We start from the raw sequence: 142,078 nt of genomic DNA, 5'->3' as shown, positions 1-142,078 counted from the left end.
TTTGTCTTGTGGAATTCTAGTTAACCAATTTAATCAATTATATACTACTTAATTCTACTTAAAATAATGCACAGTTGAACTCTTGAAGGTGAAGATTATTATCAGAGATGGCTCTAATCAAGACTGAAACCCCGATCAAATGGTCATTATCAAGATAATCAGGAATCTTAATTTGTCTTTAATTAACTATGGATTATGGATGTGCTCATCTTTACAGTTTATCTTGAGATAAAACATCCAAAGTATGAATCAATTACGTGTCAACGTGGAGGTCATGCATGGTTTAACGTTGCATGATTTTATGACAATCTAGGGCACAAATTGACATTCCTTAAGATTCATGAATAATATTCGCTTCCAAAAGATAACTTGAGATGTGAAAATCAATCACTTTTTCACAGAAAGTGCCAAGAAGAATGCGAGTCAATGGGGATTCATAAAAAAATATGATATTATCTTTTCCTTTTATTCTATATTTGTTCATCTCCATTGATATATAATAACTCTTTATTCGCTGTTGATTGAGAACTCCACATTGGTTTGAAGCCATTAATTAGATTAGCCCTTTTGAATAATGATTCAACCTCATCCTATTCAAGATTTATCTCTTGATGATAAATTTGTCAATAATCGGGTAGCCATGGATGATGATCTTATGATTCTGAATTTCTTTGAGTCCTCCACATTCTCACCTCCATTTACCACAACTCATGATCACGACTCCCACGAAACTTCTAGCAAAAATTTCGCACCTTCTGCCATGTCCAATGAGTTTATTGACTTTGATAATTTTCCGTTCATGTTAACGAATCTTCCTCAGTGTTAACCAGAATATGAAAACAGGACAAACTAAGGTCGTTATCGTAATTTCTTGATATTGTATAAACTCACAGCTCTAAAACTGTGATGTTTTGGTTTTGCTCAGTTTCTCCTTTGTATAAAGCACTTACTGTGTGTTCTACAGTTTAGTAACAAAAAGAGTGCAGTTCACGATTTTCAGATCTGTTTTCCAGTCTCTGTTTTTTGTCTGTTTCACTTTCTTTTTCATTTGTTTCACTTGGTATCAGAGCCGACGACAAGCGTCAAATGGATACGATTCCTCCTGATAATCAAATTAAAAACATGGAGAAAAGTCTTCATTGCTCAGCTCATCCTCAAGTCTCAATTTTTTCGTCAAATCTGCAAATCGTCAGCCCTAAATTGACAAGAGATAGCTATACAGACAATTAAAGGTTCTACCGTTCTCAGATTCTGTTCGCGGCAGGAGCACATGAGCTTGAAGAACATTTGACAAGTTCAAATCCATGTCCTCTACCGTTTATTCTTACTGATCCTAAATGTTCAATTGAGCTAAATGATAGAACATCAGCTGAAAACCTAGCTAAAGAAACCATAAATCCAGCTTATGTAGCTTGGAAAAGAACTGATAAACTACTTGTCACTTGGCTTTTGGCTTCAATTTCTGAAAATATGTTTTCCACTGTGTCGAAGTGTCAATTCGCTACTGAAGTTTGGTTTACGCTTGAGAATGAGTTTTTAATTGACTCTAAAGCCAGAGCCTTACACTTAAAGAGTCTACTTCAATCAACTCAAAAAGGAAATCTCAGTGTCAGTGAGTTTGTTAAAAAGATGAAAAGTATAGCTGAAAACTTGTCTACAAGTGGTCAAGTGATTACCGATGAAGAGCTCCTTCAGTATGTGTTGGATGGGTTAGGTCTAAAGTTTGATGCTGTGGTTGTTAACCTAACTTCCAGAATCGAATCCAAATTTGATTCTATCACGTTATAGGAAGCTCAGTTTCTACTTCAGAAATATGAAATGAGGCTTGAAAAGTTTAACTCTGTAGATTTTCATTGAGGTTCAGTCAACATAGCTTCCCTCAACAATGCACAAAGTCAGTCTTCTCTGACCACCACAAACAAGCTGCCTACAACACCTGTTGGGTTGTCTAATATGTCTACAACATCTGATGGTGTAACTAATGTGTCACTACCGGGAACTCAGTTTTCAGCTCAGTTTTACCCTATTCATGCTGGTTCAGTTTATCAAGGCCGTCAGATCCATTCATCAAACACTGGTTCTATATATGGATAGCTTATTTCTATCAGTTCAGACCTTCAGGATACAACTCTGGTGGTAGAGGCAGAGGAAGATCTAATGGTCGAAGGAGGCCAATCTGTCAAGTTTGTAATAAGATTGGTCATACGGCCGTACAATTCTATCATCGCTACAACTCTTCTTACAATGGGACTCCACCACAATTTGGAGCTTCTCCTCAGTTTGGCATATCTAATCCTGTTAATTCTGGATACAACAGTCGTCCAACTTCACAACAGTCCCATTTTATTCAACAGAAGCAACTTCCTATTCCTACTAATAATTCCTATGGTACACAGCTACAGCCTGGATATATTCCTTATGAATCACAGACTCAACCAGCCAATGCTATTGATTTTCAGGTTCAACAGCATTATAATGACTCCAAAAAAAGGCCTCCTTTCACTCATACTCAGCAAAGGTTCAATGTTCCCAGCCAACAGTCCCAAAATCTACCTCATACACCAAACCAAGCTTACTTTGTGTCTAATCATGTTCCATCTCCCAGTCAGTCCTGTAATGCACAAGTCACACCCAATTTCAATGCTCCTATTGATCCAGCCTGGTACATGGACTCTGGAGCCACTGATCATGTAACCTCTGATCTCAATCAGTTAACTGTCAGCAGAAATTATGATGGAGTTGAGCAACTACAAGTTGGCAACGGTGAGTCCTTACACATTACCCATATTGGTTCTACTTTCCTGCCAACTACCTTACATTCTAAATGTTTACATCTAAAAAATGTACTATGTGTTCCAAGGATCACTAAAAATCTTCTTAGCATATCTAAGTTTACTCAAGATAACCATGTTATTGTTGAATTTGATTCTGATTATTGTGTTGTTAAGGACAAGGCTACCAGGGCAACACTACTGCAGGGAGGACTTAAGGTTGGCTTATATCAGTTACATATTCCATCTAGATTTCTTTCCTCTCATTCACCTGCTATGTTTGACAATTCTGGTCCTTGTTTTCCTCAGTCATTTTTTACATCAGTTAATCAGTCTAGTGATAATAAATGTACTGAAAAAGATATGAATTACTCTTGTTATACTAGAAATAAGATAGCAGGTTCTGAAGTTCATTCTGATGATTGTAATACTGTCCTGCATGCTTGTAATTCTTTTCGTGTTAATAAAACACAAAACTTGAATAATGATGATTCTTTAATTGCTTCCACTGTTTTTCATAATCTTGGTGATGACTTCTCTGCTACTGTATTGCATAATTATAGTACTGATACTTTTCTTATCTCATCACAGTTAGGCATCAAAGCACTCTCTAAAGACAACATTAACCTATCACATAGTACACCTACTGCTTTTCATGTGAATAATACCAAAACACGTATGCTATCTCTTTGGCATAATAGGCTAGGACATCCTCACTCAGATGTGTTACACAATATTTTGTCATCTATGGATAAACAACCTTCAGGATCAGTTTCTGCCTTGCCTTTTTGTGATGCCTGTAGATTAGGTAAGTTGCATAGAAATCACTTTCCTTTGTCTCAATCTAGAGCTACACACCCACTTGAGTTAGTGCATAGTGATGTATGGGGACCAGCCCCACTAACCTTGCTAGAAGGGTTCAAATACTATGTCCACTTTATTGATGATTACAACCGCTTTACTTGGTTGTTTCCCTTAAGGACAAAAGCTGAAGTTAATTCTGTTTTTATTAAATTTCACCACCTAGTTGAGAGACAATTTAATTGTAAGCTTAAATGTCTTCAGTCCGATCAAGGTGGAGAATATAAGGGTCTACTGTCATATCTTGCTACTGCTGGTATTCAGTTTAGGCACTCTTGTGCTCATGTTCACCAGCAAAATGGAAGAAGTGAACGCAAACATAGACATATAGCAGAAACTAGTCTCACTTTACTTGCTCATGCCTCTATGCCACCGCATTTATGGTGGTTTGCATTTGATACTGCAGTTTTCTTGATTAATAGAACGCCTACTGCTGTTTTAAACCACATTTCACCTTATCAAGTGCTTTTTAACATATCACCAGTTTATTCTGAACTTAAAATTTTTGGCTGCACTTGTTTTCCTTTTCTAAGAGATTTTAACAAACATAAACTTAGTTTCCATTCATCCAAATGTACCTTTGTTGGATATAGTTTAGTGCATAAAGGCTATAAATGTTTGAATTCTGAAGGCAAAATTTATATCACTCCTAATGTCTGATTTAATGAACAAGAATTTCCTTTTGCTACTAAATCTGATCAGTCTCACTCTCATTCTGCTGTTACACCACTTGATTCACCAGAAACCACCCCTTCTATTCCTAGTTTTTCTTATGTTTCTGTTCAGCACCCACATGATATAAGTGGTAGAGTCTCTCTTGCAGTGGCTAGTCCTGATCCACGTCCCAATCCAACAATTGGTAAGTCAGTTCCAACTTCAATCTCAGCACCTCAATTTTCTTCTAATATTCCTTGCAACATTAACTTTAATTCTGCTATTCCTTTGTACTCTACACATCATACTGCTGTCCCTATAGATGTTTCCACTATTTTAGGTCCAACTTCTTCTGATACAAATGTTACAGGGTCAGCTTCCACTACAATTCACACACCTTCATCCACCTGCCCTCTTGAGGTTGATTTCACCCATTTCAAGACCAATAGTACAACCAGTGAATCATTATCCTTACCTACTAATCAATCCAATTTATAGCACTCTTCTCAACCTTCTAGTTGCTCTCTTGTAGTAGATTTAACTCCATCACAATTTTCTGCTCCTAGTTTATCTTCTTTACCCATGACCATCAGTTCACGCCCAATGATCACTAGGTCTAAATCCTCTTTACAACCTTTTACTGCCTAAACTTGGTCTATCATCGCCACTACACAACCTGAATCTTTCACAACAAAAATAGTTTCTGCACAACCTGAATCCTCAACAACAAAACTAGTCCCTATACAGCCTTATACTGCCCTTACATCATCTACAACCACTGTTCAACCTGAACCCTTAACAGTAAGTGAAGCTCTTGCTAGTAATGAGTGGAAAGAGGCTATGCAAGCTGAGTTTAATGCTTTAATGCAAAATGAAACCTGGAGTCCATTTCCTAAGACTGCCGATATGAATGTAGTTGGTAACAAATGTGTTTTCAGGACAAAATTCAATGCTGATGGGTCACTTTCTAAATATAAGGCTAGGCTAGTTGCTAAAGGCTTCCAACAAACACCTGAGTTGGACTACTTTGAAACCTTTAGCCCGGTTATTAAGCCTAGTACCATTAGAATCATTCGTACACTTGCTGTTTCTTCTGGATGGGACATTCAACAGATAGACGTAAATAATGCTTTTCTTAATGGTCAATTGGTTGAAACTGTTTATATAAGGCAGCCTGAAGGTTTTGAAGTTCCTCACCTTTCTTCATATGTGTGCAAACTAAACAAGGCTCTTTATGGCCTAAAACAAGCTCCAAGGGCATGGTTTGATAAACTCAAACAAGCCTTGTTGGACAAAGGCTTTAAGAATTCAGTTTCAGATTCTAGTTTATTCATTCTTAAGGATAATGCTCAAGTTCTCTATGTCCTTATTTATGTGGACGACATCCTAATTACTGGATCCAACACTTCTTCCATTTTACAACTGATTGAAATCTTAAATACTCAGTTTGCCTTGAAAACACTTGGTTCAGTGACCTATTTTCTTGGTTTGGAAGCAACTAGAACACATGAGGGAATTCACTTGAAACAGACTAAATACGTTACTGATTTGCTTGTAAAAACTAAGATGAAGCCACAGATAGTGAGTTATTTAAAGACCCCAGTTTGTATAGAAGTACTATTGGTGCTCTTCAGTACTTAACCTTAACAAGGCCTGATATTAGTTTTACAGTCAACAAACTAAGTCAGTACCTTCAAGCGCCTACTGAGCTACAATGGCAAGCTTGTAAAAGGGTTTTGAGATATCTTAAAGGAACACAGTCTCGTGGTCTTCAATTCAGACCAGCAGTTGCTCTTCACCTTGAATGCTATGCAGATGCTAACTGGGGCAATAACTTGGATGACAGGAGGTCCACCAGTGGGTACTGTGTATATCTTGGGCCAAATTTGATTCAGTGGAGCTCCCGAAAGCAAAGAGTGGTTGCCTTATCATCTACTGAAGCTGAACATAGAGCATTGGCACATACAGCAACTGAATTGGCGTGGCTGGGAAGTCTGTTTTCTGAGTTGCGAATATCTCTCAATTCTTGTCCGGTAATTTGGTGTGATAATGTCAACGCCGGTGCCTTAGCTTCTAATCCCGTCTTTCATGCTCGGACAAAGCATATAGAGATTGACACTCATTATATCCGGGATCAAGTTTTAGCAAAAAAGATTATTGTGCAGTATGTTCCTTCAAAACTGCAGATTGTTGATGTGTTAACCAAAGCCCTCTCCATTACTCAGTTTCAAGAGTTGAAACAGAAACTTTGTGTTGTTGACACTCCACAGCCTGTACGTATGAACTGAAATATGGTGACTTCTTGTGATAAAAATAGTGCTTAATGCTGCCTGTGAGTATGAACTGAAATATGGTGAACTGAAGTAGCAGAAACTTTGTGTTGTTGACACTCCACAGCCTGTAAGTATGAACTGAAATATGGTGAACTGAAGTAGCAGAAACTTTGTGTTGTTGACACTCCACAGCCTGTAAGTATGAACTGAAATATGGAGAACTGAAGTGGCTGTTGAAGTTTTTTTTTGTTGTTGAATTGAAATGGGTAATCTGAAGTAGTAATTTTGTGATGAGAAGTGATTGCTACAACTGTACTAATGTTGAAGTGATTGTTGCATTTTGCATTGAAATGAAAAAAAAAAAAAAAAAATCTGAGTAGTAGTTTTTTTTTGTGTTGAAATTGCAGTAGTAGCAGTTTTGTGTCATTGAAGTTTTGTGTTTTTTGCAGTTGAATTGACTGCTTTGTAATTGAGCTGCTCTGTAGTTGAAGTGGCTTTAAAAATAGTTGTTTAAGAGATGAAGTTACCGTTTTAAGTGTTGAGGTTGCTGTTTTTGCTGAAGCATTGAAATGAAGTTGAAATTGCTGTTTTGCTGCATTGAAATGACTACAGTTAGCATTGAAATGAAGTTGAAATTGCTGTTTTACTGCATTGAAATGACTGCAGTTTACAATTTGAGTGTTGAAGTTGCTGTTTTGCTGAAGCATTGAAATGAAGTTGAAGTTGCTATTTTTTGCTGCATTAAAATGACTGCAGTTTACAATTTAAGTGTTGAAGTTGCTGTTTTACTGCATTGAAATGACTGTAGTTTACAAAAACAGAGCTCACAAAAAGTGCAGCAAAGAGATAGCAAGAGCAAAGGAGAGTCCAGTTTAAGGGGGAATGTTAACCAAAATATGAAAACAGGACAAACTAAGGTCCTTATCGTAATTTCCTGATATTGTATAAACTCACAGCTCTAAAACTGTGACGTTTTGGTTTTGCTCAGTTTCTCCTTTGTATGAAGCACTTACTGTGTGTTCTACAGTTTAGTAACAAAAAGAGAGCAGTTCACGAGTTTCAGATCTGTTTTCCAGTCTCTATTTTTCGTCTGTTTCACTTTCTTTTTCATCTGTTTCACTCTCAGTACTTGGTTTGGAGGATTTGGACCCCAATTTTAACATTGAGTTAGACGAGATGAGAGATTGGTTAGAGAATGGTGATCATCGAGAAAGTGATGATTCTTATTATCATCAACTCTCTATTTATCAAGAGGTTACTGACACATCTATGGACGTGACTTCAATAATTCAGCCAATCCTGAACTTGCCTACACAAGACATGGAGATTAACAATGAACTCTGCACAAGCCATCTAGCAAAGGCCTATGGTGAAGCCATGGCGAATGAACAACGAGAGCTCGCGGAGGTGATCATGAGCGCATCAATGAGAAAGTCAGTCCTGTCGATGACATTACGGAGCGCCTTTTGTATCATTCTTTTCAGCCCTTGAACAAGGAGCTAATGACAAATATCTTAAACAAGAGTCCCGCAAGGTTTTTGATGCAGCTTTCGAGGCATTCTATAGAGTGTTCCCGAATGGAATGTTCGCTCATTTCACTGTGAACTCGCGATTCTTGAGGCCATTCCTCATGATGCCGGGTTCTGCACATTGTTGATTTTGACATGGGAAGGGCATTCAATGGGCTTCAATGATTGTGGCTCTTGCTCAACAACAGAAGCTGCTACAACAATTCGATATTATCTCACAACAAATACCTTAAAACTTACATCAATAAAGTGAAAAATGGAGATTTGTATTTGTGGTCAAGCTCATCCCCATTTGAGATTTGAGGAGACAAAGAAGCAGCTGATTTTTTATGCAAATTGTCATGACTTAAAGTTGAAAGTTGAAGAATGGAACTACAAATTTGGTAAGTGAGATAAAGAAAACTACAGAAGAGGAAGAAGGAGAGAATGGCTAATGGCTAGCCTTCAATTGCATGTGGGCATTCCCCACATGAGGAGGAGAAGAAGAAGAAGGCATGTTATGGAGTTTCTAAAGGTAGCTAAGAGATTTTTGGCCAACTCTGACAGTAATAAACTAGTAATGATAAAACAATGGTATAATTACTTTTGGTGATGGAGATACTTGGGAGAAAATAGAAGATTACTCTTGTTTTGGATCATTCTTTGATAGTTATTAGGAACATTACCGAGCATTGTTAGATCAATGGAATGGAACTTCCATAAACATCTTGCAGAACAAGATAGCCATGGAGTGTCTCTTTGTGGCACCATTTGCGTCTTGCGTTGCTTTGTTAGAAAAGTGGAAGGAAGTAAAAGAGGTCTGCGAATTTGAGGCGGGATTTGGTTGACAGGTGAGATTAAGCAGTGAGAGCTTAATGGAGCAAAAATAATGGCGAGAGAAGGTGAAAGTTTGTACACAGTGAGGATTGAAGGGGAAAATGCAAATGAGATGGTGTTGAATGGGGAAGACTCCACTAGTAAGAGTTTCTGCATGGAATAGATCGTAGATTGATTGTTATGTTCTGAGTATTGAACAATTTTAATTATACTTTAATACCATTGAAATGGACAAGTATGAATATTTTCAATTGCATCATTTATTGGATTTACATTCTATTTAATAAAAAACAAAGGAATTTATTGTTTTTAAGCTACATATGTTCCGTATTTTATAAGTTTTGAGTACAGGAATATCAAACCTGAGAACAAAGAAACATAAACCTACTTGAAACCGTGGTTTTAAAACGGCTGTCCAACCAGGAACTGGTCTCTAATCCAATCTACTAAATGGCTAAAGCCTATTTTAGCCATTGGACAGGGTTGACTTGGGTTGAATCGATGGAAACAGTATCGAATTGTGATTCAACTGTCGGTCAAAGATCGATTGCATAAGGATGCCCTTCCAAATAAGGAATGTTCGTTCATGTGCAATAAACACTCATTACTAACAATAGACGTCCAATATCAAACCCAAAAGTCAAATTTTAATTATTAAAGTTTTAAAATTTTTATTATATTACTGATGTCAACATGATATCATCGGTTCGATCCACCTATTGAACTAATTGGACCAGCCCCTTGACCGGGTCAGGCCCTTCCGGTTATAAAAAATATTGCATGAACTTGAAAAGTATGGCTGAGGCCGCAGCAAAGGCCCATACATTTCAGCCCAATTACGAAAAGTCTGTTTTGGTCATTTTCATGGCCTACAAATTAACGTGGTCCTGGTGGAAAATCTGCAGACATTATTGAGGCGAAGGCTAACCACTCGATTCTTAGAAATTTTCTCCGTTGACCATGTGGTTCTGCCAGCTAATAATACTGGCGCAATATCACAACGTTGAAAATTTTGGCCTAGTTTTGGGAGGTAACGAAAAGGACAAAACAAGAAAAAACCAGTCTTGTATAATTAATATATATTCTCATTTACCGTATGTGAAATGAGGAGAAAATGTATATATAAAATTGTGTTGTATCAAATGGTCTCGCAATTAAGAAGTGGAGTTAATGATGCAAAGGAAATGTCTCAGCTTAAAGACTTGAGCTCAAAGACTAATCTATATGCAATGTATTGTACAATCAATTCATGACAATTAAAGATGCCTGGAAGTAATGGCGGTTCATTCTTCCCAGCACCGCAATTTAACGACTTATCTCAGTCTCAGTCTCACCTTATATTTATTTATTGTATATAACCGTTCAACTCCTTTTGGAACTGTTTAGACTAAGACAGCTCCAATTTTGTATATATACCATTCAACCTCCATTTCCTGGTGATGACTTTCTTTAGCATGCGCTTGTTAATTCTTCTCTTATTAATTATATAATCATGGAATATTGAGCTCTTCTGCTTAACTCTCACTAATATTCTCTCTCAAACACATGGCCTTGACGATCTTTTTATCTTTGCTTCTCTTCTTGTTTCCCGTTTTAGCTCTTTCTTCTGTAGAATTCTCTTTAATGGATTCATGAAACCCAGCTCAGAAATTCAGGAGGTCTAGACCTGGAGGGGCTACTGTTTATAAACCCAACGGTGCACTCAGACTCACTACACATCCCAGAATGTTAGGCCATGCATTTTATTCCCATCCAATACAACCCAAAATTCTTCTTTCAGTACACATTTTGTTTTTGCAATTGTTACTCAAACGCTAGGCCAAGAGGCTATGGTCTTGCCTTCACAATCGCTCCTTCACAAGCTTCCAGAGGCTGAGCCTGAACATTACTTGGGCTTTTCAACCGAGCGAACGATGGCAATTCCACAAACCTATTTTTGCAGTGGAGTTTACACGGTTAATGTCATAATGAGAACAGAGACTCTAAAGGAAACCATGTTGGAATCAACATCAATAGCATGCGTTCGGTATATCTAGAGCCAGCCGCTTATTATGACCCAACAAAGGAAGAGATTACCCTGGAGAGTGGCAGTGCTATCCAGCTTGGATGGTATGATGCTGTGACTCAACTTGTGAACGTAACGATATGCCCTATGTGGAGAAAGAAACCCCTAAACCTCTCATATCTTATCCCTTAGATAATCTTTCAACTGTTTTCACTGAAAACATGTATGTTGGTTTCTCAGCATCCACGGGAGAAAAACGAGCTCTCATTACATCTTAGGATGGAGTTTTTCCATGAATGGAGTGCTACGCCTCTCAATCTTTCACTGCTTCCAGACCACCAGCAGTTAGAAGAGATCATCATCTGTTTCAAACCCACTTCAAGATTCTTATTGCTGTGTTATCCGTGGTTCTTGTCTTTTTTTGGGACTATTACTTTGTTTCAAACTATATAAGGATAACAGTTTGAGATTCTTGAAGATTGGGAGTTGGATTGTCCTCACAGGTTCAGATACAGAGATCTTCACATCGCAACAAAGGGTTTCAAAGAGACTGAACTGTTAGGAGTCGGTGGTTTTGGTGCAGTTTACAAAGGTCTGTTACCTTCAACTGGAAGCCAAGTTGCTGTAAAGAAATTTCACCCAATTCAATCCAAGGATCAGAATTCGCAGCAGAAATCGAATGCCGGGGACGATTGAGGCATAAACACTTGGTCAATCTACAAGGATGGTGCAAGCGAAAGAATGATCTTTTACTAGTCTACGATTACATTCCAAGGAAGCCTTGACTTTCTCCTCTCTGATTCCAAAAACAATATTGATTGAGCTGGGAACACAGAGTCAACATCATCAAAGGCGTAGCCTCCGGGCTATTATACTTCAAACACACGAAGAATGGGAACAAGTAGTAATCCACCGGGACGTGAAGTCCAGCAATGTGCTAATCGATGTTGACATGAACGCAAGGTTAGGAGACTTCGGCCTCGCCAGGCTTTACGATCACGGTCAACTGTCGCACACAACAAATGTTGTTGGCACCGTCGGCTACATTGCGCTCGAACTAGCTCGAACCGGCAAGGCCTCAACAAGAACAGATGTTTATGCATATGGGGTTTTACTTCTCGAAGTTGCTACAGGAAAAAGGCCACTTGAATCAGATAATTTCATACTGGTAGATTGGGTACTGGAGTTTCAACAATTAGGTCAAATTCTTGATGTCGTTGATCCAAAGTTGGGTTCAGATTACGCAGTTGAAGAGATGGAGTTGATGTTGGGACTGGGGCTACTTTGCTGCCATCACATTCCTGAAGCTAGGCCTACAATGAGACAAGTTTTGCGGTATCTAAACGGCGATGACTTGCTTCCTTTAATTAACTGGAGTTCTGTTAATTCTCAACGTTCTGAAATGAGCTCAGGATTCCTGGAAATTAACTCTAAAGATTATTCACATATTTCATCCTCCATGGGTGTCATCTCTGCAACTTCTTTAGAGGCAGCTGGCAGATGAAGTGCCATCAAATGATCATCATACTGTTTTTTTCTTTTTTCTTTTACATTTTCTTTGTGAATTGAATTCATAGTTACATTTTTGCGTACATATAATTGACTCTAATCTAGTTCATAATTGCATTCGTTTAGTGGGTTAATTCTTGTTTAATGAATTAGATAGCTGTGATGCGGTGCTTACTATATAGGGCAATTATTGAACTTAATTATTTAAGTTGTTGATTGTTATGCAATCAATCAAGAAACAATCACAAACAATCAAGAAACAAGAAAACACATAAACAATCAACACCAGATTTTTACCGTGGTTCACTTGCCCTATTTGAGCAAGCTACATCCACGTTGAATTCCGGAAAGAGAGTTCGCTGCACTATGATTATTGAACAATCACTTACAGTCACGATTACAAGAATACGCCTAAAAACCCTAGATCAAACAACTCTGATTTAAACCTGTAATCTGCCCTAAGAATACTCTAACCTGGAAATTCCTATAACAAGAATACAGAAGTTCTTCCCTTGACTGATTAACCCAAACCACTCAAGATACCCACAGATTATAACTGAAATCAGACCCAGAAAGTAAGAACCCTAATCGAACAAAGAATATGAAAAATGACTCTCTCTCTTTTCGTTTGATCTACTGTTTGTGTGAAGACTTAATCCTTTTATAGTGTTGACTGGAGGCTTGATTTCAGCCGTTAGATTTTCTCTGAATCAGCGATCAGGATCATCTTGGAGCTATCTCAAAAACGACACTGTTCCACGAATACTCAGTACGACCCCGTTTCAGCATTCACTCACAACAATGATGTATGTTGAATCCGAATGGTTTTGTCCTGAAAAGAAGTCTTTTAAGTAGGACTCTGAGTACCTCTGCACCTTGGTGCCTACATAGTTTTATCCTGAAAAAGTGTCAAGTGTCCTTGCACTATATCAGTGACGAAGGTTCTCATCTCCTAACCGACATCAGACTTTAACATCAACACAACTAATTATAATTTACAATAATGATCTAAATGCATTCCAGATTTTTTCAAAGTCTTTTCGATTAATGAAAAATCTATTAATAATTTGAAATATGATCTTAATATGCATATGTTAACGATTTATTTATTCGAATTTATGAGACTGAAATTGCAGCATTGACTTTGAGAGATAAATAACTCACAAATATTAATTGTATGATTAGGCTTTATTTAATTGAATTTATTGGTAATTAAATTCAAACTTGGATGACGTGGTTAATCATTAATCTAATTATAATTATTAATTAAACAATTTAAGTGGATTATAATCTTGCTAAGCAATAGATAATTTCAGTTAATTATTTAACGACCAAAGCCTAGATGATTGGTTATTAAGTATTANCAATTAGGTCAAATTCTTGATGTCGTTGATCCAAAGTTGGGTTCAGATTACGTAGTTGAAGAGATGGAGTTGATGTTGGGACTGGGGCTACTTTGCTGCCATCACATTCCTGAAGCTAGGCCTACAATGAGACAAGTTTTGCGTTATCTAAACGGCGATGACTTGCTTCCTTTAATTAACTGGAGTTCTGTTAATTCTCAACGTTCTGAAATGGGCTCAGGATTCCTGGAAATTAACTCTAATGATTATTCACATATTTCATCCTCCATGGGTGTCATCTCTGCAACTTCTTTAGACGCAGCTGGCAGATGAAGTGCCATCAAATGATCATCATACTGTTTTTTCTTTTTTCTTTGTGAATTGAATTCATAGTTACACTTTTGCGTACATATAATTGACTCTAATCTAGTTCATAATTGCATTCGTTTAGTGGGTTAAATCTTGTTTAATTAATTAGATAAATGTGATGCAGTGCTTACTATATCCGGCAATTATTGAACTTAATTATTTCAACTTGTTGATGTATGTCGGATCCGCACGGTTTTATCCTAAAAAAATGCTTCTAAGTCAGACACATAGTAGGTGGGTTCCCAAAGGTATTGTTTGCTTTGGACTCTAGGTACCTCTAGATCTTAGAACCTGCACCTGTAAAATTTTGTCTCGAAAAAGTATCAAGTGTCGGTGTACTATATAAATGACGAAGGTCATTGTCTCTTAACCAATATAAGACTTTAGCATTAACACAACTAATTATAATTTATAGATAATGATCTAGATGCATTCTAGAATTTTTCAAAGTCTTCTCTATTAATGAAAAATTTATTAACCAAATTGGAATATGATCTTAATATGCATATATTAACTATTTATTTATTCGAATTTATGAGACTGAAATTGCAGCATTGACTTTGAGAGATAAATAACTCACAAATATTTAATTGTATGATTAGGCTTTATTTAATTGAATTAATTGGTAATTAAATTCAAACTTGAATGAACGTGGTTAATTATTAATCTAATTATAATTATTAATTAAACAATTTTAATGGATTATAATCTTGCTAAGCAATAGATAATTTCAGTTATTTAACGACCAAAGCCTAGATGATGGGTTATTAACGTGTACACTGGAGTCGCTATCCTGTGCCGCGTTTACCGCAAGGTTATAAACTTAGGACAGTTGACTTGTAAAAGTCAACTCATGACTGAAGTGCCATCCAATTGAAGCCGTCACATTGAGACTTTAATATTTTTCAATGTTTTTAGCTTCCTTTTATTCACAAAATAACAAATAATTATAATTAAGACGACAGATATCAATCAAACATAATTATAATATAACTGTTTGATTTTGAACAACGAAGATAGGAGGAAGTTGCATAATAGGGGCTCTTTCTTAGCTTTGGCTCTTTAAGCAGTAAATAAATAACATAAATAATCCCAATAATATTATCAAAAAAGGAAATGTTACATCCACGATCTTTTCTCATAATCTCGACATAATTATTTATAATTAATCAGTTTATAATGAGTTTTCCTTAAGTCTCATATGATAAATTACGACTAATCAATTGTAAAATATCATATCAGAATTGTGAGAAGAGATTGTGGTTGTTGTATTACTCTATCAAAAAATACTATATTCTCTTCTTCTCCTATATATACTTAAAATTTTATTTTGTTTATATAAAAACTTTAGATGAACGTGTATATATCTATTCAATCATGATATATGTGTATATATAGCCTAAGTTTGAGTCCGTACAAGCTCAACCAGATTTAACCTAGAAGCATCAAGCATATGCAAAAAAATCATTCTAGAAGCGTCCAGAATAATCCTCATGAAAAAGGCAACTGAGAGTATAATATTCTAAAGTATAATATTCAACTGAGAGTAAAAAAATATATTTTTTTTCAATCCATCTGTACAAGACAAATCATAAATCATCTTTAAATTTAAATTATGAATGACTTTTTAACTTCCAATTATATTGGAAGATTTCATGTTTGATTGGTTTGGATGTGAGTTTGTTTCTTGTTTACTTGATCATCGTACTTGGTTTCTTCACTGTTAATAAATTAAAACCTCAATCCTCTTGGAAGATTGTATTTCTTTCACTGTTATTTTTCTGAAACTTGAAAGCTCTGCAAAAGTGGTCCTTAAGTAATGAAGTTACAGTCCTCCTTCATGGACTTTAAACGAAGTCAATTGTGCGTTATTTATGCGATAAAACTATTGGAGTTCTATGCCGATTAAACACGTTCAAGCTTACTAGTTTATAAAAAAAAGATAATTCTCTCACTCAACAAAGCTTTATTAGGTGAGGAGTCAGATCTACCTCAAATTCTATCATAGTATCAAAGTCAGGTTCAATTGATCTGAGTATTTGACCAGTAGATAAAGAGTTAAAGCTAACAACTATCTTCGTTAACAAGCTTCATGCTTCTTTAACAGGTTTACTTGATCGTGAATGTTGGAGTTCCATATCGATTAAACATGCTCTAGTTTTTAAGAAAAAATAATTTTTCTATTCAATAAGACCTTATTTGATGAGTACCAGTCCACTTCGAATTCTATCAATTTGTTCAACCTCTATGATAAATATGAGATCCTTATTCTTTACACGGCAACTCGAAGAACACTCTCCACCACATGTTCACAAGACTTGGACACTAGAAAGGATCAAATATTTCCTCCCTTCTTGACTTTGACTTCTTCAAGTGTTTTCATCTTCTTTCTCATGAATCAACTGCTTATATAATCATCCTTCTTTGTTTATACTTTATACCCTTTTCCTCTTTTTATTCTTTAATTCGTTTTGTCTACTTGGCTGTTCCAAGTTAAATCAATTTTTTTTTTTCACTCAACTCTCTGAATTCCATGGCGATGGGAGTTGCGGGATTTTTTTGTTTCTTCTTTTTCTTACTCTTCCCGATCCTTGCTCAACCTCAAACTCAACCTACCAGTTTCATTTTCCAAGATTTTAGACAAGGTGAAACTAATCTTAGCCTTGACAGAGATGCAAGTATTATCAGGCCTTCTGGTTTACTCAGACTCACTAAGAGATCAAATAATGTTATAGGCCACGCATTCTATGTCAACCCAATACAAATGTTTGAGAAAAATTCTTCTTCTTCAGCTCAAAATGCTTATTCTTTCAACACAACTTTTGTGTTTGAAATAGTTTCCCCAAGTTCAGGCCACGGCGGCTACGGACTTGCCTTCTTGTTGGCTCCCTCTAAGCAACTTCCGGGGGCAGAATCCGGACATTACCTAGGAATTTTGAACTCAAAGCATGATGGTAATGCGTCGAACCATGTTATTTTTGTTGAGTTTGACACGGTTAATGGGTTTAACGGTGAGTCGGACGACGATGGAAACCATGTTGGAGTCGGCATCAATAGCATGAATACAAGCAGGTCAAAACCAGCTGCCTATTATCAAGGTGACACGGATGATCAAGAAGAAGTGAACTTGGGCAATGGGCCTATCCAAGCTTGGATAGAATATGATGGGGAAGAAAAGGTTTTGAATGTAACTATATGTTATGCAGGGAATCCAAAACCTGTGAAGCCTCTCATAAATTACCGGAGTATTAACCTGACAGACCATATCAAAGAAACTATGCATGTGGGATTCTCTGCGTCTACAGGAGATAGATCAAGCTCTCATTACATCTCAGGATGGAGTTTTTCATTAAACGGAGAGCCAGAAGCCCTTAATGTTTCAGCACTTCCAAGGGCACCAAAGGAGAAAGAATCAACCCCGTATAACCCAAAAATTATTGCTCTTATTTCTTCTTTATGCGTTGTGACTGTTTTGTTGTTGGGGATATTGGTTTTCTTTTTGTTCTATAGAAGGTCTTCATCGTCTGAGATTCTTGAAGATTGGGAAATAGATTGTCCTCACAGGTTCAGATACAAGGATCTTTATGAAGCAACGAAGGGTTTTAGAGAGAGTGAAGTGATTGGAGTTGGCGGATTTGGTGCAGTTTACAGAGGTGTGTTACCAACTAATGGAAGTGAAGTGGCTGTTAAGAAGATTACTCGTAATTCACTTCAAGGAATGAGGGAATTTGCAGCTGAAATCGAAAGCTTGGGACGTTTAAGGCACAAGAATTTGGTTAATCTCCACGGTTGGTGCAAGCAAAAGAATGATCTCCTTCTAGTTTACGAGTACATTCCAAACGGAAGCCTTGATACACTTCTCTTTAAACCCAAGAACGGCTTTGTGTTGAAATGGGAACAAAGATTCAACATAGTTAAAGGCGTTGCAGAAGGGCTGTTATATCTACACGAAGAATGGGAACAAGTGGTGATTCATCGCGATGTGAAGGCTAGCAATGTGCTAATTGATGCCGAAATGAATGCTCGGTTAGGGGACTTCGGTCTTGCCAGGCTATATGATCATGGAGGAATGTCGCACACCACAAATGTTGTGGGCACAATTGGGTACATTGCGCCTGAATTGACTCGCACAGGTAAGGCCTCAGCGAGTTCTGATGTGTATGCATATGGGATTTTACTTCTTGAAGTAGCTACTGGACAGAGGCCTATTGGTTCAGGCACGTTCCTCTTGATGGAATGGGTGAACGAATGCCAACAGCTTGGTAGAATTCTTGATGCTGTGGATCCGTTGTTGAAATCAGATTACGCTGTTGAAGAGATGGAACTTGTTCTGAAATTGGGGCTCATTTACTCTCATCAGAAACAAGAATTGAGGCCTACCATGAGACAAGTTATGCGGTATCTATGCGGGGATGAGCTACTTCCTTCTGACTATGATTGGAGCTCCATTTATTCTCAACAAGGATATGAATTAAGCTCCAGATTTTTGGAAGTGCTTTCTTCTGATACGTTCAAAGCGTCGCATGGTTCATATTCCAAATCCAATGTCACCTTCTCTTCCAGTTCAATGGAAAATGGTAGATAGTAGTCGGTCCGTCTCAAAACTTTTTTCCTTTTTCCACTTTGTTGTTAGGACTTAGGAAGTCGATGAATACTTTTCCAAGTAGAATCTGTATACTGATAGACACTGGATATTAACATTGTTTTAAGAGATAATTGCAGTTTATAACTATTTGTTCATTAAGAAATTTACATTCAACATCAACTATTTGTTCACAGAAAACTGATAATTCACTTTCTCTAGAGAAAAAGAGTAAATTGAAAGTGCTGAAACAATCCTATATCAAACAATATTCTCCAGAAAACAGGAACATGAAATACACCATGATTTTCTAGGACCAAAATTCAAGCAGTAAAGCTAATATAAGTGAATAAGAGCATTAAAGTTTGAAAATAACATAAAAGCTGACTCAATAAACCACCGATTAGTGGATGCATTCAACTTAAAGAAGAGTTCAGCAAGTAGACCAACTGCAGTAGAAAAGAAAGGTTGATACATGACCTGATGAATTTACCAATTTTTGAGTTTGCTAAACTCCTTAAGAATCTTAACCTTGGACCGGAAATCTTTGAAAAGAGAACAGCATTAACAAGAAGGAAAAGAAGAGATAATTATTTCCATAGACAGGTTTCATGAGATCATGAAACCATAACACGTCCAATCATCCCCTGGGTCCAACCAGCAGTTTCCTTGATCTGTTCATCCTCGGATTGAAGGCACTCACCCAGAAATTCAGGAAAGAATGCAGAGTCTTTAAATAGTATCTTTGTGTTTGGACCAAGTGCATCTGCAAGATCACCCATCACTGCGACTGCAGCTTTAGTAACACTCTCATCCCTGCAAAACATAAAAAAAGCAGCAGACATGAAGACCATAAGACAGGAAAGAAATCAAACAAATAACCAGCGTACGTCAGTAGAAACAGATAAGGAAGCATGACTGTAAAAGGGATGATACCTCTGTCTGTCTCTGAATACTACTTCTATAAACTGCAAGAGATGTTGAGCATATGGCAGCATCACCTCAGGCTTTGCATTCTTGAATCCTTGCAAAATACCAGAATACGCTTCAAATATACTACGCCTGAGCTGGTTCCCATAATCCACCATCTCCTCATCGTTGATATCCAATTGGGCACAGGCCTTAGCCGCTTCCTGCATCATTTGAAGTGTAGAGGGAACATACTTCTCGAAGTGCTCTCCTATTGCAAGAGCAATGTCCCCAAAGCAAGAAAGTATGGGAGGCTTCACAGACCGGTGGAGGTGGCTACTAGAGAGATCATTCAATAGAAGAGACATGATTCCATCACAATATGGCAAGGCCTTGTCATCCAAGGCACGGCAGATGTCACCAACTACCCCGACTGTGATAGAACAAACCTGGTATTCCTCGCAGTTCTGCAATCCCATTTGCAAATACTGGTAAAAGTCAGGCATATATTTTGCAAATTCGGGTCCAGTGGCATAAGCCAGGGCACCAATTGCAAGCATTGCTTCCTCATGTACTGTAGAACTACGGCAAGCAAACACCCTAAGGAACAAAACCATAATTTGGTCTGCAGCCTGGAGTATAATAGATTTGGTGTCATCAGTACTGCTGAATTTCTGGACAATAACCTGAAGAACACCGCAGAGAGATGCCTGTAAATCTCCTTGCTTTTCTCTATCATCCGATGATATGATATGAAGCTGCAAAGTCTGATCTAACCTACTCATGATGGCAGGGAGCAGCTCTGCAATGATCTGAGATGTTTCTGAGATATTACAACATCTAACAACTTCATTCAATGTTTCATATGCAGAAGACCTTAGTTTTGAGTCACCTCCATCTGTACGATCAGCAGTCCTCAGAAGTTCAGCAATAATGGTTGTTAGGTAAGGTGAAAGAAGAGAAGAGCTTGATCCAGTATCTTCATACCCCTGGGCAAGATAATAGATTGCTCCACAAACCTTCTCAGCCACATTGGGAGCATCCTTAATGCTCTCCAATAGTACTGTCAAAACTCGTTGGAGGTTATCAGGGGAAATCACTGAAAAACCACTAGCCGGACAGTGCAGCAACTCAAAAATTCGACTCAGAGTCCACGCAGTTGTGTCCTTCACTTGATTGTTCTCATCCCTCATTGCATTTAGCAAAAACTCCAAACCTGTCTGAACTAGCGGAGCAAGTTTCTCAATGGTAGGACCCTCAAGTATTGAACCAAAAGAATATGTAGCAGCTTCACGACAACGCCAATCTGGCTTCATTATGTTAGCCTCCACAAAAGGCATTACAAGAGGCACAATCTCATCCCCAACAGTTCTAGCAACAAGACCTAGACATGTCCCACCAGCCATAGAGATATTCCAGATGCTATCATCCTGGTCCTGATCCTCTTCCTGCTTCAGCAAAGTTTCAAGCAACATAGGAACCAGAGAAGACCGTGCCTTCTCTATGAAATGGGAATGGGTAGAACCGGAATCCCCAGTTTCAGGATTCTCAAACTCTTGCAGCTCTATCTCCTCATCACATATGGAGCTCCAAAACTCAATTGCTTGGAGAGCAACAGCCTCTTCATCTCCTTTCACTGCATTTGACGTCAGCTCAAAGAGGGTCTGCATGTAAGGTTCAAGCACATCATAGTATGTTGATGCTATTGAAACAAGACACTCAAAAGCAGCCTGTCTAATCTCAATCTCTTTCGACTTGGCTGTCTCACACACCATCTTCATGATGTAAGTCCGCTCCATCTCGTTTTGAAAGTTGGTCTGAGCAAAATCTAGTGCATTATATAAAGCCTTAGTTGCTGCAAGGCGGACTTCAGCACTATGCTCAGCAAGGTTCATGCCTTGTACAACAGCAGTGAGAACAGCATTCACTTCCTCTTGCACAAGATCCTCATGGGATATCTCCTCACAAACATATCCAAGAGTTTCCAGGGTTGCCTGTTTCAGTGATGCAGGACTATCTTGTTGGGTCATATTGGTAAGCAATGATTGAATAAGTTCAGGCCACTGCTTTTGTGGAATCTCAATTGAAGCAATTTTCGCAATCACTTGAGCAGACGTGTGCCTTGCCTCTGGAACAGGTGAGGCAAGAGTCCTTAGAACCAAATCTTTGATTTGGGACTTACAGGAAATGTCAATCGTCATCCATTGTTTAACAAGAGCTTCCTTTGTACCGGCATCTTTTGCATCTAAGGAATTCTTAAGCACGATACCAGCCAATCTACGGGATTCAGTAGGTTTCTCATTGTTGGCAAGCTCAAAAGACAAAGATAACAGAAACGCTGGCAGGTTTTGCTGTTGGAGCTGCCTCAGATTATTCTCTGCCTCATTACGGACATTTGCATCCGCCGATTGAGCAGCCAGTAGAAACTGAGTGATCTCCATCGCCATTTTCCAGCACCACCACTGCAAATAACATTACAACAATTAACAATGAAGATGAAAAACAATCAAATCTTACACTTAAAAAACATAAGGTAGACATTTAAAAATTATAAAATCGCCATAAATAACCACGCCCTTTATCAGTATGTATATGGTAATTTAAATAGTAAATTTTAAAGCATTCATCAATCAAATTATGCATAGAAACACTTTTCACCACACTACTTCAACAGTTACTCATCATACAAACAAAAGAAACGCTCATCAACTGATAAAATTACACAAAAAATAACTATTTAAACCCCATTTCAATATCACTAATAAAACAAAAATTCTAAACAACATCGATTCCGACTCCCTTCATTCAATTATCATAATCAATATCATAATATTCAAATAAGCATAAATTTCAAGTAATATAAGACAATAATCACATATTACATATCCTCAAAAAAGAAACCGAGCAACAAATAAAATTAAATTACGAACTAAACAGTGTAAAGATGAACAGATATCGTACAAGTAACATCCAGGGATTTAAACACACAAAACCCTAATCAAAGCAAAACTTCCATAACTCATCAAAACATAAAAACCTGACACAATAAAACAACAAAAAAACACAAAAAAAATCCACAGATCTAATCATAGAACGAAAGAGTGTAGTAAAATACCTGAAATCGATAATAATAATCAAACCAAACAAGAGTGGAAAGCCACCACTGAAACCAAGCTAGGGTTTCTCTCTCTCTCTCTCTCTCTCTCTCTCTCTCTCTCTCTCTCTCTCTCTCTCTCGGTCTCTTTGAAGTTAAAGTGAGAGAGAAACGGAGATTAGCGAATTTGAAAGAGTATTTTTGAACAGTAAGGAAGGGGCCGAAAGCGTGAATTTGAGAGATATTTATAACACAAAATTATTTCGAATGTTTAGAAGAAGCGGGAGGGAGGGGATTCATTTGTTAAAAAGAAAACAAAACTAACGGGCAGGGATTTTGGCTGCCCGAGATCACCGACCCCAAAACCCTAGAATTTCGAAATCTCCCACGTGCGAAGTACAAAGCGTGTGTTGAGTCTAGGATATTGGAAATCATGTCTGGGCTTTCAAGATTTGAAATTATGGGCCCAATCTTTTTGGGCCTTTAATGCAAAAATTAGGATCTTTTTGGGCTGATCATTCACGGAATCATCTTTTCATTTGCGTCTCATCATCACATATAATTACACACCATTTAAGATAAAAAAAAATATACGATAATTATCGGAATGTGTAATATTATTGCATAATTTATTATCAGATAAAATAAAATAAAGAAAAATGCTATATGATTTACCTGGGGAGCAGCGATGGTGGGTTGATGTAAGATGCTCTTTATAGGATTAGTTGGACCGAGTGTAAGCCAATCCGAACTCTCCAGTTATTAAAAAAAAAAAAAAAAAAAATTTGAGATTACAAAGATGAAATTCATTTCTATATTTCAAATTCATGTACTATAAGATATACATCCAGTATGTTTCTTTACATGATCTCCAAAAGGCCTAACTATGCTACGTTTGTGTTTGGCGCTACTTTGAGGTTTCACTTGAACATTTGCAGAACAAGCTTGCCTAACTGGGCTTTTTATACCGCAAATTCTGTGCTTCATCCGCCATGGCAGAAGCATTTCCAGGCCACAAACCTTTGGCAGAGAATAAGATCTTCCTACCGCCTCTGAAACACGAGTCTCTGGATCGTTACACACGTACGGAAGTTTGTTGCTCAGGTTTCCATTTATAACAGATGATGCCGCCAACGCAGTAGCATCCGGAAGAAACCGCTCCATAATGTAACTTGGTGAAATACTATCATTGTGCTCTAAATTGAACCCATCTAGTCCGTGATTTTGTTCAGCTTTTTCAACAATGTCAATGGCCTCTGTTAGTGACAAAACGTCCATGGGATTGGAGAAAACGTCGGCATAATCATCATCAACATCAATATCACCATCACAACTATCATCCTGATGAAGATCATGTAAATCTTCATTAGAAGGGACTTGTTTGTGCGGATGCAATCTGCCTGGTGGCAATCTGAGACGAGGGGTGTCACGTTCAGGACTTTTTTGAGAGTCCTTAGGCATACCTGGAACTTCTTCCCAACAAAATGGAATGCTGTGACCTGTGTCTTGCAATTTGGGTTGTGAATTATCTGTGCAGCCACTTGGGCGCCTGATTGATAAGAGTGGCGCATTGAAGTCCAGCTTTCTGGGGCGTTTCATTTGATACAGATACTTTGCCCTTTCTTCTTCCATAGAGATACAGAAAGAGATAGTTGTAAAGGTGGAGTATAGCACTTAGAGATTCAGATGAATGACTACGGAAATTGGACCAAAGGGGCTGAATGAGATTATAAGAAAAATTAAAAAAAACAGTTGAAAAAATTGGGTTTCTCGTGTTGTTCATTAAGACAAAAATACTTTAAAATGGACACGTGAGAGGAGAAAAAGTACCCTTTCATATGGGCTTGAACAAAGGGCCACCACTTGGCTTAACTCAACGTTTCTCAATGCTTAAAGTCACCAGACGAGGCTTCAAGCTTTAGCTTTTTCTTTCGAGATTTTTAAGCTTTTTAAATGGTTGTTTGATTGAATGTTTTCCTCCGAATTAACTCCCAATTTTCTTCCCATTTCTTTGAAATTACCCTTTTCTTCGGAAGAGGAGAAAGTTGGAAAAGTAACCGAGAAAAAGGGCAAAATTAAACAGGAAGATGTTGAGATGGGTCTGAACTGGTCTATATCACAAGTAGTTTGTAAGAACAAAGCTCTGTCTCTCTCTCTGTTTAAGGGAAAAATTCAGAGCTTGTAAAATAATACAACGCACAGCATGATAAAAGTTGCAATACATGGTTATGTACCCGGAAGAAAAAAACAAACAAACAAACAAACAAAAACAAATACATCGGTAAAACTCTACAATAGACGGACTTCATCACCACAAGCTGCCATTTTTCATTTACGTTGTTTCTTTGACCACCATTTTGGAGTTTTATAAGGGGCAATGGTAATGGCACCAATACTTAAATTATCAATAGATCAAATCCATATCCCAGAAAACATATTTACATGTTCTTGCTCCTCGAACTTTCATTTCTTCCTTCTATAGTGTCTTTCTTTTTTCTTTTTTTTTTCTCTCTGAAAGATCCAAACTGTGCCTACTCTCTCAGACCATCAATTTTGCAGTAGAATGTACTAGAGACAAAATCTAAAAAATAATTTGCTCAGACTAACATTGGCCGTGTAATGGAAAAAGAAAAAGAGTTGGCAACAAATAAATTGCCCACATAAAGACGATGAAGAAATAAGACCAACATGAACTTGAAACTTTCACTTTTGTTGTTGTTCATCAAGCCTCTCCTGTGCTTTATTGTAGAGTTCAAGAGCAAGGTCACGGCTGGGATCAAGACAGAGGGCTGCTTCGCAGTCTCTTTTGGTGGAGATAAAATCGCCCATTGAGTCATGAAACGAAGCTCGCTGAAGTAGCAGCAACAGCAGATCTGGCTTGAATGCTATGATCTTTGAAAGCTCTGTCATTGCTTCAGCTTCTTTGTGGTCATCCATTAGAACTGAAAAGACATGCATTATTATGTTAGTTAATCCAAATTTTACAGCTATACAAACGTATACTAAACAAGTTCAAGCGTTCAAACCACATTACAAAATTATATTATATTTCAATGAGGAAAGACATTGCATACCAAATGATCCAGTAGCTGAATCGATGTAATTAACAGTTAAACCTCTATTTGCTAAAACATGCAGTAAAAATAGGAGAAAAAAAATTTCTCCAAAGATGGATCACTTGATAAACTCATCCCACAAAATGACCTAATATTTATGGTCTACATCTTCCAAATGAAAAGCATTACTATAATAAAATTTATTTGCAAAGGAATCATGGTTGCAACAGCTTTTTTGCATTTCTACAACAAAAACTGTGCAGTTGACATTGAGTTTCAATCTAAAAAAAAGGATCAATAACTGCAGTAACAGAATTTACCTGCTGCCCTGTATCTGTATGGGAATGTCCTCGTCGGATCAAGTTGTGTTGCCATACTAAGATCACTCTTTGCGGCATCAGGATCACAGTACTCTGCACGCTTCTCATAACCTGTAGCTTTTTTCAGGGCCTTCTCTATCAGCTTTGTCATCTCATCATATGCAGCTTTGCGTTGATTTTTCAGATAGTATACTTTTGCAAGACCCTCATGAGCTCGAGTATGCTTGATGTTAATTGCATTCATGAAGCAATCGGCAGCAAGATCCAGCTTTTCACAGTCTATATAGACATTACCTAAATTATACAATGCCTGCAAAATGGGAAAATCACCAAACATAAGAAACCTACATATATAAGGCTGTAGTGTAGACCAAGATAAAAGAATTGCTCCAAATACATACTTGTCCTTTTCGAAGGCCATCTGAAGGACACCTTAGAGCTTCCTCATAAAGTTGAGTCACATATATTAAAGATTCAGTATCTGTGCTTGAATTTGATAACGCATAGGCTTTAAGGAAAAATGCCTCAAATGATCTCTGAATAGCAATAGATTCCTCCGCCTTAGCTAGTGCTTCTTCACGATGACCACTGTCATACAATAGCCATCCTTCATAAACAAGCCTCTCATACTCAGACGTGGAATGATTTCTAGCCCACCGTAGACTATGCATTGCAGACTTCTGAAAATTTAGCCTGAAACATCCAAGTACAACAGGAGACAGTTGGATAAATATTTTAATACTGAGGACAAGTTCATGAAGAAAAAATATACTTCTTTTGCACACGGGACTAAAAGGATATCAAATGATTAGCACTTCAAATTTTGAAAAGAAAGACCAAGAAACAGAGTCAGAGGCTATAAAGCTTCTAACTGAAATTGAAGTCCCAATCAATATTCAATCATAACTATCAAAAACGTTTTAAGAAAAAATGAAGCAGGAAAGGAGGATAATAAAATTCAGGTAAAAAATGAAGCAGGAAAGGAGGTACTAAAATTCAGGTAAGACACTTAGATTTCAATCATTCATCACAGGCAATATGTTGAGGCAAGAGCTATTCTTTATCTTTAATAAATGCCAACTCATAAAACTCAAAACACAAAAACATGTTGTAGCCTACAAAGCAATTGTATGCACAATTAAGCTATGAATGGTATAAATTTTAGGGCAGCTCAAAGTAGTTTAAATGCTAGACAGGGACAGTTGTAGAAAGCATTCAGTCGATCAAAGTATTTATAGTATTCATAGTTGAAGTAATAAATAAAATTCATACTTACCGGAAAAGAAGGAGAGACTGCCTAAACCATAGAAGGCTCTTCCCAGGATCATTTGCCAACATATGATGTACAACAGCCAAGCAACCAATATCATCAACAGAGGACCATCGATCATACAGCTGCATCCAGCAATCAGCCTGACTCCACTGCTGAACAAGTGGTTGTAAAGTGTCTACCACTTTGTCACAGTGCAGTTGCCTGTAAAACATCATGTAAGTTGGGTCCAAAGTCAAAAGTGCCCGGACATCTCTAAGAGCTCCTTCATAATCCTTGAGGGCAATAGAAATCCAAGCTCGCAATTCAAGGCAGTCAGGAGAGACCTTAAAACCAATTATTCTGTTGATTTCTGAGATGGCTTCCTGGAACTTGTTTTCCTCCACCAACAAAACAGCTCGATACTTGTACGGATAAGAAAGAGTTGGATCCAATTCAGTTGCAGTGCTCAAATCCATCATCTTCTCTTTCCCAATACAATAAAGAGAACGTTCTTGATACATCCACCCAACTGGATTATAATCAGAAATGAGCGAGTTCATTAGCTTATATGCTGAATACTTGTGCCCACGCTTGAACTTTGTCCTTGCAACACCCACTGTAGAATAAATATGACCAGCCTCAACAGCAGCCTTGAACCAGTTTTGCGCATCTTTATACTCATTCCTTTCAAGCATCACAACACCTAACTGATGAAATGCAAGTTGTTTTTGCCAACTTTCAGTCGCACACTCCCCTAGTCTTTCTAAAAGCATCACGGTTGTGTTTGATTTCATGTCTTCCTCTATAGCAATCTGGCTTAAGAAATAATACAACAGAAATGAAGCATGCCCAACCACAGCCAATTTTTCCCTCACCTCTGCACTTGAAAAGATTCTCATTGCACTAGGATTGTGCATCGAACTGGGAAGCTCTCTTAAAAGCACCTGCAAGCAAGCAGCCACAAGAAGATAGGCAGTCTCCTCCAATCCATATTCAATCAACAACAAAGCATCCTCCATGTTGAAAACCAGAGATGACAAATAAGAATCACAAGCTGACTTCATCTCATTACAACAAAACCTGTTAGCAAAACAAAGGAGCTCCAAAACAATATGTGGATCCAAAAAATCTAACCTTTTTGTCCTGCTAAATATCTCAGCAGCCCTCACTGCCTCCACTGAAAACCCATTCAGTGATAAATTTATCTTCTCCCTTCTTGACTCTATAAACCCACCATACAACATTCTCTTAAATGGTCTCGACAATGAGGCAAAATTGTAGCGCACACACCTAATCTCTTCATTTCCAATACAAAATGACATGTCCCCATCTTCATCAGAAGTTGAACACTCCTCATCCCCCATAAAAATATCATCATCAAACTCTCCTCTTGAACCTCTAGTGCATAAACAAGGATCGTAAATCGACTCAGGATCATATCCGGACACCAAACTAGCATTAGGACATTCAAGATTTCTTCCACAACAATCCATTGAAGTTGTGCCAATAAGTTCATCTTCTCTCCTCTCATACCTCAACCACGCAGCCAAAACAATCTTTGTGTGCACATCAACGGCATGCTGTCTGGCTGATCGGAGACTCCTCCGAAACAATTCGGGATCAGGCAATCCTTTGAATATAGCACATTGTTCTAAATACACGCCTGTTTTCTCAAACTGGGGACAACTTTCAATCCTACGATACAAATCAGCAAATGTCTCAACACAATCAACGGATTTGAGACAAGGTTCAATCTGGGGCTCAATAAGATCTGTAATAGGTAATCCATACGGAAGAGCTGCCTCTGTTACAATACTTGGAATCTGGGTTGGAGCTTGATAAGTTCGACTCGATTTTGATCGAATTGAATTAACTCTCAAATGGTCCTGAAGGTGATGCAGTAACTTATCCCCTACACCACCACTACCACCACCACCACCACCACCACCACCACCACCACCAGCAGCGCCGCTGCTGCTGGTGGGATTGATGGTGAACACCTGGGTCCCTTTACAACCATCTATGAGTTTTAAACTACGCATTGTTGTAAATATATTGTGTTGCATCTTTATAAATAAATAAATAAATAAAAAGTATAAAAATTTAACGTTACAAATTGAAAACTTGGAAGAACCAAAAAAACGTATAAATGAAAATCTTGCTGGTATTACCTTATGGCCTGAAAACAACACGCACCGTTTTTGAATGATTATGAAAATGAAAAGAGCAACACAACGATGGTGATGCAGGCTAAAGAATGTACTATAATATATTTATTTTTTTCAGAAAAAAACATGGGAATTCTTAATTGTTTCCAGGCTCTTATTTTCCCGAGAAAATGGAGAGAAAGTAAGAAAATAAATGGGGGTCTAGAATAGAAGGAAAGGAAATGGTTCAAGTTGAAGACCAACAAGAATTTTGAGATGGAGAAGGCCGTTGAAACGGCCACTCTCCGTGGCTTTTCTCTTTAATTAATAATAATAAATTTACGTGCTTATTCATCGTCCAATCTATCTATCTAAAGTAAAGTCTCTGTGTCTTTGGCTGTCTGTGATTAAGGTCAATGTCATAATGTTTGTAATTTACTGTTTTTCTTTTTTCTTAAAAATAAAATAAAAAATCACACATGGCGCGCGTGATTTAACATCCTGTTAGAAAGGAGAACCGCTAAAATCTCCCCGCCTGTGTCTTCCCATTTTTATCTCACAAGCCTTCATTTTGGGACCCGCATCTGTCGGCACCTGTCAGAGATCACGATTTCCTTTACACGCTTTCTTCTGGCGCGTCTACTCACTTTCCATTATTTTGAGGAATTCATTTATATAAATTTATAATTAACACACACACACGCTCCATATGTATATACACACATAGTTAAGTCACTTGACTCTGTTGAAATTCTGAAATTATTAAAAATTAATATTTATTTTTAATCATTTTAATTTTAACTCCACTAAAATTTATACGTGATCTTATTAAAATTATTCATATTTTGTTGATTCTATTAAAATATTTTCATATTTTATTAATCTCGATATTTGAAAATACCTTTTATTCATATTTTTTAAATCAATAATACTATACTTACAAAGAAATCTTACAAAGATTTTCATACAAAGTGAGGTGACAAAAAATGAATGGAAGAGTGAAACAAAAAGTCAAATTCATTAAATTCACTCTTCCATTCATTTTTTGTCACATCACTTTATATGGAGATCTTTGTAAAATTTCTTTGTAAATGTAATATTACTCTTTTTAAATATGAAAAAGCATCGACGATAATTATAAAATTAATAAATTTTTAGATATATTTTTTTATATTTATTACTTTAATATATATTTTATTGTAAATTATCAACTTATATCTTTTGACCCAATAATTAAAACTCATGATTGTGTTCCTATATATATATATATTAGTCTATCAAATTTCATGTGCTAATAATTATTATAATTTATAATTTACTGAAATTATTGGTAATCTATTTTTCAATTCAAGATGATAAAATGTCTACATATATATGTATAACTTCTAAATTAAAATTTTAAATACATTTTTTATATTTATTACTTCAATATTTATTTTATTATAAAGTTATCTATTTGGATCTTTTGACATTATTAACAAAAAAATCATGACCATGCTCCTCTCTCTCTCTCTCTCTCTCTCTCTCTCTGTGTGTGTGCGTGTGTGTGTGTTAGTATATCAAATTTCATGTGCTAATAATTATTATAATTTATAATTTATTAAAATCTTTGATAATGTATTTTTCTATTCAAGATGATAAAATGTATTATTAGAATATATATTTTTGTAAAACATATTAATGAATATATCTAATATTCAATTTTATAATGCTAATCCTCTTAAACTTATTCCAAATTTTATCCGTCAAGCAAGTTAAAAAAATAGGAACAAAAACTCCATGCATGAGATAGTGGTATACAGTGGCCATAGGGAGCGTGGACAATGGATTGTCTGACAGATAAGCAAAAGTGATATGGTTAAGGATATAACACGTGTAAGTCATAGAAGTTATATGAACCATGATGAAAGATGTCATCGTCATTATCCGTCTGGGCCAACCCAGCACGTCACTTTAGTTTGCCTATCAGGCAGGCTACCTGTGCTGTCCTTTTTATTTTATAATAAAAATTATAATAATTTACTGTTCTTTTAATTTACATATATAAAAAGACATAATATGAATAATATGATAAATAATTAAAAATTCTACAAATTAAATTATAATTTATTACGAAATTTATTTCATTTATCTTTGAAAAATCACTAGCTTTGTTTGTTTTATTATTCTTGATAAGATTTTTTAAAATGTTGAAAGGGGTTATTATTACCGATATGATTTAAAAATTAACAAAAATATCTCTTAGATTTGGTAATTTAGCTAAACACCCCTTATAATAAAAAGTTTAAAAATTGATAAAAACATTTACATTCACTCACCCATATTTGCTAGATTCCGGCAACCACCACTGGACGGTGGCTGGAATCTGCTGTAATGGGGTACGACTGGCTGGATATAGCTAGTCATGCACTGATATGGCTTTTTTAGGTCAAATCCACCATAAATTTGACCGAAAAATGTTAGATCTGGTTAGACATCGTTGACGACCAAATGTCGCCAAAGATCTGGTCATCAACGGTAAGATCTTGGGTCATAGATCTGGCTTTTTCTTATCAAATCCAAGGTGAATTTGACCAGAAAATGCTAGATTGGCACAATACTAGCCATATCCACCTGGTAGTGCGTCATTACTATAGATTCCGACCACCTTCCAGTAGTGGTGGTCGGAATCAGACAAATGTGGATGGTCAACTAAGACTTTTGAATGTATTACTCAAGAGGTCTTAAATTCGATTCATATAGGTTCTTAATAAAGGTGGCCACTTAAACTTTTACTCAATTAGTAGTTATAAGGTTTTCGAAGATTAGTTGAAGTGTGTGTAAGTTAAAAAAAAAAATGAGATAAATTAATGTTAGCATATAACGAATCCAAGTATTTGAAGTTACGAAAGTGTAACTAGAGCACATATTGTGTTTTCTAACTTTTGTTTCTTGGTAGATAGTTGGCATTGGATGTAGATGAATCTAAAAATATTTGGTGATGAACGTACAAAAAAACCTTCTTTGGATTTGTCTAAGATTTTTGGAATTCATTTATTTCTCTCTGGAGTAGTTAGGATAGATGTTCATGATTTAATTATTGATTACATTTAGAAAAATATAAAGCTATTATGTTATTGGATTTACTATATTATATATCACTTGATTATATAATCTATTATGTTATTAAATTTGTCATGCTATGCATCGTAATAATTAATTACTTTTTAATTAAAATGTCATATACTTATATATTGAATTATTAATGACATTTGAAAAAAAAAAATCCAAACATATTATATATATAAGAAAAACAAAAGTATCATAATATTTTATTATTGATTACCACTAAAAAAAATTCATCCAAACTAAATCAAATATAATATAAAAATGAAAAAAAAATTAAATTATAATAATGCATAACATGTTTTTCGAACATAAACGAACGAACAATCGAACGATTGTTCGCGAAAGGATGGATCAGTCGAACGTATAGTGTTCGTGAACATAATCGAACGAATAACCCCTGTTCGAACTCGATCGAACATATTATCGAATGAATATCGAACTGTTCGCGAACATTATCGAACAGTAATCGAACGAACAACGAACGTTCGCGAATTGTTCGGTTCGTTTGCAGGCCTATATAGTCATATACATAAAGGCACTTAGTTAAAGTATACCCAATTAAGTCACTTGACTCCATTGAAATTCTAAAATTATTAAAAATTAATATTTATTTTTAATAATTTCAATTTTAATTTTACTATTAAATTTATAATGATCTTACTAAAATTACTCCTATTTTATTGATTTTATTAAGATATTTTCATATTTTATTGATCCCAATATTTGAAAATACCTTTTATTCATGTTTTTGGAATATGAAAAATCATCGAAAATAATTATAAAATTGATAAATTTTTAGATAAATTTTTTTATACTTATTATTTTAATATATATTTTATTATAAATTATCAATTTATATCTTTTGACCCTACTAACTAAAACTCATGATTACGCTCCTATATATACATATTAGTCTATCAAATTTCATGTGCTAATAATTATTATAATTTATAATTTACTGAAATTATTGGTAATCTATTTTTCTATTCAAGATGATAAAATACCTACATATATATGTATAACTTCTAAATGAAATTTTTAAATACATTTTTTTATATTTATTATTTCAATATTTATTTTATTATAAGGTTATCAATTTAGACCTTTTGACCTTACTAACTAAAATCCCGGCTATGCTCCTATATATATGTGTTAGTATATCAAATTTCATGTGCTAATAATTTTTATAATTTATAATTTATTAAAATCTTTGATAATCCATTTTTTTATTCAAGATGATAAAATGTATTATTAGAATATATATTTTTGTAAAACATATTAATGAATATATCTAATTTCAATTTTATAATGCTATTCTTCTTAATACTTACTCCAAATTTTTTCCGTCGAACAAGTTAAAAAAAAAATAGGAACAAAAACTCTATGCATGAGAGAGTGGTATACAGTGGCCATGGGGAGCGTGGACGATGGATTGTCTGACAGATAAGTAAAAGTTGTTGGTTAAGGATATAACACGTGTAAGTCATAGAAGTTATACGAATCATGATGAAAGATGTCATCGTCATTATCCGTCTGGGCCAACCCAGCACGTCACTTTAGTTTCCCTATCAGGCAGGCTACCTGTGCTGTCCTTTTTATTTTATAATAAAAGTTATAATAATTTACTGTTCTACAAAAAGACAAAATATGAATGATATGATAAATAATTAAAGATTCTACAAATTAAATTATAATTTATTACGAAATTTATTTCATTTATCTTTGAAAAATCGCTAGCTTTGTTTGTTTTCTTACTAGGATTTTTTAAAAAGTTGAAATGGTTGTTATATGATTTAAAAATTAATAAAAATATCCTTTAAAATTGTTAATTTAACTAAACATATCTTACAATAAAAAATTTAAAAATTAATAAAACCACCCTTACCTACCCACCCACATTTACTAGATTTCGATCACCATCATTGGAAGATGGCTGGAATCTGCCGTAATGATGCACGACTGGCTAGATATAGCTGGTCGTGCACCGATATGGCCTTTTTTGGCCAAATCTACAATAGATTTGATCGAAAAAGGCCAGATCTGGTTGGCTATCGTTGATGACCAAATATCGTTAAAGATCTAGTCGTCAACGGCAAGATCTTTGACCGTAAATCTAGCCTTTCCGATCATATCTATGGTGAATTTGATCAGAAAATACTAGATCAGCACACTACTGGCCATATCCACCTAGTAGTGTGTCATTACTGTAGATTTCGGCCACCTTCTAATAGTGGTGGTCGGAATCAGACAAATGTAGGCAATTAACTAAGACTCTTGGGTGTATTACTCAAGAGGTATTGAGTTCGATTTATATAGGTTTCTAATAAAGGTGGCTACTTAAACTCTTACTCGATTAATAATTCTTGGGTTTTGGAGGATTAATTGAAGTGTGCGTAAACTAAAAAAAAAAAAAAAAGATGAGATGAATTAATGGTAGCATATAATGAATCCAAGTATTTGAAGTTAAGAAAGTGTAACTAGAGCACATATTGTGTTTCCTGGTAGCTATTTGGCATTGGATGTAGATGAATCTAAAAATATTTGGTGATGAACGTACGAAAAAACCTTCTTTGGATTTATCTAAGATTTTTGGAATTCATTTATTTCTCTCTGGAGTAGTTTTGATTATTTTGTTCAGCTGAATGATAGAAGAAAAGGGTAGAAATAACCATGGCAGAATGAGACAACCATTTGATTTTATTCAATTCTTTATAATAGGCCGAAAAAATGAGGATCAGTAAATGTATCAAAGAAAACCCACCTTAATTAATAATAAATTGTCAAAAGGTTTATAAATATCTGGCACTAGATATTCTTGACTTGTAAACAGATTTTTGTTTTAACTTAAAAGAGAGGCAACCCATAAATTATCAGATCCTAATCTTATCCTGTTACTGAATTAAACTAAAAATAAAATAAAGTTTGAAGATTATGATAGAGATGGGTGTATGTTATGTGTATATTTTGTGATATTCTTTTTGTTGTGTTTCAGCCGGCAAGAGGCTTTGGCAGCCACGTTGAGTGGCTTTATTCTGTCAACACGCTTTAACATTTTCTGCAAGAGTTGTTTGGATCTGAGTAAACATGAATTGGACTAATTCAAGAGGAAGAACACACTGCGAAGCTTAGATTTATATTATTAAGATTTGAGACAGCTCATCTCATTCTCACTGCACGGATTGTACTCTCCTAATTGTACATTCAGTTCGTGAAATACTATTATTATATCTTGCTCCAATTTGTTGGGAGCTTGAGCTTCCATCGTGGGCTGGCTTGAGATTAAGAGGTATCAAATGGGGCGGGCCTTAAGAAGCCTGAGTTATTGGACCCAAACAAGAAAACAAGATATAGTTGTTCAAATCCCTCCTCAATCGTATATGCCTATAAGGAATTGATTTTATTGGTACTAACCTGCGATGGAGCTTGAGTGAAACTGTAACTTAACAACCAAAACCCTCTTTTTAAGACAACACTGAATAGACATTGTGTAACCTTCATATATTGATTTATGCTTTGTTTGCTTAAGGTATTGTTTACCTGCACGCAGGAATGATCGTCCCTTAAAGTAGAACGGGCATTCCATGAGTCAAAACGGGCATAAGAACAGGGTCCTGTGTTAGAACGGATTGCCTTGGAAGTTCTCTAATATTCCAGAAGAGGGAATAGACACATGAACGGGGTTGTTTCATATGGAACGGTTTGTTTGGTTTGAGGAATGAGTGTTACTCGAAGTGGAACGGGCATTCCTCTTCAAGTCTTCATAATGTGTCAATTTGGACAAACAAAGACACTTAGTGCAAGTGAGCACCAGAACATAAGCATCCAAGCAGTTGTGGCAAAAGAACATGAGCATCTTGGTATTTTTTTCTTTACGAATGAAACTTGAAAGGCTTTTTCTCTCTTTTTTACACAAAGAACACATCAAACTAAACTATATTTAAGAGTGCTTGAGTTGTGGATGCATTTAGGTTGACGGCATGTTGCTAAGAAACAAGCAAAGGTTTATGCAGAAGTCCAACTTTTTGAGACGGCCCAAGAAATATGTTGGTTTGATCCGCATTTATTGGGAGGTCCAGATTTATGAAGCCCACTTTTCAAAATTTTGCTTTAATGGTTTTGAAGATGAGCAGCCTGCCTACAAGAACTTTCAAAGACACAGTTGTTCTCTCATCGATGGCCTAATTCAATATGCAAATTGCAAGCTTTTCTATTTGTGTTCAGAGATTCTGCAGCGGTTGGGTTTTTCAGTATACAGTCATTGATTCTATAAAATTGTTAGAATCCTACATCGAAATCTCACACTCACCAAGTATGGTACTTAAGGAGAGGTTCTTCTACCTATCATTTTGGATTGAGCTTTCCTTTGGATTTGAACTCTAACATTGGTGCTTCACCTACTTATAGGTTAGATTAAGGTGCAGTGTTCTCTCCTTGGGAGGGAGTGTTAGCGCTCTCCATCTATTAGGTCGGACTTTTAGGTTGGACTCTGCATTGGGTTTGAGTTCTAGTAGAAATGGTACCACACTCCCATCTATTTATGTATATTTTCTCTTCGATTTTGTTGGTCTTTCTTGTCTATTTTTTCTATTTATGAATATCTTCTTCTTTTCTATACAAATCAATGAAATTATAAATATTTACAAGTTGTGATATAAGCACGTTTGAATTTAGTAACATAATCTTTTGCTGTCCATCTTTTAAACTTAATCTTGATTTTAGTAACATACCAATCCACCTTGATGTTTCTCTAGTCAAAACAAAGGTGGGTTGTGCTCCAATTTCCTCCATAATTTATAAGGTAAACTATAGAAAAGAATGTAAGCATTGTTGGAGTTGTCGACTACTTCAGTATTATTGAGTTATGTAGACGCATTCGGAGGTCCTGTTGACCCCCTGAAGTTAGCACAAGTCTACTTAGAATTAAAAATACAAGCACAACCGGAAATAAACTAAAACACAAACACACCAAATGATGTGTATAAACTAGGGACCAAACTTTTAAAGGCTGCGCATAAACAGTTTTTTTATTTCACCTCGCTAGTTATTATTCAATATTCTTCTTTCATTCTTATCTGTTGGAGTTGTCGACTACTTCAGTATTATTGGGTTACGCAGACGCATTTGGTGAGCGAGCAGGGGTCGTGAGGGTAACGCCCCCAAGCCCATAGGCACTTTGGGCCTTTTCCATGTATAACTAGTGTATGATTTTTTTTAAGTTATTAATTCTTTATTGGGTTGGCCTTAGGAATCAGAATTCTTGTAAAACTAGATTTTGTCACTTAAACCTAGTATATAAACATATTTTTCTCTTATTATGAGTGTGATAACAAATTATAGGACAATTCATTTATTGTAAATGAGAGAGAGAGATGAGAAAATATTGTAATAATATTGACTCGGCTGAACTTAGTCCATATTGGGTGAACCAAGATAAATCCCACCTGTTATTATCTATGATTTGTTTTATTATTGTTTTTGTTCTCGCTGCTGTGTGTATTTTGTTCAAGCATGCATTAATTGACCAGCAGCACAACTGAAAGGGTCAAACTAATTCTATATACTACTACGATATACAAGCATGCATCGGGTCTAATTCAAACTAGTGTTGTTTGGAAGATAAAAAACTTACAGTATGCTAAACAGAGCAGTCAATTTATAATAGAGAAAGATGCATGTATATATTAATGAATTATTAATTAGGAGAATCTTTGCTTATTATATCATCAATATCTGACATATCAAGTATAATATACAATCATTCCATTATTTAAAGACCAAAATTTTCTTCGTGGAAAAAAATAAAATAAAATTAAGGACCACAGTTTCGTAATTTAAGGGCAAAGTGCAGATATAATTAATATATTTATCTATATGAATATCTTTCACTTACAAATATACTCTCTCTCTCTCTCTTATCACATTTCGTAAAGTGAGAGGAAGAATAATTTAAGAGATCTCTCACTAGCAAGGATCAATGAATATCTTTCGTGAAACACAGGCTTCTTTTCTGCAAATAAACTATAATGAAGGACCAGTCTGCAGTCTTCTTCAGATCACAGCCATAAGATGAACAGTCCCAGTCGAATATAATTAATAATAATTATGTGTTAAACTGTGATTTCACTTCTGCATTTTAGCGTTACTGCATTCATTATAAGAAATTTTTTGAATGATTCAGTAGAAGTTCAATTTGTTTTGCCTCTCCTCTCAGCAGTTAGAATTGAATTGACTGCAGACTGGTCATATATGTACTTAATGAAATAATTAATCAAGAGGGAATCAGTTTCAGCGTGTTTATATGTTGATTAGGATCAAAGCAATGTTATGACCATGATATGATGCCTAAATGTTTAGTATTAGTTTACGATTACCATAGCAGAATATCTAAAAATAATGTTTCTTGATAAATCAAACATCTAACCTGTTAAAAATTGGTAACTGGCCATTACTAAATTCTGGAATTGAATTGGAATTTAATGATTAAAGGATTAGTAGGAATATAGGTAAGATGTAGCGTTAAGTTTGAAAAGGGAGACAAATTTTATACCTTAGACGTGAATAAAATATATAATAGTTTAGTAATATGCTTTTCCAAATTCCAACCATGCATACGTATTGACATGAAGACAGCTTAATATAAAATTATTTTGGGAGAAGAAATTGGTCAGGACCGCCCACACTATAACATTTAATTACCATCCAAACTTTGAAACAAACGTAAATTCCTGCAATTAATAGCGGTGACCATTTGATGCGGCTTTGTTTGCTTTCAGAAGAAAGATAATATTTTCTGACGAAAAGATAGAAAAATGAAGGGGGAGAGAGAGAGAGAGAGAGAGAGAGAAACTTGACATTAGTCTAAAGGTTGTTGGCTGCATGTAGAATTTGGGGTATGATTATATTTAGATAAACAATATTAATTGGTCAATGGTATGATTCTAATAAGTCTTAATTATAAACTATATAAATTAGTTTAAAGATTTATTGTGGAATTGATAAAGCAATGCAATTATTTCAAGGCAAGTCTTATTTAAATTTGGAGTATGAAATTTGATAGAGTTTGGGATATGATCTTTTATACTCTTGTTCCTCACCACGATCTAAATTTAAACTATTATTAACCTTATTTTAACTCTAATGACTTTTAAAAGGTTCTAATTCCTATTCCAATTGCATATTAGAGTAATTATAATTCTTATTCAAAAAGATATCCTAATTACAATATTTCTAATTGTCTAATTCTACTTAAGGCACCATTTTTGGTTATCTCCGGAATCATCCAAAATCAGGTTCCTACAAAATTTAGGTGACCAAGCTTCGTTTTACTGCAATTTCATAATATAATTATCAATAAAGATCGGTTGGGAAATTAAAATCGCAAAATTCTAAGACATACAGAAGCTCAAGCACTAATTAATTAAATGAGGTGACGGCATTCTCAATTTTTCTGGCAATTTGATTTAGGTACAACAGTACATTATTTCAAACCTAAACTCTGGATTATATAATTTGAGACTTGTATTTAATTTCGTTAATTAATAACATGTATTAGCAAAGAAGAAAAATGAATGGGCAGAATATTCCTGCTTAGTTGAAATGAAAATAAAAAAACTATTCTCGGGAATGGTTGTCATACAGTGAGTGTGGGCGAATGAAACGCATGGAGTTTCATGAAAACATCAGTCTATCTACCTTATTCTAAGCTATCGTTTTCTAATTTTAGAAATTTTGCATGGCTTATTGTACCTCCCAAATTTAAATTCTAGAAGGGAATACCTCTCACACCAAAATTAAAATAAATCCGTAGCAGTTGCATTGGTGAAGCTTCTCTGAAACTGGAAAACTGATTCTAAAACCTACAATTTTATTAATTAAAACCTCAGATGGGATCCATGGATGCATGAATCCACATCATGGTGGCGTGGCAGTGGCAGTGGCGTGGGCATGGCATCATCAGTTGTTGATTCCATATATTTTGATTTATTGTTCATTATTTAATGCATGATCCACGACCAAGCTCAGAGATTTGTATAAAACACAGACATCCTCATTCTGAGAAATGTATGGTAGATCCGCATTAGTAGGTTCACGTATTCTCATCAGGTTAAAAAATTAGAATAAAAATATATAGATGATAAGAAAAACACTGTTGGGGTTGACTTCACAGGCTATTTGCTGAAGTGAATCTTTTGAGACCTCAATTTTTATATAGATGGATTGTTATTTAATAATTTCCATTTTTTTTCTCTCTTCCATTTTTGTCATATGGGTCTTAAGTAGCTAGGATAGGATGCTCTTTCAGCCATGGCATGCAGTCAAGAATTTTTAATCATTTAAACATTTTTAAGCACAGTATTAAAGACACATATCAATTGTGATTGGCACGAGAAAGATATACCTTAGGATGCAATCGATTTATGCGATCAATTCTTTAATATATATAAATCAACCTAACGTGTAGATATATTATTGGAATTGGTGACCATTTCAACAATAAGGGGTTCACTTATAAGAGGCACACACTTGGGGGTCCTGATGAGGGGCAGGGGTAGGGGGGAAGCGACACACGCCCTGGAAACCGTAAGTGGTTTGCTAAATGCCTGAGTAGCCTTGTAAATTCTCTAAGAATAAGATTCTTAATAGGGTTTAGCTTACGTAGTAGTGTTAGTTTCTCTTCATAAACTTAGTTATAAACGCAAAATCATAATATATACTTCATTGTAATGAGAGAGACCAAAAATATTTTAATAATTTGACTTTGGTATAGTTCAATATAGATGAACCATGTAATCATACGTGTTCTTTCTCTTATATTTTTTATTTGTGTGTGATTAATCTTAGTTTGATTCCAAACCTTTTTAGTTCTTTTAATTGATGCATGCTATACCTAAAACTTTTCCAAAGGAGGATTGGCAAGTATCAATAAAACTTCACGTGTGCCGATCAGCAAATTGATATTATGAGCGTAAAGGGAGCTGATGAGTTAGGAAGTTTGTGTTCTTTGTGAGTTGGCAGCTTTTGACAGCTTGTTTCAAGATTTGTTAGTTAATTATAGAAATATGAGATTTAAAGGCACCAAGGTTTTGTATTGTGGAATTGGTTAATTTAGAATATATTAGTGCAACTGGCTACCTAAAGATGATCGACGAATCGTGTATAGAATCAATGCCTTGGTAATAAAAGAATAGTTTAAAAGATCAAAGAAAAAAAAATGACAACTCTTACAGTTACAACTGCTGGACGAGATCCCTGTGATTGATTAGAACAGTGCCACAAAAAAGAACCCTAAGTTTCTTTATCATGGCAGACTTTCCGATATGGTCAATCAATTTTCACGGCTAGCAATACACGTGGAGGAATGAAAAAGCTACTTCATTCACAACTACGTTGTACTTGTCATTCAAAGATGAATTAAATCCTCTCAGAGTCAGTCATCCAACACATAATGAATTGAAAGGCTAAAAAACGCACCGTATAGGTAGGATTAATATATTTAAATTTTTCCAGAACGTACGTTGTTCAATTATTAAGAAGAAACATGGGTCATCTGGGGGATGACGTGGTATGATAAAAGTGTTAAAGAGTCTCCATTTCCCCGAGAGGAACAAGCCCGTGATTCCGATAGAAAGCCAATTTCATAATCTTCTTTTGGTCTGGGCCACCTTCAACTACAGCAAAGCATCGCCACACATGCATGCTTCAACTAGATCGATCCATGCTCATCATCTCATTTAATTTACTCTTTTTTTTGCTGTACTACCCACTATAAGTATAATTAAGCACCTAAGATTAGAGATCTTGTATGATTGATATCGAAAATATAACACTCTTTATGTAACGGAGAGGTAAGGTAATATTGACTCTACTCTGGATAGTCCAGATTTGAGAACCAGAATACGGACGTGTTTCATTCTCTTTATTGGTTCTCTATTTGTGTGTGATTAATTTAAGTTTGATTCCAAACTTTCTAGTTCTTTCAGAAACCGTGGATCCAAATGTATTTTGGGGAGAAAAATTGAGTGTGAACAGGAGAATTTCATATGAAGTTTCCTTATATTTTTGTTATATACTACTTCAATATATAGTTTTGAAATTACAATAGGGACAATTTCATATATGGCATGATTCTAGGATCTTGATCATTTAGCCTAGAGACAAAACTAGGACAAAAGTCTACTTTAAATTAAGTTCATCAAGTTCAAACGATGAGTTCCGACAAATAAAAGAGTTTTAACTAACCAAAAAAAAAAAAAAAAAAAAATTATCCTTTTCTGCAATAGTAAATGTATTTGTCTGATCATTCCTATTATATATATATAAATATAATACGCATGTCAATTACAAAGATCCCAAGTTCATTTCTCGAAAGGAATAATGTAGAAGATATTAATCTCACATGAGTGTGATTAATCAATTTGCTACATGACATCGACATGCATGCATGCATGTATGTTACATGTATGTACACACATATAGCATACATGCACAAATATATAAACCATTCAAATTTTTAGGTGAATGAAAAATGATAGTTTACATGTTCAAAGGGAGAGAGACCAAGAGAGAGAGGAGATTGAAAGCAAGGTCAATACTCAAGATCTAGGGTTCTATCTCCATCCCCTGGAACAGTAACTCTTCTGTGTTGTTTACTCTCGTTGGTTTTTGCATGCTGAGATCGATGTTTTTTTTTCTTCTAAACAACAGTTTTCTCTCTGTCCTGCCTTGGAAGAAAAAGGAAGAGAGAAGGTAGATGATTAACTCTTAAATTTCTAAACTACCAGCAGACAAATAACGGCAGAAATCATCGGTTTCATCTCCATCTGTAATTCTGAGCTTCAGGAAGCTAGCTGACTAATTATAAGAAGATGGAGGGAAGTGGGCACTAATGTTCTAAACACCGCTTCAAAAGAAATTCAAGAAGAAAGCGGAAGTGAAGAGCGCGATGGTGAAAGTAAGGCAAGAATGGTGGAAGCTCAAGCAATAGTACGGTTAAGAAATGAGAAAAGCCGTCAGTTAGGCCTTATGTTAGATCCAAGCTGCCAAGGCTTCGATGGACTCCTGATCTTCATCTTCGTTTTGCTCATGCTGTTGAAAGACTTGGTGGACAAGAGAGTGGTTCACTATTTAACTAGCCGCTTATATATATCATATCAGGCTCTGTGGAAAGTCTTGTTACTAATCTCTGATTCTCTTTGGGGTCAGGAGCGACACCAAAGCTGGTTCTTCAGTTGATGAATATCAAAGGACTCAGTATTGCTCATGTCAAGAGCCATTTACAGGTTATATATTGGCTAACAATTCCTCATGTTAATTGTATCAGTTCATTACTATCTTGAAATTAGATAATTTTAATAAATCTCTAACAATTTTTTTCTCTTTCTTGCCTACTTCCTTTTTTTTTTTTTTTTTTTTTCAGATGTATAGAAGCAAGAAGATCGATGATACAGGTCAAGGTAACACAAATACTCTCTGTATTCTATATTCTTATTTTCTTTTTCTGACAAAATATTAGGTTTTCCATCATGTGGCATGGGCAACTAATAATGCATTCAAGTGCCTTCTTTCATTGCAGTCATGGCGGATCATAGGCATCTTGTGGAAAGGAGATCGCAATATTTAAATCTTAGCCAACTTCCTATGCTACAAGGATGTAACCAAAGCCATCGTTCTAGTTTCAGGTATAAATTATTAACAGTCTTATTTTAATTTTTCATTTTCAACATTTATGAATCTAAATTCCCCAAAAATAAAATTTTGCTCTTTGCTAGATATGGATGCTGCAGCTTGGAGTGCTCGTGAATACTTTCTCGTGGTCCTCGTATTAGCCGGAGTTTATTGATGAGACCAACCAAGATTATATGGCACGGTGCTGAAAGGATCTTTGATAGCAACAATAGCAATTGGGCTAACCGCAATTTCCGATGGTTCTCCTCTTATGGCAATTCTATTTGGAAAATGCATGAATTGAAGAGAATTTCAATCATCTCACAAGCATGACATCTGGCAATTACCTCAATCAAGATTTCGCCAAATTGAACCTAACCCCGTAACCCAACAGCTACAAAGCGAAACTAGAAGAACATATGAGTTCTAATAGAAATGTCCCTTCAGATTTGAACTCGGCACTAATATTAATATACAAGAATGCAACAAGTCGACCATGAAAAAAAGGCTTCGGATTGTAGCCTTGATTTGGATCTATCTCTGAGGCTAAAACCTAGTGACGATCATGATCATAAACATCATCAGAGCCACGAGCGAGGTTTGGAGGAGAGCGAAGTTGACAGTAAGTTATCTTTATCTTTGTACTCACCATCATCATCTTCAAAGCATGGCAGGTTGAAGGAAGGACAGGATGATAATAAGAGGCATGCTAGAAGGGCAAGTACTCTAGATCTGACTATATGAATGAGAAAATTCTAAGTGAGATATTGAGGTACTTATCCAAGAAGATGCATTAATTATATGAATATTTAAATTGTATTGTACCATTATACAAATTAATTCCATATTATTGTTTCTTCACTATATATAGCTTCATTACCATTATAATTTCCTACCTTATTTGAAATCTATTAGTCTAATTACCAAACAGCCACATTACATTTCCATTTTCCACCATGCCTGAACTGGATACAGCTATGAAGGAATCAAGGAAATCAACTAGAATGTGAGCAAATTGATGAGTTCTACATTCATATAAAACTTAATTGTAGTTCAGACAAACGTCATACAAACTAAGTAAAACAAACTGGTAAATTTTTGGATTTCGACTTAGATTTTGGTGCAGAGATCTTGATTTCATGGTCTCTGAAACCAGATATCTATGGAGATCCTTCTTCTATTTTCCTCGCAGCAGCATATAAGCCAAACACAGCGCTTTTAGTTCTTCAATAAGCACTCGTGATTCAGCTGTAAAGAAGAGTAGCTCCCAATTACCAGATATGTCTATATATCCATAAAAAATTCAATTATGTATCTGGAAAATCAAGAGTCCAATTACCTTGTTTTGAAAATTTCTCATATTCAAGGCCTTCCCTCTCATCCTTCATCTCATTGTTCTTCATTTTCAGAATCTTGCACCGAGTTTTGTAGTAATATACTTGCGAAGCCATCATAGATAATCTAGCCTGTACATGAAACCGGAAGAAACTGTATATTAATTAAGAATAATTAAATTAACAAGATGAGAATATATCGAAATAGAAATCCGAGTACCTCTTTAGCACCTATTTCTCTCTTGAGTTTGTCTATGTACTCTTTCTTTCGAAGCTGACACCTTTGAGCAGACTCTCTGTTTGCGAGAGCTCTACAAAACAATCCCAGAAAAATATGATATACATTATACAGATGAACAAAAATAAATAAATTCAGTGAACAGAAAATAATTAAATCAACCGTTTTATATTTTTGGAGTCAATGCCGGAGTCGCAGAACCCACGACTCCGTTTCTTAATCTTATCAGTTTCACTAGAAAGATCAGAAACGAGTGTGATCATTCCATGTCCAGAGCTGGGGCTCTTTTCTGAAGGAAATGAAGAATTTTCAGATATTTCATTGTTGTGATTGAATTCATGACTTGTAGTATCATCACCACTACTGTAAGGTTCCAGTTGATATTCTCCTTGGGTGAAGTTGTCACCAACAACTGGAGTGATCAAATCGAGTCCAGAAGATAGAGAATCGCTAGCTGAACTTCTGTGAGCTGGAGCCCTAAGTTGTGAGGCCTCCAAGATCGACGACGTAGCATTCTCCATGTTACTGCAAGAATCCGAGAAACTTCTCTTTCGATTCACCATTATACAGTAAAGAAACGGATTTTCAGGCCCTAAAATATAGCCTTTGTATATACAAACACATGAAATAACTCGTGTATTGACATATTTTCATTCATATTTATTTGGTATTTATCGTATTGATTTTTATTCTTAATGCTCTTTAAAATTTTGTGTATAAAAGAGGTAATTAAATAAAAGTGACACATCAAATTGTAATTTTAGTATTATTCATGTATATAGCAAGCAATAACTATAATAAGCAATTTTATTTGTTGATTGTCATAGAAATTAGTGTTTACAAGGTAATTAAATTAAAATGCTTCCATATTGGCTTAAAAACAGAAATAACTTTACAACGAACAACTTAATTCTCACCCATATTAAAAAAACAGAACCACATGCATGATGTGAAATAGTTGAAAAGGTGAAAACCCCACGTAACCGAAAAATAAATAAATAAATAAAATAAGAAGAATTTGGCCCATGCAGGTCTCGAACCTGCGACCTTCGCGTTATTAGCACGACGCTCTAACCAACTGAGCTAATAGGCCAGTTGGTTTTGTGGCTGGCTAATATATTAACTAACATATATTTTAATATATTTAATGAAAACTAATATAATAGTATTTGAATACAAGATTTTTGATGTCCAAGATGGTAATTTCCTACACAATAGTAATATTTGAATACAAAATTCAAACACTTGATGTCCAAACTAGCTATAAGATAATTTTAGTAAACTTTTGATGTAAAACTATGGGTTTTTATCACTCATCCCTTAAGGAGATGGAGAAGTTTAAACACTCCCTTGGTTTTCTGAAAAATATTGTACATCACCTAATAATCAGGTGGATTTTTTTTTACTTTTCTTTGAGGGTACAAAATATTTTCTGAAACGCCCACCGTGGGGCTCGAACCCACGACCACAAGGTTAAGAGCCTTGCGCTCTACCAACTGAGCTAGACGGGCCTTTGTTGTTGCATATCTCTTTCTTTTATTATTGATAGAATCTTCGATAATTTTTATGGACTGTTATAGATAACCCCTTGAGAAATAGTGAAATATAAGAAACTACCATGATTTTTAAAAAGTATTGTATATCCCAGATTATCATTTACCTCCTTTAGATTATAATTTTTATTTAGATTTGACAACATTAACTCATACCGTCCTTAACCTTTGGCCTTTAACTTTAACATTACTTGATCATTTAGCCTAGAGACAAAACTAGGACAAAAGTCTACTTTAAATTAAGTTCATCAGTTCAAACTGAGAGTTCCGACAAAATAAAAGAGTTTAAACTAACAAAAAAAAAAAAAAAAAAATTATCCTTTTCTGCAATAGTAAAGTATTTGTCTGATCAATTCCTATTAATATATATATATAAATATAATACGCATGTCAAATTACAAAGCTATCCCAAGTTCATTTCTCGAAAGGAATAATGTAAATCTCACATGAGTGTGATTAATCAATTTGCTACATGACATCGACATGCATGCATGCATGTATGTTACATGTATGTACACACATATATAGCATGACATGCACAAATATAATAAACCATTCAAATTTTTAGGTGAATGAAAAATGATAGTTTACATGTTCAAAGGAGAGAGACCAAGAGAGAGAGAGAGATTGAAAGCAGGTCAATACTCAAGATCTAGGGTTTCTCATCTCCATCCCAGAACAGTACTCTCTTGTGTTGTTTACTCTCGTGGTTTTGCATGCTGATCGATGTTTTTTTCTTCTAAACAACAGTTTTCTCTCTGTCCTGCCTTGGAAGAAAAAGGAAGAGAGAGGTAGATGATTAAGCTCTTAAATTTCTAAACTACCAGCAGAAAATCAGGCAGAAATCATCTGTTCATCTCCATCTGTAATTCTGAGCTTCAGGAAGCTAGCTGACTAATTAGAAAGATGGAGGGAAGTGGGGGCACTGAATGTTCTAAACAACCGCTTCAAAAGAAATTCAAGAAGAGAGCGAGAGTGAAGAGCGCGATGTGAAAGTAAGGCAAGAAATGGTGGAAGCTCAGCAATAGTACGTTGAAGAGAATGAGAAGAAGCCGTCAGTTAGGCCTTATGTTAGATCCAGCTGCCAAGGCTTCGATGGACTCCTGATCTTCATCTTCGTTTGCTCATGCTGTTGAAAGCTTGGTGGACAAGAGAGATGAGTTCATATTTAACTAGCCACTATATATAGTCATATCAGGCTCTGTGGAAAAGTCTTGTTACTAATCTCTGATTCTCTTTTGGGTTCAGGAGCGACACCAAAGCTGGTTCTTCAGTTGATGAATATCAAAGGACTCAGTTATTGCTCATGTCAAGAGCCATTTCAGGTTAGTAATTGGCTAACAATCCTCATGTTAATTGATACAGTTCATTCATCTTGAAATTAGATAATTTTAATAAATCTCTAACAATTTTTTTCTCTTCTCTGCCTACTTCCTTTTTTTTTTTTTTTTTTTTTTTCAGATGTATAGAAGCAAGAAGATCGATGATACAGGTCAAGGTAACACAAATATCTCTCTGTATTCTATATTCTTATTTTCGTTTCTGTTGAGCAAAAATTATTGTTTTCCATCATGTGGCATGGGCAACTAATAATGCATTCAAGTGCTTCTTTCATTGCAGCTGGCGATCATAGCATCTTGTGGAAAGTGGAGATCGCAATATTTATAATCTTAGCCAACTTCCTATGCTACAAGGATACCAAAGCCATCGTTCTAGTTTCAGGTATAAATTATTAACAGTCTTATTTATATAATTCTTTATTCAATTCAACATTTATGAATCTAAATTCCCAAAAAATAATTTTGCTCTTTGCTAGATATGGAGATGCTGCAGCTTGGAGTGCTCGTGAATACTTTCTGCGTGGTCCTCGTATTGCCGGAGTTTAATTGATGAGACCAGACCAAGATTATATGGCACGGTGGCTGAAAGGATCTTTGATAGCAACAATAGCAATTGGGCTAACCGCAATTTCCGTAGGGTTCTTCCTCTTATGGGGCAAATTCTATTTGGAAATGCATGAATTGAAAGAAGAATTCAATCATCTCACAAGCATGACATCTGGCAATTACCTCAATCAAGATTTCGCCAAATTGAACCTAACCCCGTAACCCACAGCTACAAGCGAAACTAGAAGAACATATGGTTCTAATAAAATGTCCCTTCAGATTTGAACTCGGCCACTAATATTAATATCAAGAATGCAACAAGTCGACCATGAAAAGAAAGGCTTCGGATTGTAGCCTTGATTTGGATCTATCTCTGAGGCTAAAACCTAGTGACGATCATGATCATAAACATCATCAGAGCCCGAGCGAGGTTTGGAGGAGAGCGAAGTTGACAGTAAGTTATCTTTATCTTTGTACTCACCATCATCATCTTCAAAGCATGGCAGGTTTGAAGAAGACGGATGTATAAAGGCATGCTAGAAGGGCAAGTACTCTAGATCTGACTATATGAATGAGAAAATTCTAATGGAGATATTGAGGTACTTATCCAAGAAGAGCATTAATATATGAATATTTAAATGTATTGTTACCAACCAAAATTAAAATAAATCCGTAGCAGTTGCATTGGTGAAGCTTCTCTGAAACTGGAAAGACTGATTCTAAAACCCACAATTTTATTAATTAAAACCTCAGATGGGATCCATGGATGCATGAATCCACATCATGGTGGCCGTGGCAGTGGCAGTGGCAGTGGCAGGCATGGCATCATCAGTTGATTGATTCCAATATATTTTTGATTTATTGTTCATTATATTAATGCATGGTCCACGACCAAGCTCAAGCAGATTTTGTATAAAACGACAGACATCCTCATTCTGAGAAATGTATGGTAGATCCGCATTAGTAGGTTAACGTATTCTCATGCAGATTAAAAAATTAGAATAAAAAATATATAGATGATAAGAAAAACACTGTTGGGGGTTGACTTCACAGGCTAGTTGCTGAAGTGAATCTTTTTGAGACCTCAATTTTTAATATAGATGGATTGTTATTTAATAAGTTTCCATTTTATTTTTCTCTCTTCCATGTTTGTCATATGGGTCTTAAGTAGCTAGAATAGGATGCTCTTTCAGCCATGGCATGCAGTCAAGAATTTTTAATCATTTAAACATTTTTAAGCACAGTATTAGTAAGAACAATATCAATTGTGATTGGCACGAGAAAGATATACATTAGGATGCAATCGATTTATGCGATTCAATTCTTTAATATAATATAAATCAACCTAATAATGTATAGATGATATTGTTAGAATTGGTGACCATTTCAACAATAAGGGGTTCACTTATAAGAGGCGACACACTTGGGGGTCCTGATGAGGGGCAGGGGTAAGGGTAGGGGAAAGCGACACAACGCCCCTGGAAACCGTAAGTGGTTTGGCTAAATGCCATGAATAGCCGTTGTAAAATCCTCTAAGGAATAAGATTCTTAATAGGGTTTAGCATAGGTAATAGTTTTATGTTTCTCTTCATAAACTTAGTATATAAACGTAAAATCATAATATATACTTTCATTGTAACGAGAAAGACCAAAAAATATTTTAATAATATTAACTAGATCTGGACGTAGTTCAGACATGGATGAACCAAGATAAATAGTGCGTGTTCTTTCTTTTTATTATTTTTTGTTATTTGTGTGTGATTAATCTTAGTTGGATTCCAAACACTTTTTAGTTCTTTCAAATATGAGATGCATGCTATACCTAAAACTTTTCCAAAGGAGGATTGGTAAGTATCAATAAAACTTCACGTGTGCCGATCAGCAAATTGATATTATGAGCAGTAAAGGGAGCTGATGAGTTAGGAAGTTTGTGTTCTTTGTGAGTTGCAGCTTTTGACAGCTTGTTTCAAGATTTGGAGTTGGGGATCCAATAGCACCTCGTTAGTTAATTACAGAAAAATATGAGATTTGAAGGCAGCCAAAGGTACGTTTTGTCTGTGGAATTGGTTAATTTAGAATATATTAGCTGCAAATGGCTAACTAAAGATGGATCGACGAATCGTGTATAGAATCAATGCCTCGGTAATAAAAGAATAGTTTAAAAGATCAAAGAAAAATAAAAATGACAACTCTTACAGGTTACAACTGCTGGACGAGATCCCTGTGATTGATTAGAACAGTGCCAACAAAAAAGAACCCTAAGTTTCTTTATCATGGTAGACTTTCCGATATGGGTCAATCAATTTTCACGGCTAGCAATACACGTGGGAGGAATGGAAAAGCTACTTCATTCACAACTACGTTGTACTTGTCATTCAAAGATGAATTAAATCCTCTCAGAGTCAGTCATCCAACACATAATGAAATTGAAAGGCTAAAAAACGCACCGTAGAGGTAGGATTAATATATATATATAAAAGTTGATCTTGGTTTACAGAACAGTACGTTGTTCAATTATTAAGAAGAAACATGGGTCATCTGGGGGATGACGTGGTATGAATAAGTGTTAAAGAGTCTCCATTTCCCCGAGAAGGAACAAAGCCCGTGATTCCCGATAGAAAGCCAATTTCATAATCTTCTTTTGAGTCTGGGCCACCTTCAACTACAGCAAAGCATCGCCACACATGCATGCTTCAACTAAGATCGATCCATGCTCATCATCTACATTTAATTTACTCTTTTATTTCTGCTGTACTACCCACTATAAGTATAATTAAGCACCTAAGATTAGAGATCTTGTATGAGTGATATCGAAAAATATAACAACTACATTTATTGTAACGAGAGAGGTAAGGTAATATTGACTCTACTGGATAGTCCAGATTTGAGTGAACCAGGATAAATCCGCACGTGTTTCATTCTCTTTATTGGTTCTCTATTTGTGTGTGATTAATTTAAGTTTGATTCCAAATACTTTCTAGTTCTTTCAAGAGACCGGTGGATCCAAATGTATTTTGGGGAAGAAAATTGAATGTGTGAACAGGAGAATTTCATATGAAGTTTCCTTATATTTTTGTTATATACTACTTCAAATATAATAGTTTGAAATTACAATAGGGACAATTTCAATATATGGCATGAATTTCTAGGATCTTGATCATTTAGCCTAGAGACAAAACTAGGACAAAAGTCTACTTTAAATTAAGTTCATCAAGTTCAAACTGATGAGTTCCGACAAAATAAAAGAGTTTTGAACTAACAAAAAAAAAAAAAAAAAATTATCCTTTTCTGCAATAGTAAACGTATTTGTCTGATCAATTCCTATTATATATATATATATATATAATATAATACGCATGTCAAATTACAAAGCTATCCCAAGTTCATTTCTCGAAAAGAATAATGTATCTCACATGAGTGATGATTAATCAATTTGCTACATGACATCGACATGCATGCATGCATGTATGTTACATGTATGTACACACATATATAGCATGACATGCACAAATATAATAAACCATTCAAATTTTTAGGTGAATGAAAAATGATAGTTTACATGTTCAAAGGGAGAGAGACCAGAGAGAGGAGAGGAGATTGAAAGCAAGGTCAATACTCAAGATCTAGGGTTTCTATCTCCATCTCCATGGAACAGTAACTCTTCTTGTGTTGTTTACTCTCGTTGGTTTTTGCATGCTGAGATCGATGTTTTTTTTCTTCTAAACAACAGTTTTCTCTCTGTCCTGCCTTGGAAGAAAAAGGAAGAGAGAAGGTAGATGATTAAGCTCTTAAATTTCTAAACTACCAGCAGACAAATACAAGGCAGAAATCATCTGTTTCATCTCCATCTGTAATTCTGAGCTTCAGGAAGCTAGCTGACTAATTATAAGAAAGATGGAGGGAAGTGGGGGCACTGAATGTTCTAAAACAACCGCTTCAAAAGAAATTCAAGAAGAGAGCGAGAGTGAAGAGCACGATGGTGAAAGTAAGGCAAGAAATGGTGGAAGCTCAAGCAATAGTACGGTTGAAGAGAATGAGAAGAAGCCGTCAGTTAGGCCTTATGTTAGATCCAAGCTGCCAAGGCTTCGATGGACTCCTGATCTTCATCTTCGTTTTGCTCATGCTGTTGAAAGACTTGGTGGACAAGAAAGTGAGTTACATATTTAACTAGCCAGCTATATATAGTCATATCAGGCTCTGTGGAAAAGTCTTGTTACTAATCTCTGATTCTCTTTTGGGTTCAGGAGCGACACCAAAGCTGGTTCTTCAGTTGATGAATATCAAAGGACTCAGTATTGCTCATGTCAAGAGCCATTTACAGGTTAGTAATTGGCTAACAATTCCTCATGTTAATTGTATCAGTTCATTACTATCTTGAAATTAGATAATTTTAATAAATCTCTAACAATTTTTTTCTCTTTCTTGCCTACTTCCTTTTTTTTTTTTTTTTTTTTCAGATGTATAGAAGCAAGAAGATCGATGATACAGGTCAAGGTAACACAAATATCTCTCTGTATTCTATATTCTTAATTTTCGTTTCTTGAGCAAAATATTGGGTTTTCCATCATGTGGCATGGGCAACTAATAATGCCTCAAGTGCCTCTTTCATTGCACATGGCGGACATAGGCATTTGTGGAAAGTGGAGATCGCAATATTTATAATCTAGCCAACTTCCTGCTACAAGGATAACCAAAGCCATCGTTCTAGTTTCAGGTATAAATTATTAACAGTCTTATTTATATATTCTTTATTCAATTTCAACATTTATGAATCTAAATTCCCCAAAAAATAAATTTTGCTCTTTGCTAGATATGGAGAGCTGCAGCTTGGAGTGCTCGTGAATACTTTCTGCGTGGTCCTCGTATTAGCCGGAGTTAATTGATGAGAACAGACCAAGATTATATGGCACGGTGGCTGAAAGGATCTTGATAGCAACAATAGCAATTGGGCTAACCGCAATTTCCGTATGGGTTCTTCCTCTTATGGGGCAAATTCTATTTGGAAAATGCATGAATGAAGAAGAGAATTTAATCATCTCACAAGCAGACATCTGGCAATTACCTCAATCAAGTTTCGCAAATTGAACCTAACCCCGTAACCCAACAGCTACAAGCGAAACTAGAAGAACATATGAGTTCTAATAGAAATGTCCCTTCAGATTTGAAAATCGGCCACTAATATTAATATACAAGAATGCAACAAGTCGACCATGAAAAGAAAGGCTTCGGATTGTAGCCTTGATTGGATCTATCTCTGAGGCTAAAACCTAGTGACGATCATGATATAAACATCATCAGAGCGCGAGCGAGGTTTGGAGGAGAGCGAAGTGACAGTAAGTTATCTTTATCTTTGTATCACCATCATCATCTTCAAAGCATGGCAGGTTGAAGCAAGGACAGGATGATAATAAGAGGCCTGCTAGAAGGGCAAGTACTCTAGATCTGACTATATGAATGAGAAAATTCTAAGTGGATATTGAGGTACTATCCAAGAAGATGCATAATTATATGAATATTTAAATTGTATTGTACCATTATACAAATTAATTCCATATTATTGTTTTTCACTATATAGCTTCATTACCATTATAATTTCCTACCTTATTTGAAATCTATTAGTCTAATTACAAACAGCCACATTACATTTCCATTTCCACCATGCCTGACTTGATACAGTTTGAAGGAATCAAGGAAATCAACTAGAATGTGAGCAAATTGAGAGTTCTACATTCATATAAAACTTAATTGTAGTTCAGACAAACGTATACAACTAAGTAAAACAAACTGGTAATTTTTGGATTTCGACTTAGATTTTGGTGCAGAGATCTTGATTTCATGGTCTCTGAAACCAGATATCTATGGAGATCCTTCTTCTATTTTCCTCGCAGCAGCATATAAGCCAAACCCAGCGCTTTAGTTCTTCAATAAGCACTGTGATTCAGCTGTAAAGAAGAGTAGCTCCCCATTACCAGATGTCTATATATCCATAAAAATTCAATTATGTATCTGGAAAATCAAGAGTCCAATTACCTTGCTTTGAAAATTTCTCATATTCAAGGCTGCTTCTCATCCTTCATCTCATTGTTCTTCATTTTCGAATCTGCACCGAGTTTTGTAGTAATATACTTGCGAAGCCATCATAGATAATCTAGCCTGTACATGAAACCGGAAGAAACTGTATATTAATTAAGAATAATTAAATTAAAAAGATGAGATATATCGATATAGACACGAATACCTCTTAGCATCTATTTCTCTCTGAGTTTGTCTATGTACTCTTCTTTCGAAGCTGACATCTTTGAGCAGACTCTCTGTTTGCGAGAGCTCTACAAAACAAACCCAGAAAATTATGAATACATTATACAGATGAACAAAAATAATAAATTCAGTGAACAGAAAATAATTAAATCAACCGTTTTATATTTTGGAGTCAATGCCGGAGTCGCAGAACCCACGATCCGTTTTTTAATCTTATCAGTTTCACTAGAAAGATCAGAAACGAGTGTGATCATTCCATGTCAGAGCTGGGGCCTTTTCTGAAGGAAATGAAGAATTTAGATATTTCATTGTTGTGATGAATTCATGACTTGTAGTATCATCACCACTACTGTAGGTTCCAGTTGATATTCTCCTGGGTGAAGGTTCACCAACACCTGTAGTAATCAAATCGAGTCCAGGAGATAGAGAATCGCTAGCTGAACGTCTGTGAGGAACCTGAGTTGTGAGGCCTCCAAGATCGACGACGTGCATTCTCCATGTTACTGCAAGAATCCGAGAAACTCTCTTTCGATTCACCATTATAAGTGAAGGAACGGATTTTCAGGCCCTATAATATAGCCTTTGTATATATAAACAAGAGTTTTCAGATTGTAGACGAATAGCTCTCTCCAGTTTTCAGGCCCTATCAATTTGTAATTTTGGTATTATTCATGTATATAGCAAGCAATAACTATATAGCGATTTCAAACCATACAACTTCATTTTGTGATTGTCATAGAAATTAGTGTTTACAAGGTAATTAAATTAAAATGCTTCATATGGGTTAAAAACAGAAATAACTTACAACGAACAACTTAATTCTCACCCATATTAAAAAAACAGAACCACATGCATGATGTGAAATAGTTGAAAAGGCGAAAACCATGTAACCAAAAATAAAAATAAAATAAAATAAGAATTTGGCCCATGCAGGTCTCGAACCTGCGACCTTCGCGTTATTAGCACGACGCTCTAACCAACTGAGCTAATAGGCCAGTTGGTTTTATGGCTGGCTAATTATTAAGTAACATATATTTAATATATTTAATGAAAACTAACATATAGTATTTGAATACTAAGATTTTTGATGTCCAAGATGGTAATTCCTACACAATAGTAATATTGAATACAAAATTCAAAACCTTGATGTCCAAACTAGCTATAAGATAATTTAGTAAACTTTTGATGTAAAACTATGGGTTTTTATCCATCATCCCTTAAGGAGATGAAGAAGTTATAACACTCCCACGGTTTTCTGAAAAATCAGGTGGCTTTTTTTTTATACTTTCTTTGTGCGTACAAAATATTTTCCAAAACGCCCACCGTGGGGCTCGAACCCACGACCACAAGGTTTAGAGCCTTGGCTCTACCAAACTGAGCTAGAAGGGCCTCTCTGTTGCAAATGTCTTTCTTTTATTATTGATAGAATCTTCAATAATTTTTATGGACTGTTATATATAACCCCTGAGAAATAGTGAAATATAGACACACCATGATTTTTAAAAAGTATTGTATATCCCAGATTATCATTACCTCTTTAGATTTAATTTTATTTAGATTTGACAACAAACTCATACCGTCCTTAACCTTTGGCCTTTAACTTTAATTCGATGTTAGAATTAATGATTTGACGCATTGTCCCTTAAATACATGTTGAAATTATGATTTGACCTTTAATAAACTTCATTTTTTAAAGCATGAACCACTTCTCAGTTCAATCAATAATTGTCTACTGAGCCACTAGACCCACCAGGCCACCGCCACCCATCATTTTGTTTCAGGAATAACGTAGATAGAATTGAGTCTGATTTTTCGTTTTATATGGGCGGTACATCCATAGGTTTAACCACTATCACCAAAAACAAACTCATCAAGAAAAGATGATATTAACAACTACACAACAAAGCATAAATTGAATTAATTATGGTTACGCTTGATTTTGGACGTCAACGACTCGCACGTGGGAAACGCTTAGCTAACTCAGGAGACACACGTGATGGATACATGGGATTTGAATATGAAGCTGAGATTATATTTTGCAAAAAAATGAATAAAAGATTGACAAGAGGGGGTTTTTATGTGGTTCAGATGCAACAAGCGACTCTCCATCCACTGTTATTTTATGATCTTCACTTTTCTATAAATTTGCCCGTAAGGCATACAAAGATGAAGAAATACAGTGTTTTTACAGAGAGAAAGAATTGAAGCTAAATCTCAGCCCAGCCTCCAGCCTTCCTTCTTCGGGAAGAGAATGCCAAATTATTCACATTTGCACTCAATGCAATGAGAGCTTTTGCAAACTGCCTTGACACATGGAAGGCTCTCGTCCATTCATCTCTTTGAAATGAGATAAAGTTGGTGAGAATATCTTTGAAGATATGGGCTTGGCAGCTAGTACAAAGAGACATTAATTGTGCTGACATAGGCTTGACTTTTGAGGCATAACAGAAGCCCCCCAGTTTTTGAAGTGCGTAATCGCGCTTCAGAAAACTAAGTCTTTGATTGAATTGGCAGTCTCGAACTGAAGAGCTCGAACTGAAATCTGTTAGGAAGTGATCAGAAATCTGTTAGGAAAACGACCTGAAATCTGTTAGGAGTGACCAGAAAGATTAGGAGTGACAGAAATCTGTTAGGAAAACGACCAGAAATCTGTTAGGGCGACCAGAAATCTGTTAAGAACAACGACCCGAAATCTGTTAGGAGCGACCAGAAATCTGTTAGAAAACGAGCAGAAATTGTTAGGAGCTCGACCTGAAAGGTCATAACGAGCTCAATTTGAGCAAAACGAGCTCAACTTGAGAGCAAAACGACCTCGACCTGAGAGGTCAAAACGAGCTCAAAAAGCCAACGCCTCAATTTTAGAGGTCAAAACGAGCTAATCGAGCAAAACGAGCTAACTTGAGAGCAAAACGACCCGACCTGAGAGGTTAAAACGACCTGAATGAGCGAAACGACCTCAACTTAGAGGTCAAAACGAGCTCAATGAGCAAAACGACCCGTGAGAGGTCAAAACGAGCTGAATGAGCAAAACGACCTCAATTTGAGGTAAAAAAGAGCTCAATGAGCAAAAAGACTCAACTTGAGAGCAAAACGACCTCGACCTGAGAGGTTAAAACGACTGAATGAGCGAAACGACCTCAACTTGAGAGGTCAAAACGAGCTCAATGAGCAAAACGACCTGACTGAGAGGTCAAAACGAGCTCAATGAGCAAAACGACCTCAATTTGAGAGGTCAAAACAATCTGAATGAGCAAAATGACCTAACTTGAGAGGTCAAAACGAGCTCAATGAGCAAAACGACCTCAATTTGAGAGGTCAAAACGAGCTCCATGAGCAAAAAGAACTCAATTGAGAGGTCAAAACGAGCTCAATGAGCAAAACGACCTCAATCTGAGGTCAAAACGAGCTCAAAAAGCAAAACGACTCAACTTAAGAGGTCAAAACGAGCTCGACCTGAAAAGGTCAAAACGAGCTCAACCTGAGAGATCAAACGAGCTTACCTAAGAGCACAAGAGATCAGCGATCTCAGCGTGTGATCAGCGATCTGAACACGCGATTTGAAGCTAAAGATCCGCGATCTAAAGCTGAGGATCAGGATGGCATGGGCGTGCGATCTGCGATCTAGCCACGCGATCGGAGAACTCTGATGCGTGCGATCTGCGATCTGGCCACGCGATAGGAGAATTCTGATGTGCGATCGAAGAATTCTAACGCGTGCGATCTACGATCTGGCCACGCGATCGGAGAACTCAGACGTGGGCTTGAGATCTGAGCACGCCATCAAGGAACTTTGATGCAGGTTTGAGAATCGGACCTGCATGGGCCACCAAACTGTTGACGCTTGATTTTGGACGCCAACGACTCGCACGTGGGAAACGCTGAGCTAACTCAGGAGACACACGTGATGGATACATGGGATTTGAATATGAAGCTGAGATTATATATTTTGCAGAAAAATGAATAAAAGATTGGCAAGAGGGGGTTTTTATAGTAGTTCGGATGCAACAAGCGACTCCTACATCTACTGTTATTTTATTTGATCTCTCACTATTTCTATGAATTTGCCCGTAAGGCATACAAAGATGAAGAAATACAGTGTTTTTACAGAGAGAAAGAATTGAAGCTAAATCTCAGCCCAGCCTCCAGCCTTCCTTCTTCGGGAAGAGAAATGCCAATTTATTCACATTTGCACTCAATGCAATGAGAGCTTTTGCAAACTGCCTTGACACATGGAAGGCTCTCGTCCATTCATCTCTTTGAAATGAGATAAAGTTGGTGAGAATATCTTTGGAGATATGGGCTTGGCAGCTAGTACAAAGAGACATTAATTGTGCTGACATAGGCTTGACTTTTGAGGCATAACAAATTAGATGCTTAATTAATTTCTAATTGTTTTAAGTATCACACTTAATTACCATGAAGCCATATGATTAACTTCAACGAAGAAGTATATACATATTCTCAGATAAGAAGAACAGAACAAAGGAATCTGGGCATGAATAATTAATACATTAATGCAGTAATTAACCTGCTGCTTAATAATTCTCAAACTCTCCACTCTCCTATACTATCCGCATAATCACTTACTTGGAAATCATGAGCGTATTGATTTATTAAAAGAGAAACTGAAGATCTTTGATAAGTTACACTGAATATTGATGCTGATTCTCGTATTGTTGTTGATGCTGCAACTTGGAAACAGTTTGAAGATGATCCTGGAACTGTACAGCTGGGAGATTTCTCGGAAACACTTGCTCCAGTGAGCAATGCGTTGTGTGATGAGGTCCCTTAGAACGCTTCTTCAAATAAAGAGAAACCAGTAAAAAGAAAAGAAAAATGACAAAAAGGAGAACAAATATCAGCATCATGATCTCACCATGTACAGCAAAGTTCGGGTCATCGGAAAAGAGAACTTCATCTTTCTGATAACCAGAACTATTGCCAGGCGACATTGAAGCTGTAAATGAAGAATTCCCACTAGCCATGTAAAACCAACCCAGAAAAGAAAACAAAAACAAAACCTAAAACTGAAAGCTTAAGACGATTTTCACACTGAGAATACTACATCAAAACCTGGACACAACAAGTGATAAATGCACAACCAATAATGTAAAAGACAAGAAGTAGAATATGGAGGCTTGTGAATGAAAGAAATGGTGCCAAAATTATGTACAGAAACGTGGGGTCTTTACCCTGTTCTATCGACTGTAGGATAAGCATCAAACGGGAGCTGTGGCTTTCACAGTTCATTGATGAGGATGTCATTTTCTTGGGACAACAATGATTTCAATTATATGGGCAATTTAATTTTGAGAATTAAAATCTGTCGCAGTCTCTACCATTTCCTTGAAGCAGCTTTGTGATGGGAAAGTCACCAAGGAATATATAAATAAATATCTATATTGGACGACATAGCTATCTCTATTTAGATACTGTAGAGATAAGGTGACGCCTGTCCATGGCCTCTTTCGTCTTTACATCATCATCCATTTCATCCTGACGTTGTTAATGAGAGCATCCAATTAGCATTAGCCACATCATTGAAACGAAAGATCTGTGTCATTCACATGTTATTCTTATTCAGAAGGCAATGATTCTAACTTCTAATGAAGGAAACCCGAGTAAACGTCTATTTTTTTCACCCAACAAATTTTAAAATATCACTTTTTCACCCAAAGTTTATATTCCATTACTACTTAAAACCGATTCCATTATATTCCATAGGCAAAAATTCTCTCCGTCACCTCTATAAACCCTTTTCACTATGACTCTTAATTTTTCATCGATTGTTGGTCATGTAAATTTAGAGTTTTTTGTTCTTAACTGATTTTCGATGACGAATATTCAATCGGTCACTACTATTTAATCAACTGACCTCTACTTTGTAAAAATCATCTTATTCTGGTTTTAATAACTTACCAACGTTGACTAAAAAAATAAAGTATGTTTTAGATATTAATCTAATATAAACGTCAAACCTTTTAAATGGGAAAATGTCATTATAGCAAACCTTAGGTGGGAAAAAGTCCTTTTCTCAATGAAACCCTCAAAATACAGAACAAAATACCTGCGGCCCCACTAAATGTCCTGGCCAGATCATCGAAATTTGATTACAAAATAATAATGTCGGGTCCAAAATCCAAACGTTCTTCGGCTGTCATAACTTTTTACTGCCTAATTTTAATTTTTTTCTAAGGAGATATTGAAGGAAATGTGGTGTCAACTACAGCGTCGGTGAGGGCAGAGGCAGACAAAGTGAGAGTCACATGTGTACATATTATAGCGGCGGCTTAATATTGGCGCTAACCTTTGTCGCCAGATTCCATACGGAAGGTAGAAGATGTGACTGCACACAAAATTATTGACACCCAAAATAATGTCCACCGTCCGTGGGGCTGCTACACTGTACAAATGAATACGATTTAGTACCTTATTAATTTCTTGCGATTGATTTTGTCTTAAACGAAGGGCCTAGATGGGCTTGGGTATCCCATAAAGGAAAGCAACCTCCCAACGGCTTACCACTTAGGATCCCCTATGTTTTATCTCTCCACTTTACTCCCTTTCCAAATTACCTCCTTGTTATATGTATCATTCTCAACCCAAGTCCAAGTCCAATTCCTGTTCATCTTCTTCTAACTTAGTCTCCGGCTTAGCTATCCCTCGTGAATGTCAAGACCTTGTACAAACCTATAGTCTTGATGATAAATGCCAAAACCCTCGTGTTTTCTTACCAAATCTGTTGTATCCAAGTTCACGGCCAACCTATGTATGATATGTTGGGTATTCGTCTTGATTACCGTTTTGCAAAAATCTTTTGTAGATAAAGGTATCATAGTATTTTAAAAAAAAAATTATTAACAATGACTCTTATCTCCAATATAAACACTTTATGCGAATCAAGTTCTAGTAATTTTCTGGTCATATAATCATCCTTTCTATATAATATGGTCAATATATTAACTGAGTAGTGGTTGTCGTATTGAACAAAAAATCTTTTTGATTACAAAGACTATTTTCTGTAATATTATTCTAAGTTCTACATTAAACATTCTCTTCTTCATGTATTTTATGTATGCAATATTGAATGTATGCTTTATTTGTATTTTCCATTGGGAATTTCATGGAAAAGTTATTACAGCTTTCCTTGATTCTTTGTCGAAGATATTTTCTTGTTTCAACTTTCAATAATTCTTTGTGGATGATATTCAAATCTATTGTATAAAAGTAAAATAAGAATATAATTTTTAATTAAAATTATGACCTATTGGAATGTAAACACTTTTTGATAATTGATGAAGAAAAGGCAAGTAAAAAGAAAAGGTAAACAAGAAAAGAAAAATTAAGTTTTAGGCAAATTTCTAGTTTAGGAATTTGTAATTGAAGAATATTTGTTTTCCTTTACTTTAAGTTGTATTAGAAAAGTAGAATTGGTTTAGGAGAATGAAGTTAAATACAGAAGTTCTATTAGGAATAGGAATATGAATCATATTAGAAATTGGATGTCTCATATACCACCTATAAATATAAAGGTTAGAATCAATTCAAGGTTATGAGAAAAGAAAATAAAGAAAGAGAGAATGTGAGGATACAAGGGGTTTTAATGTAAAGGTACCACCGGTATTGGGTATCGGTTTAATACCATAGGGTATTAAAGACCATCGGAATAAGATGTCTGCCTATGTAAAGGTACTAGGTTGAGAATTATAGTGGATCTCTCTCATCCGTGGATGTAGGCGAGTTATACCAAACCACGTAAAATAGCGTATACCTTTGTGTGTTGTTATTGTTGTTCTTTACACCTTCGATTTTTAACATGGTACCTACTAAAAATAGAAGATGAGGGCTATAGAAGAAATGGTGGTGCTAAAAATCATCATTTCCCTGACACAAATAAGATGCTTGTGGTAATCTTTGGGTCTCTTAGGCCAATTACAAATACAAGCATAAGAAAACTGAAGCTAGGCTTGAGGTTGACAATTTCAATTTACAAAGTTGTGGCAGTTGGCAAATTTGGCAACTAGCAGGGGTTCATATCAGGGATTGTGGTGGTAAAAGCAGCGGTTTTTGTAAGCAACTATGCATACTTTTTCCAACTTGCAATGGAATCTGCATAGTATTCCCAGTCAATTCCCTTCTAATGAATACGGTTCTTCTGTCCCCGCAATTGATTGTTAAATATGAAGGCTTCACTTGACTGTCTCATTCCATAATGGAAACCAGAGTTAATTAATAATTTAATGAAATGAAAAATGGAAATTCCATTGAATTACAAAGTTGATGTTAACTGGAAATGTCATTTTTACTTTCAAGTATATCCACATTATTGGTATATATTCTCTAGATGTGATTCTGTCACACCGTAATTTTTTATATTTGGCTCAATTTATATAATAAGATAAGCTTGTGTTGTGCCCTGAACAAGCATGAATAGTGAGATGGGATGCATTAAAGAGGAGAATTGTGGAAGCCAGACGCTCCAAAAACTTGCAGAGCAGCTTTACTCTTACAAATCCCCTAGTGTTAGTGCCAGTGAAGAAGAAGAGAGCAAGTATTGTGATATTATTGGCTCAAATTTTGGATACATGGAGTCTCTAGTAGTGCCAAATGAGCATTGCTGTAGCTGTGTAAATTGGAGGAAGAAGAGAGCAGCTGTCTTGATTTGCCTCTTCGAAGGCCATGAAGGGGAGCTGCGTGTTATTCTGACTAAGAGATCTATGAAATTGTCTTCTTATCCAGGTAATGTGTAAGTACAAATGCCAGTTATTAATATAAATATTTTTGTCATAGAAAAATGGTGGCTGAAGTATTATTTATCTTCGGGGACAGGGGATGTAGCACTGCCAGGAGGAAAAATGGAAGAAGGAGATGAAGATGATTCTGCAACTGCACTAAGAGAAGCCATGGAAGAGATCGGATTGGATTCTGAATTGGTTCAAATTGTTGCCAATTTCGAGCCTTTTGATTCCCAGGTACAATTTCTTTCTTTTGTTTATTTTTTCGGGGTCCAAAATCTAAATTTCAGAATGGACTTCATGCAGAACCAGCTTAAGGTTGTCCCTGTGATAGGCCTGCTATCCAGGATTGAAGATTTCAATCCTGTTCTCAATGCCGATGAAGTTGATGCCATTTTTGACGCCCCTCTAGAAATGTTTCTCAAGGTTTAATTTTCACCCTCTTCCTCCAGTAAATTAATTATTCAAATGTCTGAGAAAATAACGTTGTGAAATGTGAGCATTTGACAAAGGGACACAAGCTTTTCGGCTTTTATTATTCTTTATCTTTTGACTGGGAGATCAAGTGAAATGATAAAACGTGGGTCACAGAAGCTGATGTTTGATTATTAAATTTTCCAGGGAGATAATCATAGAATTGAAGAGAGGGAATGGATGGGTTGGAAATATCTTCTCCATGATTTTCGGTTCAAGTCGAAGCAAGGGGCTGCTTTTCACATTTGTGGTTTGACCGCAAGCATTCTAATCAGAGCAGCCTCTGTTATCTACCAAAAGGCTCCAGATTTCGAGCATGAACATCTTCCTGACTTTCAACAGTTGCAAAAGACCTTAAATAATATGGCTTAATCACTTAATTCTACTACTTTTAACAGTGCAATTACGATGTAATATCTATATGTCAAATTCATCCAGTAATTAGTTTCTCAGAAACTCCTCAGAGTCTATCCTTGACATGGGTCGACTTTGATAGTTTGATTCAGCCTGGAATAGATTGGTTAATCTTAAAAAGATGAGCAATTTGATCATGATCAATTGATCCCATGTTTGAAATTGCATCATGTTTCTGCTTGAAAAAAATTTAGAACACAACAAAATATCAGTCAAACTATCAGGATGATGATCACATTCTTATTTTCCAATTATTTATAATTTGATTACTATTTACCGAGTCTTGACGGACCCAGCAGAGAAAATTCCTTACGCTTTCTAGATGGACAATTAGACCAATAAGAATAGTACTAGTCACTTCGTACTTGAGTCTCCTCATAATTTAATCGTGCGAGAAAGCAGCTGCATAATCCTTTCATTTTCACAGGAACCTTCCAAAATAGTTTTCTAAAATTTAGCAGCTGATCAAACGAATGAAGTCTGTAAATGCTTTCTACCTTTCCCTACACGCCAATCCACCAAACCTCTATATATATTAAAGTCTTCGCAAACACATCTCTTACAAAGATATTGGCTTCAGAGATTCAGAAAGCCCAATATCAAGACAAAAATCAAAACAAAACTTTCAAATTTTTCGCCCCAAGTTGAGCCATGGCTACCCTTCAAATACCAATTGCTTACCAAGAGAAACTCCCGTCGGTTCCTGACTGGCTTAACAAAGGCGACAATGCATGGCAGCTTACAGCAGCCACTCTCGTGGGCATCCAAAGCATGCCTGGTCTTGTTATCCTCTACGCCAGCATCGTCAAAAAGAAATGGGCTGTGAACTCTGCCTTTATGGCCCTCTATGCCTTCGCGGCCGTTCTCATTTGCTGGGTTCTTGTAGGCTACCGCATGGCTTTTGGTGACCAACTACTCCCTTTTTGGGGCAAGGGTGCGCCAGCTCTCGGCCAAAACTACTTACTTAAGCGAGCCAGAGTCCCGGAAAGCTACCATACATATCAGGGCCAAATTGAGGTGACCGAGCCTTTCTATCCCATGGCCTCTCTCGTGTATTTCCAATTCACTTTTGCCGCTATCACGCTTATTTTGTTAGCTGGATCGGTTCTTGGCCGCATGAATATCAAGGCCTGGATGGCTTTTGTGCCTCTATGGCTTATCTTCTCCTACACCGTCGGTGCTTTTAGTCTTTGGGGTGGCGGCTTTCTCTACCACTGGGGTGTCATAGATTACTCCGGCGGCTACGTTATTCACCTCTCCTCAGGAATTTCTGGTTTAACTGCGGCCTATTGGGTAAGTAGAATTAAAAAAAAAAAAAAAAAATCAACTTGGAATTTGCCTCGTTTGAATACATAAAATCTTGAGCTGAGAAAATTTTGTTTGTTAAATTTGTGTTGTAATGTATGAAAACAGGTAGGGCCAAGGCTAAAGAGTGACAGGGAAAGGTTTCCTCCGAACAATGTTCTACTGATGCTTGCGGGTGCTGGGCTGCTATGGATGGGCTGGTCAGGTTTCAACGGTGGGGCTCCATATGCCGCCAACCTTGACGCGTCAATAGCAGTGTTAAACACAAATGTATGCGCCGCCACGAGCCTTCTTGTATGGACGACTCTTGACGTTGTCTACTTTGGGAAGCCTTCCGTGATCGGAGCGGTTCAGGGCATGATGACCGGACTCGTTTGCATTACTCCAGGAGCAGGTATTCTGAACATTAAAGATCAATAATTTTTCGATAAAATTTAATCATTTGTATGAACTATTGATGTAATTACTTGAGTTTGGAATAGGGTTGGTGCAATCGTGGGCGGCTATAGTGATGGGAATTCTATCAGGAAGCATTCCTTGGGTGTCCATGATGATCCTTCACAAGAAGTCTACTCTTCTACAAAAGGTCAAAAAACACCATCGATTATTTTATTTTTGATTATTCATTAAGGCTTGACTAATTGTAATTAAGGCGGCTCCTTTCATTTCCCACCTCATCTTTCCCACTTCCCAATCACAGAAAAAGAAGAAAAAATTTGACATAACAAAGCTGTTTGTGCACATTAAATGGTTTTAATAATCCGCACGTTTGCCAAAATCTACCAACCTCATAAATGGGATTAGATAATGGCACTTGGTTTTTTTTATTTTATTGAATAGGTAATAAGAACTAATATAACGCTTGAAAAGTCAAAAGAAATCGACAAAAATGTCCAGGTTCTGCAGCAGATCACGGTTGTTGGCACTTCACTATCAAAATTTCAAAGCTGAGACAGTGAAATCTTGATTCTTTTTTCAGGTGGACGATACTCTAGGTGTGTTTCATACACACGCGGTGGCTGGGCTTTTGGGTGCGATTTTAACGGGCCTATTGGCCGAGCCAGAGCTCTGCAAGCTCATTCTACCAGAGCCCACAAGAGGTGCATTTTACGGAGGAAATGGTGGCGTGCAACTCCTGAAGCAAATGGCTGGTGCTGCTTTTGTTATTGGTTGGAATTTAGTTTCAACCACCATCATTCTTCTAGCTATAAGAGTGTTCATACCATTGAGAATGCCGGAGGATCAGCTTGCGATCGGAGATGACGCCGTCCACGGAGAAGAAGCTTATGCTCTATGGGGAGATGGAGAGAGATATGACCCGAGAAGGCATGGCTTGGCTTCATCTTCTTCATATGCAGAGGACATAGCACCATCACCTTACATTAATGGTGCAAGAGGAGTTACTATTAATTTGTAAGTGAAATGGGATTAATGGGGCATGAATTTGTAAACTTTTGCTACTGTAAATATAGGGAGAATGACATTTTCCCACCCAAGATTTGGCAAAACGACACTTTTTCACCCGTCAAGTTTCAAAATGACACTTTTCCATCATTCCTCGAGTTCTTTTACTGTTTTTAGTTAATATTTGTTTGAAAAGACGAAAATACTTTTAATTAGTTTATTATAAATTAAAATTTTGTTAAGTCAAAGTCTTATTTTTTATTAGTTCAAGTGTAAAGATACATTTTTTCCTTTATCTATTTAATTAATTAAGAATATTAATTTTCTAGGTTAATTAGTAAGAATAAAAAACATTATAAAGTTAGTAGATTATTGAATAATAGTGATGAGATATTGATGACATTACAAATAAATAAATATTAAAGTCATTTAACTTTAAACAATTTCATAGCATTACTCATAACTTTTTTGGTAAGGTTAACTATTTTTTTTTTTTTTCGACTTTTTAATATTTGAATTTTTTGCTAGTTAAAAAATAATAAAAATTTATAAAGTCAAATATTTAAGAGTATTTTTGTCTTTTCAGTAAAATATTAACGAAAAACATAACCGAACCTAACAAATAATGAAAAAATATCGTTTCGCCAAGCCTTGGGTGAAAACATGTCGTTCTCCCGTAAATATAATTTTGCAATAGTTTAATGGGTTCTGTTTTTAGAATGAGTGATGCTATGGGTACTAACGGATGGGTACTAATATGTGTACTAACTAAAGCATAGTACCCGTACTATGCACATAGTACGAGTACTATGCTTTAGTTAGTACACAGATTAGTACTCATCCATTAGTACCCAAAGTATTATTCTTTTAGAATATCAAATGCAAAAACAGCTTGTACAATCGTACAAGCGGAGAAATCAATGGTACACCAAATTATTTATGGATACTAATAATATTATAACATGTATTTTTATTAAATATGGCCTATAGTAGAGACGACTAGAGTCAAATATAGCATTTATAATGTATTTATTAAGTATGACCTATAGTAGAGACGACTTAGTCAAATATGGCACTACAAGGAAATATGAGAGGAACATAAAACAAAATTTTTAATCTCAATTCCTATAAACCCAAGATAAGGGTTACGATTAGATGTATTTAATTAATAAATTCATACAATGTTTAATAAATTTACTACTGTTAGAGGCTTTTTTCACTTTAATTTGTTCTTTCACAAATCAATTAAACGTAATGATTACAAAAGACGCTAAAGGATCAACAGGAAAAGTCATTAGGTTTTTCTTTTTGCGCTAGGGTTTAATATAAAATTTAAACCTTTTTCTTCAATGAATAGTAAAGGACCAGAAAAAAAAAACCCAGAAATTTGATTAAAATACAGTTTAAAGTTTAAAATAAAATAAAAAATTATGAAATTTAAAACTTTTTACTAAATGACCATCTCTTAACCAATGTAAGATTATTTTTAAGCTTATCTCTTAAGCAATATGTTTAAATCATTTAAACGACATTAGAAACTTCATACTTATTTAATTCATTCCAAACTTAAAATAGTGTTTAAGTGTGTAATTTAGACTCACTTAATTACTTTCTAAAATTACCAAATAGACCCTTTATGGTTGAAACTTTCAACAAAATGTGCTTGTGACTTTGACTTTTCTAAGGTGTGCATAAGCAGACCCAGACACTCTAATCACCCCAAAAAAAGAATAAATAACCTCTTTGTATTATTTGACCTACACTTAAAAGAGGTTGAGTCCGATTAGGGACATGTAAAACATTACTAATAAGCTTTTAACAGGATTGGCTTGATGGGTCAAAAAAATTTACTCTTTTTATTGATTTTTTGGGTTCGAACCACTTCAAGTCAATTACTACATTACTTAACCAAAAAAGACTTTTGACTTTTCTCACCACAAAATTTGGTGAGAAAGTAATGGGATTCGCTTGATATTACGTATTGTTGATCAAATCTTCAAACATACTTGGAACACTATATGCATTTTGCAGTAATTAACCCATTAGTCAATATTCACGGAAGTAACTTGGAACGCAAATTATTCAGGTTTAGAATTTAATTTTTCGGCCACCATGCTTTAAGGCCAAGGCCCAAGAATAAGGCAGCTAGCCTACTTGAAAAAAATATTTCTTCTTCGGCAGGGAGACTTCACAAGCAGACTTCTGTAATTTATACGTTTCGACTTGCATCTTGCTGCACGAAGAAGATTGGTTCAAGTTAATTTACTTTGAAAGTAAACTCCCATTTCTAATATTTAATCCCATTTCTAATTTTCAATTAGCCAAAGATTCTGCTGCCAATGGCATCCATTGTACCAAAAAGATAACGNTTTTTATTAAATATGGCCTATAGTAGAGACGACTTGAGTCAAATATAGCATTTATAATGTATTTATTAAGTATGACCCATAGTAGAGACGACTTAGTCAAATATGGCACTACAAGGAAATATGAGAGGAACATAAAACAAAATTTTTAATCTCAATTCCTATAAACCCAAGATAAGGGTGGGTTACGATTAGATGTATTTAATTAATAAATTCATACAAGGTTTAATAAATTTACTATCGTTAAAGGCTTTTTTTACTTTAATTTGTTCTTTCACAAATCAATTAAGCATAATGATTGTATGAACTCGTCCATACGGAGGGCACTAAGGATAAAGAAAAATCAATTGTTAGATTGATTTGAGAATTATAAAAATTAGGTTTTTCTTTTAGGATTAGGGTTCAATATAAAATTTAAACCTTTTTCTTCAATGAATAGTAATGGGCCAGAAAAAAACCTGGGAAATTTGATTAAAATACGATTTCAAATTTGAAATGAATTAAAAAATTACGAAATTTAAAACTTTTTACTAAATGACCATCTCTTAAGCGATGTAAGGTTATTTATAAGCTTCTCTCTTAAGCAATATGTTTATATCGTTTAAACAACATTAAAAACTTCATGTTTATTTAATTCATTCCAAAATTGAAATAGTGTTTTAGTAATCCACCCTACAGTAACCTAGATTAAGTGTGTAATTTAGACTCACTTTGAAACTTTCAACAAAATATGCTTGTGACTTTGACTTTTCTAAGGTATGCACAAATGGACCCAAACACCCTAATCACTAAAAAAAAAAAAAATAATAATAATAAATAAATAACCTCTTTGTACTATTTGACCTACACTTAAAAGAGGTTGAGTCCAATTAGGGACATATAAAACATTTACTAATAACCTTTTAAGGGATTGGTCTAACGGATCAAAAAAATTTATTCTTTTCATTGATTTTTTTAGTTCGAACTACTTTTAAGTCAATTCCTACATTACTTAACAAAAAAAGACTTTGACTTTTCTCACCACAAAATTTGGTGAGAAAGTAATGGGACTCGCTTGATATTACGTATTGTTGATCAAATCTTCAAACATACTTGGAACACTATATACATTTTGTAGAAATTAACCCATTAGTCAATATTCACGGAAGTCACTTGGAACGCAAATTATTCAGGTTTAGAATTTAATTTTTCGGCCACCATGCTTTAAGGCCAAGCCTCAAGAATAAGGCAGCTAGCCTACTTGAAAAAATATTTCTTCTTCAGCAGGAAGACTTCACAAGCAGACTTCTGTAATTTATACGTTTCGACTTGCATCTTGCTGCTAGAAGAAGATTGGTTAATAGATTCCTAGAGATCTGCAGTTAATTTACTTTGAAAGTAAACTCCCATATATGGTGGAGATTAAGGTTTGAACTCTTGAACGACTTGCAAGCTATATAATATTTAATCCCATTTCTAATTTTCAATTTAGCCAAAGATTCTGCTGCCCATGGCATCCATTGTACCAAAAAGATACGGAATCTAGGAGCCTGCAAGTTGGGTCACATCTAGGACACACTATAAAGTTAAAACCTAAAAAATCAACATTAAGATTAAAAAGTATCACTTTCATTCCCAGCTGGGATGGAAATTTCTTGCAGAGTCTTAATTTCTAGTTTTCCGCAGTCAGGGCCAAGCATCACTCATGTGCTGCTAGTTTTCTTTCCTTGATTTAAGATCTGGAAATTTGCCAAGAATCTCATGGAATCTCCCCTAGTTGGAAAACTGCATTCAATATAATAACAAGCTACTCCATTGACTACAAAATGATACATATGCCATCCTAGACTTCAACAATTGTAATCATCCGACGGGAGCTTCCTGTGATAACGGGTCTATGCTAAATTCTTTATAGGAATCTTGTACCAAGCATTTTAAATTTTGAACTCTATAAAATAAGCTCCTTGTTATCTTACCTGTGAAGAGTTTGGAGCAAGACACCAAGCCTCAAAACCAATAATGGCAGCTGCTTCAGTTGTTCCGACGGCGTACCAGCAGGGCACCACTGCAGCCGTACCTGACTGGCTAAACAAGGGTGACAATGCATGGCAAATGGTATCTGCAGCTCTTGTTGGCATGCAAGGCATGCCGGGGCTGGTGATACTTTATGCAGGTCTTGTCAAGAGGAAATGGGTTGTCAACTCAGCCTTCATGGCACTCTATGCCTTTGCTGCTGTTATGCCTTGCTGGATCCTCTGGGCATACAAGATGTCATTTGGTAATCAACTTCTGCCATTCTGGGGCAAAGCTGGCCTTGCCGCTTCCCAGGACTTCCTGGTCCTCCAAGCTTTCCTCCCTGCAACAAAATACAAAAACATAACTCCAGCGATTCAACCACTCTACCCCATGGCTGTTGTGGTCTTCTTCCAATATGCCTTCGCAGCAGTAACTGTTGTGCTCCTTGCGGGGTCCGTTCTGGGTCGGATGAGCATAAAAGCTTGGGTAATGTTTGTACCATTGTGGATCACTTTCTCTTACAGTGTTGTGGCATTTAGCATATGGGGCGGAGGCTTCCTCTTCCAATGGGGAATCATGGATTATGCAGGTGGTTATGTTGTCCATTTAGCATCTGGAGCAGCAGGATTCACAGCAGCTTACTGGGTTAGGCCTCTTTTCTAAGCAAGTCAATGCATTTATATATTGCAAACTTTGATATCAATATAATCTGACCTGCTCTGTTTCTCCTGTAGGTAGGACCAAGATTAAAGGAAGACCAGGAAGAATTTCAGCCAAACAATCTCCCACTGGCTTTGGCTGGAGCTGGAATTCTTTGGATGGGCTGGACTGGTTTCAATGGAGGAGATCCTTTCGCTGCCAATGTAGATTCCTCGCTTGCAGTTCTTAACACTCACATCTGTGCCACCACCAGTCTCCTTGTGTGGATTTGCTGGGATGTTGTCTTCAAGAAACCCTCTGTATACGGAGCCATTCAGGGAATGATAACCGGGTTGGTTTGCATCACACCTGCAGCAGGTAAGATCCCTTGTACTGAAAAACTAAACCTCAAATCTTCAAGATAAACAACATCTTCCTTAACTCCCAACCATATATCCCCTACAGGTCTTGTTCAGGGATGGGCTGCACTGGTAATGGGCATAGCCTCAGGAAGCATTCCTTGGTACACCATGACGTGTTTGAGCAACAAGCTGCAAGTGCTGCAAAAGGTTGATGACACCCTTGGTGTATTACATACCCATGCTGTTGCTGGAATCTTGGGTGGAGCTCTTACAGGACTCTTTGCCCATCCAAGTCTCAGCAGCATGTTCCTGGCGGTGCCCAACTCAAAAGGTGCCTTCTATGGAAGCGGCGGTGGAATGCAATTTCTGAAGCAGTTGTTGGGAGCATGCTTTGTAATAGGTTGGAATGTAGTTGTTACATCCATCATTCTCCACGTAATCAAAGTAATAACACCCCTAAGAATGACTGAAGAAGAGCTCAAAATAGGGGACGCTGCAGTCCACGGAGAAGAAGCCTATGCTACAGCTGGACAAGGACAGAGGGAAAGACCTACATATAATAATGGGAACAATGGTGCTGTAGAGATGTCTGGTCCCTTAGTTTGATCTTAATGAGAAGACACATAAAAAGTATCCTCAACAATCAAAAAGACAGTCGCACATTTAAGAATTGAAGGCCACAATGGAATATTAGATCATGTAATATTAATATAAATTAAAATCAAAGTATACAGATTCTCATTGTCTTCAGTACTCTTTAAAGTTATAAGGTCTCTAATTCAAACAGAAACTTAACATTTAAATAGGGCACAGAAACCATTAAAAAAGGTACTCCAGCTGCTATATATTATATGTCCTGCCAAGTTTCATAGACTAAAACAACAAAGCAAATACTAAATTAATCAAACTGTTCCCAGTCCTGATTTATGGTAGTTGAGGATGGCTTTGGGGGAGGAGGATTCAAGCTTTCCACTCCAGAGTCAAAGGTCTCCCATTGGGTTGTCACCATGACAGCATTAGGATTGCTACTGTTGCTAAATGGGTTGGAATTTTTTGCCTTGAGACTGTCCAGTGTCTCATGGAACTTCTGGACGCGACACACCTGTTCAGGGGAGTTATAAGTTGCAGCACCAAAATTTAATGAAACATAACAAAAGTTGCAAAAGTTTGTACATAATTTTGTAAAGCTTGAACCTTGCCACACATTTTAAGTTATATAGGGTTACATACACAGATACTGGTTGCAGAAAACTCTTAATCTTTGGCATGATGTAAATGATGACCCTAACCTATAGAAGTTTAATATTTCATGAAGTGGAAGACAGATGTTACACTAATATTCAGCTCGTGTCAAAATACTCATTCAAATGCAAACAGAAAATCCGTCCATCCAGTTTAATACTTGTATGTCACAATTTAGACCATAAAGGGGAACATCATCTTATAGAAGCTAAATCACGTATAAAGAATACATAAAAGATTCCCGGCAAAACTGTATCCTAAATTGAACATAGTGATGATTTTCCTTCTATGCTCTTCCAGGTTTGGGTTGATCCACAGAAGGAAAAAAGGTGGAATCACAACTCAACTGAAGATGCATTTTCTTCTTAAATTTACCTTGCATGGGCAAGTTTGTGTGTTCTCTAGGCCATCTACTGTTATGCTACAACTATGAAATTAAAAATTTCCATTCTTTCCCAATTTACTTTTCACCATACCAGAGGATAAGATCATAACCCCAACTCCACCAGGTTTCAGTGATATAGCAATGAAACTAAAGGTTCCATCACTAGATAACAACTGAACTTACAATCATAAATTCCCAAAGGATCACACAGACAAATGCCATTGATGAGTGTCCTAACAAACTTATCATGAAGAGGAGACCGTTGGACTGGGTTGTGCAATTTTAATTAACCAATTCACCAGAACTATGTTTGCCACAGCCAAAGAACCCTCTACCCCATCAAATGTGGCTGATAGTCATCAGATAGTTCAGTTAGACAATCAAATTCCAAAGGCTCTCCTATACATACAGCATCCTTGAAATGTCAAAGGCACAGGTCAGAGCACTTAACTCTCATGTATTCATCATAACGTCAATGGACATCCTTATATGCGACAGATCAAACGTTACCATCTGCATTGCCAGGTTAATAATCTAAAACAACACCTGCAGCACTATATATCTCCCTGTCATAATCACATCCTCCACCACCAATCTCAAGCTTCGGAAGTTGGAAAAGATCCCATATCTAATAGAATTATATTTAATCCTTCTAAAAACTATCCTGGAATTTTCTTTTTCTTGTCAGATTCCTTAGTAAGAATTGCATTTCATACTAAGTATGCCAAATAAAACTAATACATACATTCTAGGAAGATACTGATATTTCAAAAAATTGATGGAGAATAGTCACTGGCTTTGATAGCCAACAAAAGAGATACAACTGAACAACCTAAATACAGAACACGATAACATACAGCCATAACAAACATCAATCCTTTAATTCTATCTAATGGTTATATCATAGAATATGTAAAATGGATGCCATAAATACTGACCTCAGCCTTCCGCTGCATTCTTGCTTCACCTTCAGCCTCAATGGAATCCAATTTCAGCAACTCCTTCATGAGTAACTCTGCAGACATATCAAATTCCTCAGCAGCCACCTTGGTCCCACTATTCACAGCTACTTCCAATGCAGTTACCTACAATAACAAAAGAACCCAAGTGAGGATTGAGTGAACTTAACTTGCTTAGATGACCTCTCCTACAAACACAGCTCAACTCGTGCATGCTAGAATTAACAATTATATATAAGAGTTGATAGGAGTTGGTAATATTTTGACTTATTAAAATATTAAAATTTTGCGTACTGCCCTCTAAGAAACTTCATATAATCATTCACAATATACACATAAAAAAATACCCTTTCTGATAGCTTATCAATCTCGGCTCTGATTCCAACAACTGATTGGAGAGCCTTTCTCATCTCTTCACTATCCTCAATCTTTTCAGGCTTCTTCTCTTCTTTGTTTGGCAATTCCTCCAAAAGCAAAATCTTTGACTTATCTTTCACACCACAAGTGTGCAAATGTTCACTGTCCTCTCTTTCTTTTCCCCTAAACAAAAGCTTTTGCTGTTGAGGCTCCAATCCTGTTTTCTCCACAATAGCTCTCTTCAGATGCCCTGTCATTGATATTAAAAACTATAAACTGATAATACGAAAGCTTCAAATAGGAGCATAAATCCTAATTCCACTCGAACTAATAATCCTAATCCTAATACTAATCAAATAAGACTAACACAAACACTTATCAGTCCAAATAGTGTTAATAAATTAAGACTCTTAATGAAACAAAATTGGTTAGTTCAATTCCCAACATTTATTAATTAGAGAATTATAAATTATTACCAAAAGTGGATTCAGCAGGGACATGAACATTGTACTGCGCGGGACCATGAGCGACATTGATCTCGATCATGGGGCAATGTGAAGCAGCTGCAACGTCTTGATGATGATGATGATCAGATTCATCGTCTCTTCTTTGGACGAGCATACCACCTGGCCTCATTCCCCACTCCAATTGTTCGTTCTGAGTGTTTGAATTCTTCATCGTCTAAAGCTCAAGATAAAACACAGTCGTTCCGATTTCAGTCAGATCCCGAAACAGTTTTCAAAATTAGAAAGGAGTAGTGCGTTGACTGATAATTTACTAATTGAAGAAGGAGGGTTTTGAGAGATCAAACTCAAAAGTGCTTCTAAATACGGAACGGTTGGTCGGTTATCAAGATGTGGAATCTGCTGGAAGAGTGGCACGGGCACAACCGCAGGCAGATCAATGTTCTTTGGATTATTAATACATGTGCATTTAGTGTCATTTAAACGGCGTCGTTTTTTTGGGTGCACCATGATTCCATTTTACAACATCAAGTAGAACGACACTTGTCATTAACCCTTGTTATAATTCGATATATCATTTATTTTTATTTAATGAGTTAATTTTACATCTTTATTTTTCCGATCATTACTTGTATACCAAATTTTATATACTAGACATAGTATAATTGTTACATATATCTTCTATATTTAATTAATTCCATATTTCATAAATTAAGAAAAAAAAATCCTTTAAATCATCAGTATGACCCTTTTCCGAACACTAAAATTTTATTTTAACTTATTGTTAGTAATAGTCGAAGCAAATTATTCCAAATTGTTATGTCGGAAAAAAAAATAGAGTTGACGTAGAGCCTCGTCAGTAAAGGATGATCAGAGTTTAGAAGGGTTCTGTGCCGTCTAGGTACATTCACATCGCGCCTAATGCAAGTGGCATGGCTCTTGTAAATGCAGTACATGAGTGTCAGGCCAACAAACAGCTGGAGATCGCTCATGTGTCAAAACCCTGCTTTAATCGAGAAAATCTCTCGGACAGGTGATCAATGAGACGCAAAGAAAGAATTTACACGACACCTACTCATTTGCAGCTTTCATAATCATTACCTTGAACTTTCTCATTATAAATAAAGTATTTTCCTTTACGTTGAAATAGCTCTTTCTCTCTCTCTAAACTATAACTCAGTTCGCTAAACGCGACCTAATCACTCTCTCTTTCTCTTATTAATACAATAGCAGTAGACGTAAGATTCGCTTTAGAGTATCCGAACCACTTTAAATATTACTCTTCACCTTTTATTTGATTCATTCTCCTCATATCACGTGTGATTTTTAAATCATTTTAGTATTTTCCATGTGCGAATAACTGATGTCAAAATCAAACATCAAACAAATTAACAAATTGTTCATTTGTGGTTATTTGGACTTTTAATCTAATAAGTAACTTAAATTAATAATATTGCAATCCCTAAATATAATCTTCAATGAATCAATGGGAAATATTGCCTGCCCACGGATATATAAGAACAAGAATTTAAAGGACGATCAGTAAAGGAGTTACATATCAGGTCACGTATTCAAAAGAGTACACTTTCAATACACTACACCAAAATTTTCAGAAATTGGCCGTCAAGACTGCTTCTCCCAACACATGCCCTTCAATTGCTTCCAGCAGCTTCTCCTTCGTCACCTGCAACACAGATCCATATTAGTTTCATTTAGTTATGATTAAGTGAACGTAATCAAATACCAATGGAAGTTACATGCACGTTGATCATATACATATACCACGTACTTTGTTACCAAGGTTCATCTTATCATCCAAAGCATAGAGCCTGAACTCGAACCGGTGGCCATGGTTTGGCAACTTGGGTCCACGCCACCCGGGAACCTTCCAGTCATTGTTACCCTCTTTGATCCCAGCATATTCACCACCCATCTCCTCTTCTTTCCCGGAGAACCCTTCAGGGAGACGGTTCAAAGTTGGCGGTATGTTCACCACAACCCAATGGGTCCACGGCACAATCGGCCCACTCGGGTCCGGTGCATCTACGTCCTCCACCACCAGAGCCAGGCTCTTGGTTCCTTGTGGCACGTTGTACCATTCTAGCGGCGGTGATATGTTCTTCTTTGCACCTTGTCCCTCTCCTGTGAACTTTCTCGGCAACCTTCCTTCATTATCTATTTGTGGAGACACCAATCTGAACTCATCACTAGCCATTTCTCACAAGTTTCACTTTAGTTACGTTGAACGGTTCTTGAGATTGTTTCTTTATAACGAGGGAGATGGAGTGACACGTGCTGCGAGAAGTTTCGTGTTGTCGAAAGAAGGTGCTAAGAGCTGGGGCTGGAGACGCGTGTGGTAATACGTGGAGAACTGTGGAGCGTTCTAGACAGAACAAAGGTGATCAATTGGATCGAATTGGATTCAGCCTATAATAATGAACTGGGTCATAATTGGGCTGTGTGATCTTTGCATTGTTGGGTCCAATAATGAGAAAGTGTTGGTCGCCTGGGACGGTGGAGAATCTAGTTTGCGTCTTTTACTGGTGAAAGGTAGGGACAACGACCGACGACAACAAATGGAGGCTTAATTACGAGTAGTCCTAGTTTGGTGCAGTTCCTGTGTCTGGAAACCTTGAAAGGTCAATCAAAAGAGAAGCGAAATTAGTATTGCTGATTTAATTTTCAGAAAAAGGGCTATGTGACATTGCGACTTGCCATGGATTCATTTGCATGGAACACGTAAAGTCCAAATAAAGTCTATTTTAAGTACTTGGGACAGTCACTTAACGCTGCAACAGTGTCTCATATTTTCCAGCTTCAAAAACTATACGTATTTAGGTAGCCATAACCGCAGAGAAGAGAAGGTTTAATTTGGTCCCGATTGAACTGAACTTTACCCAGTCAACACTGAAGCTACTAGCTCTCCCCAAGTCTTCCTCCCTTTACCTTTAGTCATTTTCATAAATAAATTTGTTTTCACTTCAGGGTCATATTTCTTGCTGGAAATAGATAAATTTGATTTTACTTGAGTAAATATGTACTATGGATTGGTACAAAGAAAGAAACATGTCACTGGAATTTCAGAAAGAGTTTGACCTTGTGGCTATATATGTATGAAATGATATGATTTATATGAAGAGTTCTACAGGTTTTTCGTATATATATATGGTATGCTGCAAAAAAAGTTGCCATGTTTTCACTGTAAAGGAGTTGAAATTATGTAATTCGTCTGATCTTACATCTAATTGCACAGTTATTAGCTAGACTGTCCCAGCACGACTGCAGACGTTGTCGTTTTATCTTCTTTTGATATAGGTTTTTTTAACTAGTCAAGTCAATAGCTTTAATAAAGTAATAAAACCCATCAAGTTAATGAGATTATTATAGTTAGTGTTGTACGTACCACCATGATAGAGTTCAGAAGAGATTGACTGATGTGTGATGAAAGGTAAGAAGGTTAGATTTCAGTAGGCAGTAGCACAAGTAAAGCAGGTAAATTTTGAGCCCAACAAGTAAGAATAATTAGGGTTCTACCAAACCAACGCAAAAACCGGAGCCATACATGTGGTATTGCTAGTCGAAATGGTCAATTAGTTAACCATGGTTGATCAGCAGACAACATCTTCATGTGCGGAGAGAGAATGGAGTTAAATCTGAATGTGAATGGAGCCTTGGGGAATATAGAGATTCTCAGATTCATACTCATAAATGAGGCTTTTTCATCTTTCTAGCCCTACTTGGTAAGAGAGAAATTTTTTTTGACCTATATACTAACCTTTTATTGAGATTGCTAGTGCCAAGTCCTTTTTTTAAATGAAAATTTAACTTTGGACCCCCCACGAAAGGGTACGATGTTTAAAATATGTTTATCAAAGAGGAACATCTTTGAATCTTTCTCTTCTCAAAAAACAACATATATTCCACATATGGGACCTGCCTTTGATCAAGTTTCACCAAAGGTAAGAAATGCGATCATATTCATATTGAAATTGAAATTTTCTATGCCTTGGAGTTGAATGATATATCGTTTCGTTCACCAAAAACAAACTACCACTTTGGGCCTATGGAAAATCAAGGTGGGTTCCAGGGTTGCATTGAGTGGAACCAACTTGAATTTTAACACTGTTTTCAAACGAATTTACTCCAAAAATCTCTTGAAAAGAAGAGCTGATTGATAAGATAAGGCAGGCCCTGATGAGCTCTTTTGTTTTTTCTTCTTTATAAATAGTTTTGTGAAAGATCGTGAATAGTTATTCTCACTCAGTAAACAGTGAACAACCTTAGGAGAAAAAAGGCGTCGTTCGTACATTAATTTAGAAGCCCGGCAACGGTTTGGTTATTGGATTTAACACACTTCCCACTGTGTTACATCCACTTTGATTTCAGGGGAAGGACCCCCACCTCCCTCCTTTCTCTTCAAAACTGACCAAACGACAAAGACAAATCTCTCTCTCTCTCTCTCTCTCTCTCTCTCTCTCTCTCTCTCTCTATGTTGCTCTATGTATTGTTGCCGACTCGTTTAAGGTATTGGTGAATTGTGTTGTGGGGTAGCATTAGTGTGAGAAGAGTATTAAATAAAACACAGTAACAAGCAAAGCTAATTCCTTTGGCGTAGGTTATAGTCTACTTGCTGCCCTACAACACTAGGATAGACATCCGAATCCTGTGCCAGAGATTGGCTGACTTGTGACGACATCTCGACACTCCCTTTCAAACTATCGACATTGCCACATGTTGCTCTCTCTATATATATGTCTCTTCAGCTCTCAAGTCCTCAAGTCCACGAATAATGGACTGTTTTTCAAATGATAACATCAACTCAACTGGGTCGTCGTCTTCGGGTAGCAGCAGCAGCAAGGGCAAGAAGAGGGGTGGGAACAGAAGCAAAGGAGTGATGAAGCTGTCGACTGATCCTCAAAGCGTGGCTGCTAGAGAAAGGAGGCACCGAATCAGTGATCGTTTCAAGATCTTGCAGAGCTTGGTTCCAGGCGGAACTAAGATGGACACAGTGTCCATGCTAGATGAAGCCATTCACTATGTGAAGTTCCTCAAGGCTCAGATATGGCTTCACCAAAACCTTATGAATTTTGTCGATGAAGACCCTTGTACTTTCCTTCAAACTCCCCTCCATTTCCAAGAGGGTTTCAGTACTACTTTCAACTCAAACATTACCAACTACTCGCCTCCAGTAGTGCAACCATCAGTTGTGGTTCCGTCACCACCTCAAGCTAATTTCCAGGATTTTAATTACTTCCAAGGTGAAGAGACACTGTATTTAGATGACCAAACGAAATACTAGTTTAGTAGTTAGCTTCGAACTCTCTCTTTCTCTCTCTCGTTATGCGAGTGTACGGATTCTGTGTGGAATTGTGGTGATGTTAGGAGCCAGCTACGTGCTTAAAATAATGGGAAATGATATGAGTAGTAGGCTTTGTTCTGTGTTTAGGTATAAATATTCTGTAGTACGTTATGTATGAGTATGAAAACTCTTAACAAATCGTCTTCTTGTAGCTCTAGATATGGAAAAGAATCTCCTGCCCCGAGTAGGTTATATTATATTAGGATGCTGCTATATACCTTTTACTCTATTGGAAATTTATGTGAAAACACTCCAAATTAATCACTTCCTCATGAAATTTTTATTTGTTTGGCCGGAACCGGAAAGTTGCTCATAGACTCTTTTGTCAATGAATGAATGAATAGTTCAAGCCCTCTCCTTAATTTATAGTTCTTTTATGCATGCAGTTTCTTCAATATAAATCCTCTTTTCATCTTGGGAATGTAGGTAGAATATGGCGTACTTGAAGATCTTGTTCACCTGCTCCTAGTTTTCATTACTGTTCACGTACGATAACCCTCGCCGGACTAATATTAATTAATATAAATTGCTTTTCTTTTCTTTTGAAACAAGAAAGAACTTTTATCAATTTCAAGATTCAGAATCTGTAAAACCTACCGACTCTGTCATTTTAAATCTCACTTTCTGAGCAGAAACCGAGAAAGAGAGAAAGGCCCCCAGCAAAATGAAAAGGGTGGAAACATCAGATTGATTTTCTGGTGAAGGTGAACTTATAAAACTTTTAAATATACCTGAAAAAATAAATTGACTGTAAAGGGAACATATAGTTTTGCATTAACGTGTTAGAAATGAGATGGAGATGAACAAGTCAAACCTTTGAAATAGCAAAAAAAAAAAAAAGTTGGTGAAATTAAATTAATTAATTGTCTTTTCAGTCCTCGAAAACTTTATTATTCCAAATTGAACCCATTGATATCTAATAGGACCAGCCTTTATAGTTTGCTGAGCCCACAACAATACACTATTGAGCCCATTTAAAATTTGTACGAAGTAAAAATCTTGACCTATTAATTTCCAACACATGCAACAATTCTCCCGTTATTACTATTTCTTTTACTTTCGAATTTCAATTCAACTAGAGATCTTTAGCACCATATAAAAAGAAAAAAAATTTACACTAATAATATTCATAAATTTTTTGTTCAAAATACATGCAAATTTTAAAAATTAAAATTTGCCAAAAGGAAGGAAAATATCATTGTACCCTCATACATTTAATACAGCTTGGAAGAATTAAGTTCTTTCAGAATCATAGACCCTTGATTTGAAGTTTCATAAATAAGGATGGCAACGGAACGGGGCGGGGCGAGGTGGGGCGAGGCGGGGCGGGGCCAGGGACGGGGAAAGGGGATTCCTTGTCCTTGCCCAGTCCCCACTATAGGGATGATTGGGAATCCCATCCTCGCCCCATGGAAAAGGGTTGATCCTTCCTTATCCTCGTCCCGCCCTATTCTACCGAAAAACATAATTGTTTAGGAAATTAAAATTCACACCAACTGAATCAACCCAAGCTTCCAATTTTCTATTCACACCACCAAGTCATAAAAATTGTATGAATCTTACCTATAATAGAACTGAGAAATGGAGAAGCTGTAATTGAATTCTATAACTAAAGGCTAAAGACAAGGAGAAGGTGATTGAGTGAAGACACAGGAGAATCAAGAAATGGAGAAGCTGAAGAGTGAAGACGACAGAGACGAAGAGGCGACATCGTAGCGAAGATAACTTGAAGAGTGAAGACAATGGAGATGAAGCCATGGAGGAGGTTTAGAGAATTAGGGTTGGTTTGGAAAAAAAAATATGGGTTATATGTTGCAAAAGGTAGATATGCAATTATCTTAATGTTTAAGGGTATTATTGTAAAATATGGTTGAGGTGGGTCGGGCAGCTATCCTTGACCTATCCTTGTCCTCGCTTATTGCGGGGAATCCTAGCCCGGTATGGGGCAAGTTGCCATCCCTATCCATAAACAATAATCAAGCAAGGTATGGATAAGGCATTATCAAAGATATACAATTAATGATCTTTTATAATATTGTACACAATATGATATAAAAATTGTAATATTTATGGACTATAAGTTTATTTGTCTAAAGTAATGTATAGTACAATGATATTATCTTATATAGGTTTTATGGTATATATATTTTAATGATAATTTGACATGCTCTTTTAATATTTGATTAAAACTTGAAATGGTTTCAAATTTATTTACTTTTTTTTTTTTTTCCAATATTTGAAACTCACAGAAGTCATATATATATTTGTTAATTGAAATGTCCGAGCTAATATATATATTCGTTAATTGAGGTGTTTGGGCTAACTCACGACATGCGTACCTTAACCAATCTTCAAAGGAAATTATTGTATAGTAAACTGCCATCGTGAGACTTCGAGTAACTGTTTACCTTTATTATTGGGTTACCCATAAGTGGATACTAAAGTCATATTTTAGCTATGGGTTTAATGAACTTTTCCCTTGAGTTTTCATAAAATACCAGAAATAACAATTTACTCGTTATCGTTGGTATTCCGTTAAATTTTTGTTATTTAATTTAACGAATTAACGGTAAGATACAGCGAGAAGGGGTCAATTGGTATCTATGATAGCTCATAGGGAAATTATTATTAAGGAAATCTCAAGGGTAAAATTGTAATAAACTCTTGTAGGCAGTTCTAGCTATATACATATTTGTTTTAGAAGCCTTGCCTGTTCGACGAAATTCCTCATTCAAAACTAGAGCCGCATAGCAATTATTCGTGCGAATTTAAGCACCAAAATTTGATACACTCAGTTGTATACAACATAACACAGTTTTGTTTTCAGGTTCTGTTGCCATCACCCCTGCTCCAGGGTTGATGCTTTTTGTATTGTATGTACAGAACAAAATACAAAAGGAGAAAGGAACAAAGAAAGCTTAACTTTTAACGGAATGTGCCTATGAAGAAGATGAGGATGAAGTGGAAGTAGAAGACGATATGGGCGGTGATTGATGGCAAGTACATGTAGGATCATGAACAACACTTTTCCTTGTAACGTCGAGTTTTGAGCAAAACACACAATACCGCCCGCGAAATTCTTTGGTTTGCGTTTCATCAAAATCAACGTCGTCTTCATCTGTGTTTTCGTCTTCGAAATATTCCTCTGCTTCGATTCTTCTTTGATGAGAAGTCTTGTACATCAACCCAAACATGGGGAGAATCACCATTAGAAGTTCGTCGATGATGTGATCGTCGTACCATTGGTTTACTTTGTCTGAAAACATCAAGGGTGCAACAACTACTGCTGAACCTATCCCAAATGCAATTCCAATAACTATGAACTGCCAATCAAATTCTTTACTTAAAGCTGGCGCTGAATGTTCTGACTTGCTGGAATTTGTTGTGCAATTATTTGTCAAAGGAGGGCCACATAATCTTTCATTACCCTCGAAAGATGTTGATGAAAATGATTGGAGCTGAGTACCTGATGGTATCTTTCCCACAAAGTGATTATTTGAGAGATTCACGAATGAGAGGAAATTTAGGCTTGCAAGTTGTAAAGGGATTTCCCCACTCAGGTCATTTACTGAGAGGTCCAAGGACTCCAATTGTCGCAAGTTTCCAATAGCTGATGGTATGGTTCCTGTGAGAGCATTATTTGACAAGTTGAGAACATAGAGTGATATGAATTGTCCCATCACTTCTGGTATTGGCCCTTCAAGTTTGTTGCTTGACAAGTCAATGGAGGTGAATATAGTTAGGATCTTCACTAGCTCCATCTCTTGACCTTTGCTGGTAACTGTTACTGAATCCTGGTAGTATNATATATATATTCGTTAATTGAGGTGTTTGGGCTAACTCACGACATGCGTACCTTAACCAATCTTCAAAGGAAATTATTGTATAGTAAACTGCCATCGTGAGACTTCGAGTAACTGTTTACCTTTATTATTGGGTTACCCATGAGTGGATACTAAAGTCATATTTTAGCTATGGGTTTAATGAACTTTTCCCTTGAGTTTTCATAAAATACCAGAAATAACAATTTACTCGTTATCGTTGGTATTCCGTTAAATTTTTGTTATTTAATTTAACGAATTAACGGTAAGATACAGCGAGAAGGGGTCAATTGGTATCTATGATAGCTCATAGGGAAATTATTATTAAGGAAATCTCAAGGGTAAAATTGTAATAAACTCTTGTAGGCAGTTCTAGCTATATACATATTTGTTTTAGAAGCCTTGCCTGTTCGACGAAATTCCTCATTCAAAACTAGAGCCGCATAGCAATTATTCGTGCGAATTTAAGCACCAAAATTTGATACACTCAGTTGTATACAACATAACACAGTTTTGTTTTCAGGTTCTGTTGCCATCACCCCTGCTCCAGGGTTGATGCTTTTTGTATTGTATGTACAGAACAAAATACAAAAGGAGAAAGGAACAAAGAAAGCTTAACTTTTAACGGAATGTGCCTATGAAGAAGATGAGGATGAAGTGGAAGTAGAAGACGATATGGGCGGTGATTGATGGCAAGTACATGTAGGATCATGAACAACACTTTTCCTTGTAACGTCGAGTTTTGAGCAAAACACACAATACCGCCCGCGAAATTCTTTGGTTTGCGTTTCATCAAAATCAACGTCGTCTTCATCTGTGTTTTCGTCTTCGAAATATTCCTCTGCTTCGATTCTTCTTTGATGAGAAGTCTTGTACATCAACCCAAACATGGGGAGAATCACCATTAGAAGTTCGTCGATGATGTGATCGTCGTACCATTGGTTTACTTTGTCTGAAAACATCAAGGGTGCAACAACTACTGCTGAACCTATCCCAAATGCAATTCCAATAACTATGAACTGCCAATCAAATTCTTTACTTAAAGCTGGCGCTGAATGTTCTGACTTGCTGGAATTTGTTGTGCAATTATTTGTCAAAGGAGGGCCACATAATCTTTCATTACCCTCGAAAGATGTTGATGAAAATGATTGGAGCTGAGTACCTGATGGTATCTTTCCCACAAAGTGATTATTTGAGAGATTCACGAATGAGAGGAAATTTAGGCTTGCAAGTTGTAAAGGGATTTCCCCACTCAGGTCATTTACTGAGAGGTCCAAGGACTCCAATTGTCGCAAGTTTCCAATAGCTGATGGTATGGTTCCTGTGAGAGCATTATTTGACAAGTTGAGAACATAGAGTGATATGAATTGTCCCATCACTTCTGGTATTGGCCCTTCAAGTTTGTTGCTTGACAAGTCAATGGAGGTGAATATAGTTAGGATCTTCACTAGCTCCATCTCTTGACCTTTGCTGGTAACTGTTACTGAATCCTGGTAGTATAATTGGGTAAGTCCCAGGAACTCAAATCGAAGGTGCTTGAGATTTGATTGGGCTTCATCTTCATCAGCCATCATTGCCTTCCAGGTTGTTAAGCATAGAGCTGGTAGTTTTCCACTAAAGTTGTTGGAAGCTAAGTCGACAATCTGAAGCATTGACCAGTTGCCTTGTATCTCTGGACAACCAATCTTTCCATAAAATTTGTTGGATCGCAAGACTAGGACACGAAAACTAGAGATTTCCTTTAACCAGCATGGAAAATTGTCAGTGATCTGGTTGTTTCCAAGGTCTAACACCTCCAGCGTTGTGCAATTAGCCAGAGATTTAGGAACCCTTCCTTCTAGTTGATTTCCATTGAGATTTAGCGTTTGCAATGCACAATTTCCTGGAAATGCATCAGGAATAGTTCCAGTGAGATTGTTTCTCCTTAAATTTAGAACACCGAGAGCCTCGATCTTTTGGATTAAACAAGTTGGTATCGTGCCATTCAAATTGTTCTCTGACAAGTCAAGAACTTGAAGATATGTGGAATTGCATATTGTTTCAGGGATAACTCCTGTGAGGCTATTGTTTGAAAGGGAAAAGAATATGGCGACTGGGAGAAAAGTACCAATGTCAGCTGGGATGGAAGTAAAAAAATTACATGAGTAATCCACATAGATTGCAGACTGTGGTGGCTTTGGGATCTCTCCTTGGAGCTTGTTGAAGTGTAGGTCAAGGACACTGAGATTGGAAAGATTATATGGTTCTTGCAGACCCACCAGAAGATTATGTGAAAGGTTTAGATGGATGAGATTGCCATTACCAACTCTCCATATCCAGTTAGGTATTTCTCCCGAAATTTGGTTGTCTGAAAGATCTAATTGATATAGGTTTGTTTGGTTCCTGAGGTCAGGTATCATGCTCAGGTTGCAAGAAGCCAACTTCAATGTGCTAATCTTGGGGGGGAAAGAGCTACCACTACTAGCATTCACTACTAAGCTGTTGTATGAAAAGTCCAGCCTTGTAAGATTGCTAAGCTTTTGAACCTTATCTAGCTGTACAGTGCCATTGAACTTGTTGGAAGAAAGTAGGAGAATACTTAGGTGTTTGAGTTCAAAGATAGACATAGGAATATGCCCTTCTAATCTGTTGCCAGTTAGATCAAGGGTTTCCAACACAGAGGTGGATGGATTTAAAAATTCAGGAAGTTGGCCCTCGAATTGGTTGTTAGCAAGCTGAAGCTGCTTCAGCAATGGCCTTGAAAACAGAGATGAGGGGATTTTTCCTTCAAGTGAATTGTTCCATAAGTCAACATAAACAAGATACAAAAGCTGTTTCCAGTCAGTGAATGAGATTGCACCAGTCAAATGGTTTTGAGAGAGATCTAGATAGGAGAGATTTTTGGACATATGAAGAGGTGGGACTGGACCAGTGAAGTTGTTCAATGACAAGTCCAAATAAACTAATTGGGTGAGATTAGATAATGAAGTGGGAATTGGTCCGGTGAAATTGCAGCTTGTGAGCTCTATTCTTGACAAACTTTTAAGCTCTCCAATGGAATCTAGCAGTGGCCCCGACAAACTTGTTTCTTGAAGCATCAAGGATCGAAGAGAATTATTTCGAGGAAAGTCTGGCAAAGATCCCTGAAGTAAATTGTTATGCGATAAATCAAGAGTCCCTAGTGTTGGTACCTGCAATATCTTTGCTGGAAATGTTCCTTGTAGCCCACAATTACTGAGATGCAAGGAGGTTAAATTGGAGAAATTCGCCAAAATGTCTGGAACTGGGGACGATAGATTGTTCTGATTCAGACGAATTACTGAGAGTGACTGAAGGTTCCCAAGGGATAAATCTATAGGGCCTGAAAGAAAACAGCTGGACATGCTCAAAACTTGCAGATTGGGCAGTGAAGAAGATAAAGCTTGGCACCATTCATTTCCCTGGGCTGATATATTTACACCATCAAGATACAGTTCTCTAATCTCTGTGAAGTTCTGTAGAAACGTGCTTAAGTTCGGATTCTCAAGTTTCAAGAGAGAAACTCCCACGAAGGTAAGACTTGACAAATCAAGTGTAACCAACTTTGTCATGCCTGAAATCGAACCGGGAATCTGTCCTGCGAAGCCAGCATTAGAAAGATTCAGATAAGTCAAGTTTGTGAGATTGGCCAACCTGGACGGAATTAGAATTGCATTGAATTTATTATAAGCCAAATTTAGGCTATTCAGATTCTGAAGAGCGAATAGACCAGTCGCATTCTCAATTCCACCGGAGATTGATTCATTGCTCAAGTTGAGACCAATAACATGCCCAGCGTCATCGCAGTCAACACCACTCCAATTACAACAATCTGAGTTTTGATCCCACTGCGCCAGATTTACAGATGAATTAGAATTGAACACGACGCTGTTCTTGAGTTGGAGTAACAATGACTGCTGATCACTCTGACATTGTCCAGAAACCAAAACTACAGAGATGCGGAAGCAGTTGGCTAAAAAGAAGATCAAAAAAAGCCATGACGGTAGATTTCTCATTGGTAACTAAAACCAAAAACACCCATAAACTGAAACTTAAAGGACATACAATCTTGTTGTGACTTTAAGAAGTTGCATACCCACTAACATGAGTTTTTGGCTTATAGCTTCAAATTATGGCCGACCAAAACTGTGTCAAAGTTGGCAGGAGACGGCAACCAAAGTATGAACTGGAGGTTGAAGAAGAAGCAACAATGGAGAGAAATTCAACAGAATAGAATAGTCAACATATGAGAATATTCAAAGTAGACAACGTGTAGTATTTTTTTGTAGTATTAGTTGTCAACTAGTTTATCATCTTACAAAAGGGCTCCACGGTCGACTTTATTATTTAATCGATAATGTTGTAGACTTTTGTGTGCGGTAGCTTCAATTTGAAACGTCTTATTTAATAAGAAAAATCAAAAACCAACTACTCCCCAGTTTTTCAACATTGTCATAGATTTTGGCTCCCAGTACAGGGTTTTAGGTAAACATCCAATTATTAAAAATAGACCCTCAAACAGTTTAATAATATAATAAGATTTGCTAAGGGAAGTACTTGTAATATTATAGTTTTACTACATTTAGCAGTCGTTCAGTTTAACTCTTTTGATGTTTCAGTACATTTTGATACTTTATGCATTTATGATTGATGTTAATTAGAAATATACGTGTTTGTTTTATGAGTCATACCTGTTCGACAAAATTCCTCAACGAGAACTACTGTTGAACATTGTAGTGCTTCATGGCCATTTAAATACTAAAAATGATACTCAGTTTTATACAATATAAAGCAATTGTATGTTTTCAGGTTCTGTTCTCATTACCCCTGCTTCAGGGTTGCTGCTCTTTGTATTTATGTACAGAACAAAATACAGAAGAAGAAAAGAACGAAAGAAAGCCTTACTTTTATCCACGTGCCAATGAAGAAGATGAGTATGAAGTTAAAGAAGAAGACATGAGTAGTGAGTGAAGACAAGTACATTTAGGATCGTGAACAACCCTTTCCCTTGTAACGTTGAGTTTAGAGCATAACACACAATACCGCCCGAGAAATTCTTCAGTTTCTGTTTCATCGTACTCATCATCGTCTTCATCTGTGTTTTCCTCTTCGAGATCTTTCTCTGCTTCAATCCTTCTTTGATGAGAAGTCTTGTAAATCAACCCAAACATCGGGAGAATCACCATTAGCAACTCGTCGATCATGTGATCGTCGTACCATTGGTTTACTTTGTCTGAAAACATTAGGGGTGCAACAACAACTGCTGAGGCTATCCCAAATCCAGTTCCAGTGACTATGAACTGCCAATCCAATTCTTTACTTAAAGCTGGTGCTGAATCTTCTGACTGGCTGGAATTTGTTGTGCAATTAATTGTCAAAGGAGGGCCACATAATCCTTCATTACCCAAGAAAGATGTTGACGAGAATGATTGGAGCTGAGTACCTGATGGTATCTTTCCCAAAAAGTGATTATTCGATAGATTCAGGAATGAGAGGAAATTTAGGCTTGCAAGTTGTAAAGGGATTTCCCCACTCAGTTGGTTCCATGACAAGTCAAAGGACTCCAGTTGTCGCAAGTTCCCTACAGATGATGGTATGGTTCCTGTGAGAGCATTCCGTGACATGTTGAGAATATAGAGTGATTTGAATTGTCCCATCTCTTTTGGTATTGGCCCTTCAAATTTGTTGCTTGACAAGTCAATGGAGGTGAATATAGTTAGGATCTTCACTAGCTCCAACTCTAGACCTTTGCTGGAAACTGTTACTGAATCCTGGTAGTATAATTGGCTAAGTCCCAGGAACTCAAATCGAAGGTGCTTGAGATTTGATTGGGCTTCATCTTCATCAGCCATCATTTCCTTCCAGGTTGTCAAGCATTTAGCTGGAAGTTTTCCACTAAAGTTGTTGGAAGCTAAGTCGACAATCTGTAGCATTGACCATTTACCATGTGTCTCTGGACAACTAATTTTTCCATAAAATTTGTTGGATCGCAAGACTAGAACACGAAAACTAGAGATTTCCTTTAACCAGCATGGAAAGTTGTCAGTGATCTGGTTGTTTCCAAGGTCTATAACCTCCAGCATTTTGCAATTAGCCAGAGTTTTTGGAACCCTTCCTCCAAGCTGATTTCCGTTGAGATTTAGAGTTTGTAATCCACAATTTACTGGAAATGCATCCCAAATAACGCCTGTGATTTTGTTTCTCCTTAAATTTAGGACCCCAAGAGAGGGGAACCTTTTAATTAAACAAGTTGGTATCGTGCCATTGAGATTGTTGTCCGACAAGTCAAGAACTCGAAGATATGTAGCATTGCATATTGATTCAGGGATAACTCCTGCGAGGCTATTGTTTGAAAGGGAAAAGAACACGGTGACTGGTAGAAAAGTGCCAATGTCAGCTGGGATGGAAGTAAAAAAATTACATGAGTAATCCACATAGATAGTAGACTGTGGTGGCTTTGGGATCTCTCCTTGGAGCTGGTTGAAGTGTAGGTCAAGGACACTCAGATTGGGAAGCTTATATGGTTCTTGCAGACCCACCAGGAGATTATGTGAAAGGTTTAGATAGATGAGATGGCCATTACCAACTCCCCATATCCAGTCAGGTATTTCTCCCGAAATTTGGTTGTCTGAAAGATCTAATTGATATAGGTTTGTTTGGTTCTTAAGGTCAGGTATCATGCTCAGGTTGCAAGAAGCCAACTTCAATGTGCTAATCTTGGGGAGGAATGAATAATCCCTACCACTTGCATTCACTACCAAGCGATTGTACGAAAGCTCCAGAGTAGAAAGATTGTGAAGCCTTTGAATTGTGTCAAAATGTATGGTGCCATTGAACTTGTTGGAAGAAAGTATAAGGACTTTAAGATTATGGAGTTCAAAGACCGACATGGGAATAGGCCCTTCCAATCTGTTGCCGCTTAAATCTAGGGTATCCAACAGAGAGGAGGATGCATCTGGAAAGTCAGGAACTTGGCCCTCAATTTGGTTGCTGGCAAGCTGAAGCTTCTGCAATGATAAGATATCAAACAGGGACGGGGGAATACTACCATCAAGGGAGTTTAAACTCAAGTCAACATGAGCAAGATTCTGAAGCTGTTCCCAACTGGATGGGATCGCACCTGTCAACCGATTACGAGAGAGGTCTAGGTAAGAGAGATTTTTGGACTTGTGGAAAGATGGCATTGGACCAGTGAACCTGTTAAATGACAGGTCCAAATAAACTATTTGGGTGAGATTAGCCATCGAAGTGGAAATTGCTCCAGTGAAATTGCAATTTGATAGCTCTATTCTAGACAAATTTTTAAGGTTGACAATGGAATCTGGTAGTAACCCCGAGAAATTTGTGAATGTGAGCATCAGGGTTCTAAGAGACTGATTCTGAGGGAAGTTTGGCAAAGAACCTTGAAGGAATTTGTTATTTGATAAGTCAAGATGCTCTAGTGTTGCTAACTGCAAGATATTTTGTGGAAAAGTTCCACGTAACCCACAATTACTGAGACGCAAGGAGGTCAAATTCACGAATTCAGCTAGAACTTTTGGAACTGGAGATGACAAATTATTCTGATCCAAACGGATTACTGAAAGTGACCGAAGTTTTGCAAAGGAAGAGGTGATAGGGCCGGAAAGAAAACAGCTGGACAAGCTCAAAACTTGTAGATTAGGCAGTGAAGACGATAGAGCTTTGCACCATTCACTTCCATGAGCTGATATATTTACACCATCAAGATACAGTTCCCTGAGCTGTGCGAAATTCTGAATAAGCAAGCTCAAATTCGAAATCTTGAGTTTCAAGAGAGAAGTGGTCGGGATCTCGAGTTTCAAGGGAAAAGTGCTCGAGTTCGGGATCTCGAGTTTCAAGGGAAAAGTGCTAAAGTTGGGGTTCTCGACTTTCAGGGGAGAAAGGTTCAAATTCTGGTTCTCAAGAGAAGATCCTAAGTAGTAAAGACTTGACAAATCAAGAGTAACTAACCTTGCCATGTTTGAAATCTCAATAGGAATCTGCCCCCCAAAGCCAGCATTAGAAAGATTCAGATAAGTCAAATTTCTGAGATTGGCCAACCTGGATGGAATTTGAGTTGCATCAAACTGATTATAAGCCAAATTTAGGCTCTTCAAATGCTGAAGACCGAATAGACCAGTTGCATTCTCAATTCCACCGGAGATTGATTCATTGCTTAAGTTGAGACTAATAACGCGTCCAGCCTCATCACAACCTACACCACTCCAATGACAACAATCTGTGTTTTGATTCCACCGCGCCAGATTTACAGATAAAGTAGTATTGAATACGAGGCTGCTTTTCATCTGGAGTAACTGCAATTGTTGATCACGCTGGCATTGGCCGGAAACTGAAACTACATCGGTGCCAAAGCAGTTTGCTAAAAAGATGATCAAGAAAAACCATGACAATAGATTTCTCATCGTTTACTATAACCAAAAACGCTCATACAAATAAAACTTGCGGAACAGAAAAAATCTTGTTGAGAATTTAACAAGTTGCTTGCATCCCCAATAGCATGATCTTTCAGCTTATAACTTTAACTTAGGGCCGACAAAAATCTATGTCAAGTTTGGCTGGAGGCAGAAACCAAACGTATAGAATGGGAGGTTGAAGAAGAAGCAGCAATGGAGAGAAATTCCAGAGAATGCGAAGGTCAGCAAGAGTGCTCAGCGTAAACGTCACTAAGGGCTCAATTTTGAAACCAAGAAAAATCAAACCAACAGGATTTTTGTGAAGATAAATATTTTTAGAATTATAAATAATTATCAAATACTACCAACTTATCTAATTGTAATTTTACATAACTTTTTTATTTTTATTTTTGGGTTTGTCAATATAATTTTGAAATTTATGTATTGAAGTTATGACTGATATTAATGGCAGGCACCCAACCGCGTAACTTGAGACATTTCAAAATTATGACTTAATATTCATTGCGAAAATTTGACTATAATAATAGGTAAGTTTGAAAACATTTGAGTAGTTCATATGTCGAGTTGAGCAAGTTTGAACCTAATAATATTGGATTTGAGTTTATTCGAGTTCGACGTATTATATAATATTTTAATTTTATTTTAATATTTGAAAGCCTTTACCTCGGAGAAATGGTTGGTTTATTCGGCCGTATTTTGGCTTAGCAAATATAGTATTATGTTTTATGAGCCTCACCTGTTCGAAAAAATTCCTCAGTGAGTCGCATTGCTATGCTTCATGGCAATTTAAGTACCAAAAATGATACTCAGTTTTATACAACATAACAAAATTATGTTTTCAGGTTTGTTCTCATCACCATTGTTGCTTTGTGTATTTTATGTACAGAACAAAATAGAAAAGAAGAAAAGAACTAAAGAAAGCTCAACTTTGATCAAAATGTGCCAATGAAGAAGATGAGGATGAAGTGGAAGTAGAAGAAGAAATGGGTGGTGGTGAGTCATGACAAGTACATTTAAGGTCGTGAACAACCCTTTTCCTTGTAAAGTCCAGTTTAGAGCAAAAGACACAATACCGCCCGCGAAATTCTTGGGTTTCCGTTTCATCGTAATCATCGTCGTCTTCATCTGATTTTTTGCCTTCGAGATCTTCCTCTGCTTCAATCCTTCTTTGATGAGAAGTCTTGTAAATCAATCCAAAGATGGGGAGAATCACCATTAGCAATTTGTCAATGATGTGATCGTCGTACCATTGGTTCACTTTGTCTGAAAACATTAGGGGTGCAACAACTACCGCCGAGCCTATCCCAAATCCAATACCAATGAATGTGAACAGCCAATCAAATTCCTTACTTGAAGCTGGTGCTGAAGGTGGTAACTGAATTGGATTTGTTGTGCAATTAATTGTCAAAGGAGGGCCACATAATCCTTCATTACCTTCGAAAGAAGATGCTGAAAATGTTTGGAGCTGAGTACCTGATGGGATCCTGCCCACAAAGTGATTGTTTGAGAGATTCAGGACCGAAAGGAAAGTAAGGCTTGCCAGCTGTGTAGGGATCACCCCATTCAGCTGGTTAGCTGATAGGTCCACGGACTCCAGTTGTAGTAAGTTCCCCAAGGATGATGGGATTGGGCCTGTGAAAGCATTATGTGACAAGTTGAGAAGACGGAGTGATTTCAATAGTTCTGTCTCTTCTGGTATTGGCCCTTCAAAATTGTTGTTTGACAAGTCAATGGAGGTGAATAAAGTTAAGATCTTCACTAGCTCCAGCTCCAGACCTTTGCTGGTAACTGTTACTGCATCTTGGTAGTACAATTGGCCGAATTTCAGGAACTGAAATTGAAGGTGCTTGAGCTGTGACTGTGCTTCATCTTCATCAGCCATCATTGCTTTGCAGGTTGTTAAGTACTTTCCTGGTAGTGTTCCACTAAAGTTGTTGATAGCTAAGTCGACGATCTGAAGCTTTGGCCAGGCACCATTAATCTCTTGACAACTGATGTTCCCATAAAACCTATTTGATCGCAGGACTAGAACGCGCAAGCTGGAAATATTCTTTAACCAGCATGGGAATGTATCATTTATTTGGTTGCTACCAAGGTCTAAAACCTCCAGCATTGTGCAATTACCCAGAGATTTTGGAACCATTCCTTGTAGATGATTTCCATTGAGATCTAGCGTTTGTAATGCACAAGTTTCTGGAAATGTATCAAAAATAATTCCAGTGAGGTTGTTTCTTCTCAAATTTAGAACACCAAGAGTCTCGCTGCTTTGAGTTAAACATTTTGGTATATTGCCATTGAAACTGTTGTTTGAGAGATCAAGAACTTGAAGAAGTGTGGCATTGCATATTGATTCAGGGATAGGTCCTGAAATCATATTGTCTGAAAGGGAAAAGAACACGGTGAAAGTAAGGGAATTACCAATTTCAGTGAGGATGGAAGAAAAGGAATTATTCGAGTAATCCACATAGATAACATCTGGGGAAGGAAGTGGTATCTTTCCTTGTAGTAGGTTGGAGTGCAGGTCCAGAACAATGAGATTGGGAATAACATAAGGTTCTTGCAGACCCACCAGGAAATTATGCGAAAGATTTAGACTGTTGAGATCTCCATTACCAACTTCCCAAATCCAATTAGGTATTTCCCCAGAAATTTGGTTGTCGGAAAGATCTAACTGAAATAGTTTTGATTGGTTCTTTAGATTAGGAATTACCTTCAGGTTGCAGGAGGCCAATCTCAGTGTGCTAATCTGGGGAGGGAAAGAACCACTACTACTAGCATTCACTGTCAAGCTGTTGTATGAAAAGTCAAGGCTTGCAAGATTGGTCAGCCCTTGAATCTTATCCAGCAGTACAGTTCCAGTGAAGTTGTTGGAAGAAAGCAAGAGGATAGCAAGTTTTTTTAGCCCAAAGATTGACAAAGGAATGGGCCCTTCTAGTCTGTTGTCACTCAAAACTAGGGTATCCAACCGAGAGGAAGAGGCATCTGCAAATTCAGGAACTTTGCCCCTGAATTGGTTGTTGGCAAGCTGAAGCTTCTGCAATGATGGGATTGCAAAGAGAGACGAGGGAATACTACCATTGAGGGAGTTGGACCCCAAGTCAAAATAAGAAAGATTCTGAAGCTGTTCCCAACTGGATGGGATCGCATCAGTGAACAGATTATGAGAGAGATCTAGGTAAGTGAGATTTTTGGACATGTGAAAGGATGGGATCGGACCACTGAAATTGTTAAATGACAGGTCCAAATAAACTATTTGGGTGAGAGTGGCCATTGAAGCGGGTATTTGTCCTGTAAAATTGCAATCTGATAGCCCTATTCTTGACAAATTTTTGAGGTTGCCTACGGAATCTGGTAATGTCCCTGAGAAACTTGTGGAACTAAGCATCAGTGTCCTAAGAGACAGATTCTGAGGAAACTGTGGCAAAGAACCTTGAAGTAATTCGTTGTTTGATAAATCAAGATTCTGTAGTGTTGGTACCTGGAAGAACTTTTCTGGAAATGTTCCAAGTAGCCTACAGTAACTGAGCCGCAGGGAGGTCAAATTCATGAATTCTGCTAAAAACCCGGGAACTGTAGAAGACAGATTATTCTGATCCAAACGGACTACTGCAAGTGAACGAAGTTCTGCAAGGGAAGTGCTGATAGGGCCCGAAAGAAAACAGTTGGACAAACTCAGGACTTGTAGATTAGGCAGTGAAGATGATAAAGCTTTGCACCATTCATTTCCCTGGGCTGATATATTAACCCCATCAAGATACAGTTCGCTAATCTCTGTGAAGTTCTGAAGAAACGTGCTTAAGTTTGGATTCTCGAGTTTCAAAACAGAAGATCCCAAGAAGTTAAGACTTGACAAATCAAGTGTAACCAACTTTGTCAGGCCTGAAATCGAACTGGGAATTTGTCCTGCGAAGCCAGCATTAGAAAGATTCAGATGAGTCAAGTTTGTGAGACTGGCCAGCCTGGACGGAATTTGAATTGCATTGAATCTATTATAAGCCAAATTTAGGCTATTCAGATGCTGAAGAGCGAATAGACCAGTCGCATTCTCAATTCCACCGGAGATTGATTCATTGCTCAAGTTGAGATTAATAACATGTCCCGCCTCATCACAATCCACACCACTCCAATTACAACAATCTGTGTTTTGATCCCACTGCGCCAGATTTACAGATGAAGTAGAATTGAACAGGAGGCTGTTCTTGAGTTGGAGTAACAATGACTGCTGATCACTCTGACATTGTCCAGAAACCAAAACTACATGGCTGAAGCAGCTTGCGAAAAAGATGATCAGGAAAAACCATGACAGTAGATTTCTCATTGGTAACTAAAACCAAAAACACCCATATGACTGAAACATAAAGGACATAAAAATCCTGTTGTGACTTTAAAAAGTTACATACCCACTTACATGACCTTTCGGCTTAATAGCTTCAACTTATGGCCGACCAAAAACTATGTCAAGTTTGGCAAGAGAAGGCAACCAAAAGTATTGAGTGGAAGGTTGGAGAAGAAGCAACAATGGAGATAAATTCAAGAGAATAGTTAGGATGGTCAGCGTATGAGGTGTTATTCGTATAGGGATTTTCTGTAGCATTAGTTAGTGGTCGACTTGTTTATTGTATTATCATACAAGGCCTCAAAGGTCGACTTTTTTGTTTAATAAATAATGTTGTAGACTTTTGTGTGCGGTAGCTTCATTTTGAAATCTCTTATTTAATAAAAGAAATCCGCTCACCAGTTTTTAAATATTGTAATGAATGATGATCAGCAATGAGCCGTAGATTTTGGCTCCCAGTACAGGGATTTAGGTCAACATCCAATAATTATTAGAAAGAGACCCTAACAGTTGATAGATATTTCTGAAGGTAAATATTTTTAGAATTATAAATAATTGTCAAACATACCAACAAAGGGGTTTTGATTTTCTCTTAATTAAATTAAATTTTTTTTATATATATTTAAGTTATGATTGATACTAATAGCGGTGAGTATATATCTAGAAATTTGACTGTAAAAATAAAGAAAGAAGAAGAAAAGAGAAAGAAGTAAGATCTGTGTTGGATGTCTATCCACTGAACCGAAGAGGAAAAAGAAGACAGTGAGTTTCACATAAAATTGAATACGAGGGTATTATATTATATCGTCAATTATGATTTTGTACGGTGTGCTTACGACTCTTGTGAAGTGGGCACCTCTGTCCATGTCACATGAATTAAAGTTAACGACTTTTTCTCAGGCTTCATATTACTTTCTCACCTGCGTATTTTTTAAATGGTTCGTTTGAATATGGAGTCGTTGGAGAGGTAAAATTTATAAAAAAAATTACTTAAGTTTATTAATTATTTTGGATAAGGTTTTAGAATAATATTGGGTAATTAAATAGGAGAATATTACAAAACAAAATTTAAAAATTTATAAAAAAGTTCCTAAGTTTGATAATTTAACTAAATACTTCAATATATAAAAATTTTGTAAAATGACAAGAATATCTCTACCACCCGCAGTGCTAGATTTCGGCTACCACCATCGAAATCTGGTAAAAAAATTGTGTTACGACATATATCGGTTAAGTCTGGTAGGTATGGCGTAGATATGGCCTTTTTCGGTCAGATCTAACCACGGATCTGGTTAGAAAATACCAGATCTATGGTCAAATGTGGCCGTCGACGACCGCAAAAGTCCATCTTATGGTCGTTGTTGTCGGTCAATGATGGCCAAGATTTGGTCGTTAGATCGGTGAATTGTCGGTAAGTTTTGGTCGTGGTGTAGGCCGTTGTAACAGATTCCGACTACCACCAACAGTGGTTGTTAGATTCTGGCAAGTATGGGTGGGTGGGGGTGTTTTTGTTAATTTTTAAATTTTTTTCTAGGTGTATTTTTGAAATTAATAAACTTAAGAGGTTTAAAAATAATTAAAAAATATACTAATATTTCTCAAATAAGGTACCAAACAATATTTTGAGAATATGGATAGAAATATGGAACCAAATGCACCCAACAGAAAACAAACTCAATAGGACTTTTGAAGATAGAAGATCAATAAATCCTTTGGTGATAAAAGGTTAAATTTTGGTGATTGAGATTTATCAGAATTTGATTTGGGAGGGGCAATCACATAAATCTTAACTACTCAATTGCTTGTGATTGACATGATCCACGAGAATATGATTTGAAGGATTTTAGTGAGTGACATAAAAAAAAAAGAATGATAGTGGTATAAACTCATAATGATACCAAAATAAAAAATAAAATTTAAATTTAAATATTAAAAGTTTATGACTATTTATTATTTAGGTGCAAAAAGTCGTCCACTCAAAATTTTCTAAAACTTGGTGTGACTTCCTTGTCAGCCTGCAGTCATGTCGGACCTTGGAAATGTGGATGTTGAAAAGGTCATTCTTTTAATTTTCGTTAAACTAATGCTTCATCTTTTTTATCCAAATAAAAACTACTTTATATCACACCGCCATTAAACTGCGAATGAATTTTGGTAAAAGTTTCAGAAATTTCACATTAAGTTTCATGGATCTTTCAATTCAAGTTTACAAACAGACAAAAACGCTGAAGAAGATTGAATTGAAAAGTCTCATGGTGAAACTTGATGGGGTTTACCAGAACCTGTAAACAGTCAACATTTGAATTTTGATTGCCATTTAAAGGGAAAGATAAGTTTATAAGACATGCCAACGACTTATTTCATGTAAGCTAGAAATTAGTACTCAGTCTTAAATAATTGGACCCACCTCCCATTGTTTCCAGTAGACTTGATGAATTATTTTTGGAAGTCTGGCTCCATGTTAGGTAGAAATATAATTTCGCCATTGATAGTTTACTCGACTTATAGTCACATACGACACGTTTGTTATTTACTCTAGTAATTACTAAACTCTGAAACATTGGATACCAAACTCTTTCCTGGAATCCATTATTTTCCATCTCAACTGTCATTTTATGTGGGATTATAACGGGCACAAATAGTCCGGGGTTAAAGAGTCTAAAATGTTGAAGAATCTGGGCTGGAGAAGCCAGTGGAGATTGGTAAAATTCCACTTGTCTGCCATAACTTCTTGTTTCTAGAAAACTGAATCTAACCCTTTAAGATTAATGCAAAATCTTTTTTAAATTTAAGTCTTCAAATGATAACAATTGCTTCTTCATGTGTGAACTAGGAGAATCTAACATAATATTAAGGATAAATTAAACAAAGATGGAGTTTGATATCCATTTGGTTGCTTGTTGAGGCCCTTGCCGTATAGCCAAAGAATTATTAAGGACAATCAACAAGAAGACAAAGAGAAAGCATGATTCATGATCCACTTGCATTAAACGAGCCGCATGTTGTTTTCATGGAGCGTCAAGGCTAAGGCACCACTGGTTGGGAGATAGTGTCAAGGATAAGGCACCACTGGTTAGCAGATAGACTTTGAGGGATTATTAGTGAAGAAGGAAATTTGGGACGCTGGCCTTGAAAGATTGGGTTGAAAGTCCATTTCAGGAGTTATTTTCTATCGACCTTTTTCCCACTAATCATGCCAAATTCATTGACCATTACGCGTTGGTAACGAGACTTTATTGTATTAGTTCCATCAATCTTGGCTGAGTTCATGTTATCGTTGTCTTTTTCAAACTTCTTTTATAGATTTATCTGACTTATCCCCTTAGTAAAGGCCAAGATTCCCCATAGCTTCCCATATGAGACTCCTAAAAGGCTAGAGTGATCCATCCGGACTCGATAAATTCCACTTGAAAAAGATAGTTTGACAATTCCATTTGAGAGGGGACCCTGAAGAGAATTGGGTTTGCTTTAGAGACAATTTTGTATGAGGCTAATTTGTCCTATCCAGAAGGCCATCTCCTTACACGAAAGGAGACTCATCCTCCTTAAATGTCCTCTTTAATGGTTCAATATGGCACAACCTCCTTACTCATCCTATGAACCCAGTTCTTTGATTCAATAACAGAACAAAATTTGCACTAACATTTCTGATTATAATGGAAAAAGAACCGAGTTCAAAATAAAATTCTAGAATAGATTAGTAAATTCCTGCAAATTAATTATAAGGGTTTCCATCCCACACTTGCATCCAGGGCCGGCTTAAGGGGTAGGCAGGTGAGGCACCTGCCTAGGGCCCCAAAAAAATGGGGGCCTAAATTTTTTATAAATTTTTTTTTTTTTTTTTGAATATCTTACAAAATGAAAATGGTTTAATATTTCTTATCTAAGCCAAGGGGCCCCCAAAAAAAAGCCGAAAAAGCCCAAATTTATTATAAACTTTTTATATATATTCTCACCCAAAGTTTAACAAAATAGCAAGTTTGTACCTCTAGTTTTATATATTCTAGTTTATACCCCAATTAACACATTGAATCTCTTTTAACATGGAAGACTAAAATGTCATTTACATATCTCAAATACTCACCCCCAATTCAATCCCAAAATTTGACATTCACATAAATCATCTCCAGCCCTCTTTGCCGCCAGTGGTTTGGAGTTTATTTCGGCACATTTTGGTTCCGGTCGATTTTCCACCAAAATCATCATTTTAATCATTTCCCAACCTTGATAGCCCTCGATTTGACTAATTTTTTATGAATTTCGCAACTCAACTCCACCACACAACAACCATTCAGCCTTTTTGGCATGTACCCCGACATTGTTGGCCTTCCCCGACCCCACCACCTTCCTCCCCTCAGCCCTCTCACCAAAACCCCTCCATACCTATCCGTTTACCTGTCAATCGCCAGCCATCGGTACCTTTTGGGCCGTGACTTCTCAAGTCTTTTCTTATCAATCTTGGCATTGAAACATCACCATTTCACCACCCTCACTTCTCCAATATCTACTCTTCAAAACCCCCCACCAACCTAACCTTGTTAGTCTGCCGATTGCTATCCACTTCTCCTAGTGATTTTTCATCTCAAAAGGCAAAAAAAAAAAAAAAAAAAAAAAAAAAAACAAATTTAAAATTTTTTTAATATATGCTTATATTATTAGAGGGCCCCAAAGTATCTCCTGCCTAGGGTCACAAATGTTCTAGAGACGGCCCTGCTTGCATCATCTGATCAGTCAACAACCACAGTCATATAATAAGTCTTTCTAAAATTTACTAAAGTAGTTTTAGACATTGGACATATTATGATTGTTACACTTGTTCACCCTCCATTTTAATTTGACATACAGAAATATACAGCATCATTTTATACCATGACAGTAACATATAGTAGCATGGTTGTATTTCTTGTTTCCTTTCATTAAAACAACGTTTTCTGAATTAGTTTATGCATTTCTGCCATAATCATTGCGTTCGCCTCCAGATTCCATAAACTCTTCTTCGGTTATGGCTCCTATTTCTGTTTAGCTAAGTTGGAATCTTGAAGAGAATTTGATCAGTAACTTACATCATACAAGAGGTAAGAATCATGGGGTCCGTTTGGTTTGTTATGTTGGATAAGATTTTAGAAATAGTATTGGATAGTTGAATACGGTGATTATTACGAGGTAAAATTTAAAAATTGACAAAAAAAATCCATAGGTTTTCTAATTTAACTAAACACCCCAATATATAAAATTTTTGTAAAATGACAAAAAACACCTCCACCCACCCACAGTGCCAGATTTCGGCCACCACCGTCAGAATCTGGCGTTATGACGCAGACCGGTTGAATCTGGCCTGTCCTGCATTGATCCGGCCTTTTCCGGCCAGATCCACTGTGGATCTAGCCGAAAAAAGTCAGATCAATGAATTACCAGCCAGTTCCGATCGTTTGTACATCGTTGTGACCGATTTTAGCTACCACCGACGGTGGTTGCCGAAATCTGGTAACTATGGGTGGATGGGGGTGTTTTTGTTAATTTTTAAACTTTTTTTCTAAGGTATTTAATTAAATTAATAAACTTAAGGGGTTTAAAATAATTGAATAAAATATAATAATATTTCCTAAATAATTAAACAAACAGTTATTTGGAGAATATGATTGGTAATAGGGTATAAAATAATAATCTAAACGGATCCATGAATATTGTCTTCATAGATTGAGGCTAGCGAGAAATATATATAGCGGTGAGTTTCTTAGGCAATGAATATACCGGTAACATATCAGATGGCAAAGCCTATATAAGCAAGTTTTAAACATCTTGTTATAGTTCGGTTTAAAATCTAAGTTACAAAAGGTAATTGGTGGTGACTTTCCTGCAAATTTTGTATTTTAGTGCGGGGATCAGAAGAGGCGGCCTTTTGGGTGAGGAGTTAGGCCCAACTCAAATTCTAACATGGTATCAGAGCCAGCCCCATGTGAACTGAGTGATTGACCAGCGGTGGGCTGCCAAACTATCTCCATTCATAGGCAAGTGGACCATATGGGCTTGACCGTGAGGGGGAGTGTTGGAGATCCCATATCGACTAGGCACACTCAAGCCAATGGGTTTATGTAAAAGCCACTACTACTCAAAAGCTTATAATGAAATATATAAAAAAAAATAACATAAAGAAATTGGGCCCAAAACTTTCTTTTTATTAAATATGTACATATATTCTTTACATACATATACATTGTTACACAAACTTGTAAAGTGTACAAAACTATTAAAACATGGTGGACAGTGTAACCGCTTCCCCTCGCGTGTCGACATCCATCCGACTGCATTCTCACCTGGATCCTGCAAAACATAGGAAAACAACGGGGTGAGCACTAAAATAATGCTCAGTAAGTAAATCCTCTACTCATTCTAGCCCCGTAACTCTCTCTCTCTAATTCTTTCCTTACAACTTCTCATACCATTTCTCTTTGGTACTTCTCTTTCTCTTTCTCTTAGAACTCCTTTCTAGTAGCTCTCTCTAATAAGTCACGGCCCCATCTTACCGGGGGCACGGCCGGGACTCACTCCCACTCTACGTGACCTCTACTCATTCTAGCCGATCGGACTCAGTTATGCATGGATTCGGAACCCTTGGCTATGTGAGTGTATAATCTCTCTCTCGGGTACTCGGGTATAGCCCTCATCCGCATGCACTCTCACGGGCTACACCACTTCTCTATCTCATACTCATGCCGCTCTCTCAATGCGGCGTACATGCGGGAATACTCTACCCATTACTCACGGGTTCCCCATCGCACAACCTACTCTATTCTCTTAACTCTTAAAGAACTTATACTCAAATTCTCTACTAAATCTCAAGCTACTTCTCAAGTGTATAAACAAAGGTGTAGAGCTATCTCATGCTCCCTAATGCACTAATGAAATGCCAACTACAAGATTTCCTCAAAACAGTCATTCTGCACCAGTCACACTAAAACGGCCATAACTTATGCTATACACCTCGGATTACTACGGTTCTGGTCTCGTTTCAAAGCTTAGAAACAGGGCTACAACTTCTCTGTTTTGGTCTCAGCCCAGTTCGAACCGTAAGATACTCAAAAATTACTTAGAAAGTTACGGCAGTGACAGGGCAGATTTCACTTAGGCATTTCCTCAAACATCTCATGTGCATATAAACACCCTACGAAAATTACTACTAAACTTCATTTTTCTAGCCATCCAAAATGGGGAAAAACTCCCTCAATTACTCATAATCCCTGTCAAGAAAAGCACTCCCAAAAAGCTTCACACAACATCTCTCAAACTTCATCTCAAATTCCATTCTCAATACACATTAAAACACTTCTCATACATGGAATCTATCCAACAACTACAAAAATAGCTACTCATCTCAATTCAATTTTCTCATTAATCATACTACATACTGATCATGCATACATCTCTACACAAAAAGCTTGTTTAAAACTCAAGTTGGTTGGATTTACTTACCTTGTGCAAAGATGACTTCTTTAGCACTTTTCCTTCCCTTTGTGGTCTTGTCTCTTCTCTACAACTCAAAACAACCACAAGGACAGCAGCAACCATATAAGACTTCACTACAATTTATAAGAAAATTCACATCTAAAGCATGAATCCTTACCTTAGGATGCCTTAGATGAAATCTCTACTCAAAACCCCTCTTAAATCCCTTAGAAATCTTGGAAGATTGGATGGAGAAATTGAGAGAAAATGGGCAAATGGAAGAGGCGGTGGAATGAAGAAATAAAGGGTTTCTCTACACTTAACCCTTTTTAGTTCATATTATAAGCATCATTTCCCATTTTGCCCTTGCCCTTCCTTGGAAATTCCATCTATATCCTTTGATTCTTTACAACTACACCCCCATCCAAACACAATCTCTACTAAATTTTCTTTCATTTTACTCCCTACTTTTCCTACTAATTAGGGGTAGAATGGTCATTGTGTCCCAAAAGAAGAATTCTCTAGAAAACTCAAGAAACTTTGTCTTAGGCTCGTCGCCGCGGCGAAGAACTTTGCGTCGCCCCGGCGAAACAGGGCAGAACCTACCCGTGGGTGCAACTCCTCCTCCTCGCCGCGGCGAAGCTTATTCTTCGCCCCGGCGAAGATTGGATTTCCAAACTTCACCAAAATTCAACCAATTTCAAGGTAACCAATCAACCAACTCAACATACATGAACAAATAAACTCAATTGAAGCTGAAACAGTAAACTTTTAACTAATACAGCAAATCTTAAATACGTACCTCAAGTGGGATATTATAGTTTATAAGAGTGGGCAATCCTCCTACTCAATAAGGCCTTTTGAGTGAGGAGTTAGGCTCAACTCAAATTCTAACATGGTATCAGAGCCAGCCCCATTTGAGCTGAGTGATTGACCAGCGGTGGACTGTCAAACTACCTCCATTCATAGACAAGTGGACCATATGGGCTTGACCGTGAGGGGGAGTGTTGGAGATTCCATATCGACTAGGCACACTCAAGCCAATGGGTTTATAAGAGTGGACAATCCTCCCACTCAATAAGGCCTTTTGGGTGAGGAGTTAGGCATCAATCTTTCAGATCCTTCTCTTTGTTGGCCCAGACCTTTATTTGGGCCATCTACTAGGTTCTCAAGCCCTCCAAGTTTTAGCCCATACAAAGTTCGCTAGTACTTGAGTAAATCCTGAAACCAAACGTGTAGCATACAGCTAAGAAGCTGATAGAGTATGTGAGATTGGCTAAACTGGATGGAATTTGAGCAGCGTTGAACTGATTGAAAGCTAAATTTATGCACTGCAGACACTTAAGACCGAAAAGGTGAGCTACATTCTCAATTCCACCAGAGACTGATTCAATTGCTCAAGTCAAGACCAATCACACGACCGCTCCAAGTGCTGCAATCTGTGCTTTGACTCCACCGTACAAGACGTACCAATGAAGTGGAACTGAATACGAGGTTGCCCTTCATTTGGAGTAACAACGAATTGCTGATCTCTTTGACAGAGACCAGAAACCAGAATTATATAGATGCCAACGGAATTTTCTAAAATGAGTGTGATGAAAAGCCAGGACAAGAATAGACTTCTCATTGAAAACTAATTAATAAGCAAATTCTCATGACTGAAACTTGTGACGTGAAAGGAACGGTAGACAAGGAAATTTAGGAAAGCAAGATTTTGTTAGATTCTCACACACGTTAGGAGAACATATACCGTAGACCTTGAGTTTTTGTCAGTTAAAATGCCAAATTCCTTTCATAATCACTTACAGCAAGAATATTGAAGAGAATTTGATGAATAATTTACACCATACAACAGGCAAGGGTCGTGATTATCTGTAATGATTTGGTGCAAACTCTAATTTAGATGATATCCTAGAGTTAAAAGATGGTAATTGGAAATATTCCTGAAAATATAGTATATTAGTAATGGTGTTGTTTAAGTGCGAGGATCTGATGGAGGAGGAATACTGAAATTCATTGACCAACCTGAGCCACGGAAGATTTTCTCTGGATAATTCACCACCCTGTAGCTGGTATTTGTTCTTGTCCACTCGAGAATAGATTCAATATTATACATCATAATTCATGAAGCTTTGCTTTGTTGGGTCTTTATTTGGGCCGCTAACTAAGCTTCTCAGGCCTACCATACTCTACCCCATTTGAAGTATGTGAAAACTAATTCTATATAATATATTTACAAATTTCTTGTTTAAAGTCATTGATACGAGCCGATGTGTTTTAATGTGATTGAATGGTTTTAAATTAGGGATAGAGTTAGCAAATTAGAGGAGATGATGTATTAAACATATAGGGTTGCCACATTAAAGGTGGGCAAACGGGCCCGGTCCCAAATTGGGAGGGATTCGACCCAAATTGGTTAGAACTAGTCATGGGCCCATCACTTTTGTAAGGGCCTAGACTAATCCCAAGCTAGGGTCTGGCTCATATAAACAAATTATATTTTAACCTTTAAATTTATTATGTATTTTATATATTACAGCGGGTTTTGGTTATTTGTTAGGGGTCTTTTAAAATTATCTGGGCCTGAGCCTTGGAGGAAGGATCGTCCTGGGCCCGATCACCCCTCCCCTAGGCCCAGGCTAGTCTCGGGACCAGTCCCTATGGCACCTCTATGCCACATCAAGTAGCATCTCGTTCTGTGTTTCTGAAATATGGAAAATTATGTCGCTGAGTATGGAGGGGATTAGGTTGGCAAGAATTAATGATGTCGCATCCTTAAGGATTATAAATAGTTCCCTGTTTTAAGGTGGGTTAGTTTAACCCACATCTCATTTGGTGATCCAGTTTTTCGCATCATCAATAGGATTACATTTGATTAATTGATCTTAGATAACTATCACATGAATAGCGAATATAGTTAGAAAATTAAGAAATAGGGAGATGGATAGACAAGACAAGTAGACCAAACGAAGATAACTAAGATGGTTAAAAGATAAAAGTGTCAAATCAATCAAGGAGAACCATAATTAAAGCCCAAAACTAAGTTGCAAGAGGCTTTATTTCTAAGCTCATGAAATCAAATCATAAACAACTTGAAATTCTAATAATTCTAATCGCAATAACAAATGAAATCCTAATCTTAATTAAACAATAAACATGAAATAAAGAACTTATAAATGAAACAGAACTCCAAATTACATACTAATATCCTTAATTTTACCTGATAAATTTCACCTTATACTTGTTGATGCAATCATCATACCATTTGTTTACCTTCTTGGAAAACATCAGGGGTGCAAAGACAGCTCCAAAGCCCACCGCGAATCCAATCTCCTTCGTTATAAACAGCCAATCAATTTTACTATTTGGTGAAGGTGGTGGTGGAGGTGGTAACATGCTGGAATTTGTTGTGTAATTATTTGTCAAAGGAGGGCCACATAATCCTTCATTACCCTCGAAAGATGTTGATGAAAATGATTGGAGCTGAGTACCTGATGGTATCTTTCCCACAAAGTGATTATTTGAGAGATTCAGGAATGAGAGGAAATTTAGGCTTGCAAGTTGTAAAGGGATTTCCCCACTCAGGTAATTTATTGAGAGGTCCAAGGACTCCAGTTGTCGCAACTTTCCAATAGATGATGGTATAGGTCCTGTGAGCACATTATTTGACAAGTTAAGAACGTAGAGTGATTTGAGTTGTCCTATCACTTCTGGTATTGGCCCTTCAAATTTGTTGCTTGACAAGTCAACGGAATTGAAGAAAGTTATGATCTTCACTAGCTCCATCTCTTGACCTTTGCTGGAAATTGTTACTGAATCCTCGTAGTATAATTTGCTGAATCCCATGAACTCAAATCCAAGATGCTTGAGATTTGATTGGGCTTCATCTTCATCAGCCATCATTGCCTTCCAGGTTAAGCATATAGCTGGAAATTTTCCACTAAAGTTGTTGGAAGCTAAGTCGACAATCTGAAGCATTGGCCAGTTGCCTTGTATCTCTGAACAACCGATCTTTCCATAAAATTTGTTGGATCGCAAGACTAGGACATGAAAGCTAGATATTTCGTTCAGCCAGCATGGAAAATTGTCAGTGATCTGGTTGTTTCCAAGGTCTAACACCTCCAGCATTGTGCAATTAGCCAGAGATTTAGGAACCCTTCCTTCTAGTTGATTTTCGTTGAGACTTAGCGTTTGCAATCCACAATTTCCTGGAAATGCATCAGGAATAGTTCCTATGAGATTGTTTCTCCTTAAACTTAGAACACCGAGATTAACAAGTTGGTATCGTGCCATTCAAGTTGTTCTCTGACAAGTCAAGAACTTGAAGATATGTGGAATTGCATATTGTTTCAGGGATAACTCCTATGAGGCTATTGTTTGAAAGGGAAAAGAATATGGTGACTGGGAGAAAAGTACCAATGTCAGCTGGGATGGAAGTAAAAAGATTACATGAGTAATCCACATAGATTGCAGACCGTGGTGGCTTTGGGGTCTCTCCTTTGAGCTTGTTGAAGTGTAGGTCAAGGGCAAGGACACGTAGATTAGAAAGATTATATGGTTCTTGCAGACCCACCAGAAGATTATGTGAAAGGTTTGGATGGATGAGATTGCCATTACCAACTCCCCATATCCAGTTAGGTATTTCTCCCGAAATTTGGTTGTCTGAAAGATCTAATTGATATAGGTTTGTTTGGTTCTTGAGGTCAGGTATCATGCTCAGGTTGCAAGAAGCCAACTTCAATGTGCTAATCTTGGGGGGCAAAGAACTACCACTAGTAGCATTCACTACTAAGCTGTTGTATGAAAAGTCAAGCCTTGTAAGATTGCTAAGCCTTTGAACCTTATCTAGCTGTACAGTGCCATTGAACTTGTTGGAAGAAAGTAAGAGGATACTTAGGTGTTTGAGTTCAAAGATAGACATAGGAATATGCCCTTCTAATCTGTTGCCAGTTAGATCAAGGGTTTCCAACACAGAGGTGGATGGATTTAATAATTGAGGAAGTTGGCCCTCGAATTGGTTGTTAGCAAGTTGAAGCTGCTTCAGCAATGGCCTTGAAAACAGAGATGAGGGGATTTTTCCTTCAAGTGAATTGCTGCTTAAGTCAACATAAACAAGATACAAAAGCTGTTCTCAGTGAGTGAATGAGATAGCACCAGTCAAATGATTTTGAGAGAGATCTAGATAGGAGAGATTTTAGGACATATGAAGAGGTGGGACTGGACCAGTGAAGTTGTTCAATGACAAGTCCAAATAAACTAGTTGGGTGAGATTAGATAATGAAGTGGGAATTGGTCCGGTGAAATTGCAGCTTGTGAGCTCTATTCTTGACAAACTTTTAAGCTCTCCGATGGAATCTGTTGAAGCAAATGATATTTTGCTGGAAACTTTTTGCATGGCTGGTTTGAAAGTTTGGCGCCAGTTTTTTGAATTAAAGGGGCTGTTTGTCAAGTGATATTTGTGTATTGTTTAGGTGAAGACAGCCGGTGATTAAGGCCACAAAATCCCAATGCTATTTGTGTTTGTGAAGGGTAGTTCAAATTGTAACCTTTTAAAGATTATTTTATACTGAGAAGTGGTTGTAACAGTGCTGTATGATGTTGTTGAAGCATTGATAATTTGCTGGAAAATTCAGTTAAGTTAGTTTGTTTTTTGAATTAGTTTCTTGGTGCCAAGTAGCAGTTGCATTCCCTTGTTTTCTGCTGAAACGGAAGCTGCTGGAGTTGTGCTGTAGTTGTTATTTTTTGTGACATGATTAGGTATAATCAGCTTAGACTAAGGATGTATTAAGTTACCAACTTTGTTTTTGAAATTTAAAAGTCTGAATGGTTGTTGTAGTTGGTAAAACATTAAGCTTTATTGTATATATTTTGCAAGTTCACTAATAAAAAAAAACAGCAGTTCACTTTCTGCAATTTTTCTCCTTTTCTTTCTTAGAGTTCTCCGGCCAAATACCATCAGATGTCCATATATTTCTCTGTTTTGAATGAAAAACGCAGACTGTTTTTGTATCAGTTCTTTCTCTTCTGTTTTTCTCTCTCTCATGCACGAATAACCTTCTTTCTCTTAGCTTTCGAGGAAAGTCTGGCAAAGATCCCTGAAGTAATTTGTTTTCCGATAACTCAAGAGTCTCTAGTGTTGGTACCTGGAATATCTTTTCTGGAAATGTTCCTTGCAGCTCACAATTACTAAGATGCAAGGAGGTTAGATTGGAGGAATTTGCCAAAATGCCTGGAACTGGGGACGATAGATTGTTCTGATTCAAACGAATTACTGAGAGTGACTGAAGGTTCCCAAGGGATAAACCTATAGGGCCTGAAAGAAAACAGCTGGACATGCTCAAAACTTGCAGATTGGGCAATGAAGAGGATAAAGCTTGGCACCATTCATTTCCATGGGCTGATATATTTACACCATCAAGATACAGTTCTCTGAGCTCTGTGAGATTTTGAACCAGCATTCTTAAGTTTGGGTTCTCGAGTTTCAAGAGAGAATCTCCCACGAAGGTAAGACTTGACAAATCAAGTGAAACCAACTTTGTCATGCCTGAAATCGAACTGGTAATCTGTCCTGCGAAGCCAGCATTAGAAAGATTCAGACAAGTCAAGTTTGTGAGATTGGCCAACCTGGACGGAATTTGAGTTGCATTGAATCTATTATAAGCCAAATTTAGGCTATTCAGATTCTGAAGAGCGAATAGACCAGTCGCATTCTCAATTCCACCGAAGATTGATTCATTGCTCAAGTTGAGACTAATAACATGTCCAGCCTCATCACAGTCCACACCACTCCAATTACAACAATCTGTGTTTTGATCCCACTGCGCCAGATTTACAGATGAAGTAGAATTTAATATGAGGCTGCTTTTCATCTGGAGTAACTGCAATTGTTGATCGCCCTGACATTGGCTAGAAACAAAAAGCTTAGAGATGTTAAGAAAAATTGCTGAAAGGGGTATCAAAAAAAGCCATGTTAATAACAGATTTCTCATTGGGAACAGATTATATGAGCAAAATACTTGTATAAATGAAGCTTGAAGATGTGATAAACTAGTAGTGACTTTATATAGGAGGGTCAAGGCTTTTGAAGAGGACCTTTTAGCTTAAAGTCCATCTGATGACCAGTAAGTGTTTGGTGGGGCATGGCGACCGATGAACCAAACATATAGATTGGGAGGCAGAAGCAGCAAAAGAAGCACAGGAACCTAAGAGAATGAATGATCAGCATATTTAATTAAGTATGTGCTCAAGTTTTTTGTGAACGAAAGCCCGATATCTGAATTTTAGTAGCTCATGACTTAATTTTTTGTTAACTAAAAAACAAATTGCTAGATCCTCTAAGCTCTTTGAGAAATAAAAAAGTAAAATAACCAAAACAGATCATTAGTTTTGTTCTACTTTCCAATATTTTCCTTCATGTTCTTGGCTTTAAGAGAACAATACCCTGATGCTAAAAAGAAGTAAACACTAATGATTGTGTTGATATATATATTTGGTCTTCTTTGATGTATTGATAATATGAAATGCACATCATATATCTTCAGCGACTCTCAACAGGAGAGCATTCCTTGAATCTATCTCATTAGCACACATATCAACAGAATTTTAAACTTTTGTTCACCATTCCATTGGCAAGAAGAATAATCCTCAAAGTACTTTCGAAACCTATCACAAAAAATAAATGTTTAATTATTCTATTTATTTATATCATTAATGAGATGGTAACAGAGTAAGATTTTCTTGGTTCTCATTAGAAGCTTCAGTGGGGGTTGGTGAAGTCGACGCCACTTGTTATATATAAATATATTAAGTCAAAGTTGCTTAGTTGAGTTCATATATGCATGATTTGACTTCCTTTGTCTCTGTTGGAATGTGAACACTTTTGTAGTTGACGAAAGAAAAGGCAATTAAGAAAAAAAAGACAAGCTAGAAAAGACAAACAAGAAGAAAAAGAATTAAGTTTTCGGCAAATTTCTAGTTTAAGAATTTTTAATTATGAATAATCGTTTTCCTTTTCTGAGATGTATTAGGAAAGAAAAATTGATTTATGATATTATTTAAGTTAAAAGAGGAGAATGATTAAAATTAGAGTAGTTCTATTAGAAATAGAAATGTGAATCTTAGTAGAATAAGAATATTTTATTTTACCGATAAATAAGGAATTAGAACTAATTCAAAGTTATGAAAGAAAGAAGTAAAGAAAGAGAGAATGTAAGGATACAAGGGGTTCTAATGTAAAGGTACTAAGCGGTATTAAAAACCATAGATCGGCGGGATAATGGTTTAAAGAGTTTTGGTGAATGATAATCGGGAAAAAGAATTGTGGTAGTATGGGCTGCAATGACGCTGGAATCAGAAATATAATATAAATTTAGATGGTAAAATGATATTTTAAATGTTTATGGATGAAATAAGTGTTATTAAGTCATTATACTCAAAATTTAATTCTAAAATTTGGTGTGAAAGCTTTGTCAGCCTGCAGTCATGTTGGACCTAGGAAATGTGGATGTTGACAAGGTCATTCTCTTCATTTTCTTTAAACCAATGCTTCATCGTTTTTATCCAAAGAAAAATTTTATATCACACCGCCATTAAACTGCTAATGAATTTTGGTAAAAGTTTCAGAAATTTCACATTAAGTTTCATGGATCTTTCAATTCAAGTTTACAAACAGACAAAATGAGTTTGAAGAAAAGCCACGACAAGAATAGACTTCTCATTGGAAACTAATTAAGAAGCAAATTCTCATGACTGAAACTTGTGACGTGAAAGGAACGGTAGACAAGGAAATTTAGGAAAGCAAGATTTAGTTGGATTTTCACACACGTTAGGAGAACATATACCGTAGACCTTGACTTAATACTTCATAATCACTTACAGCAAGAATATCGAAGAGAATTTGATGAATAATTTACACCATACAACAGGCAAGATTTGTGATTTGCCAAGTTAGGATCTTGAACAGAATCATGTTCAGCGGGTGAGATTATTTGTAATGATTTGGTTTAAACTCTAATTCAGATGATATCCTAGAGTTAAAGACGGTAACTGGAAATATTCCTGAAAATTTAGTAATGGCGAGGATCTGATAGAAGCAGAATAATGAATTCACTGACCAACCTAGTGACGGAAGATTTTCTCTGGGTAATTCACCACCCAGCAACTGGTATTTATTATTGTCGCTCAAGAATATATTCAATATTTTACATCATAATTCATGAATGTTCACTTTGTTGGGTCTTTATTTGGGCCATTTATTAGGCTTCTCAGACCTACAATATTCACCCACATTTGCAGTTTGCAAAGAGTTTTATAATTACGAATAATATTACATATATAAACTTCACATATAAATCCATACAAATTGATGTATTTTAATGTAATTAGATGATTTTGAATTATGGATAAACTTAACAAATTATAAGAGATGATGTGTTAAATATATAGGGTTGCCACATCAAATAGCATCTCATTTTGTGTTTATGAAATATGGAAAATTATGTCAAGGGGATTAGGTTGGCAAGAATGAATGATGTCGCATCCTTATGGATTATAAATTGTTCCCTATTTTAAGGTGGGTTAGGTTAACCTTGGTGATCCAATTTTTTGCATGATCAATAAGATTACATTTGATTAATTGATCTTAGATAACTATCATATGAATAGCGAATATAGATAGAAAATCAAGAGATGGGGAGATGGATAGACCTAAGGAAGATAACTAAGATGGTTAAGATATAAAGTGTCAAATCAATAAGAAGAACCATAATTCAAGCCCAAAACTATAATGCAAGAGGCTTTATTTCTGAACTCATGAAATCAAATCATAAACAACATAGAATTCTAATAATTTTTAATCCTCTAAAAGGCAATAACAAATGAAATCCTGATCTTAATTAAACAATAAACATGAAATAAAGGACTTATACATGAAACAGAACTCCAAATTATAAACTAATATGCTTCATTTTACCTGACAAATTTCACCATATACTTGCTGATGCAATCGTCATACCATTTGTTTACCTTCTTGGAAAACATCAGGGGTGCAACAACGGCTCCAAAGCCTACCGCGAAACCAATTGCCATCATTATAAACAGCCAATCAATTTCACTGTTTGGTGAAGCTGGTGGTGGAGGTGGTAACATGCTGGAGTTTGTGCAATCAGTTGTCAAAGGTGGCCCACATAATCCTTTATTGCCTTCAAAAGAAGTTGATAAAAATGATTGGAGTTGAGTCCCTGTCGGGATCTTTCCAACGAAGTGATTATACGACACATTCAAGAACGACAGGAAATTTAGGCTTGCAAGCTGTGCAGGGATTACCCCGGTCAGGTTGTTCACTGAGAGGTCCAAGGACTCTAGTTGTCTCATGTTTTCTACAGATGATGGGAGTGGGCCTGTGAAAGCATTGTAAGACAAGTTGAGAATATGGAGTGATTTTAATAGCCCTATCTCTGCTGGTATTGGCCCTTGAAAATTATTGCATGACAAGTCAATGGAGGTAAATACAGTTAGGATCTTCACTAGCTCCATCTGTAGACCTTTGCTGGTAACTGTCACTTCATCCTGGTAGTATAATGAGCTTAGTGCCAGGATCTCAAACTGGAGGTGTTTGAGCTCTGATTGGGCACTGTCAGCCATCATTGCCACCCAGGTCGTCAAGTATTTTTGAGGTAGTCTTCCACTAAATCTGTTGGAAGCTAGGTCGAAAATTTGAAGCATTGGCCAGGAGCCTTTCAACTCTGGACAATCAATTTCCCCGTGAAATTTGTTGGATCGTAGAACTAGGATGTGCAAACTGAAGACATTGTTTAACCAGCACGGAAATGTGTCGCTGAATTGGTTGTTCCCAATATTTAAAATCTCCAGCTTTGCACAATTGGCCAGAGATTTTGGAACCATTCCTTCTAGCTGATTATCACTCAGATCGACCGTTTGTAGTGTACAATTTTCAGGAAATGTACCAGAAATAATGCCATGAAGACTATTTCTCCTCAAGTTCAGTACACCAAGCTTATAGCTGCTTTCAATTAAACACGGCGGTATCCTGCCACTTAAATTATTGCCTGATAAGTCAAGAACTTGAAGAAATGTAGCATTACATATTGATTCAGGGATAACTCCAGTAAGGCTATTGTCTGAAAGGGAAAAAAACACAGTGATAGAGAGGAAATTACCGATGTCAGCTGGAATTGAAGTGAAAGAGTTATTTGAGTAATCCACATACATAGCATTTGGTGGCAGTTTTGGTATCTTTCCTTGAAGAAGGTTGGAATGTAAGTCAAGAGCACTCAGGTCAGAAACAGAATAAGGTTCTTGCAGACCCACCAGGAAATTATATGAGAGATTTAGATGGATGAGTTTCCCATTACCAACTTCCCAAATCCAGTTAGGTATTTCCCCGGAAATTTTGTTGTCGGAAAGATCTAACTGATACAAGTTCGATTGGTTCCTTAGATTAGGAATTACGTTCAGTTTGCAAGAGGCCAATTTCAATGTGCTAATCTGGGGAAGGAAAGAACCGCTACTACTAGCATTTACTGCCAAGCTGTTGTACGAAAGATCAAGGCTAGTTAGATTACCAAGCTTTTGAAGCATATCTTGCTGTACAGTGCCATTTAACTTGTTGGAAGAAAGTAAGAGGACATGAAGGCTTTTAAGTTCAAAAATTGACACAGGAATAGGCCCTTCTAATCTATTGCCACTTAAATCAAGGGTTTTAAGTAGAGAGGAAGATGCAACTGAAAATTCTGGAATTTGGCCCTCAAATCGGTTGTTGGCCAGCTGAAGATTTTGCAGTGATGGCAGCGCAAACAGAGATGGGGGGATTCTTCCATCGAGTGAGTTGTGCCTTAGGTCAACATAAAAAAGATTGAAAAACTTTCCACGATCTGTGAATAAGAACTCGCCGGTCAAAAAATTAAAACTGAGGTCTAGATAGCTGAGTTTTTTGGACATGTGAAAAGATGGAAGTGGACCAGAGAACTTGTTATGGCACAAGTCTAAATGGAATAGTTGGTTGAGATTAGCCATTGAAGTGGGAAGTGATCCATTGAAATTGCAAAACGCAAGATCTATGATCGACAGATTTTTGAGGTTGCCTACGGAATCTGGTAGTGTCCCTGAGAAATTTGTGTCATGGAGCACCAGGGACTGAAGAGAAAGATTCTGAGGAAAGTCTGGCAAAAAACCCTGAAGAAACTCGTTATATGATAAGTCGAGAGTCTCTAGTGTTGTTATCTGGAATAATTTCTCTGGAACTGCTCCATACAAGCCGCAATTACTGAGACTCAAAGAGGTCAAATTGAGGAAATCAGCCAAAAATTCTGGAACCGGGAACGAAAGGTTATTACTGTCCAAATTAATTGCTGAGAGTGAACGCAGATTTGTGAGGGAAGAATCTATAGGGCCTGAAAGAAAACAGAAGGATAAGCTCAAAACACTCAGATTAGGCAGCGAAAATGATAATGCTGGGCACCATTTCTTTCCAGAGGCTGATATATTTACACCATCAAGATACAGTTCTCTGAGCTCTGTGAGATTTTGAACCAGCACTCTTAAGTTTGGGTTCTCGAGTTTCAAGAGAGAATCTCCCACGAAGGTAAGACTTGACAAATCAAGTGTAACCAACTTTGTCATGCCTGAAATCGAACTGGGAATCTGTCCTGCGAAGCCAGCATTAGAAAGATTCAGATAAGTCAAGTTTGTGAGATTGGCCAACCTGGACGGAATTTGAATTGCATTGAATCTATTATAAGCCAAATTTAGGCTACTCAGATTCTGAAGAGCGAATAGACCAGTCGCATTCTCAATTCCACCGGAGACTGATTCATTGCTCAAGTTGAGACTAATAACATGTCCAGCCTCATCACAATCCACACCACTCCAATTACAACAATCTGTGTTTTGATCCCACTGCGCCAGATTTACAGATGAAGTAGAATTGAACACGAGGCTGTTCTTCATTTGGAGTAACAACGATTGCTGACTGCTCTGACATTGCCCAGAAACCAAAACCATATGGATGCCAAGAAAATTTGCTAAAAGGAGCACCAAGAAAAGCCTGAATAAGAGTAGACTTCCCATTGATAACAATAAATAAAAAGTACGTTTCAATTTTCCTTGTCAGAATTTACTCTAAAACTCTCACCTGTAATGATAGAATTTAAACTTGAAGAATGATAAAAACTTGTAATGATTGATTCATTGCTCAAGTTGAGATTAATAACATGTCCAGCCTCATCACAATCCACACCACTCCAATTACAACAATCTGTGTTTTGATCCCACTGCGCCAGCTTTACAGATGAAGTAGAACTGAACACAGGCTGTTCTTGAGTTGGAGTAACAACGACTGCTGATCACTTGACATTGCCAGAAACCAAAACTACATGGCTGAAGCAGCTTGCGAAAAAGATGATCAGGAAACCATGACAGTAGATTTCTCATTGGTAACTAAACCAAAAACACCCATATGACTGAAACATAAAGGACATAAAAAATCCTGTTGTGACTTTAAAAGTTACATACCCACTTACATACCTTTCGGCTTAATAGCTTCAACTTATGGCCGACCAAAAACTATGTCAAGTTTGGCAAGAGAAGGCAACCAAAAGTATTGAGTGGAAGTTGGAGAAGAAGCAACAATGGAGATAAATTCAAGAGAATAGTTAGGATTGGTCCTTGTATAAGGTGTTATTCGTATAGGGATTTCTGTAGCATTAGTTAGTGGTCGACTTGTTTATTGATTATCATACAGGCTCCATGGTCGACTTTTTTGTTTAATAAATAATGTTGTAGACTTTTGTGTGCGGTAGCTTCATTTTGAAACCCTATTTAATAAAAGAAAGACAACACCAAACGCTCACCAGTTTTTCAATATTGTAAGAAATGATTAGTAAGGAGCCATAATTTTGGCTCCCAGTACAGAGTTTAGGTCAACATCCAATCTTATTAGAAGAGATCCTAACGGTTGATAGATATTCAGAAGGTAAATATTTTTAGAATATAAATAATTGTCAAACATACCACAAAAGAATCTTCAATGATAATACCAACAAAGGGGTTTGATTTTCTCTTAATTTAACTTAATTTTTTTTTTTTTTTATATATTTAAGTTATATGTGATATATAGCGGTGAGTATAATCTAGAAATTTGACTGTAAAATAAAAAGAAGAAGAAAAAGAAAGAAGTAAGATCGTGTTGGATGTCTATCCACTGAACGAAGAGGAAAAGAAGACAGTGGTTTCACATAAAATTGAATACGAGGGTATTATATTATATCGTCAATTATGATTTTTGGTTGTGCTTACGATCTTGTGAAGTGGGCACCTCTGTCTATGTCACATCAATGAAAGTTACGACTATTTCTCGGGCTCCGTATAGTTGCGTTTTTTTTATTATTTTTATCCATATTCCTAATCTTATTTTTTAAATATTTCAGTATGTTATTCCTAAAATATTAGTTTATTTTTTAATTATGTTGAGACTTATAATTTATTAATTTCACTAAATATCCCTTAGAAAAAATTTAAAAACTAATAAAAACACCCCTCACCCATCAATACTTTCAAATTCTGACAACCACCGCCGATGATAGGCAGAATCTATCACAATAGTCACATAACCACCGAAATAGTCGGTAATGGCCAGATCTGACCTTTTTCAACTAGATCCATTGCCGTCAACGACGGCCAAAGATGGCGTCGTTTTAGTCTTTTCCGACCGTGCGGCCACAGCAGTTCGTAGATCTGGCTTTTTAGACCAGATCCGTGGTGGATCTGCTGGAAAAGACCATAACGACACTTACGACACATATCCGACCGGTCTATGTCTAACGAAATTTTCTAGTCAGATTCTGGCGGTGGTGGCCAGAATCTGGCACTGCAGGTGGTGGGGGTGTTTTTGTCATTTTATATATGGGTCTTTAATTAAATTAAAAACCTAAGGGCTTTTCATAAATTTTAAAGTTTACCTCGTAATACTCCCTATCCAACAACCCAATACTATCCCCAAAATCCTATCCAAAATGATAAACCAACGCACCCATTACTTTTTCACCTGCGTATTTTTTAAATAAATGACGCATTTCAATTTGTGATTGAATAAGGCAGCATTACAAGGTAAAATTTAAATTTATAATAAAATCTTATAAGTTTACTAATTAACTAAATACCTCAATATATAACTTTTTATAAAATGATAAAAACACCCCCATCCCCCGCATATAGATTTCGGCCACCATCGTCGGAATCTAGCCAAAAAATTACGTTACAAACATACCGTCAGATCTAATGGGTATGTCATCAATATGGCCTTTTTTGGCCAATCCACACGAATCTGCCGAAAAAGGCCAGATCTACTGCCAGATATGGCTGTCGACGACTGTAAAAGTCCATCTTTGGCAGTCAGCGACGGCCAAGATATGGCCGTCGTTGACTAACAACAACGACCATTTTGATGACGGATGTGGCCAGAAAAAGCCAGATTGATGAATTACCAGTCAATTCCGATTATAGTGTAGGGCGTTTGACAGATCCAGCTACCACCAATGGTGGTTGTCGGATTCTGGTAAGTATGTATGTAGAGGTGTTTTTATTAATTTTTAAACTTTTTTTTGGGGGTATTTATGAATTAATAAACTTAAGAGGACTAAAAGTAATTAAAAATATATTAATATTTCTCAAATATGTGCTAAACAATATTTTGGAATATTAGTAGAAATAGGGAAGAAAATGCCCCCAACTGAAAACAAACTCAATAGCTTTGAAGATAAAGATCGATAAATCTTTTGGTAATGAAAAGTTAAATTTTGGTGACTGAAATTTATCAAATTTGATTAGAAGGATAATTGCATAAATCTTAACTGTTTGATTGCTTGGATTGGTATGATCGGTGAGAATATGATTTAAAGGGTTTTAACGAGTGATGTTTGAAAAAGATAGTAAATAAAATATAATAATAAAATAATATTTTAAAAGTTTGTGACTATTATTTAGATGCAAATGTCGTCTACTCAAAATTTTATTCTAAAACTTGGTGTGAATTCCTTGTCAGCCTGCAGTCTGTTGACCTTGGAAATGTGGATGTTGAAAGGTCATTCTTTTCATTTTCGTTAAACAAGTGCTCATCGTTTTTATCCAAAGAAAAACTTTATATCTCACCGCCATTAACGCTAATGAATTTGGTAAGTCTCAGAATTCACATTAAGTTTTCTTGTTCGGATCTTCAATTCAAGTTTACAAACAGACAAAAACTCTGAAGAAATTAATTGAAAAGTCTCATGTGAAACTTATGGGGTTTACAGAACCTGTAAACAGTCACATTTGAATTTTGATTGCCATTAAGAGAAAGATAAGTTTATAAGACATGCCCAGACTTATTCATGTAAGCTGAGAATTAGTACTCAGTCTCAAATAATTGGACCCACCTCCATTGTTTCCAGTAGACCATGAATTATTGTTGAAGTCTGGCTCCATGTTATGTAAAATATTTCGCCATTGATAGTTTACTCGACTTATAGTCACATAGACACGTTTGTTATTTACTCTAGTAATTACTAACTCTGAAACATTGGATACCAAACTCTTTACTGGACCATTATTTTCCATCTCAACAGTCTTTTATGTGGGATTATAACGGGCACAAATAGTCGGGTTAAAGGTCTAAATTTTGAAGAATCTGGGTTGAGAAGCCAGTGGAGATGGTAAAATTCCTTGTCTGCCCTAACTTCTTGTTTCTAGAAAACTGAATCTAACCCTTAAGATTAATGCAAAATCTTTTTTAATTTAAGTCTTCAAATGAAAACAATTGCTTCTTCATGTGTGAACGAGGAGAAACAACATAATATAAGGATAAATTAAACAAATTAGATGGAGTTTGATATCCTTGGTTGCTTGTTGAGGCCCTTGCCGTATGCCAAAGAATTATTAAGGGAAACCAAGAAGACACAAGAGAAAGCATGATTCATGACCCATTTGCTTAAACGAGTCGCATGTTGTTTTCATGGAGCGTCAAGATAAGGCACCACTGGTTGGCAGATACGTCAAGGATAAGGCACCACTGGTTAGCAGTAGACTTTGAGGATTATTAGTGAAGAAGGATTTGGAGGCTGGCCTTGAAAAGATTGGGTTGAATGTCCATTTCAGGAGTTATTTTCTATCGAACTTTTTCCCACTATCATGCCAATTTTATTGACCATCCAGTTGGTACGAGACTTAATTGTACTAGTTCCATCAATCTTGGCTGAGTCATGTTGCCGTTGTCTTTTTCAAACTCTTTTATAGATTTATCTGACTTATCCCCTTGGTAATGCCAAGATCCATAGATTCCCATATGCCTCTAAAAGGCTAGAGTGATCCATCCGGACTCCATAAATTGCACTTGAAAAAAGATAGTGGGACAATTCCATCTGAGAGGGGACCTGAAGACAATTGGTTTGCTTTCTATACAATTGTGTATGGAGCTAATTGTCCTATCCAAAAGGCCCATCTCCTTAACAAAGGAGACTCATCCTCCTTATGTCCTCTTCAATGGTTCAATATGGCACAATCTCCTTACTCATCCTATGAACCCGTCCTTTGATTCAAAACAGAACAAAATTGGCACTAACATTTCTGATTATATGGAAAAAGAATTGAGTTCAAAATAAAATTCTAGAATAGAATGATAAATTCCTGCAAATTGATTATAAGGGTTACCACCCCCCATTGCATCTTCTGATCAGCCAACAACCAAATTCATAATAAGTATTTCTATAATTTACTGAGTAGCTGAACCAATATCCATCAGTTTAGAGACCTTGGACATATGGAGTGTTACACTTGTTCACCCCCATTTTAATTTGACATACAGAAAATACAGCATATTTATAGTAACATAAGCATCATGTTGCATTCTGGTTTCCTTCATTAAACAACGTTTTCTGAATTAGGTTTATGCATTTCTGCCATAATCATTCGTTCGCCTCCAGATTCCATAAACTCTCTTCGGTTTGGCTCCTATTTCTGTTTAGCTAAGTCAGAATCTGAAGAGATTTGATCGTAACTGACACCATACATGAGGTAAGAATCATGAATATTGTCTTCATAGATTGAGCGCTGTATATAATAGAAAAATATATATAGGGGTGAGTTTCTTAGGCAATGAATATACCGGTAACATATCAGATGGCAAAGCCTATAAGCAAGTTTTAAACATCTTGTTATAGTTCGGTCGCGTGTAAAATCTATTTGATAAATCCTCAGGTTACAAAAGTTGGTGACTTTCCTGAAAATTTTGTATTTTGTGCGGGGATCAGAAGAGGCGTGATTGCAGGGTTCAGATATGGCTTCAATCTTTAAGATCCTTCTCTTTGTTGGACCTTTATTTGGGCCATCGACGGATTCTCAAGCCCTCCAAGTTTTAGCCCATACAAAGTTTGCTAGTGCTTGAGTAAATCCTGAACCAAACGTGTAGCATACAGCTAAGAAGGATAAGGGTAGGAGATTGCCTAGGCTGGATGGAATTTGAGCGGCGTTGAACTGATTAAAATCAAATTAGGCCTGCGATACTGACCGAAAAGGTCAGCTACATTCTCAATTCCACCAGAGACTGATTCATTGCTCAAGTCAAGACCAATCACACGGCCAGCTGCATCGTATCTCACCGCTCCAAGTGCTGCAATCTGTGCTTTGACTCCACCGTACAAGACGTACCAAGAAGTGGAACTGAATACGAGTTAGCCCTTCATTTGGAGTACAACGAATTGCTGATCTCTTTGACAGAGACCAGAAACCAGATGCCAACGGAAAGCCACGACAAGAATAGACTTCTCATTGGAAACCTATTAATAAGCAAATTCTCATGACTGAAACTTGTGACGTGAAAGGACGGTAGACAAGGAAGTTTAGGAAGCAGATTTAGTTAGATTTTCAGAGACGTTAGGAGAACATAACCGCGGACCTTGACTTTTTGTCAGTTAAATGCCAAATTCCTTTCATATCACTTACGGCAAGAATATTGAAGAGAATTTGATGAATAATTTACACCATACAACAGGCAAGGTTCTTGATTATCTGCAATGATTTGGTGCAACTCTAATTTAGATGATATCCTAGAGTTAAGACGTAATTGGAAATATCCTGAAAATATAGTAATGGTGTTGTTTAAGTGCGAGGATCGATGGAGGGGGAATAATAAAATTCATTGACCAACCTGAGTCACGGAAGATTTTCTCTGGATAATTCACCACCCAGTAGCTGGTATTTGTTATTGTCCACTCGAGAATAAATTCAATATTTTACATCTAATTCATGAAGCTTTGCTTTGTTGGTTTCTTTTAACTAAGCTTCTCAGGCCTACTATACTCTACCCCATTTGAAGTATGTGAAAACTAATTCTATAATATATATTTACAAATTTCTGTATAATCATTAATAAACCGTATCAATCCCATTGTGTTTTTTAATGTGATTGAATGGTTTTAAATTAGGGATAGAGGTAGCAAATTAGAGGAGATGATGGCATTAAACATATAGGGTTGCAATTAAAGGTGGGCAAACGGGCCTAGTCCCAAACTGGAGGGACCGAACCAAAATTGGCTAGGACTAGTCTTGGCCCGTCACTTTTGTAAGGGCTTGGCCTGATCCAAGCCGGGGCCTGGCTTGTAAAACCAAATTACATTTTTAACCCCTAAATTTATTATGTATTTTATATATTATAGCAGGTTTTGGTTATTTGTTAGGGGTCTTTGGAAATTAACTGGCCTGAGCCTTGGAGAAGGACCGTCCTAGGCCTAATCACCCTTCCCCAAGGCCCGGCTAGTCTTGGACCGATCTCCTATGGCACCTCTACGCCACATCGTAAATCTCGTTAGTGTTTCTGAAATATGAAAATTATGTCGCTAAGTATGGAGGGGATTAGTCTGGCAAGAATTAATGATGTCGCGACTTAAGGATTATAAATAGTTCCCTGTTTTAAGGGAGTTATTAACCCATCTTATTTGGTGATCCAGCTTTTGCTTATCATATGAATTACATTTGATTAATTGATGTTAATAACTATCACATGAATAGCGAATAAGTTAAAAATTAAGAAATGAGGAGATGGATAGACAAGACAGATAGACCAAGAAGATACGTAAGGTGGTTAAGAGATGAAAGTGTCAAATCAATTAAGGGAACCATAATCAAGCCCAAAACTACAATGGCAGAGGCTTTATTTATGAGCTCATGAAATAATCATAAAGAACTTAAAATTCTAACAATTCTAATGACATAACAAATGAATCCTAATCTTAGTTAAACAATAAACATGAAATAAAGAACTTAAAATGAAACAGAACTCCAAATTATATACTATATCCTTCATTTTACCTGATAAATTTCACCTTATACTTGCTGATGAAATCATCACACCATTTACCTCTTGGAAAACATCAGGGTGCAACGACAGCTCCAAAGCCCACCGCGAATCCAATCTCCCTCGTTATAACAGCCAATCATTTCACTGTTTGGTGAAGCTGGTGTGGAGGTGGTAAGATGCTGAATTTGTTGTGTATTATTTGTCAAAGGAGGGCCATATAATGCTTCATTACCTGCAAAGAAGATGCTGAAAATGTTTGGAGCTGAGTACCTGACGGGACCTTCCCCCAAAGTGATTTTTTGAGAGATTCAACTGAAAGGAAACTAGGCTTGCAAGCTGTATGGGATCACCCCTTCAGCTGGTTAGCTGATAGGTCCAAGGACTCCAGTTGTAGTAAGTTCCTATGGATGATGGGATTGGGCCTGTGAGAGCTATGTACAAGTTGAGAAGATGGAGGGATTCCATTAGTCCTATCTCTTCGGTATTGGCCCTTCAAAATTGTTGTCTACAAGTCAATGGAGGTGAATAATGTTAATATCTCACTAGCTCCAGCTCAGACCTTTGCTGGTAACTGTTACTAGATCTTGTGTAGTACAATTGGCCGAATTCAAACAACTGAAATTGAAGGTTGTTGAACTGTGACTGTGTGTTGGTTTCTAGAGCTGGAGTATACTAAGAAAAGAGGACCAAAAAACTGACGTGAGAGAGAGTGTAGAGAGAGAAATCTGAACTGAATTATACTCTGTTTTTCATTCAAAAAGCAGGGTAGATTTTATACAAACCACGCCACTGTTCCACCTAAAGCTGCAAATTTAAAATTTAAACTAAACCACCAACTAATGCACGTACAAACATATCCAAATACATCATTTTATCACCTAATTCACCTAAACACATCACTGAATATTTCTTAAACAGTGACCAAAAAACAACTTCTGCATCACAGCAACATTTCAAACCGTGGCGCCAAAATCTTGCAACTCCACCATGTGTTGACTTATCATTTCCCCATGGTATCACCATTCAACACTCCTCCCTTGATATCATTGCTGGAAACACCAGTTTGAGCTTTAAATCTTCAACTTGGCTTTGGACAAAGCTTGGTTTATTATCACGCAATTTGTTCTTCTCTATTAAAGAGAACTCCCCTTCATTGCAGCTTCTCCACGCATCATTGGACTGCCTCTTGTAGCTGGTTGGTTCTAACTCAACCACTTGCACCTCTCATAATTCAGATATGTCTTTGTACCTCTGCCTGGAACTTCATCAACTTCATCTTAAGTTCACTTCTTCAATCTGACTTTTGGGCATTCTATCGTGTTGGAAGCTTGCCTGACTTTAACTTGATTTTTTACAGTTCCAAACATCACATTCGTCCACCTTAACATCTCATAACTATGTTAGCTGAATGGTTGAGAAAACAACATTTCCCCACTCTACCGGGAAGTTTTTTCTTGCTCTTAACTCTCATTAACTCATTCCACATCACATTCCATAATGACACATGCGAGTTTTTAAATGAAGAGAGTAATTCCTCTCAAGCATTTTCTACACTAAGTAGGCTTTGGGATTGATTTAGGAACAAATAAACATCAGATATAATCTTGGTACTGACTTGTTGGACAAAAACATTCCCTTGCCTTTGACTCCAGCATCTCTCCATTTCCCACTTTAACTTTAGACTTGTAGATTTGATCTAGCTCACGAAATTGGACATGTTTGGTGACATATGGGTGGTGCAACCACTGTCAATTACCACACCTCTGATCAAAATCGCCACACATCCTGAAAGCCATAAACAACTGCTCAAGTTCTTGAGTCTGCTGTTGAGTTCTCCACTGCCTGGGATGATGCTCCTGCTGCCCTCCTTTGTTCTTGCACACCCTTTACATGGTCCAACTGCTACAAGACCTACATTGTATGCCAGGCTGACCACCTCATTTTCAGAGTGGTTCTTTTTCTTGCAGTGAGGACAATGGAAAGGTTTCCAGTCCCGCATTTTTTTCTCCTTCGTTGTTAACTTCCTCTTTTCCCTTCTCTCTAGCGACCTTCTGTTTTGGCTTGCTATCATGGCTCCTTCACTGTGTCTTTCTTGCCTCAGCAACCTCCTCTGCTCTTGTGCTTGAAGAGCATGCCACAGTTCTCTAAGCTGATCTGAGACAGGTCTTTGGAGTCTTCAAGGAAGAGATTTTTTGCCTCAAATCTCTCAGGTAACTGACCAAACTTCTCTACTATCCTCTTGTCAGTCAACTCTTCACCAAGTAGCTTAATCTGTTCACCACATTCACAGCCTATCCACATACTCCTTCACAGACTCAGCCTCTTGCATCTTAAGCATCTCCAATTCTCTTCTCAGTTTTGAATTTGCATGTTGCGTTCATATTGCTGCCCCAAAACTCCTCCTTAAGCTTATCCCAAGCCTCTTTAGGAGTTTCACACGCCATACATCCTGGTGAAGACTTGGTCTGTCACCTGCTGAGTGTATGTAAGATAGGGCCCTTGGTGCTTAGACATCTCCTCTTCATGAATCCTGATTGGTTCAGTGTGGGGTTTGCTCCCAATGAGGAACTTCTTCTCCTCCTCCACGTATGCCACAACCCAGGCCTCTTAAATAATCTTCATCTTGACAGCCCATACATGGAACTGATCTCCTTGAAGATGGGTGGAGAAAGTGAAGCTGGAGTTGCTGCCATGAAGATGATTAGTACGTGTTTTGAGTTTTGTTAAGAGGTTTTTGTTTTTCCAGGTCCGAAAGATCAAACACTCTGATACCAACTGTTGGTTTTAAGCTGGAGATACTAAGAAAGATGACCAGAAACTGACGTGAGAGAGAGCTGTAGAGAGAGAAAATCTGAACTCGAAATTTACTCTGTTTTTCATTCAAAAAACAGGGTGATTTAATACAAAGCACACGCCACTGGTCCACCTAAAGCTGCAATTTAAATTTAACACTAAACACACCAAACTAATGCACGTACAAACATATCAAAATACATCATTTTATCAACCTATTCACCTAAACCATCACTGAATTTCTTAACAGTACCAAAAACAACTTCTGCTGCACAGCAGCATTTCAAACCTGGGCGCAAAATCTTGCAACTCCCACATGTGTTGACTTCATCATTTCCAGCATGGTATCACATTCAAACACGTGCTTACATCTTCATCAGCCATCATTGCTTCCAGGTTGTTAAGTACTTCCTTATTGTTTCCATAAATTTGTTGATAGCTAAGTCGACAATGCTGAAGCTTTGGCCAGGCACCATTAATTCTCTTGACAACTGATGTTCCCATAAAACCTATTTGATCGCAGGACTAGAACGCGCAAGCTGGAATTATCTTTTAAACCGCATGGGAATGTATCATTATTTGGTTGCTACCAAGGTCTAGAACCTCCAGCATTGTGCAATTAGCCAGAGATTTTGGAACCATTCCTTCTAGTGATTTCTACTGAGATCTACTGTTTGTAATGCACAAGTTTCTGGAAATGTATCAAAAATAATTCCAGTGAGGTTGTTTCTTCTCTCAAATTTAGAACCCCAAGAGTCTCGCTGCTTTGAGTTAAACATTTGGATATTGCCATTGAAACTGTTGTTTGAGAGATCAAGAACTTGAAGAAGTGTGGCATTGCATTTGATTCAGGGATAGGTCCTGAAATCGTATTGTCTGAAAGGAAAGAACGGTGAAGTGAGGGAATTACCAATTTCTGTGGGGATGGAAGAAAAGGAATTTTTCGAGTAATCCACATAGATAACATCTGGGTAGGAAGGTATCTTTCCTTGTAGCAGGTTGAGTGCAGGTCATAAGTGAATCGGGAATAACATAAGTTCTTGCAGACCCACCAGGAAATTATGCGAAAGATTTAGACTGTGATCTCCATTAACAACTTCCCAAATCCAATTAGGTATTTCCCCAGAAATTTGGTTGCGGAAGATCTAACTCAATAGCTTGTGGTTCTTTAGATTAGGAATTACATTCAGGTTGCAGGAGGCCAATCTCAGTGGTAATCGGGGGAAGGAAAGAACCATTACTACTGGCATTCACTGTCAAACTGTGTATGAAAGTCAAGCCTTGTAAAGATTGGAAGGCTTTGAATTTTATCCAGCAGTCAGTTCCATGAAGTTGTTGAAGAAAGCAAGGATATTAAGTTTTTTTAGCTCAAAGATTGACATGGGAATGGCCCTTCTATTCTGTTGTCACTCAAATCTAGGGTATCCAACTAGAGAGGAGGCATCTAAAATTCAGGAACTTGGCCCCTGAATCGGTTTGTTGCAAGCAGAAGCTTCTGCATGATGGGATTGCAAACAGAGACGAGGGAATACTACCATTAGGGAGTTAACCTCAAGTCAAAATAAGAAGATTCTGAAGCTGTTCCCAACTGGATGGGACGCATCAGTCAACAGATTATTAGAGAGATCAGGTAAGTGAGATTTTTGGACATGTAAAGGATGGGATCGACCACTGAAATTGTTGATGACAGGTCCAAATAAATATTTGGGTGAGAGTGGCCATTGCAGTGGAATTTGTCCTGTAAAATTGCAATCTGATAGCCCTATTCTTGACAATTTTTGAGGTTGCCTACGGAATCTGGTAGTGTCCCTGAGAAACTTGTGGCACTAGCATCAGTGTCCTAAGAAAGATTCTGAGGAACTGTGGCAAAGAACCTTGAATATTCGTTGTTTGAATAATCAAGATTCTGTAGTGTTGGTACCTGGAAGATATTTTCTGGAAATGTTCCAAGTAGCCCCCGTAACTGAGCGCAGGAGGTCAAATTAGAATTCTGCTAAAAACCTGGAACTGTAGAAAACAGATTATTCTGTCCAACGACTACTGAAAGTGAACGCAGTTCTGCAAGTAAGTGCTGATAGGGCCTAAGAAAACAGTTGACAAACCTCAGACTTGTAGATTAGGCAGAAGAGATAAGCTTGCACCATTCATTTCCATGAGCTGATATATTTACACCATCATATACAGTTCTCTATCTCTGTGAATTTTGTAGAAACTGCTTAAGTTTGTATTCTCGGTTTCAAGACAGAATCCAAGAAGTAAGACTTGACAAATCAATTGTAACCACTTTGTCATGCCTAATCGATGGGAATCTGCCCTGGAAGCCAGCTAGAAAGATTCAGATAAGTCAAGTTTTGAGATTGGCCATCGGACGGAATTCGATTGCATTGAATCTATTTAAGCCAAATTTAGGCTATTCAGATTCTGAAGAGCGAATAGACCATCGCATTCTCAATTCCACCAAGATTGATTCTTGCTCAAGTTGAGACTATAACATGTCCAGCCTCATCACCAGTCCACACCACTCCAACACAACAATCTGTGTTTGATCCCACTGCGCCAGATTTCAGATGAATTAGAATGAACACGAGGCTGTTCTTCATTTGGAGTACACTGCATTGTCATCGCTCTGACATTGGCTCAGAAACAAAAGCTTAGAGTGTTAAGGAAATTTGGCTAAAGGGGTATCAAAAAAAGCCATGTTAATACAGATTTCTCATTGCGAACCAGATTATATGAGCAAAATATTTGTACAAATGAAACTTGAGATGTGATAAACTAGTTGTGACTTATACAGGAGGTCGAGGCTGTTGAACAGGACCTTTTAGCTTAAAGTCCATCTAACCAAATACGAAATGGCTCATGTTTTGGTGGGAAATGGCGACCCGATGAACCAAGTCGTATAGATTGGGAGGCAGAAGAGAGTCAGCAAAGGAGCAGAGAATATAAGAGAACTGAATGGTCAGCTATAGCCGCAGTCGAATTATTGTGTTCACCTTATTCAAGCTTTTTTCACAACTATCCTCAAGCTTGTGTGTAAAAAGCCTTATGCAGAACTAGTAGCTCGTGATTTAATTCTTGTTCACTAAAAAAATATCTGGATCCTTCAAGATCTTTGGGAGAGCGACAGAAAAATTGTTAGTTCTACTAGGAAATAATTACAACTGGCAGGACTGAGGTTTTTCGTATCAGTGTTTATGATTATTAAAGCCTAATGTCGAGACAGCTCAAGTTTATATATGTCCAAGTTTGAATTCTAAGACTAAAAAACACCAAGGTTTCACTTTACCTTTTTTATATTTTTTTTCCCTCTCTTTTATGAATTATCTTTATATCACATCCATCAAGAATCTTACTTACTATTAGACAACTTAATGAAAAAACTTAAGCAGTGAAGTTAAAGATTCAGTAATATAACCATAATCAATGTGGTAATTTACATCCTTAATATTTAGTCCTTTAAAACATTGTTGGCTGATAATAGCAGTTACAAGGAATATGAACAAAGAAATTTCGAGCAACAAGGTTTGGTTTGATGGCCACAATGTAGGAGACCATTCCGTAGACCTTGACTATATGCAATGACGGAAGTTTTATAAGCAGCATGTGGCACTTATTTTGCTTTTCCATTCCGCAGTACTTTAGGCATTTCTGTCATAACACTTGGTAGCATTAATTCTCTATGCGATTTCCATTGCCTCAGCTACCTCGAAATGTCTAAGCCTCTCGTCTTTCATTATTCCCTTCCTTTAGCTGAACAAGGATTTGAAGGGATTTTGTGATCGATGAGATGTAAAAGTCTTGGTTCCACCTGTTCCAAAGTCAAGAAGTTGAATCATGATTACTGTCTTCATACGTTGGTTGTGGAAAATTATTATAAGATAGTAATGGCTGAGATTTCTCGAAGTAATGGAATTAGACCAGTATAATAAAGTATTTGATGGTACTCCTACCTATACAGGTCGTATAAGATGTCCGATAAGTGAAGTGTGAAAGTAGAAAACGAGGGAGCCATGAATTGGCTCGCCATCACTTAAATACGTACTCTCCCTTAAGAGAGAATAAAGTTTTCCAAGCATATTCACTAATATATTTTTTGCAATTTTCCAAATTTTCCTCCATATTCTCAGCATGAGTAAATGATATACGCTAATGCTAAAATGAGTAAACACAACCCGCATCTAGCTTCTTTCTTAAACATTAAACCCTTTGAACTTTAGCTTTAAGGTTTTATATTGCCAGATTGTTATAGAAACTCAGGATTGTATATAATCGCATTGTTGAAATTTCTTCCCTGTTTCAAGTCAACCGAATCCAACTTTACTAATAGTCTCTGAATTGCAACGCAAAACTTAAGGGTTTTCGACATAAAAAAGCCGTGATACTTTCATTTCAGTTTTCTATATTAGCAATTACAAGCTGGATGAACTTTAATTTGCAGTTCTGTGATTAGCCATTAATCTCATATGAAGAGGAAAATTTTCTTGTATAACCGTTAGCATTTCAGTTATTTGCCCTTGCGCATACGCTTTACATATACATTTTACTTGAAATAACCGTTCTTTAATGTAATGTCCATATTTTTAATATTATTCGGAACACATTTGCTGGTTAAGGAAAAAGTTCATTTCATTGGTAAACCTAAATAAAAAAATTCCAAACAAATTCTAACTGGCAGAGATTAGAAGGGCATATTTCGGGCATCCTTCTTTGGAGTAGCAACGATGTGCTGATCTCTTCGACAATGACCAGAAACCGAATCGTATAGATGATGTTGATGCAGTGAGCTTTGCTGAAAAAATGCATCAAAGTGCTCAGTCTGCGGATTATGTTTTTTGGAAAATGCAGAATGTTTCAGGCAGCTGCTTATCAGGCAAGGGAAGTTTTTTTGTGTAATTGTTTCTTGTTTTTTAAAGGTATTTAAGTAAGTCATTAGAAGTAAGTTTACTGTAATGTTGTATTGAATTTGTAATTTGAAAGCTGTAACTTCTGTCTGTAGTTGGTGTATAGCAAGAGTGGATATGAGTTCTATATGGTCTTTTTTAATAAAAGTTCAGAACCTTTTGCAAACCTTAGGTGCTCTCTCTCTCTCTCTCTCTCTTATGTCTTGCTGAAAACCAACAATGGTATCAGAGCTGCCACAAAACCAGAAACTTAGCATTGTAAACCTTCGATCACACCTCCAATACACTCTTCATCTCAAAACGATAGACCTGCAGTTGTTTTTCTTTCTTCTTGCGACAGACACGAAAAACAAGGGCATGGCAACGCAATCTGCATTGATGCTCCACCAGTATTCAATGAGAACATTAACCACTCGGCAGTAAAGATCAAAGCCTTTCTTCGTGGACACGGATTGTGCAATATGTGGAAGAAAAACTGGCAGCCACATCCTCTTGGACAGAATCCCACATTGAACCAAAGATGCTGCATGAGGAAGGAAACAACCGAAACTTCGAGAGCTCCTTCTCACATACATGCTGCTCACTGATCTTTGTTTTTACAAGACATGGCATACAAAACCCCAAAGAAGCATGGGATAATTAAGAGAGGAGACATGGGAGCACTACAACGAGGAATATGCAAGTTCTTAATCTAGGAGGGGAATGTGAGATCAAGAATGCAGGAAACTGAAAAAGTAAAGATTATGTTGATAGACTAATGAATGTTGTCAACAAAATCAGGCTATAGGATGGGAGTTGACAGATCTAGGGTTGTGAAAAAAGGTTTTGGTGAGCTTCCGGAGAGATTTGAGTCCAAAATCTCTTCTTTAGAGGACTCTAAAGACATGAATCAGATTACTTGACTGAGCTTGTCCATACTCTCCAAGCTCAAGAGCAAAGAAGGCTCTTGTGTGCAAGAAGAACTAGTGAGGGTGCATTGGTTGCAACTTCAAAGGCAAACCTACACAGACACAAACAAGAAAGTATGCTGGAGATAGAAAAGGAAGAGAGGAGTAATAAACAGTGGGAGAGGACCTGGTGGAGCGAAAGAATTTCCAGCTGCACCCACTATAAAAAGAAGGGGCATCTGGAGAGAAGATGCTGGTTCATGGCTTGATACAGTGGCAGCAGTTGTAAGCATTCGGGCATTTGAGGGTGTGTAAGAGCAAAGAACCAGCCCATACAACAAGCAAAAGTTAGGGAAGAATCAGCAACAAATGTCAAGAGGCAGAACAGCTCTTTGTGGCCACCTGTTAACTGCACAAACCAGCAATGATGCTTGGTTAATTGATAGTGCTGCACTAATCCATAGTGCAGACCTGCAAAATTTGTTAGCTTGGACAGATATATAGCTCCAAAGTCAAGATTGGGAATGGTGAATTCATGGAGTCAACAGGCATAGGGGAGTTGCTGTCCGAACTTGGTCGGTACAAAATAATCTCTCATGTGTTGTATGTTCTAGAATTAGCCAAAATCATTGATGTGTGGCAAATGTTAGAGAGAGTTATTCCTTACACTTGAGAACCAAGCATGTACCATACTAGATCCTAAAGGAGTCGAATTGATGAGGGTAAAGATGCTAGGGAAAAGCTTCCCGTTGAGTGAAAACCACCAATGATTCTGCCCTGTTAACTAGATTGGAGGAGTCAAAAACTTGTACAAACGGCTTGGACATTACCACTACAATGGCCTCAAGGAGTTGAAGAATGCAAACTGGTGAGTGACCTGCCAGATATGAGGAGAAAAACACATTGTACAGTGCAGGCCAAATTGGAAAATTAGCAGACTGCGTTTCCTACGGATCAGACCTGGAGAGCAACAATGAAGCTCAACTGATTCATTCAAGGTCCCATGCAACAGATCCTTAGTGGAGCAGGTATTTCATACTCTTATAGATGATTGTACATGGATGACATGGGTGTATTTCCTACAGTAGAAAAGTGAGGTCCTGCAGTGTTTAGAAAATTCAGACGTTAGTAGAAATGAAGCGGAACAAAGATCAATCATTAGAAGTGACACGGACAAGTACACTTCAAGGATTCAGTTCTCTCTATTAGAAGCTGGTATTAGGCATCAATTCACTACTCCATACACTCCACGCAAAATGAGTAAGTGAAAGAAGAATAGAACCATCAGGAGATGGCTAGCATGCTGTTGGCAGAAAACAACTCCCTAAAATTTGGGCGAAACAGTAAATACAAGAGTTTTATCTCCTGATAGGCTCCAACCAAAGCGTCAAGGGACAAACACCAGCTGAGGCTAAGGACAGAACTAAAACCTGCATTGCTATTTGAAGTGTTTGGAATGTGTGTGCTAGTGATGGTTCCACAGTGAAGAGGACCAAGCTGGATAACAAAGTTGAAGTTGGTTATTTCATTGGTATAGCAACCAATCAAAAGGATTCAGAGTGTACTTCCGGAGACAAAAAAGAGTTGTGTAACTAGGGATTGAGAATTGATAGAATGCGTTGTGTGTTTGAAGAGTAAGAAGATTGTTGTTGACGGTAAACACAACAACAATTGAGCTTTCTAGATGAACTTGAAACTGAAGAGATGAATATCAACAATGAAGAACCTGCAGTTCATGGAACCAGGACCTTGGCTGATGTTTAGCAAGGTGCAATGTGGCTGTGTAGAACCTAAAACGTAATGCTGAAGCTGCTGGATCATATGCTTGGAAATGCTATGCAGAAGGAGATTTCCATGATTAGAAGAACAACACATGGAGGTAGTTGAAAGACCTGAAAACAGAGAATTATTAGGTAAAATGGATTCTATAAATTAAATCTCAATACAATGGTACAATCCATAACACAAGGCTGCTCGTGGCAAAGGATTTGCCACAACAGCAAGGGGTGGATTACACTGATACATTTTGCTCAGTAGAAGACCTGACACTATAGGATGATCATAGCCATGGCAGCCAATTTAGTTGAAATTTTCCAACTGATGTCAAATCTGCCTTCCTAAATGGCTGCTTAGAAGAGGAGATTTTTGTGGACCAACCCGAAGGCTACCAGTGAATGGGTGAAGAAAGCAGGTGTACATGCTGGAGAGGCATTGAATGGTCTAAAACAGGGCACCTAGGGCCTGGTATAGCCGCATAACGATTACCTTAACAGCCTAGGCTAATGTAAGAAAGTCCAAATGACATACCCTTTAGTTAAAGAAGCTGAAGGTGATTTAATTGTTGTGTCATGTATGTGGATGATTGCTGAGACGGGAGCAATCCGGACCAATTGAAGATTTTAAGCAATCCATGCAATCTGAATTTGAGATGACAAATTGGGGGGAGATGTCCTATTTCTCTGGTATGCAGATTTTTTCAGTCCAAAAATGGAATATTTGGCATCAGCAAAAGTATGAAATGAAATCCTCATAAATTGGAATGGAGAATTGTAACCTGCAGAACACTTAGTCTCTAACACTGAAGACTGACAAAAATGATGGTGAAAAAGGAGTGGATGAGAGTTGTTTAGAGGTTTGGTGAGATGCTTGTGTACTTGACAGCCACACGTCCAGACCTGATGTTTGCAGCGAGTTACCCTCCCAGATTTATGAGTTTCAAGTGAAATCTCTATAGGCAACAAGAGGGTGTTAAGGTATTGAAAGGAACTTCAAACCTGGGCATTTGGTTTAAGAGAGCAGAAAAATTGGTTCTGTAGGGATACACAGACAGTGACTGGGGAGGTTCCTTAGATGACATGAAAGTACTTTGGGTATGTGTTTACATCAATAAATGTGCCATTGGTTGGTTGTCGAAAGAAGCAAGACTCGTGGCTAAGTCCACGCAGAGGCAGAAAAGTACATTTCGCCGAGCAGCAGTGAACCAAGGCTTCTTGGTTCAGAAAAATCCTGTCTGATTTGAAATAGGAACAAGTTAGGCCACACTAATATTGTGTGATATCAATCAGCAGTGGCAATGCAAAGAATCCAGTTCTCCACGTGCAGACAAACATATATAATATATAAATTTCATGCAGTTAGAGAGGCTGAAATGATGGGGAAGTCACTTGATGCACGCCGGGAGTGGATCAGATTGCGATATCATGACAAGAGTTTGCCTAAAGCAAGTTTGAGAACTTAGACTCAAACTTGGTGTTTCCACGCTAGACCTGGGCAAGGGATCGGTCCCTTGCGGGCCCAGGCCTGCCCACGTTTGGGATTGGTCCATTTCATGGGCCTGGGACCGTCCCAAAGCCCATGAGAAAAACCAGACCCAGACCAGGCCTTAGGCTTGGTCGGGACTGGTCCATGGGGTTTGAAAAATTTTATTTCCCCACCCCCCCCCCCCCCAATTTTTGTTAATTTTGGGGCAAAACGAAATTTTATAGGGGGTTTTTTAGTATTTTTTAGGGGTTGATTAGTAAGTTTCTAAAAATTTAATTATTTTAAAAATAATAATTACTAGTTAATTTAATTTTTAACATAAGTATAATATCACTTTTCACACATTCACGCTTCACAAATAACAATGTAAATATTTTTTTTTATTAAATCATTCATCTTCAATTTCATCGTCAACACTAGTTACATTATTCAAATCTGTATTCCTAAAGAGTTCGAGTAGTTTGGGATCTCAGGGGTGCTGTGTGTAGTCTTACTTCGGCCTGAGTCCAATCCCGTAACACGTTTCACTTCAATCACTCATCGGTTAAATAACATCTTCTGTCTTCAACACCGCCCACTTGTTGAAAATGTGACTCGGATGCAATTGTAAAACGCACAGATAAAATGTCATGTGCCATTTGGGATATAATGGGGAATTGACTTTCTTGTTGGTTCCACCATTGAAGAATATCCATGTCAAGTTGCTCCTTCATCGTCATAAAGGTCAAGTCCCCCTTGGGTAGCGCGTCATCTCATGTTGGTCGTATGTACGTACGAGCTGGAGCTAGAGCTGGCGCTTTTCGCCACGTCCCACATATGCCATTGCTCGATCCCTTGAGGGGGGGCTACATCAAGGTCCTGATCGCCTCTCCTAGATGTTCCACTCCACTTCCACTTCTACTTCCATTGTATCTATCTCATATAAAGAAAAAAGCCTATCCAATTGTGTTAAAGTCGTCAATAAGCCGTATAATCATGTCCTAAATATGGCCAACTCATTAATTACACCGTTAACTAACGGATAATTTAAACCTAGATCTAGAAAAAAGGACTAATCATATAAGAATGGAATATCTAATCTACAATCATCGTTATATTTTTCTTCCATATTGAAACGTTTCACTAAAAATGTTTATTGTCTATATGATCAAATTTTAGCAATTTAAACTAAATATCTAACACTAAATATAGTGTGGATAATAATACCACTTAATGTTTAGAGCATCTAAAAAATTTTAAAGAAAGAATAAAAGTTCACAAACCCCCCAATCATCATAGTTTGACAACCTCTTGGAGTAGTTCTTCCGGTTGACAAATCTGTAATTTGTTTCGGGTTTGGCAAAAACTTTTTCCAACATTAGTAGTGGTTCCAACGGATAGGCATGTCTTTACAATACCTTCAAAGTGAACCGGTGGTCCTCTTGCTTACAATATTTGACTTACTCCTCCACTTTTTATGCTACCTCGACGATAAATCCGATTAGCTCTGAGCACCCATCTCAATCTTTGAATTTATAGACACTACACCTACTTTAACGTATCAAATTGATGATGTGAAAGCACATCTCTGGTGATAAAATTTGCCTTCACCAAGCGGATCCAATTTCTTTGAAATAAGAGATTTGCCGCGGTGTTAGCAGCTGCATATCAGTGCATTAACACACTTATTAGTAAAACTATTTCTTGCAAAAACTTCAAGAATTGTAAAATAAATAGGTTTCGCACTATGTTTTCATTCTATAATGGTTTGTTAAAACTTATAAATTTTTGTTGGAAAACCCCAATGATGATCTAAGAATTTACTGTAACAGTTAAAAATCGGTTTTTTGATCTGCAAAACCCATATGTCTGATGTAAGTGCAATAGATATATCCTAGAAATTTTGAAATTCGTTTTTAGTTATTATGTTATTTTGTTATAAAGTTTAAGTTATCTCTTCTACTTGTAGTTCTACTAACAGGGGTAATTACTGTACAAAATGCATGTTTACCAATTAACAAAAAAAGGATTTTCGTAAACAAAGGGGAGTCCGTAGAACTATATTCGTGCTATTTCCTACTCATGCAACATGGTATTGGTTGCCATTGAGAGGGTGAGGATTGTGGATTAAAATAAGTTGAGTGTTGAATGTGTGTCTACCTGATCGCTTGAAGAGCATTTATTGGGATGCTTCTTCTTCTCTACGTGTCGGTCGCATCGTCCGAAGTCCCTCCTTCTCAGCCCAATAATGGTTCCACATAAATACTAGCCCCCATATTCTTCCCCCTCCCACATTTGTCTTTGGGTGCCTATTTTGATGGTGAAGTATCCCAGAAATCGGACCCTGACCCCTCTTGTGTGTTCCGGGAGGGGTGGGGCTATGTCCTGGGCCCGTTGACTGTCCAGTAGCACATGTATTGGCTACACCTCGTCCACGACCGATCATGTAGTTGTGAATTACAGCTGCATCCTCTGAGGAAATGGTGATGGAACTGGAATTGAAGGCTTCAATTTCTTCGTGGATGGAAGTAAAACTCATCTTGGGGAAAGACATTTTAAAATTTAGATAAAATAATACAATAATTAACATGAAAAGAATTAAATAGATAATGTTGAAATTATGATGATATGTGAAAAATAGAAATAAATTGAATAATTATAATAAATTCATAATATAATTGAATGAGCAAATTGACGGATTTGAGTAGAGAGATTGAGGAGATTGAAAAGAATGAAAGAATTGGATTGTGGAAAAAAATTAAAAGGTTTTAGAGTGTTATTGTATCGTTGTAGTGTGGGGGGGGGGGGGGGGGGGGGGGGGGGGGGGGGGGGGGTGGAAGAAAAATGAAAAAAAAAAACTTATATTCATAAAATGTAAACCGTTGGTGTATATGTACCCGTTGGCAGCCAACGGTTATAACTCATTTTTTTTATAACCATTGGCTGCTCAACTGTTTAATTTTTCTTTTTTTTTTAATAAATTTGTAAAAATTTTCCATTTAATCCGTTTAATTTTATTTATTTTAGGGGTTTAATAAATTTTCAAGGACTACAATGATCAAAAGTAAAAAAAAGTTTGGAGCCCAGGCCCGGCCTTGGAGCGAGGCACCAGTGGAGGGAACCAGCCTCCTCCTTAGGCCTGTCCCGTTTTGGACAGCAGGCCTCACTGGAACGGTCCTAGGCCCGTTTTGGAGCTGGGCTTTGCTGGCCCCGGTCCCATGCCTAGTCTATTCCGCAAAGCATCAAGGTGGAGTGGTTGATGCAGTGATGCTTTGCTGAAATGCATCAAATGCTCAAGTCTCGACAGGGATTATGTTTTTGGAATGCAGAATGTTTCATGCAGCAATGGCTTAGTATCGCACATGGGAGAGTTTTTGTGTAAATTGCTACCTTGTTGTTTCACAAGGGTATTTAACATAAGTTCATTAAAGTAAGTTACTGTATGTTAGTGTTGAAATTTGAATTTGAAGCTGTAACTTCTGCTGTAGTTGGTGTAATTAGCAGAGAGTGGATATGAGTTATATATGGTCTTTTTAATAAAAAGTTCAGAACCTTTTGTAAACTTTGGGGTGCTCTCGTTCTCTCTCTCCTCTCTCTCTCTCTCTCTCTTAAGTTCTTCGGCTGAAACCAAAGATACACGGAATTTGCTAAAATAATATGAAGAAAAGCCTGACAAGAGTAGACTGAAACTTGTTGTGTTGAAACTTTGTGTGACTTTATGTAGGAGGATGAAGGCACTTGAAGATGACCATTAAGTTTTATAAGTCCAGCTTAGGCCAAAACAATGGTTCAAGCTTGGCGACATGGCAATCCGAAGTATGGAGGGAGGTTGATAAATCAAGCAGCAGAAGCGGGAAATTCAAGGAAAATGGATGGTCAGCAGATAACAG

General features: G+C 36.9%; 17 protein-coding genes, 3 non-coding genes and 2 pseudogenes across 21 annotated transcripts; 8 read left to right on the top strand and 14 right to left on the bottom strand.

Annotated features, from left to right (window-relative positions):
• Positions 1–10,921: 10,921 nt before the first annotated feature.
• LOC116135827 lies at positions 10,922–12,518 on the top strand (annotated as a pseudogene).
• Positions 12,519–16,663: 4,145 nt separating this feature from the next.
• On the top strand, positions 16,664–18,883 carry LOC116135826 (lectin-domain containing receptor kinase VI.3-like). The gene has a single exon (XM_031421540.1). The coding sequence runs from the start codon at positions 16,664–16,666 to the stop codon at positions 18,713–18,715; it is 2,052 nt and encodes a 683-aa protein (XP_031277400.1). The 3' UTR covers positions 18,716–18,883.
• Positions 18,884–19,034: 151 nt separating this feature from the next.
• Positions 19,035–22,088, bottom strand: LOC116135793 (importin subunit beta-1). Its single transcript, XM_031421512.1, has 2 exons — positions 19,649–22,088; positions 19,035–19,528 (listed from the first exon to the last, which is right to left on the bottom strand). The coding sequence occupies exons 1-2, from the start codon at positions 22,066–22,068 to the stop codon at positions 19,330–19,332; spliced, it is 2,619 nt and encodes an 872-aa protein (XP_031277372.1). The 5' UTR covers positions 22,069–22,088; the 3' UTR covers positions 19,035–19,329.
• A 1,452-nt stretch (positions 22,089–23,540) lies between these two features.
• Positions 23,541–24,685, bottom strand: LOC116135825. The gene has a single exon (XM_031421539.1). The coding sequence runs from the start codon at positions 24,345–24,347 to the stop codon at positions 23,541–23,543; it is 807 nt and encodes a 268-aa protein (XP_031277399.1). The 5' UTR covers positions 24,348–24,685.
• Positions 24,686–24,861: 176 nt separating this feature from the next.
• On the bottom strand, positions 24,862–29,796 carry LOC116135796 (ethylene-overproduction protein 1). Its single transcript, XM_031421515.1, has 4 exons — positions 27,368–29,796; positions 26,493–26,784; positions 26,092–26,401; positions 24,862–25,657 (listed from the first exon to the last, which is right to left on the bottom strand). Exons 1-4 carry the CDS (start codon positions 29,407–29,409, stop codon positions 25,419–25,421), a joined length of 2,883 nt encoding a protein of 960 aa, XP_031277375.1. The 5' UTR covers positions 29,410–29,796; the 3' UTR covers positions 24,862–25,418.
• A 13,327-nt stretch (positions 29,797–43,123) lies between these two features.
• On the top strand, positions 43,124–49,509 carry LOC116135823 (annotated as a pseudogene).
• On the bottom strand, positions 46,854–46,927 carry TRNAI-AAU. The gene has a single exon. It is a non-coding gene; the product is annotated as a tRNA-Ile (tRNA).
• On the bottom strand, positions 47,273–47,345 carry TRNAK-CUU. The gene has a single exon. It is a non-coding gene; the product is annotated as a tRNA-Lys (tRNA).
• Positions 49,510–52,821: 3,312 nt separating the features above from the next.
• Positions 52,822–55,190, top strand: LOC116135822 (probable transcription factor KAN2). Its single transcript, XM_031421538.1, has 4 exons — positions 52,822–53,423; positions 53,518–53,594; positions 53,731–53,767; positions 55,084–55,190. The coding sequence occupies exons 1-4, from the start codon at positions 53,168–53,170 to the stop codon at positions 55,188–55,190; spliced, it is 477 nt and encodes a 158-aa protein (XP_031277398.1). The 5' UTR covers positions 52,822–53,167.
• Positions 55,191–56,452: 1,262 nt separating this feature from the next.
• On the bottom strand, positions 56,453–56,526 carry TRNAI-AAU. Its single transcript has one exon. It is a non-coding gene; the product is annotated as a tRNA-Ile (tRNA).
• A 7,294-nt stretch (positions 56,527–63,820) lies between these two features.
• On the top strand, positions 63,821–65,276 carry LOC116135786 (nudix hydrolase 15, mitochondrial-like). Of its 2 annotated transcripts, XM_031421500.1 has the most exons (4): positions 63,821–64,270; positions 64,361–64,503; positions 64,573–64,692; positions 64,888–65,276. In XM_031421500.1, the coding sequence occupies exons 1-4, from the start codon at positions 63,958–63,960 to the stop codon at positions 65,110–65,112; spliced, it is 801 nt and encodes a 266-aa protein (XP_031277360.1). In that variant the 5' UTR covers positions 63,821–63,957; the 3' UTR covers positions 65,113–65,276. The 2 variants fall into 2 exon arrangements, with proteins under 2 accessions (XP_031277360.1, XP_031277359.1); XM_031421499.1 differs by having other exon boundaries at positions 64,361–64,692.
• Positions 65,277–65,738: 462 nt separating this feature from the next.
• Positions 65,739–67,955, top strand: LOC116135785 (ammonium transporter 2). The gene is made up of 4 exons (XM_031421498.1): positions 65,739–66,447; positions 66,568–66,853; positions 66,942–67,045; positions 67,439–67,955. The coding sequence occupies exons 1-4, from the start codon at positions 65,806–65,808 to the stop codon at positions 67,874–67,876; spliced, it is 1,470 nt and encodes a 489-aa protein (XP_031277358.1). The 5' UTR covers positions 65,739–65,805; the 3' UTR covers positions 67,877–67,955.
• Positions 67,956–70,248: 2,293 nt separating this feature from the next.
• LOC116135790 (ammonium transporter 3 member 3-like) lies at positions 70,249–73,877 on the top strand. Its single transcript, XM_031421508.1, has 3 exons — positions 70,249–72,869; positions 72,959–73,241; positions 73,329–73,877. The coding sequence occupies exons 1-3, from the start codon at positions 72,228–72,230 to the stop codon at positions 73,829–73,831; spliced, it is 1,428 nt and encodes a 475-aa protein (XP_031277368.1). The 5' UTR covers positions 70,249–72,227; the 3' UTR covers positions 73,832–73,877.
• A 31-nt stretch (positions 73,878–73,908) lies between these two features.
• On the bottom strand, positions 73,909–76,853 carry LOC116135791 (BAG family molecular chaperone regulator 4). Its single transcript, XM_031421509.1, has 4 exons — positions 76,645–76,853; positions 76,159–76,418; positions 75,791–75,937; positions 73,909–74,327 (listed from the first exon to the last, which is right to left on the bottom strand). Exons 1-4 carry the CDS (start codon positions 76,844–76,846, stop codon positions 74,124–74,126), a joined length of 813 nt encoding a protein of 270 aa, XP_031277369.1. The 5' UTR covers positions 76,847–76,853; the 3' UTR covers positions 73,909–74,123.
• Positions 76,854–78,111: 1,258 nt separating this feature from the next.
• LOC116135774 (UPF0098 protein CPn_0877/CP_0992/CPj0877/CpB0906) lies at positions 78,112–78,857 on the bottom strand. Its single transcript, XM_031421489.1, has 2 exons — positions 78,422–78,857; positions 78,112–78,316 (listed from the first exon to the last, which is right to left on the bottom strand). Exons 1-2 carry the CDS (start codon positions 78,845–78,847, stop codon positions 78,242–78,244), a joined length of 501 nt encoding a protein of 166 aa, XP_031277349.1. The 5' UTR covers positions 78,848–78,857; the 3' UTR covers positions 78,112–78,241.
• A 2,522-nt stretch (positions 78,858–81,379) lies between these two features.
• On the top strand, positions 81,380–82,165 carry LOC116135777 (transcription factor bHLH140). The gene has a single exon (XM_031421491.1). It carries the CDS (start codon positions 81,422–81,424, stop codon positions 81,929–81,931), a length of 510 nt encoding a protein of 169 aa, XP_031277351.1. The 5' UTR covers positions 81,380–81,421; the 3' UTR covers positions 81,932–82,165.
• Positions 82,166–84,758: 2,593 nt separating this feature from the next.
• LOC116135782 (receptor-like protein 7) lies at positions 84,759–90,475 on the bottom strand. The gene is made up of 2 exons (XM_031421496.1): positions 87,270–90,475; positions 84,759–85,752 (listed from the first exon to the last, which is right to left on the bottom strand). The coding sequence occupies exons 1-2, from the start codon at positions 89,823–89,825 to the stop codon at positions 84,931–84,933; spliced, it is 3,378 nt and encodes a 1,125-aa protein (XP_031277356.1). The 5' UTR covers positions 89,826–90,475; the 3' UTR covers positions 84,759–84,930.
• Positions 90,476–90,498: 23 nt separating this feature from the next.
• Positions 90,499–94,483, bottom strand: LOC116135783 (receptor-like protein 7). Its single transcript, XM_031421497.1, has 2 exons — positions 93,742–94,483; positions 90,499–93,609 (listed from the first exon to the last, which is right to left on the bottom strand). Exons 1-2 carry the CDS (start codon positions 94,230–94,232, stop codon positions 90,717–90,719), a joined length of 3,384 nt encoding a protein of 1,127 aa, XP_031277357.1. The 5' UTR covers positions 94,233–94,483; the 3' UTR covers positions 90,499–90,716.
• A 673-nt stretch (positions 94,484–95,156) lies between these two features.
• Positions 95,157–98,910, bottom strand: LOC116135792 (receptor-like protein 33). The gene has a single exon (XM_031421511.1). The coding sequence runs from the start codon at positions 98,560–98,562 to the stop codon at positions 95,167–95,169; it is 3,396 nt and encodes a 1,131-aa protein (XP_031277371.1). The 5' UTR covers positions 98,563–98,910; the 3' UTR covers positions 95,157–95,166.
• Positions 98,911–109,239: 10,329 nt separating this feature from the next.
• Positions 109,240–112,892, bottom strand: LOC116135821 (receptor-like protein 33). Its single transcript, XM_031421537.1, is given in 3 exon segments — positions 109,240–110,296; positions 110,298–111,378; positions 111,977–112,892. Coding segments are annotated over 3 exon segments (3,054 nt in total).
• A 3,019-nt stretch (positions 112,893–115,911) lies between these two features.
• LOC116135775 (receptor-like protein 18) lies at positions 115,912–117,251 on the bottom strand. Its single transcript, XM_031421490.1, has 2 exons — positions 117,201–117,251; positions 115,912–117,070 (listed from the first exon to the last, which is right to left on the bottom strand). Exon 2 carries the CDS (start codon positions 116,923–116,925, stop codon positions 115,990–115,992), a length of 936 nt encoding a protein of 311 aa, XP_031277350.1. The 5' UTR covers positions 116,926–117,070; positions 117,201–117,251; the 3' UTR covers positions 115,912–115,989.
• Positions 117,054–119,043, bottom strand: LOC116135820 (receptor-like protein 6). The gene is made up of 2 exons (XM_031421536.1): positions 117,201–119,043; positions 117,054–117,070 (listed from the first exon to the last, which is right to left on the bottom strand). Exons 1-2 carry the CDS (start codon positions 119,041–119,043, stop codon positions 117,054–117,056), a joined length of 1,860 nt encoding a protein of 619 aa, XP_031277396.1.
• Positions 119,044–142,078: the final 23,035 nt, after the last annotated feature.

This window comes from Pistacia vera, unplaced genomic scaffold (assembly GCF_008641045.1).
Source record: "Pistacia vera cultivar Batoury unplaced genomic scaffold, PisVer_v2 Contig303, whole genome shotgun sequence".
Classification (NCBI taxonomy): Eukaryota; Viridiplantae; Streptophyta; class Magnoliopsida; order Sapindales; family Anacardiaceae; genus Pistacia; species Pistacia vera.
The sequence above is the reverse complement of the archived record's forward strand: the minus strand, read 5'-3'. Positions and strand labels throughout refer to the sequence as shown.

Bases quoted from the DNA above. Each gene is read 5' to 3' on its own strand.
- LOC116135826 (XM_031421540.1), top strand. From the start codon at position 16,664: ATGGCGATGGGAGTTGCGGGATTTTTTTGTTTCTTCTTTTTCTTACTC.
- LOC116135793 (XM_031421512.1), bottom strand. From the start codon at position 22,068: ATGGCGATGGAGATCACTCAGTTTCTACTGGCTGCTCAATCGGCGGAT. The intron at 19,529-19,648 runs GTATCATCCCTT...TATGTTTTGCAG, and splicing joins GTATTCAGAGACAGACAGAG to GGATGAGAGTGTTACTAAAG.
- LOC116135825 (XM_031421539.1), bottom strand. From the start codon at position 24,347: ATGGAAGAAGAAAGGGCAAAGTATCTGTATCAAATGAAACGCCCCAGA.
- LOC116135796 (XM_031421515.1), bottom strand. From the start codon at position 29,409: ATGCAACACAATATATTTACAACAATGCGTAGTTTAAAACTCATAGAT. The intron at 26,785-27,367 runs GTAAGTATGAAT...TGGATGTTTCAG, and splicing joins CAGTCTCTCCTTCTTTTCCG to GCTAAATTTTCAGAAGTCTG. The intron at 25,658-26,091 runs GTAAATTCTGTT...ATGTCTTTTCAG, and splicing joins ATACAGATACAGGGCAGCAG to TTCTAATGGATGACCACAAA.
- LOC116135822 (XM_031421538.1), top strand. From the start codon at position 53,168: ATGGAGGGAAGTGGGGGCACTGAATGTTCTAAAACAACCGCTTCAAAA. The intron at 53,424-53,517 runs GTGAGTTACATA...TTTTGGGTTCAG, and splicing joins AAGACTTGGTGGACAAGAAA to GAGCGACACCAAAGCTGGTT. The intron at 53,768-55,083 runs GTAACACAAATA...ATTTCGACTTAG, and splicing joins GATCGATGATACAGGTCAAG to ATTTTGGTGCAGAGATCTTG.
- LOC116135786 (XM_031421499.1), top strand. From the start codon at position 63,958: ATGAATAGTGAGATGGGATGCATTAAAGAGGAGAATTGTGGAAGCCAG. The intron at 64,271-64,360 runs GTAATGTGTAAG...CTTCGGGGACAG, and splicing joins GAAATTGTCTTCTTATCCAG to GGGATGTAGCACTGCCAGGA. The intron at 64,693-64,887 runs GTTTAATTTTCA...TAAATTTTCCAG, and splicing joins CTCTAGAAATGTTTCTCAAG to GGAGATAATCATAGAATTGA.
- LOC116135785 (XM_031421498.1), top strand. From the start codon at position 65,806: ATGGCTACCCTTCAAATACCAATTGCTTACCAAGAGAAACTCCCGTCG. The intron at 66,448-66,567 runs GTAAGTAGAATT...GTATGAAAACAG, and splicing joins GTTTAACTGCGGCCTATTGG to GTAGGGCCAAGGCTAAAGAG. The intron at 66,854-66,941 runs GTATTCTGAACA...AGTTTGGAATAG, and splicing joins TTGCATTACTCCAGGAGCAG to GGTTGGTGCAATCGTGGGCG.
- LOC116135790 (XM_031421508.1), top strand. From the start codon at position 72,228: ATGGCAGCTGCTTCAGTTGTTCCGACGGCGTACCAGCAGGGCACCACT. The intron at 72,870-72,958 runs GTTAGGCCTCTT...TTTCTCCTGTAG, and splicing joins GATTCACAGCAGCTTACTGG to GTAGGACCAAGATTAAAGGA. The intron at 73,242-73,328 runs GTAAGATCCCTT...TATCCCCTACAG, and splicing joins TTGCATCACACCTGCAGCAG to GTCTTGTTCAGGGATGGGCT.
- LOC116135791 (XM_031421509.1), bottom strand. From the start codon at position 76,846: ATGAAGAATTCAAACACTCAGAACGAACAATTGGAGTGGGGAATGAGG. The intron at 75,938-76,158 runs GTATTTTTTTAT...TTGTTATTGTAG, and splicing joins TTGATAAGCTATCAGAAAGG to GTAACTGCATTGGAAGTAGC. The intron at 74,328-75,790 runs GTCAGTATTTAT...TCCCCTGAACAG, and splicing joins GAATGCAGCGGAAGGCTGAG to GTGTGTCGCGTCCAGAAGTT.
- LOC116135774 (XM_031421489.1), bottom strand. From the start codon at position 78,847: ATGGCTAGTGATGAGTTCAGATTGGTGTCTCCACAAATAGATAATGAA. The intron at 78,317-78,421 runs GTACGTGGTATA...TCTGTGTTGCAG, and splicing joins AGATGAACCTTGGTAACAAA to GTGACGAAGGAGAAGCTGCT.
- LOC116135777 (XM_031421491.1), top strand. From the start codon at position 81,422: ATGGACTGTTTTTCAAATGATAACATCAACTCAACTGGGTCGTCGTCT.
- LOC116135782 (XM_031421496.1), bottom strand. From the start codon at position 89,825: ATGAGAAATCTACCGTCATGGCTTTTTTTGATCTTCTTTTTAGCCAAC. The intron at 85,753-87,269 runs ATGGAGCTAGTG...AAAGGTCAAGAG, and splicing joins TTACCAGCAAAGGTCAAGAG to ATGGAGCTAGTGAAGATCCT.
- LOC116135783 (XM_031421497.1), bottom strand. From the start codon at position 94,232: ATGAGAAATCTATTGTCATGGTTTTTCTTGATCATCTTTTTAGCAAAC. The intron at 93,610-93,741 runs ATCTTCTCTTGA...GATCCCGACCAC, and splicing joins TCAAGTCTTTACTACTTAGG to TTCTCTCTTGAAACTCAAGA.
- LOC116135792 (XM_031421511.1), bottom strand. From the start codon at position 98,562: ATGAGAAATCTACTGTCATGGTTTTTCCTGATCATCTTTTTCGCAAGC.
- LOC116135775 (XM_031421490.1), bottom strand. From the start codon at position 116,925: ATGGTTCCAAAATCTCTGGCCAATTGTGCAAAGCTGGAGATTTTAAAT.
- LOC116135820 (XM_031421536.1), bottom strand. From the start codon at position 119,043: ATGGTTTTGGTTTCTGGGCAATGTCAGAGCAGTCAGCAATCGTTGTTA.